Below are 121,896 nucleotides of genomic sequence, written 5' to 3'. Positions count from 1 at the left end.
TCTGTTGACCAGTGCTGGCTGCAGGTGTTGCAGTTTTCGGTGCATCTCATTGATTTGCTGAGCATACTTCTCCGGTTTTGCTGGGATTCAGAAAGCTGTAGTGGATCAGACAGACAGCAGACCACCAAACAGTGACGATGATCATTTTTTAGGTGCAAGTTTAGCTTTGGGAAGTGCTTTGAAGCTTCTTCTCAGTCCAACCACTGAGCTGGTAATTGTCAGTTGTGGTATAAAATCCACTTTTTGTTACACATCACAATCTGATAGAGAAATGGTTAGTTGTTGTTGCATAGAATAAGAGAAGACAGCACTTCAAAAGGATGATTTTTTTTTTTCTTAATTTCTGGTCAGCTCATGAGGCATCCACTTTTGAGCTTTGTGACCTTTCCAATTTGCTTCAAATGCCAAAGGACCATAGAATGTTCGACTTTGAGTTCTTTGGCAATTTCTCTTGTAGTTTCAGTTTCAGTGGTGGCTCTCAACTGGTCATTGTCAACCTCAGATGGCTGGCCAGTGTGCTCCTCATCTTCAGGGCTCTTTTGCAAAACTTCTTTAACTACCACTGTCCTGTAAATTCATTAGCAGTTCCTGGGTGTTGATGTTGTGAGTTGTCTCTGCTGCTTTACGACCCGTTTTGAGCTCCATTAAGAAAATTGCTCGAATTTGCTTTCTGTCTAACATCCTTTCTATAGTCTAAAGTATAAAATAAACAGCAAGTAATAAATCATTAGCAAAAAACATAAAGCGAGAAATGTACATTAAAATAATGTATAGCATAACCACATTTATTTAAGAATGTATTCCAATATTAAACAGAAAAGTTCAACAATGCAAAACTAGAATTACTTTTGTACCAACCTAATAACTATTTCATCTATTTACAAAGGAAGGGTTTTGAGTTAGCATGGTTGAATACCTTGTTCAAAATTACATAGCACCTAAATTGCTTTGGAATGCATGGTCAAAATCGCCAGGCTAGACAAACAAAGCAGAAAATGAGTTTTCTGCCATATCATCAACCCAAGACAGCCTCTAGTAACACATCCAGAATAAGCCTGTGTGCGTAAGGCCATTGTTAGTGCTGGGTCAGTGTGGAGGCCATTGTGTTGATGTATGCAGTGGGCCCTCCAAGAGGAAGTGTCCTATTTTAACAAACTTCTGTATCCATTTAATCAGGTGGTCAGAGAGACCATCATTAAGATATCATTTAGTTTAATTAGTGTTCTCTAGGCCACTTGTTTTAAAGTTCAGATAACCCTTAGGATGGATATATGTTAAGTGATTACTAGTTATTAAAAATTTCCAGATATTATAAAAATTAGCCACCATATATTGATCGCTTAGTATGCTCCAGACTCGATGATAGTCAGTATGAGCGTATATGCATGTGTCTGGGGCTGTGGCTTTTACATTTGTGTGTGCCTGTGTCTGTTTGTGTGTTTGCATTTTCTTCCAGTCTACAAAGTAACCAGATTATGGAGAAACAAAATTGAGGCTCAGTTTGTAAGAAATAAGCCAAAAGCTATTTGTTTGGCTCAGCAGAAAGAAAATATAACTTGGGAGTTAGATATAACTGAATTTTAGTATTTCTCTGCCAATTTCTATATGGGAGCTTGTAGATGATGCTTAATATCTGTTTTCACATTGGTAAAATTCAGATATTAAAATATAACTTAGGCTGTATAACATCTAAATGAGAAAATGTACATAACGCTGCAAGTACCTTGCCTACAGAGAGTAAACCATCTTCTCATATTGCCCGAGTCCAACTAGTCTGCCTCCAAAAGGATGAGCCGCTATGTTTATCTTCATAGTATAATGAGAAACTTTGTGAGAAAGGCTCACACCCAGATAGAAGACATGTGTGCTTTGTTTAATCGTATCCAATTCTGCAACCCCATGGACTGTAACCCACCAGTCTCCTCTGTCCATAGGATTCTCTAGGCAAGAATACTGGAGTGGGTTGCCATGTACTCCTCCAGGGGATTCCTACCCAGGGATCAAATCTGGGTCTCCTGCATTGCAGGCAGATTTTTTTTTTTTTTTACCATCTGAGCCACCAGGGAGACCCCAGAAGACATGGTGCTAATAGACTATTTCCTGGGATGAGAGGTAGCACTCTCTGAGCAGTGCAGTTCCGTTAGTGTCAAGTTGCTCTCGGGGACCCGCGCATGTGTCTGAGGTCTGCTTGCTTGCTTCCTTTATGCAACAGGACACGAAGACCGAAGAAGACACCATAGTTCGATGGCTCACACTTCACACTCAGTATGTATTTAGAAACATTTAAGTCATCTCCTGATCATCTTCACCAAGAGTATCAACATCAAGTGAAATGGGCTTGATACATTCAGTGCTAATTTGAAAGCTGTGTCAAAAGCACATTTTGCTGAAATGGAAATACTAATAAAACTGGGGACTCAGAAGGAGTCCATTATCTTCCTCACCAAGTTTGCGGAGAAATTGCTTCTCATTAGTTCCCATTCCCTGGTGGATTCAGGCTATTTTTTTACAACTGGGTTTAAACAAAGCGTCTAGGACTACCTGCCAAGGAGGAGCAGGGGCTTTGTTCAAGGGGCTTGCTCATCACATGAGGTAATGGCACATCTGTTAGGACTGTCTGGGTCCAGATAGCAGATGCTGCTGCAAACCAAGTATCTGGAGAAACAACAACAAATATAAAGAGAAACTGACTCCTAAAACAACCCCCCTTCAGCACAGATTCGCAGGCTGCTGCCAAAGATTTGTGGAGAGCTGTCTGCACGTCCCGAATGTGATGGGGAAGCTCTGATGTATCGCAGATCTCCTTGGCCGGTTGGAAGGACTAGCTGAAAATAACTTTAAAAAAATATAGCAGATTCCTTGCTGCACTAGAACATTCAAAACGATATTCTCAACTGGTGTAACTTCTGGCGAATGGCACTCTTTGCTTTGTGGCTCTGTTCGACAGAAAAGGCTCTGTTCAGCATGACACAGGCTCATGTTGAAGATTGCCAGAGATAATTCTACCTCTAGTCTTCACAGACCTCACCATTCTGGACAGTTCAGGTTCCATTTCTGGGTCATTTTAAAACAGAGCACCCACCTATTTTTCATTGGATTTTAGTCTGTCTCTCAGATTGATCATCTATGCATCCATCCCTCCATCCCATAACAATGGTCAGACCTTAAACTGGCTATTTAGGCTTGTTTTCAGTTTTTAGTTACAATAACTCAAAATGTAGACTTTAAAACAGGTAACATAACATGGTTGCACATTTTCCTTTCTGGTGGCTCTGACGGTAAAGAATCTGCCTGCAATGAAGGAGACCTGGATTTGATTTCTGGGTTGGGGGGATTCCCTGGAGAAGGGAATGGCAATCCTTTTAGTATTCTTGCCTGGGAAATCCCATGGACAGAGGAGCCTGGCAGGCTATAGTCCACGGGGTCGCAAAGAGTTAGACACGACTGAGCGACTAACATTTTCACATTTTTCTTTGGGGAATAATGTAGCTAGTCAAAATAGGTTTTCATTAATGAGGACTATTTTCTGTACCCACAGAAAACAGAAAGAGAGACCTACTAGCTTTTTACTAGGCAGATGCTAGGTTCTCAGTGTATAGGGTAGTTTAAAACTGTGTTTTCCCTGGTCACACCTGTTTTTGCCAGTTACATCCTGTTATTTAGTTTATCACTTGTTCTAGGTTTTCAGTTTTTGTAAAATATTTATTTGTATTAAAATAAACTTGAATGAGCTTAGCAACTCCCAATTTTTTTCTATTATAGTTTAGACCGGTAGTGTATGAGATGCAATGGCAATAAACAGTTATTTTAACATGTAGTTAGAGTTCCCTATGCTCTACAGTATGTCCTTCTTCATTATATATCTTATATATAGGGTAGTGTGTATATGGAATTTGTGCTATCATAGGAAGATTGGAAAACCAGACTGGAAGCCAGCTTGGCCACCCTTTAGTCCCCTATTACACAAAGTGAGAAAGGAACAACCTGGACATCATCACACACCTTGGCCTTCCAGCAGCACAGGGCTATACTATCTGGGTCAAAGCAGAGGTGAGGCCTTTGTGGTCATTAAAACAGTTCTTAGTGTGGAGGCTGAAGATCGTACGCAGGGTGTAGGGGAAGGTGAAGAGCATGAGCAAAGCCCCATCCAGATGTCTGGGGAGAAGAAGCCAGGACACCCATGGCCCAAGGATCCAAGATGAAGGACCTAGGCCTTTAAGACACTTGGTTTTAAACTTCAAAAGAATATGGTGTAAAGGCATTTATTGAGAGTATGAGTGTGTGCCATTACCAAAGAGATCATTAAGCTGTAAGATTGGGAAACATGAGAAATTATCGATTATGTTGGTATGAAATATGTGTCATAAATGGGAGTTGAGCAGTTCTGTTGAGCTTACAGGGAATACTTTGCACATGCTTCCTATAGTCATGTAGCTGTACATTGAGTAAGGTAGACCTAGAATTGTATGTAAGTGAAATCTATAATGAAACTTAGTTTTCTAATGTTGTAATACATCCTTTCCGTAAGATGCAGAAAATCAAAAGTGCATGTTTAGTGAAAAACTTAATCAAAATTCAGTTTTACAAGGGAGTTGGTAATGATCTGTATAACTTGATAGAGTTTTCACTGCTATCAATCAACAGATGTGTGGGCTGCATGGACAACATAAAAATCAGCGTAGTGATGAGAAAGCATCAGCCAGTACTTTAAATGTCAGTAATTAATTTTAGAAGATCATGGAAGCAATTTGACATGGCCTTCTGCAGAAGCTATATTTAAATAGCATTCTTTCTGCACATTCTGACTATTTTTTGTAATTAGTTTTAATCTTTTTCTGTTTAGTTTGTGTAATGTATGGAAATTGACTCAATGATTTTGGACTTATTAACAGAAAAACTTGCAAACAGCTTTATATCTACATCCTCAGACACTTCTAATAGAAAACCAGATAATGAGTTCTCAGTCCAATCACTCAGTCGTGTCCGACTCTTTGTGATCCCACAGACTGCAGCATGCCAGGATTCCCTTTCCATCACCAACTACCGGAGCTTGCTCAAACTCATGTCCATCGTGTCGGTGATGCCATCCAACCATCTCATCCTGTCTTCCCCTTCTTCTCCTGCCTTCAGTCTTTCCTAGCATCAGGGTCTTTTCCAGTGAGTCAGTTCTTTGCATCAGGTGGCCAAAGTATTGGAGTTTCAGCTTCAGCATCAGTCCTTCCAATGAATATTCAGGACTGGTTTCCTATAGGATTGATAGGTTTGATCTCCTTTCAGGCCAGGGGACTCTCAAGAGTCTTCTCCAACACCACAATTCAAAAGCATAAATTCTTCAACACTCAACTTTCTTTATAGTCCAACTCTCACATCCATACATGACTACTGGAAAAATCATAGCTTTGTCTAGACAGACCTTCTTGGCAATGACTTTGGTTTTTAATATGATAAGTTGGTCATAGCTTTTCTTCCAAGGAGCAAGTGTCTTTTAATTTCATGGCTGCAGTCACCATTGGCAGTGACTTTGGAGCCTCCAAAATAAAGAGTACATAAATACAGACATGAAAAAGTATGATTCCATTGTTACAAACCTCACAAACTGAAGCACTAACCTCTGTGATATACATAAATCAGAGTAGTGTCTATCTCTAGACGGAATAGGAATTTGACTAGAGAGAGGCAAAGGGAATGATGGGAATATTCTGTATCTTGATTTGAAAGAGAGTACATATGGTCTGTACATATGTCAGTATTGAGCTGTACAATTAATATTTGCACATTTCCAATATGCAAATTACCTTTCATAGAAAGAAAATACTAAATGCTCAATAAGTGTTAGTTATGTTAAAATGCATACATATTATCTAACAAAATGACACTTGTTCTACTAGGTAGTAATGTATTTCAAAATAATACTAGTGGTGATATTAAAGACACATGTTGAAGCAACTTCATAAAATACAGGAATATATTACAAGGACTAACAGTTCTCATTATAGTATTTTGTGATAGAAGATAAAAATATGTCTTTAAATTTTTACTTCAATGTGTGTGTGTATGCTCATTTACTCGGTTGTATCAGACTCCTTGTGACCCCATGGACTGTAGTCTGTCAGGCTCCTCTGTCCATGGAATTCCAGGTAAGAATACTGGAGTGGGTTGACATTTCCTCCTCCAGAAGATCTATCCAACCCAAAGACTGAACCCACATCTCTTGTGCCTCCTCCACTGACAGGCAGATTCTTTACCACTGTGCCACCTGGGAAGCCCTTTCATGTGCATGGATTCATGCAGTTTTTATTTTTAAAAATAATTTTTGAATATAACTATTGTTCAGTTGCTCAGCTGTGTCTGAGTCTTTGCAACCCCATGGACTGCAGTGCACCAGGCTTCCCTGTCCTTCACTATGTCCCTGAGTTTGCTCAAACTCATGTCCATAGAGTCAGTGATGGCATCCAACCATCTCATCCTCTGTTGTTCCCTTCTTCTCCTTCCCTCAATCGTTCTCAGCATCAGGGTCTTTGCCAGTGAGCCGGCTCTTTGCATCAGGTGGCCAAAGCATTGGCACTTCAGGTCCAGCATCAGACCTTCTAATGAATATTCAGGGTTGATTTCCTTTAGGATTGACTGGTTAGATCTCCTTGCTGTCCAAGGGACTCTTTAAGAGTCTTTTCCAGCACCACAGTTAGAAAGCATAATTATTTTATAAAACCACTATATTAAAATTTTGTTAATAAATATTTCAAATATTGTCATTGTTTCAATTATCCCCTTTTACTATCACAAGTGTCCTGATATTGGTAAGAAATAATATACAAAAATAGAGTGATTATATAATCATTTGAAAATGCTACATTTGATAAGGCAGTAATTATTATGTATATTTTACTTGTGAGAAAATTTAGCCTCAGAGAAGAAAAATCACTTTCCAAAAGCTCTGCAGAACTTGATGTTAATTGTGGCAGAGTTGGTGGGGAGGATTGAGTCTAAAATCTTTCCAGTCTCCCTTGATCACTCTGTGCCCTGTAAATGGAATGAGTTCTTGGTTGATTAATGTACTTAACAGGAAGCATTTCTTTGGAAACCACAATATACCATTCTCTACCCTTCTCTGCTGAGTTAGGAAGATGGCCAAATAGAATTATTTCATAGAACCTCATAGTCTAATGAAAAGAGAATGAATTACAGTGTAATGAGAGTTTTGTGGTAGGGGGAGTTAGCAGTAAAGAACTCGCCTGCCAATGCTGGAGACCCAGGAGAGGCGAGTTCGATCCCTGGGTGAGGAAAATCCCCTAGAGAAGGGCATGGCAACCCACTCCAGTATTCTTGCCTGGAGAATCCCATGGACAGAGGAACGTGCCGGGCTACAGTCCCTAGGGTGGCAAAGAGTCAGAAACAACTTCATGCACACTCACACACACGGACAGAGGGTATGGGTACACATAGAGTGGCTGATCTTTCTAGAAATAAGGTTAAGGGGAGAAGTAATGATTAAGTAACATATTTTTTCCATATTGTTACTTTTTTACAGTGAAATATGACATAAAAATTGAATATTTCATGGAACATACATGTACATTCAAATGAACACATATCGAGAAAATACTTCCCTAATTACTGCTCAAATTAACTTAAAAAACCTTAAAAGTCTTTAGGATCCCAACACTTATACTAACTCTTGTAAAGATTGTTTTATTAAAAAAATAAGTTTAAAATCCAGGTGTACATCACTAAAACTGGGTTTCCTTTGCCAGTTTTCGACCATTTCATAGGTGGATCACACAGTAGTATAAAGGGCATGTTTTGCTAGACACTGCTATGAATTTTGAGATAGGCCTATGGAAATAGCAGCATATTTTACCTTGCGTACCTGGAACAATCTGGAGAGCAACAGAAGAATTTCTTCTCACCACCCTCTGGTGAAAGTTGAGATGAGAGAAACGATTATTTCCATGAATTATCACTATTAACATCCATGAGGATTGGTTGGGACTAATCAATGTTGACAAAGAGACAGCTTGTAGTGTAGGTAATATGCACTCATGACTCAAAATAGATCATTGTGTACTGGGGAGAAGTTCACTAGTTTAACTTGCAAAGAACTGACTTCTATGAATTAGTTACATTGACCTTAATAACAGTAGTCACAATGTTTATCAGTGATGCATGGAACATTTTTGGCGTGCTTGACCCTTTGTAACTATATAAACCAGTATGGAACTTCAGATGAAAGGAGGACATTTTCAGTCCTTGGTCTGTGTGTAGTTTTTCAGTAGGGAGAAGCAAACTGAACATCTTTTCTCTTTTTGTAGTGGGCAGCAGAGGCTTTGTTAATCTCTGAAAATCTGACTTACAGGATTGTAAGCCCCTGGGAGGTCATTGAAGAAACACAGATGGAGAGGTAGTTAGCCAAGCCAGACCAAATCAGAACAGAGTTAATGCCATCAAAGCATACATTCACAGTTCTCCATTAGCTTTTCACAAGTTAAGAACACACACACTTACCCGACCAGATCCAAAACTTCAGGTTGGCTTCGTTAGAATTCATGTAACTACCTCATCCAGACTTTAGACTATCCCTCCACTTGGTAGATAGCCTGTCTTTCTATCAGATTCCTGTAGAATCTAATAAATTTTAATTGCAAAATACCATTATTAACATTTCTCTGGAAGCCTGGAAAGACCCAAAATACAGTAGACAGGTTGCCATATGTGTTAAAACATCTTGGTTAGAAATTAGGTATGTGTGAATCTAAAAAATGAGGGGAAGTGTAATCAGCCCATGAAGAAATGTTACGCATAATAGCTAAGACAGTAATGAATAATGTATATGGAGGTGTTTAAACAATTGCTTGCATTTGAGTTTCTCATGTGTGCCTGGTTCACAAGGAAAAGACAAGATGCTGTAAGAGCCAGAAGATTAGCATGAAATGTTGTTTTACAAATCGTTTGTTCTTTTGAAGACTTACTTTAGTCAGTGATGAAACATGCTATGAAACTTCTCTGGGGACATGAAGGGATTCTTGACATCTTCAGCAAAAAATACGATATCCTGAACATCCAAACTTAATGTGGTTTCTTCTAGGTTTCTTCTTTCCTGTAAATGTTACACACACTACTTGGACACCTAAATGGGGAAGACGTTCCATTCTCTTGAGAACATAATGTTCCTGTTACACAGCTGGTTCCCTTTGGACTTGAATTTGCTTGTGAAATCCCAGCAGCCATTTTCATTTGTTTCCCACTGTGATTCCAGCTGAAATAATTGTGTCCGATAGTGGGTGAATTGAAAATCCCTATGCAGTTTTCCGAGCATGCCTGAGAACAAAAGTGTGAAGCAAAACTAAAATATAATTTGAAATTAGTCTCTGGAACGCTTGCCTTTCTTTCATGTCTGAGAGCCTTGTCAGAATTTGGGAGCTCACCTTTCTCTGTCACTGGTCTTCCTGCGCTTGTGATTAATCAGCTGATTGGTAAACATCCGTCCTTATGTGGATTTCTAGAATTTGTTCTTTTGAAACTTCAAAGTCTTGCCATTACTGTCAGCATAATGCATTGGTTCCTTGATTGCTTATTTCTAACTCCTTAGCTTCACCACATCCCAACACACACTTTTGTACTTGCCACCATATACATTCAGTCCTACCATGTGTGTTCATGTATCCTTCGAGTGATGACAGTCCTTGCAATGATCCTGTTAACATAGAGCAGTAATGAAATTATAAAACTTATAAAACATCTGCAGAGTGAAGTTTTATGTTTTATCATTTAAATCTTAAACTATGGATAACTTTGGTAATCTGTATTTTGCTTTTCTCTATGATATTGTTGCTTCTCTTCCTACTACTATTATTAGAAATGCTTTGCTAAAGAATAGAGAATCGTATGATGATATTACCCCACTAGTGCAGAGCCACCAAATTACATACTGTGTTGGGAACTACCTTATTGGATGAGGAAAAGCGAAGTTGCTCAGTTGTGTCTGACTCTTTGCGACCCCATGGACTGTAGCCGACAGGCTCCTCTGTCCATGGGATTCTCCAGGCAAGAATACTGGAGTGGGTTGCCATTTCCTTCTCCAGGAGATCTTCCCAACCCAGGGATTGAACCTGGGTCTCCTGCACTGTAGGCAGATGCTTTACCATCTGAGTCACCAGGGAAGTCATGATAGACTAAAGCGAGGTAGAAAAAGAATGTATGAGGAAAAAGTGCTGTGAATTTGAGAGGCAGGAGTCGTAACATTGGTTTGAATCCTTGTTCTGACATTTACCGGTGCCCACCTCATGTGTCTTAAGGCTATAATGAAATAATCAATTCATACCCATCTTAGCAAGTACCTTAAATTTTTCTTCATCACCTTAACACCTGTATTCAACTGAGCATGGAGTCAAGCCAGCTTGTAACAGAGATAGTCGCAATTTAAAATCTGCATTTGAATTCCTTTAGAGAAGATGTATAAAATGGAGTCCAAGTGAACAATAAAACAAAAGCAAAACAACAAAGCAAAACCAAAGAGACTGCCTGTCCCTTTCCCTCAAGTAATGTATTACTTATTGACCCAAATGCAAATCATCGTATTATTATTACTTTTAGAAACATACATCTAAACATTTGTCTCTGTGTTGAACAAGATCAGTAAACGAAAAGTTGCTGGTTAATAGATCTTAATAGGTGTGACAAGAGATTGTTAAATTATGTGAACAAGCCCTACCTCAATGATATAACCATTGCACTAACATTGCTAGCCTTCTTCCTGAGGAGGTCAGTTCCTCAGAGAAAAAATAACCTGCTCAAGATTGGATTTGGCAAAAAGTCTTTGAAGTGAAATATATAGAGAGCAAACAAGTAGGTAAATATTATCTTTGCTTGTTAATGCATGGGAACACTAGGTGAATATCCAAGTTACATTGTTGATGTGTTGTTCGTTTGTTTGTTTTCACTAAGCCTCATTTTGGAAACAAACCCAAATTGGAAAATCATAAATTAAAGATTTTTAAATTGTTAATGATAGAAAAAAATAAATAGGTGAATGATTAACTAGAATTAAAGAGGGATTAAACAAAAGAAAAATGCCATGAAGTCAGGAGTGAGGCATGAAGATCACTGATGCCATCCAAAAGAAAGTTGTTGCTTTTTCACAGGTCATATAATAGGGTTCTATTTTCATACGTTCCTGAAATCAGGTATGGGCAGATGAATTTGAAATGAATTAAATGAAATGTGAGAACTACTGCCATTTATTTCTGAGAGAAAGCTCTGAGATCCGCCAAGTGTTTTTCCACTCTTCCCTCTGTCATAGTGAGCAGCAGCACTGTGAAACTGAGTGCTGTATCGCTCTCTTTCCAAAACAATGTCCTATTATAGGTGTAGCATTAGTGGAAAATTTACACCTACTGCTTTATTTCAGTGTGATTTCGGATGGCCTGTTACCCTAGCAAAATCTAACTTAACTTTGACTAATACATAGGTTGTATACAAAATGCATAGTGTGAAATCCTCAATAACTTAATAGAGATAGTTTAAACAAACTTCTCTCTTTTTCTACCCCATTTATCACCAGCAGCTGGATATTTGTGGCTGTATGAGCACTAAGTGGTCCAATTCCACAATTCCATCATTACGATCTGCTTCTTAAAACCACTTCTGGTAATGAGGAGGAAGACTTAGTTCCTCTAGAAACTGGCTATGAGATGAGTTTGAGCGAAAACAGTTGATTTTCGTAGTTTTTCTCAGAAGGCACTTGGGTGGATTTGGGGAAGTGTAGCAGTTGAGGACTGAAATCCAGTGCAGGCTACACTGGACACAACTGAGCATGCATACACAGGGTACGTTTTTCAGGAGGTTAATACTATGAGCATTAAAACATCCACTTACCTGGGTTTTTCTGTGGAAAATATAGTGAGTGCAGTTCAAAGTTGTTCTTCCTGAGGGCTGTGGATGCTGGTATATTCATCTACCAGTTTCTTTCTGTAACTGGTTGAGAGTTTACTCTTTGACATCCTGGCCTACTCCTTGTGAAGGCCGGAAAAGATCGGTTGTCAGAAAAAGCCCTTGGTAGCAGAGTCTTGAAGCAGTAGGCAGGTGATGACTTGAGTACTGACTAATCGTAGATTGGATACAGGCAGGGCACCAAAGGTAGTATATACTTCCAGTAATATTTGTTTATCTCTAAATTTCAGTTCAGTTCAGTCGCTCAGTCGTGTCTGACTCTTTGCGACCCCATGAATTGCAGCACGCCAGGCCTCTTTGTCCATCACCAACTCCCGGAGTCTACCCAAACCCATGTCCATTGAGTCGGTGATGCCATCCAACCATCTCATCCTCTGTCATCCCCTTCTCCTCCCGCCCCCAATCCTACCCAGCATTAGGGTCTTTTCCAATGAGTCAACCCTTCGCATGAGGTGGCCAAAGTATTGGAGTTTCAGCTTCAACATCAGACCTTCCAATGAACACCCAGGATTGATCTCTTTTAGGATGGATTGATTGGATCTCCTTGCAGTCCAAGGGACTCTCAAGAGTCTTCCCCAACACCACAGTTCAAAAGCATCAATTCTTCGGTGCTCAGCTTTCTTCACCGTCCAACTCTCACATCCATACATGACCACTGGAAAAACCATAGCCTTGACTAGACAGACTTTTGTTGGCAAAGTAATGTCTCTGCTTTTAAATATGCTATCTAGGTTGGCCATAACCTTCCTTCCAAGGAGTAAGCGTCTTTTAATTTCATGGCTGCAGTCACCATCAGCAGTGATTCTGGAGCCCCAAAAAATAAAGTCTGACACTGTTTCCACTGTTCCCCCATCTATCTCCCATGAAGTGATGGGACCAGATGCCATGATCTTAGTTTTCTGAATGTTGAGCTTTAAGCAAACTTTTTCACTCTCCTCTTTCACGTTCATCAAGAGGCTCTTTAGTTCTTCTTCACTTTCTGCCATAAGGGTGGTGTCATCCGCATATCTGAGGTTATTGATATTTCTCCCAGCAATCTTGATTCCAGCTTGTGTTTCTTCCAGCCCTGCATTTCTCATGATGTACTCTGCATATAAGTTAAATTAGCAGGGTGACACTATACAGCCTTGACGTACTCCTTTTCCTATTTGGAACCAGTCTGTTGTTCCATGTCCAGCTCTAACTGTTGCTTCCTGACCTGCATACAGGTTTCTCAAGAGACAGGTCAGATGGCCTGGAATTCCCATCTCTTTCAGAATTTTCCACAGTTTATTGTGATCCACACAGTCAAAGGCTTTGGCATAGTCAATAAAGCAGAAATAGATGTTTTTCTGGAACTCTCTTGCTTTTTCGATGATCCAGCAGATATTGTCAATTTGATCTCTGGTTCCTCTGCCTTTTCTAAAACCAGCTTGAACATCTGGAAGTTCATGGTTCACGTATTGCTGAAGCCTGGCTTGGAGAATGTTGTGCATTACTTTACTAGCATGTGAGATGAGTGCAATTGTGCGGTAGTTTGAGCATTCTTTGGCATTGCCTTCCTTTCTTTGGGATTGGAACGAAGACTGACCTCTTCCAGTCCTGTGGCCACTGCTGAGTTTTCCAAATTTGCTGGCATATCGAGTGCAGCACTTTCACAGCATCACCTTTGAGGATTTGAAATAGCTCAACTGGAATTCCATCACCTCCACTAGCTTTGTTCGTAGTGATGCTTTCTAAGGCCCACTTGACTTCACATTCCAGGATGTCTGGCTCTAGGTGAGTGATCACACCATCGTGATTATCTGAAGTCCACTGTTGTTTTTTTTTTTTTAAGTCTCTTCCTCAAGTCAAACTTTCTATGTCATGAATGTTTAGGCCTCTTTTATTTTCTGTAATTTGTTTTATATTTACAGCACATTTGAGTACAACCTCAACAGGCATTTCTTATTACATAAAATTTAAGACTTATTGTACCATGCCTTTGCACATGTTATTTAATACTATTAATAGTATAAGAATTGCTAGTGATTTGTCTTACAAGGAAGCTTTCTGTCATCTCTTCTACCAAACTTCCTTAATCCTAACCATCAACCTAATTCCATTTCCCCAAAGGAAACTTACATCTTCTGTGCCCACATCACACTTTCATATGTGCCTTTACTATAGTGATTCTCAGTGTGTTTTGCTGTCTGTCTGCATATCACTGAACCGTGAGTCCTTGAAGAGTAGTAAGAAGGCTTTCTTTATCTACCACATCCAGGTACAATCTCTAGAATATAGACACCAACAGGTTTATTGAGTGCAGTTCTTAAAGTTTTTAATATCAGTCTTTGTTTCCTCAGTCTTAGAAGTTAGAAGTATCCAACATGAATTCCCCTCCACTACCTTCCTGCTATCTTAAACTAATACCATGATTCTTTCATTCTTACTGTTCATGCATTATGGAAAAAGAATTCAGATGATTCCAAGGGCAATTTTTTTTTTATTTTAATGTAAATTCTCTTCCTTCCTGGTAACTATAGATTTTGGCCACATCAAGAATATAGTGTCTTATATGTAAAAAAAATATTCTTTCCAATGGATTATTTTCTATTCTTCTTTCCTCTAAACATTAAAAATATATTTATCTTTCATATACCAACATACATTTTATAGACCATAGGACTTGCATTCCTGTGCAGAGTTCTTTACAGTCTTTTTGTCTTTGATCTCAGATCAGTTCAGTTGATCAGTCATGTCTGACTCTTTGCAACCTAATGGACTGCAGCATGCCAGGCTTCTCTGTCCATCAAAAACTCCCAAAGCTTGCTCAAACTCCTGTCCATCCAGTTGGTGATATCATCCAACCATCTCATTCTCTGTCATCTCCTCCTCCTCTGGCCTTCAATCTTTCCCAACATCAGGGTCTTTTCCAGTGAGTCAGTTCTTCACATCTGGTGGCCAAAGTATTAGAATTCAGCATCAGCATCATTATTAAGGACTGATTTCCTTTAGAATTGACTGATTGGATCTCCTTGCAGTCCAAGATACTCTCAAGAGTCTTCTCCAACACCGCAGTTCAAAAGCATCAATTCTTCAGTGCTCAGCTTTCTTTATAGTCCAACTCTCACATCCATACATGACTACTGGAAAAACCACAGCTTTGACTAGACAGACCTTCACTGGCAAAGTAATTTCTCTGCTTTTTAATATACTGTCCAGGTTGGTCATAGCTTTTCTTCCAAGGAACAAACGTCTTTTAATTTCATGGCTGCAGTCACCAATGCACAGTGATTTTGGAGCCCCCCAAAATAAAGTCTCTCACTGTTTCCATTCTTTCCCCATCTATATGACTTGAAGTGATGGGACTGGATACCATGATCTAAGTTTTCTGAATGTTGAGTTTTAAGCCAGCTTTTTCACTCTCCCCTTTCATTTCATCAAGAGGCTCTTTAGTTCTCCCTTGCTTTCTGCTGTAAGGGTGGTGTCATCTGCGTATCTGAGGTTATTGATGTTTCTCCCAGCAATCTTGATTCCAGCTTGTTCTTCATCCAGCCCAGCATTTCATATGATGTACTCTACATATAAGTTAAATAAGCAGGGTGACAATTACAGCCTTGACTTATTGCTTTTCCTATTTGGAACCAGTCTGTTGTTCCATGTCCAGTTCTAACTGTTGCTTCTTGGCCTGCGTACAGATTTCTTGAGGCAGGTAAGGTGGTCTAGTATGCCCATCTCTTGAAGAATTTTCCCCAGTTTGACAGCAGTGGCCTGCCACAGGGACAGGGGCTCTGGCTACAGCAGACCTGTGTGTGGTATAAGCCCTCTTGGAGGAGGTTGCCATTAACCCCACCATAGAGCCACCCATCAAACAACTCACAAACTGCAGGACAATTATACCAAGTAAATTCTCCCACTCTTAAGAAAATTCTAGGACCCACAATAGTTTTCCCAACCTGGGGATCTGGCAAAGGGACTGAGAATCCCCAGGGAATTTGACTTTGGAGGCCAGTGGGATTTGATTATGGAACTTACACAGGACTGGGGAAGCAGACTCTTGGAGGGCTCAAATAAAACCTTGTACACACCAGGACCCATGAGAAAGGAGCAGTGACCCCGCAAGAGACTGAGCCAGACTTGCCTGTGAGTGTCCAGGAGCCTCTGGTGGAGGCATGGGTTGGTGGTAGCCTGCTACAGGATTAGGGGTGCTGAGTGTGGCAATGTGTGCATGGGACATTTTGAAGGAGGTCACCATTATCTTCATTACCTCCACCATAGTTAGTCTCAGGTCACACAAGAGGGAGAGAACACAGCGCCACGCATCAATAGAAAATTGGGTTAAGGATTTACTGAGCATGGCCCCACCTATCAGAACAAGACTCAGTTTCCCCTTCAGTCAGCCTCTCTCATCAGGAAGCTTCCATAAGTCTCTTATCCTTATCCCTCAGAGAGCAGACAGAATGAAAACTACAATCACAGAAAACTAATCGAACTGATGCCATGGGCCACAGCCTTGTCTAACTCAATGAAGCTATGAGCCATGCCATGTAGGGCCACCCAAAATGGTTGGAAAGTTCTGACAAAATATGGTCCACCAGAGAAAGCAATGGCAAACCACTTCAGCATTCTTGCCTTGAGAATACCATGAACAGTATGAAAAGGCAAAAGATATGATGCTGAAAGATGAACTCCCCAGGTCAGTAGGTACCCAATATGCTACTGGAAAAGAGTGGAGAAATAACTCCAGAAATAATGAAGAGACGGAGCCAAAGTGAAAACAACGCCCAGCTGTGGATATGACTGGTGATGGAAGTAAAGTCCGATGCTACAAAGAACAATATTGCATAGGAACCTGGAATGTTAGGCCAATGAATCGAGGAACATTGGAAGTGGTCAAACAGGAGATGACAAGCGTGAACATCGACATTTTAGGAATTAGTGAAATAAAAGGACTGGAATGGGCGAATTTAATTCAGATGACCATTATATCTACTACTGTGGGCAAGAATCCCTTAGAAGAAAGGAGTAATCCTCATAGTCAACAAAAGAGCCGGAAATGCAGTACTTGGGAGCAGTCTCAAAAATGACAGCATGATATCTGTTCGTTTCCAGTGCAAGCCATTCAATATCACTGTAATCCAAACCTATGCCCCAACCAGTATTTCTGAAGAAGCTGAAGTTGAAGGGTACTATGAACACCTACAAGACCTTCTAGAACTAACACCCCCCAAAAATGTCCTTTTCATCATAGGGGACTGGAATGCAAAAGTAGGCAGTCAAGAGATACCTGGAGTAACAGGCAAATTTGGCCATGGAGTACAAATTGAAGCAGGGCAAAGGCTAACAGAGTTTTTCTAAGAGAACGCACTGGTCATAGCAACCACCCTCTTCCAACAACACAAGAGGAGACTCTACACATGGACATCACCATATGGTCAATACCGAATTAAGATTGATTATATTCTTTGCAGCCAAAGATGGAGAAGCTCTATACAGTCAGCAAAAACAAGACTGGGAGCTGACTGTGACTCAGATCACAAACTCCTTGTTGCCAAATTCAGACGTAAATTGAAGAAAGTAGGGAAAACCACTAGACCATTCAGGTGTGACCCTAATCAAATCCTTTACGATTATAAAGTAGAAATAACAAATAGATTCAAGGGATTAGAGCTGATAGAGTGCCTGAAGAACTATGGATGGAGGTTCATGACATTGTACAAGAGGCAGTGGTCAGGACCATCCCCAAGAAAAATGCAAGAAGACAAAATGCTTGTCTGTGGAGGCCTTAAAAATAGCTGTGAAAGGAAGAGAAGCTTAAGGCAAAGGAGAAAAGGAAAAATATACCCATTTGAATGCAGAGTCCCAAAGAATAGCAAGAAGAGATAAGAAAACCTTCCTCAGTGATCAATGCAAATAAATAGAGGAAAATAATAGAATGGGAAAGACTAGAGATCTCTTCAGGAATATTAGAGATACCAAGGGAATATTTCCTGCAAAGATGGGCATAATAAAGGAGAGAAAGGATATGGACTTAACAGAAGCAGAAGATATTAAGAGGTGGCAAGAATACACAGAAGAAATGTACAAGTCAAGTGGGCCTTAGAAAGCATCACTATGAACAAAGTTAGTGAAGGTGATGGAATTCCAGTTGAGCTATTTAAAATCTTAAAAGATGATGCTGTGAAAGTGCTGCACTCAATATGTCAGCAAATTTGGAAAACTCAGCAGTGGCCACAGGACTGGAAAAGGTCAGTTTTCATTCCAATCACAAAGAAAGGCAATGCCAAAGAATGTTCAAACTACTGCACAATTGCACTCATCTCACATACTAGTAAAGTTATGCTCAAAACTCTCCAAGCCAGGCTTCAACAATATGCGAACCGTGAACTTCCAGATGTTCAAGCTGGATTTAGAAAAGGCATAGGAACCAGAGATCAAATTGCCAGCATCTGCTGGATCATCGATAAAGCAAGAGAGTTCCAGAAAAACATGTACTTCTGCTTTACTGAATTTGCCAAAGGCTTTGACTATATGGATCACAACAAACTGGAAAATTCTGAAAGAGGTGGTGGGAATACCAGACCACTTTAACTTCCTCATGAGAAATCTGTATGCAGGTCAAGTAGTAATAGTTAGAACTGTACCTGGAACAACAGACTGGTTCCAAATTGGGAAAGGAGTATGTCAAGGCTGTATATTGTCACCCTGCTTATTTGATTTATATGCAGAGTATATCATGTGGAATGCTGGACTGGATGAAGCACAAGCTGGAATCATGATTGCTGAGAGAAATATCAGTAACCTCAGATATACAGACGTCACCACCCTTATGGCAGAACTCGAAGAAGGATAAACAGCCTCTTGATGAAATTTCAAGAAGAGAGTGAAAAAATTGGCTTAAAACTCAGCATTCAAAAAACTAAGATCATGGCATCTGGTCCCATCACTTCATGGCAAATAGATGGGGAAACAATGGAAACAGTGAGAGAATTTATTTTCTTGGGCTCCAGAATCACTGCACATGGTGACTGCAGCCTTGAAATTAAAAGACACTTGCTCCTTGGAAGAAAATCTATGACCAACCTAGACAGCATATTAAAAAGCAGAGACATTACTTTGCCAACAAAGGTATGTCTAGTCAAAGCTGTGCTTTCTCCAGTAGTCATGTATGGATGTGAGAGTTGGACGGTGAGGAATGCTGAGCGCTGAAGAATTGATCCTTTTGAACTGTGGTGTTGGAGAAGACTCTTGAGAGTCCCTTGGACTGCAAGGAGATCCAACCAGTCCATCCTAAAGGAAGTTAACCCTGAATATTCATTGGAAGGACTGATTCTGAAGCTGAAACCTCAATACTTTGGCCACCTGATGCAAAGAACTGACTCATTGGAAAAGACCCTGAAGCTGGGAAAGATTGAAGGCAAGTTTAGAAGGGTACAACAGAGGATGAGATTGTTTGATTGCATCACTGACTCGATGGACATGAGTTTAAGTAAGCTCAGGGAGTTGGTGATGGACAGGGAAGCCTGGCCTGCTGCAGTCCATGGAGTAAAAAGAGTTGAACACAATGGAGCAACTGAACTGAATTCTTATTAGATTATAGCTATTAAGCTAAATTTTTAATTTTATGCATTTTAAAATATTTTAAATATAAAGTTAATACCAATAGATAAATTTAAGTACTCAGTAACTTCATGTGACTAATACCTTGCATATTGTACACAGCAGATATAGAGAATTTCCATTATCACAGAAAATTCTGTTAACATTCCATGAGACCAATTCCATAAAGAAAAGATTTGCTTTTTTATGTGAAATATGCACTTATCATTGAATATAGAACCCACTAGTCCGGAATCAATTATTCTCCAGAAACATTGTTTTGATGACTATGAAAACAAAATACTAATTACATCAAATTTATTCCAAAAATAAATGTTTGTATTTGTAGTTGTATGTGAAAGAACATTATTGAAAACCTCATTGTAAAAATTCTAACATTTGTTTTTAAATGTGTATTCTGAAGTCTAAACTTCCCAAAGTTAAATTTTAGCACTAAAAAGAGGATAAGACTGAAATAATTAAATTCAGTGAAAAGAAATATACACATAGTGGAAGGCAAACTTCAGCATTAGAATTGTTTCCCAGAACGTTGCTATAATTCTTGACTATTTGGGAAAAAAAAATATACCTTACATAAAAAACAGAACAAAATTTATCCTACCAGATGATATAGCTATAGTAATGTTTTTTAAATAAAAGAAGCCTTTATATTTCTTGACGAATGACTTATATTATTGGGAATATCAGCCATTTGAATAATCGAAAGGTTATGATAATAAATGATGCACATTCTTCAATTAAGTTTGACATTGCACAAGACACATTGTATAATTGATGTTTTTTTAGATTAAAACAAAATGTAAATATCAAACCTTAATATACTAGGTATTCAGTTTTCTTAAGTTCAATAAATTCCATTATTTTAAACATCTTTTCACAAAAGATTGCATTATGCAATGTCAGAGCATATTCCTGGGTTTGCAAAATCCAGTACTACTAGACTATCTAGCTACTTTGCAGGCTATATAGATACCAAAATATCTGCTAGTATTACTAGTTGAGCAAGTGAATAATTGGTTCTGTTTAAGCCAAATTGGCATACTATTATATTAATAATTAATATTGGTTATCTACTTAATTTAAAATGTACTACTTATGAAGTAGAAATGTTAGATGGGGTTTTGTTGGAATAAGAATGAGAAGAATGCAGAGTCTCCACAAAGGGTTAAAAAATATACAACTTTAAGTAAGTTAGATCCCTGGGTTGAGGAAATCCCCTGGAGAAGGAAATGGCAGCCCACTCCACTATCCTTGTCTGGGAAATCCCTTGGCAAATGAAGAGCCTGGCAGGTTACAGTCCATGGGATTTCAAAACAGTCAGACACGATTTAGCGACTAAACAGCAACAACGTGTTACTATAATGGTTTAAACGTTTATCTGTAAAAAACATGTAGCTCATTTGTTTATATAGAATAAGTGCTAAATAAACCTAGTAGCTGTTAATGTTATTAAAATTTCTACTTCACTTAACCATTTGGTATTTATTGAGTGTCTGTTGTATGCCAAACATTATGATATGGATGCAGAAATGAAAATGTAAGGCTTCCTCTTTATGCCTTTGACTCTAGGTTAGTAAAACTAGATTCTTCAAGTCAGGGAATGTTTCTCTTTATGACTTCTGTATCATGATTGTACTCTTAATTGTTCAGTGTCTGTCACATGTTAGCTACCTGATGAATGTTTAACCTTGCAGTATATACATTATTATTTGCTTTAATTTTTATCTCCCAAGATGTGAACACCTCAAGGTCAACAGTTATGTCTGATTCAATACTGTTGTTCTCAGTGCCCAGCACAATGGAAAACCATAGGAAAACATCAACGTCTGTGAAGAGGGCTAAAATCGGACACAATGCAAAAGTGCAAGCTGGATACCTGATTCATAGATGAGTTCAGTAGAGACCAGAAAATAAAGTTACCATAGGTGTCCAAGCCAAGGAGAGCTCTGATGTATGAAGGAGATACAGTAACAGAAGAGTTAAATGCAACCCTCTGAAGCTACATTATACCTTGGGTTTGAACTACAATTCTGCCAGCAACAAACACATTCTGTGAACCAGGCAAGAGTCAGTGTTTCAGCCTTTCCACCTACAAAATGAAAACAATAGATGATAAATGAAAACAATAGATGATAATTGTATCTGTATCATAGTTGTTGTATAGATCAAATAAATTAATGTAAATTATGTATAAGGATGCCTCACAAAAAGTGCAAATTTAGTTGGAAGAAGCATCTCAAACTAATATGAGCGTCTTGATAAAACCTTGCGGTTTTTGTAAGCTCCTTATGTTACAGATGTCTTCCCTGGTCGCTCAGTCTGTAAAGAGTCTGCCTGCAATGCAGGAGACCCAGGTTCAATCCCTGGGTTGGGAGGATCCCCTGGAGAAGGAAATGGCAACCCACTCCAGTATTCTTGCCTGGAGAATTCCATAGAGGAGCCTGGTGGGCTGCAGTCCATGGGGTCACAAAGAGTCAGACAAGACTGAGTGACTAACACTTTCACTTTCACTTTTATGTTAACAGATGACTTATTTTTATAGAGAAACTGTAAATGCTAGGATAGACTATTTCACTCCCCGGACCTTCACACTTCTGTCTCATGATTTTGTGTGCAAAGGTGTTTTGGTTGAAAATAGGAGATCAGTTGAAACTAGCTTAAACAAACATAGCAACAAATAAATATACTTTCAAGATGTAGAGTTTTCATTTATAGTTCTTAGGTGGAACTCAAGTACAGAAGTTCAACTGGGCATAATTGGCAGAAAGTGGAGCCAAGAACAAGAACAAAGCACCCACATGGAGTGTAAGATGTACACACTGTGACTGTCCTGTCTGCCCCCCCCCCCTCTCTCTCGCGTTGCTGCTTAATTTTCTCTCTGCAGGTGCGCTTTCTGTGTTACCTGGTTCACGAGGCAGAAAATGGAAGCCCCCAAATCCCAGGTTTTCATATCTCTTCCATTCCAACAACAAGCCTGTTAGATAATCCACTTGAGCTTGCTGGCTATCTAATCCCCCATGAGTGAGTGACCGACCCATCTTTCAGGACCAGAAATAGCCTTGTAGGAGGTTTGAACTAATTACCCAAAGTATGATATAGTTTCATCTTAAAGTGCTTTTGCTTCATAACTGACAACTTAAATTGTTTATTATGAAGTTGTAGCCTCCCTGTCTTATTATAAGTAGAGGAATGGCTATCGGCATTTGACAGGGACATTTAAGAACATAATATTTTGGTCTTTAAGTTCCTAATGCAGGTAAATGTGGGCCAGGGCACATCAACTATCTGATTCTATACTCATTTTAGGTCAATATGCAACAGCACATGCATACCATGGGAGGCTTCATCGGAGAACAGATCAGGTCTCCTCTTTGCTCAATAACTTTAGGTGCTGCCTATCTTGAAACTGGGAAAAGATTTCTATTCCAAGCTATTTTAAATTAAAACATATTTCTTCAGCCCTTCTGTCTATTAAATGTAGCTTTTAACCTTTTACTACCTGAATCTGGAGAACAAGCCATAAAACATTAAATATGAGAAAGCTAGGAAATGTAACACACAATAAATGCCTGAAGGTAGAGCCTCAAAATGGGTGCATGTAAAGATTTTATTTCTTTACATAAGGTTTAAATGAAGAGTCTACTGTATAAAGCTTTACTTTTAAAGTAGACTGTCATTTTTAAGCAAGAAAATGCTTGACTGTTAAAAGCAAAACATTTTACCTTAAGAATAATTCAATAGGACCACAATAAAGGCTATATAGAAACAAGCTTCAAACCATCCATTCCTTCCCAAATCACAACTGAAGTGTCATAAATATTTTCACAAATTATACAATGTTAGTTTTGTTTAAAAAAATTTACCTTAAAGGTAATACAAGCTGATCAATTTAATATGTGTGTACACAAATAGTAAAATTATCTGAAGGATACAAGATATATCTTCTTGTATCCTATTTTGTAAGACCCAATTTGGTATACTGTCTTATGGTTTACTACATGTATTGAAACATAATTTCAGTTTTATCTCATATAAATTCATTGTTTTATCTTCTACTTGTAAATGAGGAACCTGTGACTAGAAGAGAGGAAAAACGACTTACAGGAAACCACACAGACGATGAGAACGTCTCCAGACACCAAACTTGCTTACCTTGATTAAACAGTGCCAGGATGTTTTGAGTGACATTATCATCACTATATTCTTGTCTGAAAGGATTTTAACACCAACTAAAGTCTTTTATGATGCTTTCATAAAGCTTGTAGTACTTCTAGTGATAGTAACGGTGATGAGGAAACAGTAACTGGTAGGATAATAGAAAAAACAATGTGCCATTATGTACCACCTAAAATACATGCTGGAACATGCAGAAAACTAAAGAAAAAGCAAGAAACCAAAATACCCAAAACCCCCAAACAAAACCAGTGTAGGTGTATGTGAGAAAATTGATGCTATTTGATGCACTGGAATTAATTGTGCATGAATTTGAATTGGAAAAGTTTTTCAAAGGAAATACTTTCTAAGTTTGGAATGATAAAATTATTTCAGGAGATTCAGGTGAAATGTATTTATAAAAATCTTCTAGTACACACAATGAACTAAATATAGATGAAGGAAAGATTCACAATAAGAAAAATCATCCCAAATCTGGCTTTCCTTTTCTGTATAACATGTACAACTTAGGACAGTAAAGTATGGTTTTTTATCACATATATAGTAGGAAAATGCTATAGATTTGGGTTTTTCCCTCTGATTCTTAAGTTCTTTGACCACACTAAAAAGAGGATTTATCAAATAAGATTTATAGAATCAAACCTTTTATGAACTGCAAAGCACTATACAAATAAATGGCAGCTATTTTCAGTTAAATGTGACGTGGAGAGAGATTAGAAATTAAGTTTTCTAATGACCTCAGAAGTATACCATCATAATCGCTTGAATAATTATAGGAATTTTTAATTATTTATTTTGAGTTCACTAAGCGTTCTTGTTTTTAGTCTTAAAGAGACTGGATGTTTTTTGTTTTGTTTTTTTCAATTTCCTGTCCAAAAATATTGCAACAAGTAAAATTAAAGCAAACAGATGTATATCATGATGTGTTTATAATTAGGTTAATTTAAAAATAAATGTCTATACCTATTTAAAATAATTTTTTGCAAGCTATTATTAAAAAAACCATTAATGATACCAATTTCTCTAATATGTTAGCTTGAACAAAGCTTTTTAGTGATTCTTCAACATTATCATCATCTATGCAGAATTCACTTATACATCTATTTTACTTTGAGCTTTTACTAAACATAGATGGTTTGTACATTTTCATGCACAGTGGTCTTAAATATTTGAGTTTTCTTTAAACCTAATTTAAAATCAATAGATAGCTTACACAGTAAATGCCACATCTGATTTTGTTGATTAGGGAAAACTAACTTTTCTTGAGTAAATTTGCTATCCATTAACAAAAAATACCAGTACAAATTACAGTGCTCATTGCATTTGCATTATGCATAGATTATCCAAAGCTCTGGCTTAATTCCAAGCAACTAATCACATATTCTTTAATAATTTCCTTTAAATTCATAGCAGACTGGGTGATAGGAGGGGGGATAGGATCTAGAAGGCAATCTATTATGCAGAAGGATCTGTTATGCAGATCTAGGACCTGCATAATAAAGTCATTGAGATTAGATAGAACTGTGTCAGGTTGTGGCTTTAAAATTCTAGACAGAACAGAAACTCAGGGTCTAAATTGTGCATTGTAATCATTAAAAAAAAACAAAACAAAACTCCCACAGCTTATCAAAAAGTGCCTTACTATAGCAGATGCTCAATAAATAACCCGTGGAACAAACTGGCTTGGTTCATCAACACCAAACCAAATTTACTGTTATTAGATAGCCCCCCGGAAGTGCCCACTAGATGGCAGTCCTGTACAGAGATGCCGTTGCAATTTACTGGGTAGAAAAATTGCATTTGTGCCAGAACCTGTTGTTCTTTTCACAGCAACAACAAAACCTTTAAATAAATGATTTAAAATTAAAACCACTTCAATTTTTTTGTTTTGATTTTAAGGTCATTTTTGGCGATTATAAAATTATAGTCATCCTGGAAAATAGTACAACTCTTGAGTTTAGGTCATTTGCATGAAATCATTACATGTTGGAACACATCTAGGGATAGAGAAGGTGTGAGAAAAGCAACCACTGATAGAACTTTCCCCATTCATCATGGCACAGCTACATAGGGGGGGTGTACTGCTTTAAAGCGAACCTCACCAGAAGTAGTATGTGGAGTGTGATGCTTACAGTGAATGATAACCAGTGTCCATGACCAAGGGAAGCACAGACAAGTGAGATTGAACAGAACACCATAATTCACTTATATTATCCAGTAAATCTTGATAAAAAGATTTTAATCCTAGTATGTGGCATTGTAGTTAGAGTCTATCATAGCTGAAGTTGAGGAACCATTTATAGATATAAGGTTATCTGTGCCCCATTTGTATTAAAATTTAATATTCTAAAAATAATGAAATATGAAAAAAGAACCACAGTTTTGGAATAAGGTAGACATGTGATAGTCAAAAGTTTAATATTAGTCATTTCATAGTCTAATGGTCTTCTGAAGGTTAATAATCGATAATTTTCAAAATTTGTCAAAATCTTAGGAAAAACTGGTGCTATCTAAAGAATTTTTTAAATTATTTCAAGTGAAAATAATATTTAACTGTCCTGGTAATTTTCAAATAAAGTGCATTTTCTGTAGACAATTTATGTCCTAGTCTAGCAGCAATGAGATTTTGTTTAAAATACAGAAAGATTTCTCTCTATTTTAGCATATCCCAAGTAAAACTTGTTTTTATTATTTACGTATGGCCTCAAAGAATCTTATTCCATTACCTTATTAAATTAGGAAGATGAATTTAAATTTTCAGGGCAATTCTCTTACAGATTGCATATAAAATCATAGTAAAAAAGTGTAATTATAGATATTTATAATTTAGAATTCAAAGATCTTGCTTTTTAAAGGCCAAGTCAATATAACTGGTGCATGGCTATATATATTCCCTTTCCATGTATTGGGGAAGTAAATCATAGCCTTTTTCTTTCTACCATTTGAAAAAACAAAATATGTAACATAATATGTAGAAATTATGGTATTTTGGTTCTCTGTTATCAAGGTTTTCCTTTCTCAAAGTGTAATACTCTAATACATTTAAGCAGAGTTAATCTGTTAAAATGAAGATAAAGTAATAATGGAAACACTGATTTTGAAAAAAATTAAAATTTATTGAATATTTTTACTGTTCCCAAGCCATTTAATAATTTTATTTACTTTTGATTTTTTAGACAATCGAATTTTTTTAAAAAATGAAATGCAATTGATAAAAAATTGTATAAGTCTAAGGTGCATGACATGGTTTGATACATTCACATATTATGTTATGATTGCCACTGTAATGTTAGCTAAGACCGCTATCACTCCACATAATTTTTCTTTTTGGTGGCAAGAGCATTTAAGATCTAATCTCTTAGCAACTTTGAAGTTATACTGTAGTTATATAATCATATTGCAGTGCATTAGAAATCCAGAATTATTCCTCTTCTAACTGCAAGTGTGTATCCTTTAGCCAACATCATCTCTTATTTCTACCATCTCAAAGCCCCTGGCGAGCACCATTTTATTCTCTGTATCTTTGAGTTCAGCTTTTTCAGACTACACATGTAAGTGGTACCATACAATATTTGTTTTTCTCTGTCTGACTTAGCTCATTTAGAATAATGCCCTCAAGATCCATTTATGTTGTTGCAAATGGGAAAATTTCTTTCTCAATGCTGAATAATATTCATATTCACATATATATCACATCTTCTTTATTCATTCATTTGTTGATGGATACCTAGGTTGTTTCCATATCTTGGCTTTTGTGAATGATGCTGAAATGAACTTGGAGATACACATATCTTTTCAGTATGATGTTGTCATTTCCTTTGGTTATATGCCCTGAAGTGTGATTGCTGGATCATGTGGTAATTTTATTTTTAATTTTTTGAGCAGCCTCAATATTGTTGACCAAAGTGGCTGAACCAATTTACATTCCACACCAATAGTTCACAAGGGTTACTTTTTCTCTGCATCCTCATCAACCTTGTGTTCTTTGTCTGGTTTTGATATCAGAGTGATGGTGGCATAGAATGAGCTTGGAAGTGTTCCTTGCTCTGCAGGTTTTTGGAATAATTTCAGAAGGATGGGTATTAACTTTTCTCTAAGTGTTTGGTAGACTATTCCTGTGAAGCCACCTGTTCCTGGATTTTTGTTTGTTGGAAGTTTCTGAATCATAGGTTGAATTTTAGTGCTTGTAACTGGTCTATTCATATTTTCTGTTTCTTCTGATTCAGTCTTGGGAGATCATACCTTTCTAAGAATTTGTCCATTTCTTCCAAGTTGTTCATTTTATTGGCATATAGTTGCTTGTAGTATTCTCTTATGGGCCATTTTATTTCTGTGATGTCAGCTTTAACTCCTTTTTTATTTCTCATTTTATTGATTTTGGCCTTTTTCTTCTTTCTCTAGCTGCTTTAGGTCTATGGTTAGGTTGTTTATCTGAGATTCTTCTGTTTTGATAGAATTTTGGAATGCACAGATGTATGTATTGTCAAAATGTAAGCACATATATAATCCAGATTTCTGTATTTACTGTATGTAAATATCACATAAAATTAAAAGCTTTGTAAACAATGATGAATTATAACTAATAACATGCATACTGAAATATTCAGAGGCAAGCTACATATACCTGTAGTTTACTTTGCATCAAAAAGTAAGATTGATAAATAAATGGACAGATGGAAAAAATGTGTGATGAAACAAATATAGTACAATGTTAATGACAGAACATGTTGTTGTTGTTGTTCAGTTGCTAAGTTGTTGTGGACTCTTTGCAACCCCATGGGCTGCAGTGCGCCAGACTTCACTGTCCTTCACTATCTCCCAGACAGAACACTGATGACAAATTTAAGACTGTTCCCTCCAAAATTCTTTTGACTTACTTGTGTGTTGAAAATTTTTTCATAAGGAAATGGTGAATACATTGATTGAGTATATATATGTGTGTGATATATATATATATATAATCTTGTACAGAAAAATATGGCAAAACAGGGTAAGAGATAAAATGCCCAGAACCAAGAAGGAAGGAACCAGACAACCAAAGATTTCCTGACATGCTTCTTTTAAAATATTTCACAGATCTCTGAAGTGAAAATTAGTCAAGACTCAGGGGAAAATTTGTGGGTGTTTGCGGGTGTTTGCAGTAATACCGTTGAACATCTGCAAAAATATTTTCTATTCACTGTAAACCATTCACAGATACTGTTTCAATGGACAAGACAACTTGGAAAAGGTAGTATGAACCAAGTTGTGTGAAGGGAAATTATTGACCCATAAATGCTTTAGTCTCTTCTGAATACAATGTGTTTAAATAATTCTACTTACTGTATTTCCGAATGTGTTGGTACAGTGTAATGCATATGTTTCCATCTGGAATTATGCACTACGAAAAAGTGGCTAAAAGAGATGACTCATGCTATCTCATATAACAAATAAATAATAAAACATATCTCCATATTCATTTCTTTTATTTGAATATCTAAGAATATCTTAGATGCAATAACATTTTTATGTGTACAGAAACTTGCATAATTAGAGGTTTACAGTTCTAGAAAAGATTACCTGATTGTGAGTCCTGGCTATACACTTACTAGCTAAGAATCTTTCTACACATTCAGTTTTCTTGCTTATAAAATGTATGTGATAATAGTAGTAATCTCCTAAAAGTGTTATGAGGATTAAATATGCATTTATAATAGAGCTTGACACCTAGTGAGTCCATAGTGATGTTAGCCAGCATTCTTAAGCCTAGGCTTATAGTTAGAAAAATTGATAAGATAATTCCTTACTAGTTAGAGATCAATAGGACATGAAACAACACACCTAGAATTCTGGTTCTGCTGCCTGTTCTAACCATGGAAGGTATTGTATTAAAACATGATCTGCAAGATCTTGGAAAGTTAATAAATAAAAGCTAGTTTAGTGTCAAGTTGCTTAAAGGGTTCCCAAAGGAGTTCTAAAACACAGCTTTGGGAAAGAATTCCAAAAACCCCTCCATGGCATGGTTCACCAACTGCTTTGAGATAAAGCTTAAATTTCACTATGTCCTTTACAACCTCTAGGTTTTCTTGCTCTGAAGAAAACTAGAGAACAATTGTATGGAAAAAAAATGTTCCCAAAGAGAAGAACTAATGAGAAATAATGAGTGGATAAAAAAATTAGTTTAACAGCATGAATGTGTTATATAATGAATGGGAAAGACTAGAGATTTCTTCAAGAAAATTAAAGATACCAAGGGAACATTTCATGCAAAAATGGGCTCGATAAAGGACAGAAACGGTAAGGACCTAACAGAAGCAGAAGATATTAAGAAGAGGTGGCAAGAATACACAGAAGAACTGTACAAAAAAGATCTTCATGACCCAGAAAATCACGATGGTGTGTGATCACTCACCTAGAGCCAGACATCCTGGAATGTGAAGTCAAATGGGCCTTAGAAAGCATCACTACGAACAAAGCTAGTGGAAGTGATGGAATTCCAGTTGAGCTATTTCAAATCCTCAAAGATGATGCTGTGAAAGTGCTGCACTTGATATGCCAGCAAATTTGGAAAACTCAGCAGTGGCCACAGGACTGGAAGAGGTCAGTTTTCATTCCAATCCCAAAGAAAGGCAATGCCAAAGAATGCTCAAACTACTGCACAATTGCACTCATCTCACATGCTAGTAAAGTAATGCTCAAAATTCTCCAAGCCAGGCTTCAGCAATACGTGCACCATGAACTTCCAGATGTTCAAGCTGGTTTTAGAAAAGGCAGAGGAATCAGAGATCAAATTGCCAACATCCACTGGATCATCGAAAAAGCAAGAGAGCTCCAGAAAAACATCTATTTCTGCTTTATTGACTATGCCAAAGCCTTTGACTGTGTGGATCACAATAAACTGTGGAAAATTCTGAAAGAGATGGGAATTCCAGGCCAACTGACCTGTCTCTTGAGAAACCTGTATGCAGGTCAGGAAGCAACAGTTAGAACTGGACATGGAACAACAGACTGGTTCCAAATAGGAAAAGGAGTACGTCAAGGCTGTATAGTGTCACCCTGCTTATTTAACTTATATGCAGAGTACATCATGAGAAACACTGGGCTGGAAGAAACACAACCTGGAATCAAGATTGCCGGGAGAATTATCGATAACCTCAGATATGCAGATGACACCACCCTTATGGTAGAAAGTGAAGAAGAACTAAAGAGCCTCTTGATGAACGTGAAAGAAGAGAGTGAAAAAGTTGGCTTAAAGCTCAATGTTCAGAAAACTAAGATCATGGCATCTGGTCCCATCACTTCATGGGAGATAGATGGGGGAACAATGGAAACAGTGTCAGACTTTATTTTTTTGGGCTCCAAAATCACTGCTGATAGTGATTGCAGCCATGAAATTAAAAGACGCTTACTCCTTGGAAGGAAGGTTATGGCCAACCTAGATAGCATATTTAAAAGCAGAGACATTACTTTGCCAACAAAAGTCCGTCTAGTCAAGGCTATGGTTTTTCCAGTGGTCATGTATGGATGTGAGAGTTGGACAGTGAAGAAAGCTGAGCACCGAAGAATTGATGCTTTTGAACTGTGGTGTTGGAGAAGACTCTTGAGAGTCCCTTGGACTACAAGGAGATCCAACCAGCTCATCCTGAAGGAGATCAGTCCTGAGTGTTCATTGGAAAGACTGATGTTGAAGCTGAAACTCTAATACTTTGGCCACCTCATGTGAAGAGTTGACTCATTGGAAAAGACCCTAATGCTGGGTAGGATTGGGGGCGGGAGGAGAAGGGGATGACAGAGGATGAGATGGTTGGATGGCATCACCGACTCAATGGACATGGGTTTGGGTAAACTCCAGGAGTTGGTGATGGACAGGGAGGCCTGGTGTGCTGCGATTCATGGGGTCTCAAAGAGTCTGACACGAATGAGCGACTGAACTGAACTGTGTTCTTAAAAGTACATCAACATTATAAGACATTGTTTCCTTAGAAGAAAATGTTATGTAACACAAGTGTATTCTACCTGTTGAGATTTGTTCATTATTAGTATAGTTTCTGTGGCAATATTATTGCTCTCAGGAAAAGTTCTAATGTTACTCTTCCCTGCACATAAAATATTGTTGCTACATACCATATTTCTTAGCAAGAGCTAATTCAAACCCATCTCATACATGTAGACAGCTGTCTTTCACATTTCTTTGGAAAGAATAATCAAAAGAAGATTGGAAATGATAAAATCTTGACTTAAGCAATCATTGACATTACATCCAGTGTTGGTCCAACACTGTCTTCAACTTATCAGGGTCACAGATGCCTGGGCTAGACTCTTCCTGAACTCCTCTTTTTGGATTGGGATTTCAGACTCAGTTTTTTGGGGCACATATTCCAAAGGGTTTTGACACAGAAATCTAATAGACCCTGTGTTGCTGAATGCTTTACTCATTTGTTATTAATAGTTACAAATTACACCGTAGTTCTTTATTTTTTCCCTCATATTGGGTCTGGCTTATCATTTTTGGATATTGAAGGAATATCTGTTTCAGTTATTAATATAAAAACACATTTTAAGGCATAAGACTTTCTATTTTAAAATATAAATGCACTAGGAAAGAAAATGTGATCATGAGTTCTTGGGTACATCACTCATCATCTAATTGAATTTTAATGGAGAGAGGAAGAATCCTAGGGGTCAATATTGAAAACATTTTCATCCATTTATTTCTGTCATTCAAATAAACTCTGGTAACGATATGCATCAAAAAGTTGCAGTCATATTTAGCTTCTATGAAGATTAGAACAGCCACAGTTTCAATCCCATTATACGTTCGTGTCCATCACATTCCCAAGGAACCTCAGCCTCCAATGTGTTCCATAAATCATTATCTAAATAATGTGACAGCCTAGACACATGACATCCTACAGCCACTCATTTTATTTATTTTCCTACAATAAAAGTCTTTGATCTCTCTTACTTATCATTAAAGAGTTCTGAAATAAAACTCCTGAAGGACACCACAGTTTCTTTTATATGTCCCTTCCTTAGGCTAACAAAATAATGATAATATTTCATAAGTTAATACACTGAGTTTGCAGAAAAAATAGATAACTCTTTGCCCTTATTATAAGCAACTGTGAAATTAAGATGAGGCTCTTTGTCAACTTGTAAATCAAACGCACCTTCACAAGGTACAGTGCATTAATTGGACAAGAAGTCAGCCTGTGCTGCTTGTTAATATACCACGAACTGAAATCTTTTCCAAGCATATGGAACCTATGAGAGGAAGGAACAATTCAAACAGTAAATTGAATATACAAAAGATATTTTCAGAGGTGCTTGTCAGGATCAGAAAGGTAGTCGGTATTGTTGCAAGAATGTGTTGGATCTAAGAGATTCTGTCCAGTGTAGTTTCTCTAATTAAACACAGTTTTCTCTATGTTTATACTTCCCATGAGATGGAAACCAGGAAGTCCAAGGAGTCGCCACAGACGTCCCTCAATAAGTAGGACCATAAAGAGGAAGACGGCATACTACGTAGGAGAGACAGGTTAAAAGAGAAGCTACAAGGGAAGAGAAAATGTTTTCATCTTTATGAGGGGGATGTGCAGTTTGAGAATGGGAAGCAGATTGAGTTATAGGACCCATGGACCGTTGGGTAGAATTCTATAGAGAACATTCTGAGAACCAGTGATACAAGAGGACATGTTAGGGAACTCGCAGTCAGTGACATCTTCTCTTGGTTATAGGATCCATTAACATTTCTTCTTATGTGTATAGGAAATTTGAAAACAAAAAACAAAAAAACTTGGGCTACATTGTTTGTCAGTTCCCTCAGAAGAAATAAAAGTTACATTTAGCCTTGTTTAAGGAGATTTGGGAAGGGATAAGGGAAACAATAAAGGATGTTGAGACGTCAAGGAAACGGCAACAGTGGAAAGACGAAAATGACGACACAAATACAAGGAAACAGGTTACAAGAGCCTCTGAAAGCTCAAGCAGTTTAAGGGAACCCTCGTGATTTCTTTCATCTCCTGTTGTCTTATCCTCTGCCAAAACGTTCTTTGACTGAACCCAGCTAGAAGTCCAAGGGCAGTGAAACTGGGGAAAAGTGGATTTCAAGTTAATCTCCTCATCTCAAGTCATAGAATAGGCCAAAAACCAAAGGTGGGGAATGAATTGGGGGGAAATGAATTAAATGCTACAGTAACAAAAGGGATCAATATGGGTAGAAACAATCGGTTTTCAATTATAGGATCCTCAAATATGTTAAAAGTCACAATGGGGTCTGTGCAGTGAGTAATATAAGCTAAGGCTGACTGAAAATATTTTCCTCTCTAGGTTTTTAAAACAGAGATACTACATGTAAACCCATGGCTGATTCATGTCAATGTATGGCAAAAACTATTACAATATTGTAAAGTAATTAGCCTCCAACTAAAATAAATAAATTTATAAAAAAAAAATAAAAAATAAAAAAAAATAAAAAATAAAACAGAGATACTGACAGTTATTTCTCCAGCAAAAAATGGATTTACTGGGGATAAATCATTGCCATTTGGGGTCTGCAGTCACAGTAAACCATGTTCAAGTCCCCAGCAAAAATGGAGAGAAGAATTCTTTTATAGAGGGAAGAAGGAAGTTGGGAGGACTAGAAAAAAAGACTTCCAGTCTTTTCATTTGCTGACTTGTGACACTCTCTCCTTGGCTGAGCACTTGCCAGGCAAGAAGAGGGAATTTTCTTTTTCCTGTTGGGTTCTGCTGCCTTCATAGGGCATGAGAGCTCTCCATTTCTGGTCTTTCCAACTCTGTTTAATTGATGTTTCTGTTTATTATTTTTTTTACAAGGTTTGACCTGTGAGAGAGAAAGGTTGCCTTAGGGATTATCATCAGAAACCCAGTTTCTTCTGGGCTTCCCTGGTGGCTCAGACAGTAAAGAATCTGCCTGCAATATGGAAGACCTGGGTTCAATGGCTGGGTTGGGAAGATCCCCTGGAGGGAGGCAATGACTACCCACTCCACTATTCTTGCCTGGAGAATTCCCATGGACAGAGGAGCCTGTCAGGTTACAGTCCATAGCGTTGCAAAAAGTCAGACATGACTGAGTGAGTGAGTACACAGCACTAATGGAGAATGGTTTGGGATTCAGATATATTTGGAAATCTTAGTGTATTTAGAAAATACTCTAGAGAACACTGAAAAAGCATAAAAATCTCTCTTTAACAACTTGCCTGGAAGCAACAAGGTTGAAATCTTTAGTTGACAAATGTTCTTTTGCACTGCTTTGATATTTATGTGGAATGAATTGTTTCTTAATAACAGGTAAACATTGGTTTAGAAATCTCTCTGATTATTCTCTTTGACCTGCCAAAGATAGACAACTAAAGATCTTTTGGAAATTGGGTGTATATTATAGGATGTTTTATAGACAAAACATCTCACAAATTTGTCTTTGAATTGTCAGTGGAATCTCAGTCTGGCTTTGTCAGGGCAATCCTTATAGATCCATGGGGGTTGCGGATGCTAGAGCTGGGAGAGAAGGAGGCTTGAAAGAGTTATCAATAAACCAGGAAAGCAAATTCCCCAAATATTTTATATCTTAATCTTGAGTTTTGCTTCAAGGATGTATATATATTTGAGTGTGATAAAAAAAAAAAAAATGTTCATCTCCCCCTGTTCCTAGCAGAGAGCTTCCAAAAGTTCTGCAATTTTCTGAGTGATGAGGGCTTAAAATATATATATATATATGTATATATATACACACATATATATATATATATATACACACACACACACATATATATATATATATATACACACATATGTATATATTTGTATGTGCTGCTGCTGCTAAGTCACTTCAGTCGTGTCCAACTCTGTGTGACCCCACAGACGGCAGCCCACCAGGCTCCCCCGTCCCTGGGATTCTCCAGGCAAGAACACTGGAGTGGGTTGCCATTTCCTTCTCCAATGCATGAAAGTGAAAAGTGAAAGTGAAGTTGCTCAGTCATGTCTGACTCTTTGCGACCCCATGGACTGCAGCATGCCAGGCCTCCTTGTCCATTGCCAACTCCCAGAGTTTACTCAAACTCATGTCCATTGAGTCAGTGATGCCATCCAATCATCTCATCCTCTGTCATCCCCTTCTCCTCCTGCCTTCAATCTTTCCCAGCATCAGGGTCTTTTCAAATGAGTCAGTTCTTCGCATCAGATGGCCGAAGGATTGGAGTTTCAGCTTCAGCATCAGTCCTTCCAATGAATATTCAGGACTGATTTCCTTTAGGATGGACTGGATGAATCTCCTTGCAGTCCAAGGGACTCTCAAAAGTCTTCTCCAGCACCACAGCCTTAAACTTCAGAAAGTTTTTTTTTTTTTTTTTGGCAGCTGTAAAAGTATCTAGAGCTTCCTAGGTGACATTAGAGGTGAAGAACCTGCCTGCCAATGCAGGAGATGTAAGAGATGTGGGTTTGATCCCTGGTTTGGGAAGATTGCCTGGAAGAGAAAATGGCACCCCACTGCAGTATTCTTACCAGGAAAATCCCAAAGGCAGAGGAGCCTAGCAGGTTACAGCCCATGGGATTGCAAAATGGACATGACTGAGGGCCTGAGCCCATAATAATGTATCTAGGGTTGCAAAACTCATAACAGTCAAAATACCAGAGATCTCAGATAATATGTGATAAAAAGATGGATGTATGTTAACTGGTGGGGCAGGACAGAGAAATCCATGAGTAGATGGCTCAGTCATGGTGAATTAGTCAAGAAGGAATTAATGTATCCTAAAGATACCAGGAGACTTTAAAGTATCAGACCTCTCAACTATGTACAGTGGAAATGATGCATGAGACTAAACAAAAGTACATTATCTTTGGAAAATCTATATGAGGAATCATTACCCCCCACTTCTGCTTGCAGACTGCCCCTCAGACCAAAAAAAAATTTTTTTAAGTGGAACAAAGAGAAACTAAATCCAAAGAGAGCTGCTTCTCCATTTAAAATTATGAAACTTTGGTAAAATCTAGTGCAATTGCTTAATGGCCAATGTATAACTTCAGTATTCTTCTAGTTAGGAATCTAGCAAAATTGAGGGCAGATCCTTACTTCCAGAACTAAGTAATGTCCAACAGCAAAGAAGCCAAAATTATTTACACACACTTACTTTTACTGATTGGTTATTACATATAAATCAACAACTTAGGATAACCACTTATTTGAAGAAATTAGGAACATAAGAGAGGATGATCATGATAAAGAAGCAGGGAAGATCTCCAGAGGAAGCAGACATTTTGGAGACTATTAAGATAGCAACAAAAAGAACAACAATAGAAAGTCTTATGAATATTAAATGTTCTCTAGTTAGTGGTATTTATGAGAGATTCTCCCTTAAAAATAGTATCTTAGAATATCAGAGAATTAGAGAAGTTTAATAGAAATTAAACAAATGAATGTTGCAGTTAAAATAAGCCACTGAAAATAATCCACAAGAGTAAGAAAAGACTATTTGACATATTGTCAATGACTTTATAAAATGTAGAATGAAAGACAAGTTTTGTAAATATGAAAAAATATAAAGTTTAGATATTAGTAGCTCAAGAAGTCCAACATTAAAAGAGCAAGAGTTTCAAGAAAATAATAAATAAAATGGAAAAGGGTGCATCATTTTACATTTCCACCAGTTGAGAAAGCATTCCAGATTTCCGCAAACTCATTCCCATTTGTCTTTTTATCTTTATGATAATCATTCTGACAGGTGTGAGGTAATATCTCACTGTGGTTTTGATTTGCATTTTCCTGATAATTAGTAATGTTAAGTACCTTTTCATATACCTTTTGTTCGCTTACATATCTTCTTCAGAAAATGTCTGTTCAGATCCTTTGCCCAATTTTAATTGTTGATTTTTTGCTGTTGTAGGGGTTCCATATGTATTTTTCATTTTAGCCCCTTATCAGATATATGGTTTGCGAATATTTTCTCCCATCCTGTAAGTTCCCTTTTCACTCTATTAGTTGTTTCCTTTGCTTCAAGGAAGTTTTTCAGTTTGATGCAGTCCCACTTGTCTGTTTTTGCTTTTCTTGCCTGTAGTGTGGTTACATATCCATGATTTCATACATGACTAGGCCAGTGTTGTGAAGCTTTCCCCCCAGTGTTTTATTCTTGGAGTTTTGCAGTTTGAGGGTCTTACTTTGCATCTTTAATCCACTTTGAGTTGATCTTTGTATGTGGAGTGAGAAAGGTCCAATTTCATTCTTTTATATCTGGATGTCCAGTTTTCCCAGTACCATTGGTGAAAAGACTGCCCTTTCCCCCATATGTATTCTTGGCACCCTTGTTAAAGATCAGTTGACCCATTTACACAAATAGGTATATTTCTGAGCCTTTAGTTCTGTTCCATTGGTCTGTGTATCTATCTGTGAAAAGTGAAAATTCCTCAGTCATGTCCAACTCTTGGTGACCCCGTGGACTATACGGTCCATGGAATTCTCCAGGCCAGAATACTGGAGTGGGTAGCCTTTCTGTTCTCCAGGGGATCTTCCCAACCCAGGGATCGAACCCTGGTCTCCCACATTGTGGGCGGATTCTTCACCAGCTGAGCCACAAGCCCAAGAATACTGTAGTGGGTAATCTATCCCTTCTTCAAGGGATCTTCCCGACCCAGGAGTTCAACCAGGGTCTCCTGCATTGCAGGCAGATTCTTTAACAACTGAGCTATCAGGGAAGCCCTGATAGTTACTGTACTTTTGTAGTTAGTTACTATAGATTTGTAATATAAACTGAAATCAGGAAGCGTGACACCTCCAGCTTTGTTCTTTTATTTTTTGAGGTTTTTTTTTTTTTTTTCTATTTTTGTAAAAACACCACTAGAATTTTGATGGGAATAGTATAGAATCTGTAGATTTCTTTGGGCAGTATGTATGTTTTAACAATGTTAAGTCTTTCAACCAATGAACATGGGATGTCTTTTTGTTTATTTGTGTCCTTAATTTGCTTCATTAATATATTTAGTATTCAGCACACAAGTCTTTCACTCCTTGGTTATTTATTCTGGAGTACTATGTGAGTTTTTTGATGCTGTTAAGGCGTTTCCTTAATTTCCTTTTTGAGTAATTGTTGTGTGTAGAAACACAGTTTTCATATGATTTGTATCCTGAGCCATTACTGAATTTATGCTAACAGTATTTTTGGTGGAGTCTCTAGGGTTTTCTATTTATAAAATTATGTCACCCGCAGACAGAGATCATTTTACCTCTTCCTTTTTAATTTGGGTACCTTTTATTTCTTTTTGTTGCCTAATTGTTCTGGCACAGATTTGCGTTTTTTCTTTTGAAATACTACAGATATTTTTATATGTTATTTGCTCTAGCAGATTTTTAGAATCTATATGAAATGACAATGCACTTTGAATCAGGGGAAGAAAAAAATAGAAATCCAAAATATCTTTCAGTTTATTCAAAATAAAAATAACAGAATTATGAAAATACAGGTTTACCATTTATACTTTTAAGTGCATAGAGTTTTTGACTACATGAACATATTTTAAAGGGAAAAGTATCTTGCAATTAAGTTTGCAAAGTTTTTTTTTATATTTTTCTCATTAACTAGTTATTTATTGATATTTCTTGTATTTTTTCCTTTAAACATTTAGGCAATAGATGACTATCCAATAAAATTGTGTGGTATTTGCCTGAGAATTATATAAATTAATAATGGTAACAATTAACAGAATGACTAGAGGTGTTCCTATTGAGAAAATGAATCATGAACAAACTTATCACAGAACTAATACAGCTATGCCTAGAATCTTCTTATATGCCTTCAGATGCTTCTAACATGGTTGGAAACAATATTGAAAACATTTGATTTTAGTTGTTTGAATAAAGATATTGAGGATGGAGAGACAAACTATGAGTGTTAAGCATAGACTGAATTCAGTCACCATAAAGACTCTACAGTACACCATCTTCCTTTATCTGTATATGATGCTGGATAGTCTTCACGTGTAAAGCATTGTGACTAAGTTATTAACATAGATTATATTACTTAGGTATTATTTGAAACTAATCCTGATCCCTGTAAACCTTTTACATTTGTTCAAATTCCCCATGTCCCATGAGACTGGCGGAGAAGGCACTGGCAACCCACTCCAGTACTCTTGCCTGGAAAATCCCATGGACGGAGGAGCCAGGTAGGCTGCAGTCCATGAGGTCGCGAAGAGTCGGACACGAATGAGAGACTTCACTTTCAACTTTTTCTTTCATGCATTGGAGAAGGAAATGGCAATCCACTCCAGTGTTCTTGCCTGGAGAATCCCAAGGACGGAGGAGCCTGGTGGGCTGCTGTCTATAGGGTTGCATAGAGTTGGACACGACTGATGCGACTTAGCAGCAGCAGCAGCAGCATGAGATTGGGCTTCCGCTGGAATTAGTCGTGGCTGCTGCAGTGCCCGGGACTTGATTCAGTTGTTTTCTGAGCCGGTGCTGATGCTCAGCTCATCCTAGCTCATTCTGTCTCTGTCCTTTTATCAGGACCCACACCTACTCCCTCTGCACACCTGAAGTCACACAGTGTGTCTGCAGGCTGTAGCTGCACCTTGTCTGACTGCCTGGGAAACTGCATAGTCGACCTGGACCAGGCCTTTCCCCATCCGTAGGCATCTCCCATGTTGTTCAAAACAGAAAAAAGAGAGAGAAAAACCTCCAATGCTAAGTTGAATGTGTTAAGTAACCTTATTGTGGTAATAATTTTGCAATGTATATTTTCTTTGCAATTATCTTAACATCCAGAGCATATAATATAAGGACCAGAGCTTTCTCCCAGTCAGTTGGTTTGTGAGGCCAATAGAGATACTTCTTGTTTAGTTTAGTTTCTGGGAAGACTTTATTCAAGTCAATGGTCATCTGATCAAATGTAATTATATTCTTCAGCTCTTTCTTGTACTCCTCAATTCTGGCCTTTGAGAGAGACAAACACTCAGCATAGCTTTTCACATCATCTTTTTCTCCTTTGTTCTCTTGGTAGTATATTTATTCTCTGGCACAGAAACCTTCATGACATTAAACTGAAATAGATGCTTTTTTCGTATTTTAAAACAAAGATAGGATTATGCTTCTAGATTTTCTTTGGCTTTTTTTCAAACTAAAAGAAGGAAAAAAGGATGAAGTGACTATGTCGGATGTGTTTTTACTAAAACTTGAAAACCATTAATGATGTTTTCATCAAGTCGAAAGAGATCATTTTTACCCTAACTGATGAAAATGCTGGAAACAGCTCTTCTCTCTTAAATTTCCTCTATGCAGCATGTTTAAACATTTGTTTCTTGGTTGTTTTTATGTTATTGTGACTAGAGAGTAGGTTTCCAATTAAGTTCTAGTGAAAATTAGCCTCTTGTGACTCTTAGAAACTGTCAAAGTGACAAAGCATGTTCTTCAGGGTATGCTTCATCAAAAGCTTGTTACTGTTATCAGGAGTGTATAAATGTTAGCACAGAGCACAAGCTTGGATTTATAATATTGAAAAAAATATGACTAGTTCAGGTTTATGATGGTGAGAAGTGTGGTCTAACAGTTATATCAAAGGTTAAATCATGTGTATTATCATGATATCTGGCTAGTGACTTGGAGATGGTGGACATAGCAGTGTGCTGTATTTGCCCAGGTACTTTGCAGAAAAGATTTCACCCATCTTTATAACAACCTTTTCATAGAAGGATATTTGAATGGAGAAGAGGGAAGATTGCTAGTTTCTTAGCAAATCAGAAGAGTGTGGGAGGGGTAGAATCAGGTCTTTCCAACCCTTGATTTAGAGTTGCATGTATTCCAGGTGACCCATCATTACAGCACAGCTTTGTCTCTGACTGTAACATGTGCATGGGAACTGTTTGTCACACGCTTTGGAATTCTTCAAAAGATTGTACCAAGCCTTAATATTGCCAAAGGCCCCAGGCATTGGCAAAAGATCTTTCCATTTGTTCCCCCATATGTGATATTTTGTGTGTGTGTGTCTTGGTATGTGTAAAACTGGAAAAATTTGTTTATGGGGTTTTTAATATGTGTGCATGATTTTGAGTAAAGTATTTTGTATTCTGGTATTTGGAACAGCCTGTAAATATCCAAATAGATATAAAAATTTGAAGTTTATGGAAAATTGATCCAAATCTCACAGCTACCATCTAAAGAGAATCAGATTCACAACCTTTAAGATGGAGAGCAGCATCTTCTCTCCCAGTGGTTGTTTCTTGAAGAACGTAGACATGTTCAGGCGAAAAGAAACATTATAATAGACAGCCTTAGAGACAGGCTCCTTAAATACCACTGAGCAATAACTTACGCATTCATTCAGTTATTTTCAGCTCATACAATTTACAAAGTACAGTGAGAATAAGTCATCTAACTTTTAGATCTTAAGCACTTCAGGATATAGAAACAGTAAAACATCATTGTTTTTCATTAATCAGATTATGAAACATTAAAAATGTTTGACAGTTTGATGATTACTTTTCAGGCATTTCATATGATATCCCTCAATGGGGAGTTACCTGAATTTTTTTTTTCCCCCTGATGATTAAGCTGGCATTTATGGGTTTGGGGCTTCTCAGCTGGTGTTAGTGGTGAAGAGCTTGCCAATGCGGGAGACATAAGAGATGTGGGTGTGATCCCTGGGTTGGGAAGGTCTCCTGGAAGAGGGCATGGCAAGCACTCTAGTATTCTTGCCTGGAGAATCCTCAAGGACAGAGGAGCCTGGCGGGCTACAGTACATGAGGTCACAAAGAGTCAGACAGGATTGGAGCAGCTTATCATGCGTGCAGGCCTGGGTTTGAGGTGAGACAAGAGAAGTAAAGTGCTGTTCTCATCACATATCAAAGGTACATACTGTCAATATGACTTATCAGTGTTTATGTTGCCTTTTATCAGATAATTTGAAGTAGTTGTCAAGTTATAAAACAATAAACTTTTTCTTTTGTTTCCTCTCTTCCTTCTCATAGTCCTTTCTGGAAAAAGCCCATGTTGAAGGGGTAGGGAGCTATGGTCTTCTTATTTGATGGTAGGATGTCTACATAAATTATGAGGAATTCTTGATGGGAGATTTGTTTATTTTCCCTAATTTATTTACTCAATTATTTATATATCATTAAGGACTGAAGACAAAATAAAGTCTAAGAAATTCTCATAGCTAAGAGTTGCCTAAGGAGACAAGACAACTAAATGTGATGTAATATTCTGGAACAGGAAAACCATATTAGGGAAAAATCATGAAAATATAAGTAAAATATGAATTTTAGTTAATGATAATGTAAAGTATCAATTCATTAATTGATTTAATTAAACAGCAAATATACTGTTCTAATATATTCAGTTCAGTTCAGTCGCTCAGTCGTGTCTGACTCTTTGCGACCCCACGAATTGCAGCACGCCAGGCCTCTCTGTCCATCGCCAACTCCCAGAGTCTACCCAAACCCATGTCCATCGAGTCGGTGATGCCATCCAACCATCTCATCCTCTGTCGTCCCCTTCTCCTCCCGCCCCCAATCCTACCCAGCATTAGGGTCTTTTCCAATGAGTCAACTCTTCGCATGAGGTGGCCAAAGTATTGGAGTTTCAGCTTCAACATCAGACCTACCAATGAACACCCAGAATTGATCTCCTTTAGGATGGATTGGTTGGATCTCCTTGTAGTCCAAGGGACTCTCAAGAGTCTTCTCCAACACCACAGTTCAAAAGCATCAATTCTGCGGCACTCAGCTTTCTTCACCATCCAACTCTCACATCCATACATGACCACTGGAAAAACCATAGCCTTGACTAGACGGACTTTTGTTGGCAAAGTAATGTCTCTGCTTTTAAATATGCTATCTAGGTTGGTCATAACCTTCTTTCCAAGGAGTAAGCATCTTTTAATTTCATGGCTGCAATCACCATCAGCAGTGATTTTGGAGCCCAAAAAAATAAAGTCTGACACTGTTTCCACTGGTTCCCCATCTATTTGCCATGAAGTGATGGGGCCAGATGCCATGATCTTAGTTTTCTGCACGTTGAGCTTTAAGCCAACTTTTTCACTCTCTTTCACTTTCATCAAGAGGCTGTTTAGTTCTTCTTCACTTTCTGCCATAAGGGTGGTGTCATCTGTATATCTGAGGTTATCGATAATTCTCCCGGCAATCTTGATTCCAGCTTGTGTTTCTTCCAGCCCAGCGTTTCTCATGATGTACTCTGCATATAAGTTAGATAAGCAGGGTGACACTATACAGCCTTGACATACTCCTTTTCCTATTTGGAACCAGTCTGTTGTTCCATGTCCAGTTCTAACTGTTGCTTCCTGGCCTGTATACAGGTTTCTCAAGAGACAGGTCAGATGGTCTGGTATTCCCATCTCTTTCAGAATTTTCCACAGTTTATTGTGATGTTATTATTAGGGAAATATGGGTATATCCTTGTATTATTTTTGCAAGAGTTCTGTAAATTTAAAGCTGTTCTAAATTTTAAAGACTTGTTAAATTAAAAACATTACCCTCCCCCCACACACAGAAAAATAGTACATAATTCATTCAGGAATTATCAGTCTGGGAATCAAATCCACACAGTTGTAGTGGAAATACGAAGTCGCACTGTCTGTCAGTAACTATTAAAATGTTAGTGTACACATAATCTTTGATGCTTGAACTCATTTCTAGGAATCTATTCAGTAGAAATGAAAGCAAAATGGAAGTATGTCACTTACAAAATGAAAGTGTGTCATTGCTGCATTTTTTGTGATAGTCATTATACAACAAAACCCGTAATAACTTAACCTATCTACATATTCAACAAGGCATCATCATTGAGGAAATTGTAATACTTGTCCCCAGTATAGCCATTATAAAGGAGGAGTTCTCTCTATATATATATACATATATATATATAAGCTATATTTTCCAGAGAACATATATATTTAAAATATATATAATGAAAAAATATATGCACACACATACATACACATATATACACATCTCCTGTTTTTAAATAACCAGATAAATAACAATATGTTATATATATATAATCATGCATATTGAACTATTAACAGAAGTTGCTTTAAAAGAGTATAATTGTAGTGGGAAATATTAACTTTTATATTTCCTTTTCTTGTTGGAACAGATACAACCTCATTTATTCTTTTTGTAATAAATATACAGCTTTTCTTTGTAGAATCAAAGGATATATTTGTAAACATATACATTATTTTTGTAGTAATTGTGCTCCAGTTCATTAATATGTTATTAATTAATCAGACTCAGTTCCAGTTCTCATAATTTCACTAATTAGACATTATAAATCTAGAGCTACTACCTGAATTTAAGAAAATTAGATATCATTTAGTTATGAGTGTTTTCACCCATTTAATGGTTCTCATAATATGAGCCGCCTGTGTTCTTCTTTTTCTTGTTGTTTGTCTGGGATTGAAAGATAAATCAAATATTACTTATGTTTTCCAGGCTCATTGTGTTCCTGGGAAGTAGCTGACTAACTAAGGGCTTCCCTGGTGGCTCAGACAGTCAAGAATCTGCCTGCCGGGTAGGAGACCTGGGTTTGATCCCTTGGTCATGAAAGTGCCCTGGAGAAGGGAATGGCTACCCACTATAGTACTCTTGCCTAGAGAATCCCATGAACAGAGGAGCCTGGTGAGCTACAGTCCTTGGGGTCCCAAAGAGTTGGACGTGACTGAGCAACTAACACTTTCACTTCCACTTTTTCACTGAGTAACTAATAGAGCAATGTAGTAAATGACTTTACCTTTAAAGGCTTCTTAAATAATTTGCTATCTTTACCATGGAGTATTGAAAATGAAGTGGGATGAGAGAGGTAAGGAAGCAGTATAAAAATCTTTGAAGCTAGCAGATGCTGGTTCATGAGGTTTAAGGAAAGAATGTATCTTCATAAAATAAAGTACATACTGTCTTGATGACTGTGGCTTTGTAGTAGAGCCTGAGGTGTCAGGCAGGTTGATTCCTCCCATATGTATGGTAAAACAAATACAATATTGTAAAATAGAAAATAAACTAATTAAAAAAAACCAAAAAACAAAGTACAAGAGGAAGTATCTAGTGCTGATGTAGAAACGGCAGTGAATTATCCAGATCTAGTCACAATAATCAATGAATGTGTCTGAACTAAACATCTTCAATGTAGAGGAAATTGCCTTATAGTGAACTAAAATACCATCCAGAAGTTTCAAAGGTAAACAAGAAAAGTCAGTGCCTGGCTTCAAAGCTTTAAGGGACAGCCTGAATCTCTTGTTAGGGGCTCAATTAGCTGGTGACTGGTTGAAGTCAGTGCTTATTTACCATTCTGAAAATCCAAGGCCCTTAAAAATAATGCTGAATCAACTCTTCCGTGCTTTATGAATGGAACAATAAAGAACATTAACATCTGTTTACAGCATGTGTTACTGAATATTTTATACCTAGTGTTAAGACCTACTCCTCAGGAAAGAAAAAAAAACATTCCCTTGAAAATATTGCTACTCTTTGACCATGCACCTGGTCAAGAGTGCTGATGGAGATGTACAGCAGATTCATGCTGTTTTTATGCCTGACAGCACAACATCCATTCTGCAGCACATGGATCAAGGAGTCCTTTTGACTGTCAAGTCTTATTACATGAAAAATACATTTCATAAGTCTATAGTTGGTGTAGATAGAATTCCTCTGATAGATCTGGGTGGTTTGTTCAGCAATTTTAGAGGTAATATCTTAAATTTATGCAGATGAAGCCATCTGAAGTTGTAAATTTCTTCAACTGTGCCAAATATCCTACTTTGGGAACTGCCTATTTGTGGCATGCATATGTCTTAAAGATGATCTCTATGAACTAGATAGATGCATTTATATGTTTTTTTAAAATTTTTGTTGAAGTATGGTTGCTTTACAGTATTAGTTTCTGTGAAGTTAGTTTCTGTTAGTACAGTGAAGTTAATCACCTATTCATATACATATATCTCCTCTTTTTTGGATTTCCTTCCCGTTTAGATCACCACAGAACATTGAGTAGAGTTCCCTGTGCTATCCATTAGGTTCTCATCAATTACTTGTTTTATACATGGTAATGTATGTATGTCGATCCCAATCTTCCAATTCATCCCACTCTCCTTCCCCACCTTAGTGTCCGTACATTTGTTCTCTACATTTGTGTCTATTTCTACTTTGCAGATAGATTCATCTGCATCATTTTTCTAGATTCCACATATGTGCTTTAGTATATGATACTTGTTTTTCTCTTTCTGATTTATTTCACTCGATATGGTACTTCCTAGGTCCATCTACATCTCTGCAAATGGCACAATTCCATTCCTTTTTCTAAGTGATATTCCATGGCATATATGTACCACATCTTCATTACCCATTCAGACATGACTGAGTACATATGCATCCCAACTTTTACCTTGAGTACACACCCCAAACTTTAGCAATCACTACTGTGATTGGTCAGTAACCATCAACATGGAAGCAAGATCCTGAATCAGGAAAAAGATGAGTACTCACTGAAGGCTCATATGATGGTTAGCACTTTTTTTTAAATTAATTAATTTATTTTAATTGGAGGCTAATTACTTTACAATATTGTAGTGGTTTTTGCCATACGCTGACATGAATCAGCCACGGGTGTACATGTGTCCCCCATCCTGAAACCCCTCCCACCTCCCTCCCCATCCCATCCCTCAGGGTCATCCCAGTGCATCAGCCCTGAGCACCTCGTCTCATGCATCAGACCTGGACTGGTGATCTATTTCACACATGGTAATATACATGTTTCAATACTATTCTCTCATGTCATCCCACCCTCACCTTCTCCCACAGAGTCCAAAAGTCTGTTCTTTACATCTGTGTCTCTTTTGCTGTCTCACATATAGGGTTATCATTACCATCTTTCTAAATTCTATATATATGTGTTAATATTCATCGTAGCACTGTTTACAATGGTTAGCACTTCTTTTAGCAGTAGACTATTTTAAAATTATTTTTAGCGATAGTCTTTTTAAATTACGTTATATACATTGCCTTTTTAAACATAATACTATCATACACATAATAGACTATATATATTGTAATTATAACTTTTATATGCACTGGAAAACCAGAACGTTCATGTGACTTGCTTTAGTGCAATATTGACTTTATTTTTGTGGTCTGGAACTACCCCACATCTCTGAGGTACATAATTAAGAAAAATCCAATGATAGTTGTAGATGGTGTATGTTATATACAATTAGAAGATGTACATGTGTAAATCGTTCGTTATCTAGAAACCAGCTAAGCAGGAAATAAATTATCTTTGTGTCTAAATATGGATAAGGATAGTTATGCAGACATTAATATGTGTATGTACATACAAAGACATCTCTTTACAAAAGAGATACAACTTTGGAAAAATAAACCTGTGTAGCAGAGATTTATTGGTCAATGTGCATTAAGCCTCATACTCTTAAGAAAGACTGTAAGATGTGACAAACGATAACCCTCAGGTACTGTTCAGTTCAGTTCAGTCGCTCAGTCGTGTCCGACTCTCTGCGACCCCATGAATTGCAGCACGCCAGGCCTCCCTGTCCATCACCAGCTCCCGGAGTCTACCCAAACCCATGTCCATCGAGTCAGTGATGCCATCCAACCGTCTCATCCTCTGTCGTCCCCTTCTCCTCCTGCCCCCAATCCTACCCAGCATTAGGGTCTTTTCCAATGAGTCAACCCTTCGCATGAGGTGGCCAAAGTATTGGAGTTTCAGCTTCAACATCAGTCCTTCCAATGAACACCCAGGATTGATCTCCTTTAGGATGGATTCAGGTACTGTAAGACCTCCCATACTCCAAAGGGCTTACTGAACTGTCTTTACTTAAATAAGAGAGAAAGCAACTGTGACTTTAAATATTTTATAAAAATCACCTTGTTATAAATAGTTAATCAAAACCCCTAAGTCCTTGAACAAAATTACATATATTCTTGCATTTTAAATTATAGACTCTATTAATATTAAAGTCATTACAAATAAACACAGTGTTTCTTCTCACTTACAGAAAAATACTTGGTTTAACAATCTAACCTAATATTGTTAGAAGCAAAAAATTTTATATTTACAATAATTAGACAATTATCTAACTGCTCTAATATTTAATAAAGAAATAAAAATATCTGATTTCTATTCCTTAGAAGCAAAGCAAAAATATATATAAAAATTGAAAAAAAAAGGGAACACAAGTGCTTAATAAATCTCAATTCAAAAAATTTATTATTATCACAAATGGACAATGCATACATATTATTGTATTTTCACAATGTACCTGGTTACATTACATATGACATTGAAATGTCATACATTTTATATACATTAAAAAGATTAATGAGAACTACATAAAAATGATTATAATTTTTTTTTTTTATAAATTTAAATGTCACTTGATGATCTACTAGAGATGTTATCAAATCTTCATGAATGAAACTCAAGAATAGAAATTGTTTTGTATGCTCACATCAGGGTGTCTCTTTCAGCTCTTACAGTGGCTAATAATAGCAATAATAAAAATAAAACAGTAATATAATTTATGTTCTTGAGCTCTTTTTTCCATAAATTTATTCAGTTTCTCACCGAATCATCTGATTTAGCAGCAATTTTATAGACAGATAAATGAGAGAGAAAAATCTTGTGTATGTAATTATTTTAGTCACAGATTTTGCACGAATTTCTCCTTAGTATCTCTGAGTGTTATAAAACATATATGTAGTCAGCTTTCTCTAGTTACAATATTGGAGATCAACATTGATTTCTCTTTTTAGAAAAATCCCTCTAGAAACCCTTCCAAGCCCATTCTCTTATCAGCCATCTGAGATAATCATTCAAAATTGTTATTCATCCAGAGGAAGTGGAGTCCAGCAGCAACTGAGGTTTAGAGACCTAACTGACTGGATCTCAAGGTCATTTCCTTTGTATTGCTTTTGTGCTTTGATTTCCTAACATGGGTGGTCCAGGTGTTTTTCTTGTTGATCAGTATGAACATTGCATTATAATAATCACATCTTGCCTTGCACACTGGTATTTGACTTCTTATAATCCAGTGCACTTGGTTGTCGATAATTCTACCTAAACTTCATGCTTCCTTGGTGCATTGGGGTCGGTGTGCTACATAGCCCAATGCTACTCTAATGAGTGTGTCAATGATAAGAATGTACTGGTAGGCAATGCAGTATGGCTTGCAGACATTCATGGACAAATTAGCTAAACTAGTATTGTTTTGATTGCTTGTTTTAATGCTAGAGAAAGTTGAACAGTGCTGTATAACATTATATATAAATGTTATAAATCTTTATCTAAGTTATATGTATTAATTAGATATTAGGTATATATATTAATTAGATATAGGGCTTATATCTAAATTATAACTTATATCTAAATTATAATTTCTGACAAGTCTGCCATTAAGTTATTCAGAGCAATCTCTGAATACCTTTAGCTTTCCCATCTTAAAAAAGTCAATGAATTATTTGAGAAAGAATAGTGTGTTATGGTACATGATGTGCATTTTACTATTTTTATGCATAGTGAAAATGCACATCATTGGAAGAAAAATAGAATATTTTGAAAAGTGGAAGAACTCTACAAAATAAGTTTTTTTGTATATCAGCAGACTTGAAAGCAGAATTATCAGGAAAATGAAGGGAAATTAGCATTTAGAACAACAATGCAATGCTAGTTAGTGAGGTTTTTTTGTGCACAGATAAAAAGGAATGGGAAAAAGTACAGGAGAGTGTAATTGTGCTTAGTTTAACTTAACCAGTTAGCCAAGGTTTTTTGCAACTAACTCTTTTATAGCTATGACATCTTTATGCAGCTGTCCTTTTCTCTTTCTGACTTGGCTGCTTTTGTGCACATTTCAAATGTTTTTGATCAAATGCATATATAGCCCAGTATGTTTTTCCTGAAAGCAGTGTCCCTTGATTAGGCAAAGACTTAAAGTTTGGCTTTCATCAGAAATAAAGATGTGGGGACAGGGGTCAGAGGATGATTGATAGTAAGCAGGATGCTGGCTGTATCTTTAACAGTTTGAAAGGGATTTGAAGGGAGATGGCATGACCAGTAAAAGCCCGTTGGCTGGTCAAGGAAAGTGCCATCTGCACAGTGGAAAGATTGGTAAAATACCAACGATTTCATGTGTAGCATTGGTTATAATAGTTACTCCTTTTTTTCTCACTTGGATGAAGTGAAAATTGAAGTTCATGCACAAACCCCATGGCCCTGTCTCCTTCAATGCTGGCAGTGACCTGCACAGATAGGATTTCACGTTCACACATAGAAGGGCTGGTCTCCCCTATTATCTTAGTGCTTCATGGTTATGATCTAAGACCTTCTGCCTCTCCCACAACATAAACCTTTCTTCTTTGAAAAAAGAATAAAAAAGAACTGAGCTAGCGGGGATAGAATATATTACCTCATTCTATGCAATGGCTCGAGATTAACTAGACCACTGAATAATCTCATTTAGCTAAACAGGCATGCAGCTCAAATTGGATCATTATGTTTTGTTCAGCACAGGAAAAAATAGAAATAAAACACATTGAAAGAAAACACAAGTAGCGTTAATTGGAATAGTCATTGTTAAAGTAATTTTACCAGGATAATCCAACATTTTTGGTTAAACTTGGGACTCGGGCAGTAGAGAGAAAAGGAATTTTGTTTGTGAATTTGAATTTTCTACATCATCCATTTGGTTGATATATTTATATATGGTTAAACTTTATAAGGTATTCATAATATTTATATTTGATTGAATATTTGTACAAAATGGCAAAAAGAAGAATAATAAAGGGAGTTTAATAGTTATTTCTTATAAATACTACAATGACCTATCTTCATATATAAGTTGGTGATAAACATTATATTCTTAATGGAAAAATATAGCCTTTCTATTTCAGTGGGCCATTGGAAGGGGCATTTGAGACATGTGTAGATAACAAGTTACCAATTTGTTTGCTGTTTTTCTTTTGTTTACAAAATGTACATTGTTAGGCTGTTCTTTGTTAAGACTGGTATTTATTCCAGGAAGAGTTTATGCTAGCAAGATAAAATATAGCCAGGTATTCAGAAGTTAGTTTGTGGAACATAGGGTTGATATGGGAATGTTATAAAGAAGAAAATTTACCTTCCCACTTGAAAAAGACATCATTGAGCCTTTAGAGAGAAATTATCCCATAGTGCTCTATATGAATGTATATTTCAAATAAATTTTACATTTTAGAAATGTCATTGAATAACACAATTCATCAAGTTTTCCTATTATACTTCAGAAGAGGTTTACTCTTTTTCCTTTAACTTGAGCATTTGCTTTCAAGGAAAGTTTTGTCTTCTTTTTATCTACCTGTATATATTTTTCATCCTTCCATCCACTGGTCTTACATCACCCCACCTCTTCTTACTCTCTTTCTCTCTCTCTCAACTATCTACTTTCCTACCTACAATACATGTATTGAGCTACCTCTTATTTACACACCTACTTAAATTAATAGATGTATTCATAGATATTTACTTTGGACTTGTGTTGGAATGTTTGATTAATCATAGTTTCAAGTTCTTAGGACATTGTTGTTAGAGATTTATGCAAGGCCTTCCATTGTTTCTGTCTTTCTTTCAGCCTATTCTTGTCTTCCTTCTCTACTTGCTGCCTTCTCTTCTAACACCTCCACTCACATTCCTCTCCCACTAGATAACTAATCATTCTCTTACACTTGATATGCATAGTTTATTTGCATGTTCTTTTGTATTATGTGCGTATGCGTTTAATTTACATAATTGGTATTGTTATAAGCTTATCCTATTTCTTTTCCACCAAGCAACATTTTTTTAAGGAGGGATTAATGTGTCCGTGTTTAGATCTAGTCTTTTTCTAACTGCTGCACAGTTTACATCACGTTCAAGTACCACATTTTTATTGTCCACTCCTCCCAGTGATGAACACCTGGATTGCATTCAAGTCACTTCTACTAAAAACAACACTGGGATAAACATTCATATATAGTTTCTCACACTTAGGCAAGGATTGCTCTGGGATATACGTCCAAGATATGACTTTATCTAGATCATAGTATATACCTGCACTGAATTTAAGTTAAAACTGTCATGTTACTCTTTGGAATGGCTGAGTCATATCATTGTGGGCTATAAACTCCCACAAGCAGTTTGCAAGATTTTTTTATATCTCCACTTTCCCAGCAACTTTCACACTATTTAGTTTTCTAGTATTTTTCACCATAGTAAGTACAAATTATGTCTTTGTTTTAGTGGCCATCCTTTGAGTCTTTCTCCTGTGAAGTACTTGTTCACATTGTTTCCCCATTATTTTTAGTGATTTTGACTTGTATTTTTACTGTGGATTAGCAACAGTTCTTTGTATATTCTAGATATTAGATCTTTGTTGGTATTAAGTACTGCAGGTATTTTCTGTAGATAATAAACAATTGGTCCATTAACTTGATTCATCATATACTTTTGTTGACGCAGAGCCTCCATTAGATGCTTTAGAACCCATGAGCTTTTCATCTCTGCAACCTTTTGTTAACCTCTAATAACTTTATAGATTTATCTTTTGCAATTAATCTTTGCTTCTTTGGGGTATACCTTACACCCCATAAAGTGGGATAGAAACCCAGTTTTATGTTCTCCATATAGTAAGCCAGTTTTCTTACATCATCAACTAATACTCAGTTGTTGGACCATTGATCCATGTCTTATTTAAAACCCATGACTTTCTTTTTCCCAGAAAACCTATAAGTCAGAAGGCAATGAAGTGACATTTATAAAGCACTGAAAGGAAAAAAATGCATGTATACTTTCAAGTCAGAATTCTATGCCCAAGGAAAATATCTTCCAGAAATAAGGATGGGAAGATATTTTCAGACAGATACTAGTTTACTGCTAGAAGCATATTCTATAAGAAAAGTTTAAAATTTCTTTAGGTCCTTACACTACTTGTGAATCTGTATAAATATTGTTTAAAAGCAGATATCAGCCACTAAATTTTCTTGAAGAGAATGATAAGTTGCTAGAGGTGATAAAATGGAATCACAGGTACTGCTCAGTTAATCAAAAAGGAAAATAGAAATAAAGGGAAAAAGAACAGATGAAACAAATAGAAAACAACTAACAAGATGGTAGATCTTAACCAACCATGTCGATAATGATATTAAATGTTAATGACCTAAACATACCTGTTAAAGACATTGTCAGATTGTTTTAAAATAAGAGGAGATCAGACTTTGATTTATACAAGAAATCATCTTCAAGTGTGAAGATATAGATAGGATAAAAGTTGAGAGGATAGCAAAATAGCATACATGTAAACCTTAAACAAAAATCGAGTACAAATAGATTTTAGAACAAAGCATAATGTCAGGGATAAATAGGATTGCTGAATAATGAAAAGGAGTCAATTTTCCAAGAAGACATGATGACTTAAGTGGTTTGCACCTAACCACAGAGCTTCAAATACACTAAAAGATAAAAATGAAAAACAAATTAATAAATGTACAGTTATAGTTAGAAACATCAACATTCCACCATCACTAATTGATCAAACAAGAATATAGAAAGTAAGTGTATAGAGAATTTGAGCAGCACAATCAACCAGCTGTAGATTCTAATATTTATAGCAACTACACAACCAGCATGTCTGGCATGCTGCAGTCCATGGTGTCGCAAAGAGTCGGACACAACTGAGTAACTGAACTGACACAACCAACATAATAGAAAACACATTATTCTCAAACGCGCATAGAATTTTCACCAAGATAGGTAATATTCTGGATTGTAAAACAAATCTTAAATTTGAAAGAATGAAAGGATACAAAGGTATGCTCACAGCTGATAATTAAATTTGATTACATATCAGTGACAGAAATATTCCTGTGGTATCAGTATCTGAAAAATTCCTGGATATTTGGAGACTAAAGAAGTATATTTCTAATTAATATGTAGATCAAAGAGGAAACCTCAAGGAAAATAAAGATATACACACACTAAACTGAATGAAAATTAAGCATATCAAAATTTGTGGGATGCAGTAAAAATATAGCAAGACCACAGATCAATAATCGAAGCTTCCACTTTAAGAACTGCTTTGCTTAATTTTCAAATGTATGAGATCTTACTTTCTTTTGTTTCCTTGTTGAATTCCATGGTGTTTAGAGAGCATATTATGTGTAATTTAAGTGTAATCATTCAAGTATAATGTGTTATGACTCAGCATACCTGCAAATATGTTGTAAATCTATATGCATTTGAAAATAACATTTACTTTTATTGGATCATCTGTTTACTAGATCAAGTACATTAATCTTATTATATAACTACTTTATATACGTACTGATTTATTACCTACTTGTTCCTCAGTTTAACAAATGGCTTATTAAATGCCTATGATTGTATGTTTATTTCTTCTTTGACACTATTTTTGGGTCATCCATGCTGCTAAATGCATGCATTTATCCCTTCAAATTCACAATTAGACTTGTGTTTTTAGATAGATTGTTGTTGTTTAGCTGCTACATCATGCCAACTCTTTTGCCAACTCATGAACTGTAACCTACCAGACTCCTCTATCCATGGGACTTCCCAGGCAAGAATACGGAGTGGGTTGCCATTTCCTTCTCCACAGAATCTTCCTGACTCTAGGATCAAACCCATGTCTCCTGCATTGGCAGGTGGAGTCTTTACCACTGAGCCACCTGGGAAGCCTTAGATGGATACTCACAGTTTCTCTTACTTGTTCCTCAAAACCATGCTGCCTTCATGCTTTTGATTTATTTACATTTTTCTGTGATTAATTTTTAAGTAGGGAGGCAGCAACCCAAAATAGTTTTCCATTTGTCAGGGGATAGAAGCCAGGTCCATAGGTTTCATTTTAACACATCTTCTAAGAACTCATTATCAATTATGATTGTGTACACACACACACACATGCATGCACACATGCACACTTTCTGGTGGACTCACCTGTAAAGAATTCGCCTGCACATGCAGGAGACATGGATTGATCCCTGGGTCAGGAAGATCCTCTGGTGAAGGAAATGGCAACCCACTCCAGTATTTTTGCCTGGAAAGTCCCACGGACTGAAGAGCCTGATGGGCTACAGTCCATGAGGTCACAAAGAGTCAGGTACAACTGAGTGACTGAACAACAGAATATACATACACACTCGATATAATTGTGCATACACAAACACACATATTGGAAGTATTGGCATTGAGTTTCAGGTGTATTACTTGCTGTTCTGACTTTTTTGGTACACAAAACTTAACTTTTTAACCCATAGGAAGTGTCCTGCTGAATGTTTTTATAGGAAAGCTAACAAAATATAGGACTGAATTTTCAAAGGCTATTACTTGAACTTGTGATTGGCCCAATGCCTTTCCATAAGTAGATGTTTCCTTGAATTGTAAAGCAGTAATTGGACACTGGAGAGCTGTTATTTGTTGGGCTTCTAAGTAAATTTTGTTTTAATGCAAAGCCAAAGTGGAGGGCTGGTAAGGGTTATCTGGAAACGTGCCTCGGTATATCTGAATATAGTGGTTTTGTATGGAAAACACATCTCCTTTGCACTAGGGCATAGCATCTAAAAAGTTGGCAATCTGTCTAATCCTTGGTACCTCTGGATAATGCCATAATCAGAGATAAAGGCACATAAGTGCATTAACATCTACAAAGCTGTGTACCATTTCTTACCTTTTTTTTGCTTATTTTTCTGATATTTTATTGTACAAAATTCTACCATAATTTAAAACCCATATTTAAGAGAAGTAATTTAGGGAATATCTTACTAGTCATGGACTTTATGAGAATCCTTTTGAGACAAACTAAACTACTAACTAAGTAGTTTAGGATGGAAAGTTTTATGTATAGTAACTGCTTCCCCTGCCCTAATAGAATAATATGGAAATATCGCAAAATGATTTGTGAAGAGTGATGCTGAGGTCAGTTCACTGTAGTGTGTTCATTTCTGGATCCTTGATGGTACATTTTAGGGATCTGAGAAACAATGTCTGAGAAGAGTTGGGCATTAGAACTAGTGAGTGAGAAGGCTAGTGTCTTGGAAATGTTTCAACAGGAACCTTTCTAGATAAAGTCTAGGGTTAGAAACACCTTGTGTAATGTTTTTCTTTTCAATTATGATGTATTACAAGATAGCTCAGTTGCTAAAGAATCCACCTGCAATCCAGGAGACCCCGGTTTGATTCCTGGGTTGGGAAAATCCACTGGAGAAGGGATAGATTACCCACTACAGTATTCTTGGTCTTCCCTTATGGCTCAGCTGGTAAAGAATCCACCTGCAATGAGGGAGACCTGAGTTCAATCCCTGGATTAGGAAGATCCCCTGGAGAAGGGAAAGGCTACCCACTCCAGTATTCTGGCCTGGGGAATTCCATGGACTCGCCAAGAGTAGGACACGACTGAGCAACTTTCACTTTCGCAAGATATTGAATATAGTTTCCTGTGCTATACAAGTAGGACCTTTTTGTTTATCTATTATATATAGTAGTTTGTATCTTCTGGGCTTCCCAGGTGGTGCTAGTGGTAAAGAACCCTCCTGCCAGCACACGAGATATAAGGGAAATGGATTTAATCCCTGGGTCAGAAAGATTCCCTGGAGGAAGGTATGGCAACCTACTCCAGTATTCTTGCCTAGAGAATCCCATGGACAGATGAGCCTGGCAGGCTATGGTCCATTATGTCACAAAGAGTCAGACACTGATAAAGCAACTTAACACACACACACACACACACACACACATGCATCTATTAAACCCAACCTAGTGTATTTTTTTCATGTATAAATTATTGATACCCGAACATGTAAATATATGTGTTTGATTTTTAATGTGATTTCATGATTGATTTTAATTTGCAGAGGCATTTAAAAGTATTAGATCATTTAACCATTTAGCAAGAGTAATTTATACATATGTATTTAGCAATATCAACCTACCTCTTACAAACAATCTTAATTTTAAAATGAGTCAAAAATAACACTGTGTGTATGTGTGTGTGTTAACAGTTGGTTTAGGCATATGTACAACTAAGTAAGGTATGCTGCTGCTGCTGCTAAGTCACTTCAGTCATGTCCGACTCTGTGTGACCCCATAGACGGCCGCCCACCAGGCTCCTCCGTCCCTGGGATTCTCCAGGCAAGAATACTGGGGTGGGTTGCCATCCTTCTCCAATGCATGCATGCATGCTAAGTTGCTTCAGTCATGTCCGACCCTGTGTGACCCTATGTACAGCAGCCCACCAGGCTCCTGTCTCCACGGGATTCTCCAGGCAAGAACACTGGAGTGGGTTGCCATTTCCTTCTCCCAAGTAAGGTATAGGATTGTAAATTCTCAGTCTCCCTGTTTTAATAGACAAATCAACACTTGTTAGTCCTGTTGGTTATGTATTTGGTCACATCTTCCTTTGTTTTGGCTTATTGTTCCTTCCTTATCTTGCAATGGCTCTTTTGAGGACCTTAACTTATTCCATCCCTGATGGCAGAATGTGAGGTTTCAAACTAACTCTGAATTTTCCTAGTGTCCCATAATTTAGTATACATTTCTTTACTCATTCCAAAAGTAGATTTGTTTCATATCTATTGCTCCTTTCTCCAGTGAATTCCTTTGGCTTCTGGATTGAGGGGTTAAATGACCTGCATTTGTGCCCTGTGTGTGTTCTTAATGCAGTGTTTTCCTTTTGATCAGGTTCCTGTTAGATAAATTTCATATTTCCAGACCCGATTTTGAATCCTGTCTTTGGATCAGTGATTGTGCTGAAAGATCAGATTTTGCTGCTGAGTTAGTTAGACCAACTAAAGTTCTTAATGGTAAAAAGTCAGGTACTCTAGCCTTATACTTAATAATGTGGTAATTCTGATTACCACAGAATTATCTTTCTAGTTGGCTCTCAAGTTCTATTTTGATCTGACAGTTTATTCCAAAACATTATGCAAGGATTATAATTTACCTTTTTGTATTTATCATGAAGTGTGTATGTATATTTATATCACACATGTGTGGTGGTGGTGGTTTAGTCACTAAGTTGTGTCCAACTCTTGTGACCCTGTGGACTGTAGCCAGCCAGGGTTCTCTGTCCATGGGATTTCTCAGGCAAGAATACTGGAGTGGATTGCTGTTTCCTTCTCCTGGGGATCTTCCTGACCCAAGGATCAAACCAGGTTTCCTGCATTGCAGGCGTCTTTGTGTTTATTGTGTGTATATATGTGTGTGGGTGTGTCATACACTCACACATTTCTAGAAGTATATCATTAAAGATTCCTCACAAAAATAATTGGTACCTTTTAATGTGCTTTTCATGTTTACTTGGAAAAATTGTACCTCATTGTATTTTGGGCGGATAGGAATTTTATATATTCCTTAAAACCTATTTGTGACTGAAAAAAATCCAGATAATAATAATTCTTTATTTTCCCTTTTCTTCTCTCTCCTACTTGTCTGACCTCCAGGATTTTCAGGTTAAATGCATGCTGCTGAGGCTTATTTGATGCTCAGGTTTTAGAAAACTTTCATTTGTTTTCATCTTTTAGATTTGTGCATCACCAGCAAATGACAGCAGTAGACTCATCTGCAATATTGTTACTTCAGTATCGATCTTTTGAAAGAGTAGGCATAATCATTGTTCAGGCCTCCTTTGGGAAATTACTGAAAACTCTCTTTTATTTCTTGACATTGACCAGTGAACTATATGTTTTCATTGTTTACTTCAGTCTTTTTTGTTTAAACCTAGATGCTCTCCAAAAGGGATAAGGGGTTATATGCTTAATAAATGTGTCAAATATGCTTATTTCAGATCATAAAATATTTCTATATAAACTTACTCACCACTGGTATCTGCCAGAAATCTATGCAGTTTCTGCTGGACTGGACATAAAAGAGAGCCAAGTAAAATAATGATCGACTGCCCAATAGACAGGACCATGTTATGTGTAGTATGATTCTCTAGAGATTACTGTAACCACTACTCCCCCCCCCCACTTTCATACATGTTGGCTGGAGGGAGAGAAAAATTGATACTTTTCCATTTGAACCTTTTCTTAATATGGTATTAATAAGCAGGGTTGGAGAGGAAAGATAGATACATTTTAGTCTATTAATCTTAGATTCTAAGAACGCACTTCTGCCCTCCCTCACATACTTTGTGCACACACAGCAATGTCTTGACTCTTTGCAACCCCATGGATTGTAGCTCGCCAGACTCCTCTGTCCATGGAATTTCCCAGGCAAGAATACTGGAGTAGGTTGCCATTTCCTTCACTGAGGGATCTTGCTGACCCAGGGATCGAACTCATATCTGCTATGTCTTCTGCATGGCAGGCGATATCTTTACAACTGAGCCCCTTGGGAAGCCGTTCAGTTCACTTTAGCTCAGTTCAGTCGCTCAGTCATGTCTGACTTTTTGCGACCCCATGGACTGCAACACGCCAGGTTTCCCAGTCCATCACCAACTCCTGGACCTTGCTCAAATTCATGTCATTGAGTTGGTGATGCCATTCAACCATCTCATCCTCTGTTGATCCCTTTTAAACTTGCCTTCAATCTTTCCCAGCATCAGGGTCTTTTCCAATGAGTCAGCTCTTCGCATCAGGTGGCCAAAGTATTGGAGTTTCAGCTTCAGCATCAGTCCTTCCAATGAATATTCAGGACTGATTTCCTTTAGGATGGACTGGTTGGCTCTCCTTGCAGTCCAAGGGACTCTGAAGAATCTTCTCCAACACAACAGTTCAAAAGCATCAATTGTTCGGTGCTCAGCTTCCTTTATAGTCCAACTCTCACATCCATACATGACTACTGGAAAATCATAGCTTTGACTAGATGGACCTATGTAGGCAAAGTAATGTCTCTGCTTTTTAATATGCTGTCTAGGTTGGTCATAGCTTTTCTTCCAAGGAGCAAGTGTCTTTTAATTTCATGGCTGTAGTCACCATCTGCAGTGATTATGGAGGCCCCCAAAATAAATTCTCTCACTGTTTCCATTGTTTCCCCATCTATTTGCCAAGAAGCAATGGAGCCAGATTCCATGATTTTCATTTTTTGAATGTTAAGTTTTAAGCCAGCTTTTCCACTCTCCTCTTTCACTTTCATCAAGAGGCTTTTTAGTTCTTCTTAGCATTCTGCCATAATGGTGGTGTCATCTGTGTATCTGAGGTTATTGATATTTCTCCCAGCAATCTTGATTCCAGCTTGTGCTCCATCTAGCCTGGCATTTTGCATGATGTACTCTGCATATAAGTTAAATAACCAGGGTGACAACCTACAGCCTTGATGTGCTCCTTTCCCAATGTGGAACCAGTCTGTTGTTCCATGTCCAGTTCTAACTGTTGCTTTTTGACCTGCATACCGATTTCTCAGGAGGCAGGTAAGGTAGGGAATGTCTGAGGCAGGCATTCCCATCTCTTTAAGAATTTTCCACATTTTATTGTGATCCACACAGTCAAAGGCTTGGTGTAGTCAGTAAAGCAGAAATAGATGTTTTTCTGGAACACTCTTGCTTTTTCAATGATCCAGCAGATGTTGGCAATTTGATCTCTGTTTCCTCTGCCTTTTCTAAAAGCAGCTTGAATATCTGGAAGTTCACAGTTCATGTACTGTTGAAGCCTGGCTTGGAGAATTTTGAACATTACTTTGCTAGCATGTGAAATGAGTACAATTGTGTGGTACTTTGAACATTCTTTGGCATTTCCTTTCTTTGCGATTGGAGTGAAAACTGTCCTTTTCCAGTCCTGTGGCCACTGCTAGATTTTCATATTTGCTGGCATATTGAGTGCAACACTTTCACAGCATCATCTTTCAGGATTTAAAATAGCTCAACTGGAATCCCATCACCTCCTTTGGCTTTGTTCGTAGTGATGCTTCCTAAGGCCCACTTGACTTCTCATTCCAGGATATCTGACTCTAAATGAGTGATCACACCATCGTGATTATCTGCGTCATGAAGATCTTTTTTGTATAGTTCTTCTGTGTATTCTTGCCACCTCGTCTTAATATCTTCTGCTTCTGTTAGATGTATACCATTTCTGTCATTTATTGTGCCCATCTTTTCATGAAATGTTCCCTTGGTATCTCTAATTTTCTTGAAGAGAAAATTAGTCTTTCCAATTCTGTTGTTTTCCTCTATTTCTTTGCCTTGATCACTGTGGAAGGCTTTCTTATCTCTTCTCGCTGTTCTTTGGACTCTGCATTCAGATGGAGAAGCCGTTGGTCTAGGACAACTAACACAGCCATTCCAATTTAACAAGATGTGAGTGCATGTGTGTATGTGTCTGTGATCGAAGATGTACAGTGCTTGTTTTTAGGTACAAGACATATGGACAATAGTTGTTTTGTCTTCCGTTTTTTAATGTATTTGTACTGAAATTTTTGAGTATTGAAATTTCAATATATTAAAATATTTTTATTTGTATATGTATTTTATAATCAGAAAAATAGTGAACACATTTTTAAAACTAGAAAGAGAAATGCATATTTGAAGGCATCAGAAATATAAAGTAATTCAAAGTAATGTCCATACTAAAGGAAATCAGTCCTGAATATTCATTGGAAGGACTGATGCTGGAGCCAAAACTCCAATACTTTGGCCACCTGATGTGAAGAACTGATTCATTGGAAAAAACCCTGATACTGGGAAAGATTGAGGGTGGGAGGAGAAGGGAACGACAGAGGATGAGATGGTTGGATGGCATCACTGAATCAATGGACATGAGTTTGAGTAAACTCCAGGAGTTGATGATGGACAGAGAGGCCTGGCGTGCTGCAGTTCATGGGGTCGCATAGTTGGACATGACTGAGCAACTGAACTGACTGAGCTGAAAGTAATGTCTTTGTTCATGTCACTGCTTTCACTCTGTGTAGGGACCTGTGTGAAGGAATACATCAGCTTACCATAAACTTAATAGGAAATTTGGATAAGAAATTTTGAAGAAGCATAGAACTTTTTTTTTTCCTTTTTTTTTAAAATAAATTTATTTATTTTAGTTGGGGGTTAATTACTTTACAATATTGTAATAGTTTTTGCCATACATTGACATGAATCAGCCATGAGTTTACGTGTGTTCCCCTTCCTGGACCCCCCACCCACCTCCCTCCCCATCCCATCCCTCTGGATCATCCCATTGCCCCGGCCCTGAGCCTTTGTCTCATGCATCGAACATGGAATGGTGTTCTGTTTCACATATGATAATATACATGTTTCAGTGCTATTCTCCCAGAACGTCCCACCCTCACCTTCTCCCTCAGAGTCCATAAAATTGTTCTATGCATCTGTGTCTCTTATTCTGTCTCGCATATAGGGTTATCATTACCATCTTTCAAATTCCATATATATGCATTAGTATACTGTATTGGTGTTTTTCTTTCTGGCTTACTTCACTCTGTATAATGGGCTCCAGTTTCATCCATCTCAGTAGAACCGATTCAAATGTATTTTTTTAATGGCTGAGTAATATTCCATTGTGTATATGTACCACAGCTTCCTTATCCATTCGTCTGCTGATGGACATCTAGGTTGCTTCCATGTCCTGGCTATTGTAAACAGTGCTGCGATGAACATTGGGGTACACGCGTCTCTTTCAATTCTGGTTTCTTCGGTGTGTATGCCCAGCAGTGGGATTGCTGGGTCATATGGCAGTTCTATTCCCAGTTTTTTAAGGAATCTCCACACTGTTCTCCATAGTGGCTGTACTAGTTTCCATTCCCACAAACAGTGTAAGAGGGTTCCCTTTTCTCCACACCCTCTCCAGCATTTATTGCTTGTAGACTTTTGGATAGCAGCCATTCTGACTGGTGTGAAATGATACCTCATTGTGGTTTTGATTTGCATTTCTCTAATAATGAGTGATGTTGAGCATCTTTTCATGTGTTTGTTAGCCATCTGTATTTCTTCTTTGGAGAAATGTCTGTTTAGTTCTTTGGCCCATTTTTTGATTGGGTCGTTTATTTTTCCGGAATTCAGCTGCAGAAGTTGCTTGTATATTTTTGAGATTAATTGTTTGTCTGTTGCTTCGTTTGCTATTATTTTCTCCCATTCTGAAGGCTGTCTTTTCACCTTGCTTATAGTTTCCTTTGTTGTGCAAAAGCTTTTAATTTTAATTAGGTCCCATTTGTTTATTTTTGCTTTTATTTCCAATATTCTGGGAGGTGGGTCATGGAGGATCCTGCTGTGATTTATGTTGGAGAGTGTTTTGCCTATGTTTTCCTCTAGGAGTTTTATAGTTTCTGGTCTTACGTTTAGATCTTTAATCCATTTTGAGTTTATTTTTGTGTACGGTGTTAGGAAGTGTTCTAGTTTCATTCTTTTACAAGTGGTTGACCAGTTTTCCCAGCACCACTTATTAAAGAGATTGTCTTTTCTCCATTGTATATTCTTGTCTCCTTTGTCGAAGATAAGGTGTCCATAGGTGCGTGGGTTTATCTCTGGGCTTTCTATTTTGTTCCATTGATCTATATTTCTATCTTTGTGCCAGTACCATACTGTCTTGATGACTGTGGCTTTGTAGTAGAGCCTGAAGTCAGGCAGGTTGATTCCTCCAGTTCCATTCTTCTTCCTCAAGATTACTTTGGCTATTCGAGGTTTCTTATATTTCCATACAAATTGTGAGATGATTTGTTCTAGTCCTGTGAAAAATACCATTGGTAGCTTGATAGGGATTGCATTGAATCTATAGATTGCTTTGGGTAGTATACTCACTTTCACTATATTAATTCTTCCAATCCATGAACATGGTATATTTCTCCATCTGTTTGTGTCCTCTTTGATTTCTTTCATCAGTGTTTTATAGTTTTCTGTATATAAGTCTTTTGTTTCTTTAGGTAGATATATTCCTAAGTATTTTATTCTTTTTGTTGCAATGGTGAATGGTATTGTTTCCTTAATTTCTCTTTCTGTTTTCTCATTATTGGAGTATAGGAATGCAAGGGATTTCTGTGTGTTAATTTTATATCCTGCAACTTTACTATATTCATTGATTAACTCTAGTAATTTTCTAGTAGAGTCTTTAGGGTTTTCTATGTAGAGGATCATGTCATCTGCAAACAGTGAGAGTTTTACTTCTTCTTTTCCTATCTGTATTCCTTTTATTTCTTTTTCAGCTCTGATTGCTGTGGCCAAAACTTCCAAAACTATGTTGAATAGTAGTGGTGAAAGTGGGCATCCTTGCCTTGTTCCTGACTTTAGGGGAAATGCTTTCAATTTTTCACCATTGAGGATAATGTTTGCTGTGGGTTTGTCATATATAGCTTTTATTATGTTGAGGTATGTTCCTTCTATTCCTGCTTTCTGGAGGGTTTTTATCATAAATGGATGCTGAATTTTGTCAAAGGCTTTTTCTGCATCTATTGAGATAACCATATGTTTTTTTTCTTTCAATTTGTTAATGTGGTGTATTACATTGATTGATTTGCGGATGTTAAAAAAACCTTGCATTCCTGGGATAAAGCCCACTTGGTCATGATGTATGATCTTTTTAATATGATGTTGGATTCTGTTTTGCTAGAATTTTATTAAGGATTTTTGCATCTATGTTCATCAGTGATATTGGCCTGTAGTTTTCCTTTTTTGTGACATCTTTGTCTGGTTTTGGAATTAGGGTGATGGTGGCCTCATAGAATGAGTTTGGAAGTTTACCATCTTCTGCAATTTTCTGGAAGAGTTTGAGTAGGATAGGTGTTAGCTCTTCTCTAAATTTTTGGTAGAATTCCACTGTGAAGCCATCTGGTCCTGGGCTTTTGTTTGCTGGAAGATTTCTGATTACAGTTTCGATTTCCGTGCATGTGATGGGTCTGTTAAGATCTTCTATTTCTTCATGGTTCAGTTTTGGAAAGTTATACTTTTCTAAGAATTTGTCCATTTCTTCCAAGTTGTCCATTTTATTGGCATATAGTTGTTGGTAGTAGTCTCTTATGATCCTTTGTATTTCTGTGGAGTCTGCTGTGATCTCTCAATTTTCATTTCTAATTTTGTTGATCTGATTCTTCTCCCTTTGTTTCTTGATGAGTCTGGCTAAAATAGGAATATGCCTGTTGGTCTTGTAAGTCCAAACCTTACCTAAATAATTACCCCTTTATAAAAGGGTAAAGATGATGCTGTGAAAGTGCTGCACTCAATATGCCAGCAAATATGAAAAACTAGCAGTGGCCACAGGACTGGAAAAGGACAGTTTTCACTCCAATCCCAAAGAAAGGAAATGCCAAAGAGTGTTCAAAATACCACTAATCTACATTTGTTACATTACCTGATAGCTTTCCTATGAAAACTGCATGTTCTTTAGAAGAAAGACACATCTTTCTCATTTTTTATTTTCCATGAGCCTGGTATATAAAAGATCCTCAAGAAATATTTGCTGAACAAATAATTTCAGTGAATGGATGAATGCAAGTCTGCCTTTTCTAGCTTTGTAAAGAATTTTCTCTTAGAAATAAAAATTCCTCAAGTGAATGATAGTGTATCTTGTGAAAATTTCAGTCTTCAGGCCAGTGCTCTGTTTATTTTAAATACTCAATAAATGTCTGTCAACTGTACTTCCCAAATAGTTAAACAGAAAAGTCTATGGAGTGAGACATGGCCACCCAGAGCACTGGAATCACAATTACATTGCCTCCCAAGTAGTCGAAAACTGAACTCCACCTATTGTACTTGACTTCAGCTGTACTTTGTGTGTTTCCCAGCCTGAAAAATTCTTAGGACTAACACAGTGTTTTGGTAAATTTCTGGCTTTTGATGATTTACCAAGAATTTTTAAAGTAAGGTAACCATTGTCTCTGAAATTATTGCCTCAGAAAATAGTACCAAGCTTCAGTAAGCCAGAAAATGTAACACGTGAGTAGGAGACTTTATTTTCAATATATTCTTATGGAAGTGCTTTATTTCTTACATATTGCATAAAGATTAAGGAGGCTACACAATTTCCTCAGGGTTACACAATTTGTCTTTAGCAAAAGCAGTTCTCCAGCGTAAGTGAATCGACTCTAAACTAGCCACCTTCACTAACTTACTGAAAGAACCTTACTATTATAGTCATTCTGAAAATGCTGGGTAAGCAGCAGCCAATTATCTTCCTCAGTCATTTCTCATTTCTGTCTCCTGCTTTGGGTGTTATCAACCCTCAGTAAAAACAAAAATCAGGGTCTCAGAAGTACAAACTTGAATCTACCAATATGGTAAATCTGTTTCATATCTATACATGTTGTTGTTCAGTTCCGCAGTCGTGTCCAACTCTTTGTGACTCCATGGACTGCGGCATACTAGGCCCAACTGTCCCTCACCATCTCCTGAGATTTTCCCAAGTTACGTCCATTGCATCAGTGATGCCATCCAGCCATCTCATCCTGTGAAACGCTCTTCTCCTTCTGCCCTTAATCTTTCCCAGCATCAGGGACTTTTCTAATGAATCAGCTGTTCCATCAGATATCAAAATACTGGAGTTTCAACTTCAGTGTCAGTCCTTCCAACGAGTATTAAGGGTTGATTTCTCTTAAGATTGACTGGCTTGATCTCCTTGCTGTCCAAGGGACTCGCAGAGGTCTTCTCCAGCACCATAGTTTGAAGGCAGCAATTTTTTGGTGCTCCACCTTCTTTAGGAGAAGGCACTGGCACCCCACTCCAGTACTCTTGCCTGGAAAATCCCATGGACAGAGGAGCCTGGTAGGCTGCAGTCCATGGGGTCGCGAAGAGTTGGACCCGACTGAGAGGCTTCACTTTTACTTTTCACATTCATGCATTGGAGAAGGAAATGGCAACCCACTCCAGTGTTCTTGCCTGGAGAATCCCAGGGACGGCGGAAGCTGGTCGGCTGCCGTCTATGGGGTCGCATGGAGTTGGACACGACTGAAGCGACTTAGCAGCAGCAGCCACCTTCTTTATGGTCCAGCCCTCACCACCATCTGTGACCACCGGGAAGATCATAGTCTTGACTATAAGGACCTTTGTTGGCAGAGTAGTATGTCTGCTTTTCAACACACTGTCTAGATTTGTCATAGTCTATACACAGCGGCTCTATGTATATTGAATATGTATTTATCTGTATGTATGTATATATATTAATATATACATATATGAATATAAAAATCATTACTGTTGAGGTCTAACTTCATTTCTGATTGATAAGGCAGCAGTTGTTATGATACCATAATAATTACCAAAACTGAGTAATTGTGTGGATAGATTTTTATATTTTAAGCTTTCTTAGAAAGATTACCATAAGTTATGTTGTTGCTCTTTAGTCACTAAGTCATGTTTGACTCTTTTGCAACCCCATGGGTTGTAGCCCATCAGGCGCCTCTGTCCGTGGGATTTTCCAGGCAAGAATACTGGAGTGGCAATTAAAATTAAAAGCTTTTGCACAACAAAGGAAACTATAAGCAAGGTGAAAAGACAGCCTTCAGAATGGGAGAAAATAATAGCAAATGAAGCAACTGACAAAGAATTAATCTCAAAAATATACAAGCAACTCCTGCAGCTGAATTCCAGAAAAATAAACGACCCAGTCAAAAAATGGGCCAAAGAACTAAACAGACATTTCTCCAAGGAAGACATACAGATGGCTAACAAACACATGAAAAGATGCTCAACATCACTAATTATTAGAAAAATGCAAATCAAAACCACAGTGAAGTACCATTTCACACCAGTCAGAATGGCTGCTATCCAAAAGTCGACAAGCAATAAGTGCTGGAGAGGGTGTGGAGAAAAGAGAACCCTCTTACACTGTTGGTGGGAATGCAAACTAGTACAGCCACTATAGAGATCAGTGTGGAGATCCCTTAAAAAACTGGAAATAGAACTGCCATATGACCCAGCAATCCCACTGCTGGGCATACACACCGAGGAAACCAGAATTGAAAGAGACACGTGTACCCCAATGTTCATCGCAGCACTGCTTACAATAGCCAGGACATGGAAGCAACCTAGATGTCCATCAGCAGACAAATGGATAAGGAAGCTGTGGTACATATACACAATGGAATATTACTCAGCCATTAAAAAGAATACATTTGAATCAGTTCTAATGAGGTGGAGAAACTGGAGCCTATTATACAGAGTGAAGTAAGCCAGAAAGAAAAACACCAATACAGTATACTAATGCATATATATGGAATTTAGAAAAATGGTAACAATAACCCTGTATGCGAGACAGCAAAAGAGACACAAATGTATAGAACAGTTTTTTGGACTCTGTGGGAGAGGGCAAGGGTGGGATGATTTGGGAGAATGGCATTGGAACATGTATATTATCATATATGAAATGAATCGCCCGTCCAGCTTCGATGCATGAGACAGGGTGCTCGGGGCTGGTGCACTGGGATGACCTAGAGGGATGGGATGGGGAGGAAGGTGGGAGGGGGGTTCAGGATGAGGAACACATGTACACCCGTGGTGGATTCATGTCAAAGTATGGCAAAACCAATACAAAAAAAAAAAAAAAAAAAAAAGAATACTGGAGTGGATTGCCGTTTCCTTCTTCAGGGGATCATCCTGACTCAGGGATCAAACCACATCACCTGCATTGGAAGGTGGATTCTTTATCACTGAGCCATCAGGGAAGCCCTACCCCAAGTTATCTTTACATTAATAGAGAAGGAATAGTAATCTGAGAAACAACCAAAGAAGTGTACCTTTTATAAGAGTGGCTTACAGTGTTTGTATTTTATAATATCTCATGAGTCATCCATCATGGTGAATGCTGCTGCTGCAGCATGAGTCATCCATCATGGTGAATGACTGAGCACAAATGTATAAAACCTTTTAGTTTTATTTGCTTGAAATTTTCATTTTCTCTTGGAAATATTCAATGTGACATTCTAGTTAAGTCAAAATAAACAAAGTTTGTTATGTAATTGCATGCTATATTTGCAAAGAATGAACTCAGCATTTTAATTTCATGATATATATAAGACCAGATACCATATAAAACAATCTGCATATCAGTATTAATTATCACATGCACAGAATGATTTGTAAGATCTTTCATGAAAAACTGTCAATATTTTTTGTTTGTAATTTTAATAATTTTATTAAAATAAGTATACATATGAATGTCTGAATTACTGTCATATTGGAAAGGATTCTGAGGCCAAAGGACCTAGGTGAGACCTTGTGCCATTGAGCTGAATAAATATTGCCATCTAATTGGGACTAGCTTGGTTTTCTTCTTATTATCATGTCAGATTCATACAGTTGACCCTGATGCTTCTCAGAATTCAGTCTCCCTGCCCAGACTTAGAGGAACAGAACTTAATATAAAGCTATGAAAGACTAATACAGTACATCTAAAGACATTTTACAAGACTTTAGCCAGATTGAGCTGTAAAAAATTTGGTAAAATTTTAAGTATTGGGGATGAATTTAATCTAGGAAAAGTTAAAATTTAAAAGTCTAGACTATATATCATTGTAGCTAAGTAAGAAAATTTCAGGAGAAATTAAAGACATCTGTAGTTTTTCCAAGAGCTTTTAATAGTATTGATAAAATAATATAGGCTAACTTTTCCATTCCTGAAACTCAATAACTGACTTCTAAAATCTAAATGAAGAAAGAAAATTTTATTTGTTTGTTTGTTTTCCTGGAACCTATAACCTGTTAACATTGAAGGATTAAACTTCAGTGATAGTCACTATGTTTTAAAAAAAGAATTCTGATTTTCTAATGCTTGAGGCAATACAAAAGTTCAGTGCACTATTCAGAATGATGTTAAGGCATTTCTGAAGCCTGAAAAGCATAGGAAAAAATGTGACACCTATCCCCTCCCATCTATAATATATTTGGGGGTAATGCTAGGATGGAAAGAAAAATGGATGAGATATTTAGTATAGTAGCATCAACCTAACTCTGAACTTCTCAGATCTCTGAAACATTCAGGTAATGATATCAAAAAGGGATGTAAACCAAGTTTCCTTAGCTTCTCTATTTAGATTTCCTTTGCATGACATATAAGATTATTTCTTATCTGATCCCACCCTGTGTTTGCAGCCTCATCCCCTGATATTTCACCTAACCCAGCCACACACAACCGCTTTCTGTGCACTGAATTTATCATAGATACTATGTTTCCATCTTGCCTGGACTGATAGTCTCTTTGCAATGAATTCCTTTCTAGTATTGCTACACTTCAAAGCTTCTATTATTGGAATCCTCACCCTCCAACTCCCATTTCAAGCCCATACAGCTTCTCTACTGCCCTCATCTACATTAGTGACATATGTCTCTGTGCACCTGTACTGTTTCAAATGATTCTGTTATATTTCAATGTATAGCGTGTTCATTCACCTGTTTTTTTTTTAACTTGTCAATTATAGTATTATATCAAATTCTTTAATTTTTATCTGTCTGTTCTTGTCTAGTGCCCAGAACATAGTAGGTCCTGAGTAAGCAATCCTACTTAGGTGTAGTTGGCTTTAGTAGAAAGCACAATATAAGAATACTTGTTTTTATGCTGGGCATACACACCGAGGAAACCAGAATTGAAAGAGACACAGGTACCCCAATGTTCATTGCAGTACTGTTTACAATAGCTAGGACATGGAAGCAACCTAGATGTCCATCAGCAGATAAATGAATAAGGAAGCAGATGAATGAATAAGATGTCCATAAGCAGATGAATGAATGCAATAATGTTCATTGCAGTACTGTTTACAATAGCTAGGGCATGGAAGCAACCTAGATGTCCATCAGCAGATGAATGAATAATGAATATATGTGGTACATATACACAATGGACTATTACTCAGCGGTAAAAAAAGAAGACATTTGAGTCAGTTCTAATGAGGTGGATGAAACTGGAGCCTATTATACAGAGTGAAATAAGCCAGAAAGAGAAACACCAATACAGTATATTAACACATATATATTGAACTTAGAAAGACAGTAAGATGACCCTATATGCAAGACAGTAAAAGATACTCAGATGTAAAGAACAGACATTTGAAATATGTGGGAGAAGGTGAGGGTGGGATAATATGAGAGAATAGCATTGAAACATGTATATTACCATATGTAAAATAGATGACCAGTGCAAATTTGATGCATGAATCAGGGCACCCAAGGCTGGTGCTCTGGGACAACCCAGAGGGATGGGGTGGGGAAGGAGGTGGGAGGGGTGTTCAGGATGGTGGGACACATGTACACCCATGACTGATTCATGTCCATGTATGGCAAAAGACACCACAACATTGTAAAGTAATTGGCCTCAAATTAAAATAAATTAATTAATTTAAAAAATACTTGTTTTTAGAGAAGCTATTACATTACAGTTCTAAGATTGCTTTCTCCTAATTCTTCTACTGCTACACCATAGAAGAATTTGGATACTTGCAATTTACTGGATGTGTTAGTATCTAATTTCCATCATATTTATAATAATTCTAGTCAGTGCATAGTTTTCCTTTTTAGATATTTAATGATCAATATGCACATAATGTTTGACAATTTAGCTCTTTATAATTCACATGGAATTTAGCACAGTTAAGTAAAATGGCAAAATTGTCAGATAAATTATTTTACTTGGATCTAAATCTGTATATCTAGTTAAGATTTAAGTTAAACCCATTCTTGTAGCTCTCCTTGAAATATAATAGTTATGTGTCCCTTCAAATGTTACTTAGTGACTTCTATTCAACTGATTTAACATCACCCAAATAGTGGCTTAATACTCAAATTCAAACATTAATAAGTGTACACCTTCACTTATTTAATGTTTTCCTAAATATTCAGGTTGAGGTGTTTCATTTTACATTGCATCTGGGTTAAGAATTCTATTGATTAGACATTTGGTTAACTAGAGTTGTTACTTACCCTGTCATACAGGGTTTAGGGGAAAGTTAGAGACTTGAGAACGTATTCTTTACAAAAATAAGTTTTCATACGTTTTGACATTTGTATCATTTAAAGTGTATTACATTTTCATTGAGTAGCTTGCCCATGTACTCAATCACAAGCTCCACGCACGGTTGATGTCTCATGCCACGTTTAAGGAAGATGAAAAGGGTAGTATTCTGTGGCAAAGTAAGTTTGAGGAAATTGTTAGTTAAAAAGAGATATATGTTATTCATCGTTATTATCAATGCAGGACTTCCCAGATATTCTAATTCACTGTGGATTTCCAAAACAGTTGATATAGTGTGAAGTGTATTTATTTGCTCATGAAATATTTTTGAGGAACATCTTAAGTAACTGCTATGGTAAACAGATCTTGTTTCTCTCAATACATTTCAGGAACATTAGTAAAAATCAATTGTCCTACTTTATATTTCTTGGCCTTCTTCCTCTTCTTCCCCCCCCCACCCCCTTAGCCTTCTGCTTTTTCTTCCTCCTCCTCATTATTCATTCAGAGAGATTAAGTTACTCATCAGATCAGAAGAGAATCAAATTCCCTTTTGAAATTGCTGTACGTGCGCACGTTGGTACATGTTTAATTTCAGTCCCTTAGGTTTGAGTATATCTGTGTGATTTGTTTTGTATTCTTAAAATATTTTATATAATGGGAACTATAGAAATGCTGCTGACTGTCAGAAAAAATATGCCGAGTCTGGAAAATGTAACTAAACATGCAGAGAAGTCATCGTATAATAAGTTTCAAGAGTGAGATGTCTAAAGCTATTTAATTTTTTCAGTTAAAAAATTGATTTAGATTTGGTTAACTTCCACTTGAATAGTAACCTTCATTTTTATTCTCATGTTTTTTCCTTGGGGAGTGAGGATGGGAAACAACTTATGATTCCATGGAAGAATAATCAGTGGATTAATGTCTAAGAGATCTGTGTTACATGAATACTTTATAAGGATTATTTGTCAAGCATAATTTAGCTAATAAGTATATGATCATGTGCTAGTCGCTTACATTTTCATGACCTCAGTTTTTTCATACTAAAATCAAGTGACTTAGTTCCATGGAATATAGCATGTTTTTTTCCAGTCTTCTCTGATACTAGAACCTAAAATTGGGAATGCTTTTGTGTTACAAGAAGAAACAAAAGTCAGTGTTTGTTCAGCAATTGTAGAGGGAATATCTTAAATTTATACAGATTAGGCCATCTGAAGTTATAATTATTTCTTCAACTTTGTGAAATATCCTACTTTGAGAACTGCCTATTTGTGGGCAAGTATATGCCATAAAGTTGGTCTCTATGACCTAGACAGATGCTTTTTTTTTTTTAATTTTTATTGGAGTATAGTTGCTTTACAGCGTTAGTTTCTGCAAAGTTAGTTTCTGTTAGTACAGTGAAGTGAATCACCTGTGTGTATACATATATCCCCTCTTTTTTGAATTTCCTTCCCATTTAGCCATTTAGATCACCACAGAATATTAAGTAAGGGTTCCCTGTGCTACACGTTATGTTCTTATTAGTTACTTATTTTATACATAGTAGTGTATATATGTTGATCCTAATCTCCTAATTCATTCCATACCCCTTCCCCCCCTTGATGTCCATGCAATTGTTCTCTATGTCTGTGTCTATTTCTGCTTTGCAAATAGGTTATCTGTACCATTTTTCTAGATTCCACATACATGCATTAATACATGATATTTGTTTTTCTCTTTCTGACTTGCTTCACTCTGTATAACAGACTCTCAGTCCATCCACATCTCTGTAAATGGCAAAATTCCATTCCTTTTTTTTGACTAAGTAATATTCCATGATATACATGTACCATGTCTTTATTTTCTATTTTACTGGTGATGGACATTTAGGTTGCTTCCATGTCCTGGCTATTGTAAATAGTGTTGCAGTGAATATTGGGGTGTATGTACCTTTTGGAATTATGGTTTCTCCAGATATCTTCCCCAGAGTGGGATGCCTGTATCATAGTGTAGTTCTATTTTTAGCTTTTTAGGAACCTCCATACTGTTCTCCATAGCGTCTGTATCAGTATGCATTCCCACTAACAGTGTAGAAGGATTCCCTTTCCTCTACATCCTCTCCAGCATTTATTGTTTGTGGATTTTTGACAATGTCTGTTCTGACTGGTGTGAGGTAATAGCACATTGTTGTTCTGATCTGCATTTCTCTAGTAATTAATGATGCTGAGTGTCTTTTAATGTGTTTGTTGCCCATCTGTAAGTCTTCTTTGGGGAAAGGTCTACTTAGGTCTTCTGTTCATTTTTGATTAAGTTGTTTGCATTCTTCATATTGAGCTGCATGAGCAATTTGTGTATTTTGGAGCTTAATCCTCTGTCAGTTGCTTTGTTTGCAAATATTTTCTCCCATTCTAGGGTTTTGGTCTGGCTTATGGTTTCCTTTGTTGTGCAAAAGCTTTTATGTTTAATTAGATCTCATTTATTTATTTTTGTTTTTATTTTCATTACTTTAGGAGATGGGTCAAAAAAGATCTTGCTGCTATTATGCCAAAGTGTTCTTCCTATGTTTTCCTCTGAGATTTTTTTGCTGTCCATTCTTACATTTAGGTATTTAATTCATTTTGAGTTCATGTTTGTATATGGTGTTAGATAGTGTTCTAAAGTTTGAGAAACAGTTCAAATTGGTTGGGTGTAGATAAGTAGGTGTTTATGTGTGAGTGTGTGTGTTTGTGTGTGTTTTAATTTGTATTGTCTCTAAATATTTAGTGACATATAAAGAGCATGTTAGTAGGAGCCTGGATACCTGACTTCTGTGACTGGCCCAGCTTGTTGGCTCATTGACTTGGAGCAAGTCATTTCAACTCATAGCCAGTTTTATAAAACTCATGTGTATAAAAGTTGAATCCAGTACATTTCATATTCCTTCCAGCACTATAAATCTATATATATTTGAGAAACATACTCTTCCCTTTCCCAAAACTGGTATGCTGCTGTTAAGTCACTTCAGTCGTGTCTGACTCTTTGTGACCCCATAGACGGCAGCCCACCAGGCTCCCCCGTCCCTGGGATTCTCCAGGCAAGAACACTGGAGTGGGTTGCCATTTCTTTCTTCAATGCATGAAAGTGCAAAGTGAAAGTGAAGTCTCTCAGTCTTGTCTGACTCTTAGCGATCCCATGGACTGCAGCCTACCAGGCTCTTCTGTCCATGGGATTTTCCAGGCAAGAGTAATGGAGTGGTGTGCCATCGCCTTCTCCGCAAAACTGGTATTACAATACCTACTTCACAAGTCATCTTTGGTAAAAATCCTTAAAATTCTCAAAAGACTGACACCCTATATAATGGGATAAAAGAAAGAAATAGTATTTTTATAGCATTACATCTTCTGTTCCAGATTTATCTTCTGAATGATTCCTGAGCAAATAACGTCTTCTATTATCAGCATCCTTTGTGGTTTCTGCAGTTGTACTGCTTACCATGCTTGTTCCTTGGATTGTTATGGCAAATGAGCATCAGAATTTTGACTGGGATTGGAGAAAGCTGCCAAGTGACTGGAAGTGAACCCAGCTTGGGAAGATTTATTAAGCCAGCATGTGAAAGGACACTTTAGTACCTTTCACTGTAATTAGTTTTTATTTTATTCTCTTATTATAAAATAAACTCATTAATATAGACCTCTAGAAAGAGTGGTAAAATTAGTTCAAGAATATTGTTTTCACCCCAGGTTGCTTCATTTTACAAAGACCTAAGCTAATAAATTGAAGATGTGAAAGGCGGTTCCAATGGCCATATTTCTTAGTATGCCATATACTCCAAATGAGGGGCTGGAAGGAGCTGAATGCTTCAGGTCTTTTGGAGTTTCCAGCAGTTGTAGACCATCAGTGGCAATCTAAGGAATGCAAGTCACATATGAAAATAAACAGTAAATGTAACCCACTCATGAGGAATTAAAAACAATGTATACAGATGATCTCTGCACACTCTCATGATCCCAGAGAAATAAATAGAGGAATACAAAATTTTTAAAAAGATGCTGGTTTGCTTCTATCACTATTCTCAGGAATGAATGCTACTTCCCTTGTATCCCAATGCTTCTTCCTTGGATCATTCCATCCAGTAGAATTGCTATTTCTGTCTCATGCCTCCCTTTTTAAGAATAGACTGTCTGACAATTATGGATTCTCATTGTTTTGTTTCCTTTAAAGCAGGATGAATATGCAGTCATTCAAGAAAATCTCTCATCTCAATCTGAATGCTTGTATGTCATGTAAGACCCCCTCTTCCTGTCTCCCATGGTGTACACTATACTCATTGCTTACTCTAACCATCCGTCCTGATTTTAGGGTTCTGGGAGTCATTCCAGTTCCTCTTGTCATGTATTTACATATGTTGGTCTGTCTCCATGTATAATGCATGTATGTTGTCTAATCTAAGTATCAAAAATCACTGTTACCTGACCTCTTTTTCCGTCTAACCAGAAGAGAAAAAATATATGTATATGTTTATTACAACTCTCATCAAACAACATTATTAATTATTGATTATTAGCTAATCTAGTTGGGATTCTCTGGTGGTTCAGAAGGTAAAGGAGCTACCTGCAATGCAGGAGACTCGGGTTCCATCCTTGGGTCAGGAAGATCCCCTGGAGGAAGAAGTGGAAACCCACTCCAGTATTCTTGCCTGGAGAATTCCGTGGACAGAGGAGCTTTGCGGGCTATAGTTCATGGGCTAGCAAAGAGTCAGGCAGGACTGAGTGACTAACACACACACATAACTGAAAGTATTAACAGTCACTAATTTCTTCATCTGTTTTTTCTTAATTCAGTTGTGAGCTCCATAAAGGTCAGAATTCTGTGTTAACATTTCTATTTTTTCTACCTAACACAGTGCCCTGGTATGAGGGACATTCATACTCAATAATGGAGTAAGTTTAGTGAATAATACTTAGACTTTTGTACTTAGACCTTTTTACAAGACATATATTTGATAAAAAGTAAAAGACACTGAGTTCTGGTCCTGTGATTTGTTTTTTCCTATCATTGTTATTAATAACCTTTGTTTTAGAATTGGAGAAAATGTACTGAGGATGTCATTAAAAAGTGCTTGACTCAGAGATTTTGAGGTAGGATTACCCAGGATTGTTTTTCCTGCGTGCTTAGAATACTTTCAACATGTTCTTCTGGGAGGAAGACCTAAAATGGGATGGAAATACATATAGCACTAGGAGGGATCCCTTTTAATGAGGAAGTTGGTGATTACTTGAACATCACTATAAGATTCTGTCACTGGTTTGGATGCTTTCATGCATAAGAATAAAAAACACATGACAACCAGAAGCTTTGTTAATGCGCCCCCGCTTTGGGAATATGAAATTGGGATATGAAAACACAGATATCTGAATATCAAGGTCATGGACAGCTGGGGGCGATTTCCTTTATGGCTTCTGTGTATCTCGTGTTAACACACACCATGTAGTCAGTGAACGATTAAGAGAGGTACACAGTTATTGGCTCTGGTTAAAAAATGCCTGTAACAGGGTTCAGTGAATGTGCTAAATCTATGTACAGTTTCTGTAGGATAATAGTCTAGGTTTGGTTTTTTAAAGGAAATAAAAAGTGCAATGCAATCTGCTTCACATAACCCTCTGCAATGAACAATAAAATGGCTGTAATGTAGAGAATTTCTTCCCATATGGAAAAAATATAAGTATTTGTGTAGCCTTGTTCTAGTTGAAAGTTTCTGCTCAAGCTGTTAATTTAAAATTTATATGCTGCTTTGGAAGATATTGGATGATACCAAGTGGAGTAATTATTTTTGTTTTTAAATATCTGGCCTTCTACCATGTTTTCTTTAAATATGATACAAACAAGGACATTTTTCTGTGTTCTAATGTATAATATATCTTCGTGTGTGTGTGTGTATGTATATGGCAACCCACTCCAGTATTCTTGCCAGGAGAATCCCATGGACAGAGGAGCCCGGTGGGCTGCAGTTCATGGGGCCACAAAGAGTCGGACATGGCTGAGGCGACTGAGTGTGTATGTGTGTGTGTGTCTGTGTATATATATTATGCAGGTAGTATAATATTCAGAGCTTATAAAAATCTATGGAAACCATATTCCTTATACCTGTACAAAGAGGAAAACGAGAATAATGTCTAGGAGAACTATGTTTCCTAGAGTGCTGGACCGAAGAAAATCTACAGAATAGGTGATAGGGCACACAGTACAGAATAAAGAATTTAGAGTCAACAAAAATGATCTAACAATATAGCTTGTAAGCTTAACTTTTCTAAATGTGATTGGAACCTAGATTTAATAAAACAATCTGTTACTGATATGGCAGGTTAACATGAAGTGCATTTTCTATGCTTGGTTTTAAGGTCAATTTTTTTTTTCAGAGTTAAGAAACCTTATCTTGAATATCTGGAGTATCATTTCCATAAGTTTGTCTGGTTTCTGACTTTTGGATTCCAAAAGTCCAGCGATATTTTAAATGCTAGCAATTTATTGACCATTTAGTATGTGCTAGGCATCTACTGCTCTGAGTGCTGTGGTATTACTTAAATAAATGAATTCTAGTGCTGTAAAAAGCAGTTGGCAAATTTAAGTAACTTAAGACACCAGAGGTGTATTTCTCATTCATGTCATGGTTTAACTGGGTTTTCAGGAGGCAGTCTTTCACACGGTGATCTGAGATGCTAGCTCTTTCCAGCTATGCTGGAAATGGGCCAGAAGTAAAGTGAGAGAGCAAAGATCATGGTAAACATATTATGGCTTGACCTGGAAGGGGGTGTTCAGTTCAGTTCAGTTGCTTAGTTGTGTCCAACTCTTTGCGACCCCATGGACTGCCCCACGTCAGGCCTCCCTGTCTGTCACCAACTCCCGGAGTTTACTCAAACTAATCCAGTGAGTCGGTGATGCTGTCCAACCAACTTATCCTCTGTTGTCCCCTTCTCCTCCCACCTTCAATCTTTCCAGCATCAAGGTCTTTTCCAATGAGTCAGTTCTTCACATCAGGTGGCCAAAGTATCTGAGTTTCAGCTTCAGCATCAGTTCTTCCAATGAATATTCAGGACTGATTTCCTTTAGGATGACAGGGGTGCAGGTCACTTTGAATCTCACTCCTCTGTCAGGAGCACAGTGGCGTTGCCCCAACCTAAATCAGAGGGAACATGGGAGATGTGACATTCTTCAGAGCCTTTGAAGAAAGAATAGGGTTGCTGAATATCAAGCCAGTCTGTGCCACACTGACATGTATTTGTTTGATTCTCACAACTCAGGTATTATTACTATTTCTGTTTCACAAATGAGAATACCGACCCACACAGAATTTCATGCACATCCCAAGTTTCACAAAGAGACAATGGCAAGGCTGAGAGTTAAAGCCAGGGAAATTGTTTCCAAAATCAAGTTTCTAATTACTGTGCACCTGAAGTTCAAGTTAAATGTCATTCAGAACTTAAATCACTTTTTTTACCAGACATTATTTTATACTCTTGTCAAACTGAAGATGGAAATAATTGGCTTCTTCAACAGATTATTTCAGGGCTGCTTATTACTTCATGACTACTCCCAATCTTTTGTGTGTGGGTATATATGTGTATAAATGTGTGTATGTGTGCATTTTGAAATATTTTATTTTCAGTTGCTTAGTTTTATCTCAGAGCTGTCATTATCAGTTACCTTAGACATCACTGAAGTATCTAATAAACACAATGATCAGGCGTTCTGATAGATTATTTCAGATTGAAAAAGCCTTGGGAGGTGGGTTAGCACTAATAGTATGAAACAAATTGATACTTAAGAGAGGTTGAAAACTAGAACACTGGCTAACACCACACACAAAAGTGGATTAAAGACTTAAATATAAGGCCAGGAACAATAAAGCTCTAAGAGGAAAACAGGCAGTACACTTTTTGACATAAATCACAGCAAGGTCCTCTTTGACCACCTTGTAGGGTAATGAAAATAAAAACAAATGGACCTAATGAAACTTAAAAGTCTTGGCACAGCAAGGGAAACAATAAACACAATTAAAAAACAACCATCAGAATGGGAGAAAAATAATTGTAGATGAAACAACTGACAAAGGATTAACTTCCAAAATATAGAAATAGCTCATACAGCTCAATATCAGAAAAAAACAAACAGTCCAATCAAAAAATGGGCAGAAGACCTAAACAAACATTTCTCTAAAGACATACAGATGATCAACACTCAATGAAAAGATGCCCAACATCACTCATTATTAGAGAAATGCAAATCAAAACTACAATGTGGTATTACCTTATACCAGTCAGAATGGCCATCATTAAAAAATCTACAAATAATAAATGCTGGAGGATATAGAGAAAAGGGAACCCTCTTGCACTGTTGGTGGGAATGTAAACTGATGCAGCCACTATGGAGAAAAACATGGAGATTCCTTTAAAAACTAGGAATAAAAGTACCATATGACCCTGCAATCCCACTACTGGACATGTAAGCTGAGAAAACCAAAACTGAAAAAGACACATGTACCCCAATATTCATAGCAGCACTATTTACCATAGCTAGAATATGGAAGCAACCTACATGTCCATCAACAGATGGATGGATAAAGAAGATGTGGTACATATATGCAATGGAATATTAGCCATTAAAAAAACCAAATTTGAGTTAGTTCTAGTGAGGTGGATGAACCTAGAGCCTGTTGTACAGAGTGAAGTAAGTCAAAGAGAAAAACAAATATTGTATATTAATGCTTATATGGAATGTAAAAATCATGGTACTGATGAACCTGTTTGCAGGGAAGGAATGGAGAAGCAGATGTAGATAATGGACTTGTGAACACAGAAGGAGGAAAGAGAATGGGATGAATGGAGAAAGTAGCATCAATGTATGTACACTACCAAGTGTAAAGCAGATAGCTGGTGAGAAGTTGCTCTTTAATACAGAGAGCCCAGCCTGGCACTCTTCTCTGTGATGAACTAGATGGGTGGGAAGGGGGAAGGGGAGTGAGCCTCTAGAGGGAGATGATATATGTATAATTAAAGCTGATTTGCATTGTTGTGTGGCAGAAACCATCACAACATTGTAAAACAATTTTCCTCCAATTAAAAAATAAGTTTAAAAGAAATGAATATTATGGTTACCAAAGAGGAAATATTGGATGGAGGGATGAATCAGGAGTTTGGGATTAACATACACAAACTACTATATAAAACATAAAAAGAAACAATAAGAACCTACTGTGCAGCACAGGCAGAGAAGGCAATGGCACCCCACTCCAGTACTCTTGCCTGGAAAACCCCATGGACAGAAGAGCCTGGTGGGCTGCAGTCCATGGGGTCGCGAAGAGTCAGACACGACTGAGCAACTGCACTTTCACTTTTCACTTTCATGCAATGGCAACCCACTCCAGTGTTCTTGCCTGGAGAATCCCAGGGATGGTGGAGCCTGGGGGGCTGCCGTCTATGGGGTCGCACAGAGTCAGACACGACTGAAGCGACTTAGCAGCAGCAGCAGCAGCACAGGGAACTCTACTCAACATTCTATGATGACCTATATGAGAAAAGAATCTGAAAAAGAATGGGTATATGTTTACGTATAATTGAATCACTTTGCTGTACACCTGAAATTAACAACATTGTAAATCAACTATACTACAATAAAACTAAAATTTGAAACAAACAAACAAAAAAGAGGTTAAGTAATTTGCCCAAGTGACATCACTAAGGGCACTGCTATTTAGTCTCTTACTCTGGAATCTGTGCTTTTCAGCATTTTGATGACATTCTATAAACATTTATTGTTATATGTTTATGTGTGAAAGAGTTGTGATGACTCTCTGAAATTTTGCCATTTGCATTGTACACCACATCAATCTTTCCTATATTTCTGCTATTACAGTTTTTTTTTTAACTCAATTTCATGGGTTCCTTTCAGATAGTTGGCTAATATGTTGGCACCTGTAGTCTGTAAATTTAATGTAAGTAGAAATGTAGTGTTCTCACAAATTTTGTGTAATCATTTCATGATAGAATCCAGTTGGCCCACAACCTCACTCTTCTGGGAAAGTCCATGATTCACTTTCTCCTGTATCTTCATCTCTGAATGCTCTAGGGATTGATTCAACTAGCTTTTAAAAATGTTGAGATAATTCCATCTTTAAAAATAATACATAAATGTACAGAATATGCAAGTTGCTACCAACTTCAAAGACCTAAGAATAATCAGGGTATGGTAGACCGTTGAGCTTGTAGACTTTTGAGCTCGTCGTTCACCTTTCCCAGGTTTGGTCCCTGCCTGTTGTGGACAGATGCCTCTAGCGAGTGCCTGTGTTTGGCTCGTCCCCAATGCCTTCATGTTTGTAAGAAAGATTGTCAATAATTTGTAATCATCATTGGTAGGAAGATGAGTTCAACCAACTAGTCTGCCATCGTTCCTCTCCCCTTTAGGAAACCCTGTCTTCCCTTGGTTTTCGTTACCCCACACTCTGAAGCTGTCTCCTGTTTCCCCGAGCCTCCTTAGTTCTTCATTTCCATTTAAAGTTACTCAGGGATTGACCTTGGGTCCACTTCATGTCTCACTTGGCACTTCCTAACTGTATTCTCTTCTACTTTCATGGTTTCAAATGCCATCCCTGCGTGGATGGCTTCCAAATTTATATTGCTAAGCCTTACTCCCCTCAAGACTTCCAGAACAGTATATTCAAGTGACATCCTCAATGTGTTAAACACTCAGTTCTTAATCTTTTTCCCAAGTTTTCTCCACCTCCAATTTTCTGTATCTTGATAATCAGCACTACCAGCATTCAGGCCAGAAACCCGGGTGTCAGCCTTTCTATTCTACTCTGACTCATGCCTCACATTGGATATAGCTGGAAAACATCAAGAGGCTCTCCTTTTTCTTTATACAGCTGTACCCTCCAGCAAGATTTTTTCCATACTGTAGATGGAATGATCTTCTAGAAACAAAAATCTGATCATGCCCGTACACTGCTTAAAACCCTTTGAAAGCTTTGGAAGTGCTTAGAATATGGACGAACAAGTAAACGTGGCACTCAAGACCCCTCATTATTTGGCCCCTGGTTAACGTTAGAACTTGACCTCATGCCACCGTCTCCTTCCTTTTCTATCACACTGGTGTTTGCAGTGTTTCAAAATGTGCTAAGGTTTTCTAGCATTGGCCATTCACACGTGCTTCTACATATTGCATCAGTCTCAGGTATCAACATAAATGCTGCTTCTTCAGAGACATTTTTGTAGTGAATGTAAATCTCAGGCCAAAACAGAGTTCATTTTTTTTTTAGCAGGCAGATGACCTGGCCGAACTGAAATTCCAAATGGTGCTGTCCTGCAGTAGGCAGCAGCTGAAAGCTGTGGTCCCTTCTTTCACCTCAGCTGGGCTGTCTGGACCATGCCTGTGCATGTGTGGTTCAGGGAGCAGCCAGAAACGTGGCCATGGTGTCTCTCCTGGGATCCCCCCATCCCATTTCCAGGTGCTGTCTTAGCCCCGAAGTCTTTGCTCTGATTCCTCAAGCCAGTAAAAGGTCAGGCTTCTGTCAAAGATTTGGTCTTCGCAGAGGTGACTGCAGCTTCCCTCGGAGAAAAGTTATAAACATGGAAATCTCGGTAAATGCTGTTCGTTTCCTTCTGCCAGTGTGTTTACTGCTCACCGTTTCTGCCTGCTTTTCCTTTGTATCCAGGTGTGTGTGTGTGTTGTGTGTGTAAATGCACATTTTATTCAGTGCTTATCATTGCTTTCTGTGGGAAGGTTTGTCTGCTCTGAGGCCTTCCACCCTTACCAGAAGCACAACTTGTGTTCGAACAACTGAAAGTATTGAGTGCTGATTGTGTGTAACATACTCTGTTAAGTGGTAGCAATCAATATCTGTGATTGAACAGGATTTATGTTTTGTTTTGGGAGAGAGACATTCAATAATTAACCAAATAATTAATGAAAATTGTCAAAAGGGATATGAAAATGAGTTTCAAGGGGATATTAATCTGTGTATCAGGAAGACTATTTCCAAGTTGAAATAGAAAAGTATTCTAGAGGACTGAAGTATTATGTAATATTTGAGAGTTCTTAAAAGATAACTAGTCACAGAGGTAAGAGTCAGCTGTAGTGGAGAAAGCATTGCTTGCAAAAAGAACATTGGAATGGAATTACTGCACCATGAAGGAACCTTTAAAAGAATTTCAGTGTGACCAGTGTTTAGAGAGTAAGGAGAGAATAGTTAGTGTGATACAGTTTGTTTTAGAAAAAAAAAAAAAAGTAGAATGTCATTGAAACATTTTAATAGGAAAATCATTTGATCGTGCTTTTAGATCCACTGCAAAAATTATACTTGAATTTATAACTTCTAAACCTTTAATGCGAAGGTTTATGATACTGTAGAGTGAAATTGTAAACCGTACTTTCACTTGTCCTTGTAGAGCAAGCATTTTTCCCGCCTAATTAATTTGTATAAACATTTTATCAAGTTCATAGTATTCCAGTGAAAGTATGCACTGTAGCTTTTTCAACTATTTTCTGAAGTTTTGATTCTTTCCAGATTAGCCAGTTCAGAGAATGATGCTGTGAATATCTTTGTACAAAAGTCTTCCTTGCATTTAGAAAGCTGAATTGTTAAGGACATCTTATTATATACCTTGAGAATTTAAAGATAAGGTTGCTTTGTAAAATATCATTAATGAAAATATTTAAACATGGAGTAACTGAACTAAATTTTTTAAATGATTTGCTTTAAATAAAACATCATATATTTATAAGTTTTATGTCAAGTATCCTTGTAAATGATTGAATGAATAAAAATGTCACTGATATCAGAACATTTCCATCATAGATCACCCTGTTTCTAAGGAGGAATCTTTCAGGATGCCGCAAGCTTCTTTTTGAGCATTAAGTGTTCCCTAACATGATGACATTTGTGATTATATTCACACAAATTGCTTGAAAAGCTCCAAGTACCTTAATTACTTTGCAGCTGCAATATTTTCAAACTTGTTTGAAGATTTTCCAGGAAAAGTGCACTTTCTGTCTGATTTAGAGAAGTATCCCAAGTGAAAACCATGGTTTGGCTTTCTTTCTGTTAAATCTGTTCATGAATGAAAACTACAGCTGAGGGTGATTATCAAGAGAGTACTAGAAACTTAAAGAGACAGTAAGTGTTCAAGTGATCAAGCAATGACTGAAAACATTAACCTCATTGTTCCTTTATCTTTTGTTTCATTAAATAAATGAAGATCTTTTTTCCATTCTGTAGCTCATATAATAATACTTTGTCCACTTTCTTACCAGACTGTCACCTGCATTTATGTAGGTATAAAACTGGTTTAACAGAGCTTCTGGGCAAATATATGATGGATCCAATTCTTAGAGCTTCCTGTCTGTAGTCTGTAGGTAATGCTGCAGTCATTTTGGATTAGTGATAAACGGTCATGAAATTGGAAACAGGTTTCTCCAGCTTTTCACAAGAATCTGAAAAAAACATAAATACATGCACCCAGAAAGTGTGAGTCCAACTCAAACATCATAAAATAATACACAGTGCATGCTTAATGGCATGCAGGGCCATATGAACCTATTAAATGACATCGCCTGATGCCAAAGTCAAGTATGGTTTCAACATTCAAATGTGTAGAAATTTGGAGCAGTCTTAGTACTAATGACATAGCATTATGTTTACCCTTGTGATAACAGGAAAACATATTTTATACTCTTTTCATCTCTCTCCGTCAGCACAGTTAATAAGTGATGCTTTGCAATTTATTACCCTTGGAGATATTCATTATAAAATGACAACCACAGGAACAATAATGGGGTTAAGCATTTAAATGTGTCAGGAAGTTTCCAAATATTACCTCCTTTAATTTTCACAACCACCCTATGAAGTAGGTAGAATCACTGTTAACCCCATTTTGTGATGGAGAAAGCTGAGTCTCTGAATTATTACATGGCTAACCCATGGTCACAGAACCGATAAATGGTGATGACCGATATAAGACAGCTTATTCAAAAATAAGGTGCCGTTCACTCCAAAGGTCCTACACTGGACATCTCCCTTATATTGAGAATACTAGGCTTTTCTTGGTTTCCTTCTATAGAAATTAGTTAGATTGCACTTCTACTTCTAGAATGAAGCATACAGGCACAAATGGCCTCCTAGGCTCTCTGAGGGTACTTCCTAAGATGTGAGGCCCCGTTCCCTTGCTTTTTGCCACAGACAATACTGTTGTTTCTTAAAGCTCTAAGCTGCTCAACTCACCTAAGCACCACCATCTAGAAGATTTATAAACAGAGTCACAGCAGTCTTCAACTTGTGGGGAAGCCCTGTGATCTCTTTATTCAGGAGAGGCTGAAGTGTTGGAAGGACAACAAATTAATACTTAGACTCTGTAACCCTCCACAACATCTAATTTAAGGAGAGCCCCTTCTGTGTTATTCTACTTAGTCATCCAAGCAGAAAACAGATCCAGCAGGGAGCCTCCCTGGGAATGGCTATCAGGATGTTCGCCTTTAATTTCACATCTTTCTTGTTCTTATTAGGGAAATTGGAGAATAAGGAGCAGAGACATCTAGGATTTTGTGAGGTAAAACATGTGAATTTTAAGACTGACAGACTTTAGGCACATACTCAAATTTGGGAGTAATTGCTCTGTACACTCTGGTTTGACCATTACAGAAAAATCTTTAATTTCCACAGTCATCTCTTGTGAGGTCCTAGGCAAAATTTCCCTTATTTCCATAAAGAGATAGAAAGAGGTATGAATGATTTGATGCCTAAATGGTCATATCATAGGTTTGGAATAAGCATCTATTAATATATGGTTTCAGGGGTGGAAAGAAAGCCCCCTTCCAAGCTTCTTAGCTTCATCGCTCACCTGCTCACAGAGATCATAAATTATTAATTACAGAGTCATTCCTTTGATTTAAGACTCTTTGTCTGGGGTTAAAATTCAAATGCACCTGGGAATAACAACACACTCAGCTTTATAAATCATGGTGTGATGAGTTAACCAGAGCTTTCCATGAAAATATGTTTTGATAGAGCAGGGCACTAAACAGAGGTGGAGAGTGTGAGCACAAGACAGAACGAGGCGTGGGGAGAGGGATAAACTTGGGAGGTTTGGAAAAGGCTTCAGTAGTTCATGAGGATCTCAGCCTCATTTGCTTACTCTGAGTGATAAGGTCACTGTAATGGCAGAGACTTTGAAGGGAGCCTAACTAGAACTCTGGCCCTTCGCAGCTGCCAGTCTGGAAAATATGACACAGAGCAGGTCGGGTTAACATTGTGTGCAACAAGCAGCATTGAAAATAGGAAGTCTGAAATAGTCTCTCCCATACAGGATATATCGGTTCTCTGTTTTTGAGATTTGTTCAGGCAGTGACAGATCTGGGTTAGCGCACTAATCGCCACCCCCAGATGATATGACCTAATACCAATAAGTAGCTCCTTTTATCATCATATTCCTCAACTTTGACCTTGAATCTAAGACGAATCACATTCTAAATATTTTTGAGAGTGAAGATTCTGTTGGTGATGATTAAAACAAAAATCATGGCTACTATTTTAGCACAAGGGTTTGTTCGTTTTTTTCTTTTTCCTGGAATAAAAAATGTGAGTCTCTGAAGCCTCTTTATACAGAAACTGTTTTCGTACATATGGTTTGTCCACATACAGCCAGCTTGTGCTTACTGAAGTAGTCGTAAATTTGAATTTCCTCACTCGCAGTCTCATAAAATCTCAGAATGATACTACACTCATGTAAGAAACTTAATATATAATATTTTGTTATGCAATAGAAAGCGGTAAAATCAAAGAGAGACATGATTGATTGAGCATTGTGCTTGAAACTGAATTGAGTCATTGACTTGGGAGAAAACTTGAGGAAAAGTAGACAAATTCATTAGTTTGAGTCTAATTGTTATGCTCATGCATGACAGAGCAGTGCTTACTACAAGAGAAAATGGTGAAAACACGGGCTGGCCTGAGGAGTATTGTAGAAAAATATGAGGAATGCTGACTCCTGGTTTACTGTTGCCAGTAGCAGAAGAATTTTATTTGTATTAACTCACATTGCAGAACCAAAGCTTAGCTTGGTTTTATACCCCAGACTCCCTCCTGTACGAATATGGATTATGTAAGCAGATCTACCATCCAGATTGTCCATGACTGTCTTCTACTGTGTGACTTCTGTGGTAACTGAGAGACCAGTAATCAGGGAGTGGGTTTATCTGAGAGATACATTGCCTATTCTAGGAAAGAACGCATATGAACCTTAAAGTCTCTTTCACAAGGTTCAGTAAAAATAATTCACTTCAGTCAAAGGGTTAATAAGCTGTTTGTATCATTTTTGTTTAATTTTCCTTCAAGATCTTAAAAAACACATATAATTTGTTTATAGGTATTGATAACTGCATTTTATTCTTTTGTATAAAATATGGTGAAGCTAATATTTTCACTATAAAATATGACTAAGGGCTCTGCTTACAAATGTATGAGTGATTCAGAAGTTGCTATCATGGAAAAGTGGTTTAAGGAAAAATGTAGGTAAGCATGATTTAAAAATTAAATGTATCACCTTGCTGCTTGACAAATAGTTTTATTAAAATTGTGTGTGTAAATAGAACCTTTGTATAATAGGATGTAAAACTAGAGATGAGAGGTCTGTGTAAATGATTATTCACTGTTATTGTTTTAAAACTGGTCAATAGACTGTATCTAAAGCTTCTGTGGTTTGTATGATGTTTAACTTTCACTTTAAACTACAAAGAATAAATTGAAATCAAAACTTAAACACTTAAATATGAAATATATTTGCTAAACATTATTTATGATGAATTAAATTACTTAAGGTCATTTTGAGCTTGATAGTCTCCTAATTCCTTTCCCAAATAATATCTAATTTGAGGCCTTCATATAGGGCAGCCATCTTTTTAATCTAAAGGAGATAATGGTGACAACAACATTTCAAAATGTTGCACTAGCGTTAATATATGAGGTTTGAGAATACCAAGAGGAAATTGAGAATTGGCAGTATGAAGACCTGAATATACGCCATTTAACTTTAATTATTAAAAGCATTTTGATTTTGAACAGATTTTTGTATATGTAGCTATATATCATTAAAAATATTTTGTATTAAGGTAATACTTAGTGTAAGTCCGCCTGCAGTGTGGGAGACCTGGGTTTGATCCCTGGGATGGTAAGATCCCCTGGAGAAGGGAATGGCTACCCACTCCAGTATTCTGGCCTGGAGAATTCCAAGGACTGTATATAGTCCACGGGGTTGCAAAGAGTCAGACATGACTGAATGACTTTCACTTTCATCTCATGGTATAAACTTGTTTATTAAAGTATAAATTAAAATGATATAAATGTGTGATTTAATGATGCATATATATATGTATATATACCTGTGCATATATTTATATACATGTATATACATCAGTATATTCTGTGTGTACATATTTATATCTATTTAATCTATCTACAGGAAGTAGATGGATGGATATAATCTTCTAGTATAAAAGTTTTGGGCATTAAGAATAAAGTCTGCACTGTGATAAGCAGCATTCTTCATAATTTAAAATCACTAAACATTATTCAGGATATTATCATTTCAGAGAATTGATTGAACAGAGATATGGGACTGTCAACTCATTTATTCAGAAATCTTAATTTCAAGATGCAGTAATCTTATGCCAATATTTTAAAATACAACATAACTAGTTTTAGTAAAGAAAACTCCTTTTTGTTAAGTGTGGTAACCTATCTATTATTGCCAAGTGAAAAAACAGGGTCTGATACTAGTATTTTCTAAGGATATAGCAAATCTAGGATTCTGCTCTCATCAATTACAGTTGAATGCATTATGCTCTGAATGGATCTTTAAGATCTAGTCACCTTGGCATGTGAACAAATGTATTTAAAAGGAAAATTGGCTTGTTTGAAGTGCGGAGCAACTTTTCTCTAAAGAACTCATGACACTGTCTTAGGATTTTGCGTGTAAAAGAAATCAAAGAAAGAAGCACATGGGACACACTGCTAGATGCACTAATATTTGCTTAACCTTAAAATTGACTTTGGAAAGAACAACTTCCCAGGGAATACAGGACCCTTGAAATAAATGAGCCAACATGTTCAGGAAGAAGCTGTGTGACAGGCTTTCCATAGCTTTGACCTCATATGTAAACATGAGGCCAAAGAGCCCCCTGGTGTTCCTGGAACCCAAACTTACCCGAGTGAACAAGTTTGCCATGTTCACATTCAGAGCGGGCAGTGGATAGTAGAGAGAGACCCTGAAAAGCGAATGAAGGAGAAATGGAGCTTGAACCTTGTTACAGGAGTGTGCTTCTAAGAAGGAACGCTCTTCTCCAATAGTTAAAAAAAAAATTAATCCATCTGTGGGAAAAAGAACCATAAAGGAATGCGCTTAAGCATGAAGGAGCTTCAATTTATATTTCTACTCATCTCCTAGGTCTACTTGGGATTCTGAGACTTGGCAGAAGGTATGGTGTCATCTTGGTGGGCTGAAGTGCAGATTTACACACTCTGTCTCAGCCAGCTTTCAAGTTATGTTTGTGCGGTCTGGCTTCTCACCAAGGCTGCTCCTCAGCCTCTGCAGGTTAAAGGCTACAGTGAGGCACTTGGTGCACCAGCCAACAGCGAGAAAGAGGATTATCATCATGGGGAGGGGTGACTGATGGACAGATGCTTTTTCTGTCTTTCTGCATGCTTTGGTAAACTGAACATTTAACTTCCTTTGTTTTGAGTTATGTAATCCCTCAGGAGATTTAGCTGGTGGAATTTTAACCCTTTCTACCACAGCAAGCTCTCAGCTAACCTCTAATTTTCTCTAAAGAAAAAAAATAGTTTTATAAGCTTCTTTAGGAAAGGTTAGCTGTGGGTCACTGCAAATGGCAGAGTAACACTGTGCCAGCGAATGACACGTCATGAGTGATTACGGAAGAACTAAAAAAGGAAACTAATTGTTGGTCCAATTAGTGTGTATCAAAAAATCATCTGTTTCTAATGTATGCTACATATATATTTTTTCTAACTCAAATTATATTGAAAAGGGAAAGATAGATACTGAAGCACATTTGCATAAAAAAACACCATTTGGGGGTCTGTACTGTAAAAATGTATTCATTAATGAAAATTGTAAGAGTTTACATTGTTTGAGAAATTGCATGAACATTTCTACTTTAATATGAATGAAACTAATATTTGTAAGGTGTTAGTAATAACACCATATTACAACTAAGGTTGCAAAATCCTCAGAATAGGAATGCCTGTTTAATATTCTCCAAACCATGTTACATAAGCTGGAGAAACCCATGTTCTTATCCTCTGTAATTGCTATTAATGATTGAATTATGAATATATAAGAAACTTATTACCTTAAGATGGTTTTGGAGGGCCAAATAAACCAGGAATTACAATAGGGGTAGTTTTACTATTATTATTTACAGCAGAGTAATAATGGAGTGAAAGGTCAGAACCCTATAACTCTGTTAATGATATTAGCCTTACAAGAGAAACACTGGTCAGGCACTGACTCAGGTCAGCAAACAGCCTAGTGTGTTTATCATCTCTGGGTAGCCTTTAATTTATCCTTTTTAAAATGGAATATGAGTTGCTTCTTTCTAGGATCTTTCTTTCTAGTCAACCATGCACATAAATCTCTTAAGAGATTTGTACTTTATTTTCTCTATTAATATAAGGTAATTAAACTGTGATTTTTGTGTAGTTTCAGTATGATTGTATATATAGCTTTTGGGACTTTCCAGGTGGTGCAGTGAACTTCCCTGGTAGCTCAGCTGGTAAAGAATCTGCCTGCAATGCAGGAAACCCTGGTTGGATTCCTGGGTCAGGAAGTTTCCCTGGAGAAGGGATAGACTACCCATTCCAGTATTCTTGGGCTTCTTTGGTGGCTCAGATAGTAAAGAATCTGCCTGCAATGTGGGAGACCTGGGTTCGATCCCTGGGTTGGGACAATCCCCTGGAGGAAGACATGGCAACCCACTCAGTATTCTTGCCTGGAGAATCCCCATGGACAGAGGAGCCTGGTGGGCTATATTCCATGCGGTCGGTCGCAAAGAGTCAGACACAGCTGAGCACGTACACGCATGTATATACAGCTTACTGTACATTTCCTTAAACATACTCTACCATGCTATAGTTATTGTTAACGTTCCTTATTTGCATAGCATAGATGTCAATTTATCTTTAACATCTATGGCTAGAAGCAGACTAGACTCTGGATTCTGTGCAATGAGGAATCTTGTATCCTTTTCCATGACTGTATTTATAGCAATTTGCCAGTGTTAGCACATGTACTCAGTCACTTCAGTCGTGTCCGACTCTTTGTGACCCTATGGACTGTAGCCTGCCAGGCTCCTCTGTCCATGGGATGGATTCTCCAGGCCAGAATACTGGAGTGGGTTGCCATTTCCTACTCCAGGGTTTAGCATATGTAAGCATCAAAATTTTTGAATGAAGGGATAAACCAAGAGCCACAATTTTGTTTTCCTATTTTGTTTTCTGTTTCAACCTACTCTAATAAGCATCTGAGATATAAATATGCTAATTACCTTGTCAGATATAAATATAATACCTACCCTTCTTTTGAGGTGGGTTTGCTGCGTCTTTCCAGATAATCTGATATCTTAAGGTCAGATTTCTATGTTTGAATCATGAGCTCAATCAGCTGAATGAACTGAGAAATTTTATTTACTCACCCTTCATCTCAAATAATGATAATAATAATAAAACATGTTAAGGCTATTGTGAGGATTAAATGAATTCATGCATATAAATCCTTTAGCACAATGGCACTCAGTAAATGACAAATATATGCCCTTACTAGTGTTACTGTTGCCATTATATTTGTATCAGAATTAATCTTACGATTAATATTATTTTCATGGAATAAATTTTTGCTCCTTTTATCAGTTTTTTTCCCCAAATTGGGGTCTGAGGACTCCATATTATTAGAAGTCTGCAAAAATGATTTTCCTGTACTAAATTTCCACAAATTATTCAAGATTAAGATTTTAGTACAAGATGCAGCCATTTTTATGATGAGTTATCTTTTGGTAAACTTATCCTACCTTCCTTGGTTAGTCAAAGCTAGCTGCTATAGCATGATTAAAGTAGTTTTGCTTATCAGGACCATGTTTAAATTGTTATGGAAGAAACTGACTTTTTATTTTGGAAACTGGAAGTAATATTTGAGCACATGTACTGGCAAAGCCTTTTATTCCTCTGTTATTTTATTTTATTTTTTATAACCAGTTCACTCTTCTATTTGAATATAAACATTATCACTAAAAGTCCATTTAAGAAGGGGTAGAAGGGGTACTTTATAACTTTCAAAATATACTTTGATAGTAATTTCCCCAGCTGTGCAAATAAGAATAGACTTATTTCCTCGGGTGATAGAAATAATTTAGGAGAGAGGAATAAGTGAATCATAGACTGTTAGAGCTGGAAACAACTTTACATATTATCTTGGGCAGAGATGGCAGCTACAGGGCACCATTGCCTCACATAGCACAAGCCCATGCCCATGACATTCATCTATAGTGAGTCTTGAGAATCTGTTCATGAGCCCAGATGCATTTGTTCTCAGACTCTTTCTCAGGCCATTGTCTCATTAATTCATCCACAATCAGTTGATTAAAGTTGCTACTCAAAATGAAACCTATTTTCCATACTTGAGTCCCAGTCGATCTTTCTGTTTACAAGACTTGACTTTGAAAACCCAAGACTTGTATTTGACTCTTTTCATGTTGCAAATTATTTGTAGTAATTTGTTCTTTATAAATTATTATTTGTAGTCTACAGGTTTTCTGACACTGAATTCCGTATTTTTTCTTTTCCAATACCTGGAAAAAATAATCATGTGTGAACAAAATTGGGTTCCTAGCAATAGACAAAAAGTGTCTGTAATCTTCTTTAATTCTTGTAAATTAATTTCCAGGAAACTCAAAGTACTTTACAATAGATAAATAGATAGATAGGTGTACTGCAGTGGGGATGCATTTAGCTGGAGGAAATGATGGTGTAACCACAAGTGTCCGAGGAAGCTTTTCTAAATGTGAGAAGGGACTATGTCCAGTTAATGATTCAGATGGAACACTGACAGGCCTTATTATTTTTCAGATCTATTTGAAATGCTGCCCCTGGTGTCAGGTTTTACTACCAATCCCACATGTAAGGAAGATTGTAAAAAGTTTCACAAATGTTTGGAAAGCTTTCATCAAACTTGATCCAAACTTAGTTAAGCGTTTCATCAATGTAGGTTTATTTTCACAGTTTAATATGAAGCTAGTAGTTTTATTTTATTTTTTTTAAGACTTGAAATGTGCATAGAATCAGTCCAGGTCAACTAAGTTTTGCCTTTACAGAGTGTGTTAGATGCGTTAAACTGCAAACATTTGCTAGTTTCTAAAACATTTAATTTCTTTGAAATTGTATTTCCACATACGCAGAGTAAACATATTGCACAAAACATTTTTTTTTTCTCACACACACATACAAGTTGAGACATACTTACTGATTTTATGCTTTGCTTAATCCTCTCGTCAGTCCTGAGTTCGTGAATTTAATTTTGCTTCCTGAAATGGGGAGTCACTCTATCAGTTAATGTGTGGAGATCAGTCAGCTTATGATAGCAAGCAAACCAAGTGCTAAAGTGTAGGAGACATTTTAAGAAAAAAGGAAACCAGATTGGTGGTAGCTAGTGATGTGCATGATGAAATACCAGAAATTACACTTGAGACCACAGAATAAGAGAGGTTTGGAGTGGTTAAATGTCCGATAATACTGAAATATATAATTATTCCAGGCTTTTGCCAATTTCAACAAATAATCTATAAGGTCCAGGACATTTTCTAACTTCAAAAGTGAATTCAGGCATCTCATTTAGTGAACTCAGACATCGGCCATAACTACAGAATGATGTAATAGTAAAAAATATGCAGGTTGCCATTTGCAGATATAGTTGTGAGGATGTGTGTTTAAAATGACTTGGTAGAGGTTATAGTCAATGCAAATTCTATCTTTCATTGGATTTCAAAACCTATTATAAGCTTTGCCTGTTTTTAATTCTGGATTTTTTTCTCTTGTCATATCACTTGGAACCCTTTTCTAAGGTATAGCTTTTCATGCACATCTGAACATAGTTACCTAGAGATAAACTAGGTATCGTCTTAATCAAGACACTTGTCAGTTGGTATCTTGGAAACGACAATAAATAAAAATCTATGCAATTGCTTCACTCTATATCAACACTGCTGTAGAGTTTTCTAAGGCTTTGAGAAAGTCCAGAAATATTGCAGAGCAAATGGTCAGTAGAACAAAATTCCTCATGAATTATTATATGAAAATACACACTAGATTTAATACATGGTATTTCTTATAACATTCTTGAAGTTCACATTTTATCGTGTGTGTGGGTGTATGTATGTGCATGCTAAGTAACTTCAATCGTGTCTGGCTCTTTGCAACTCTGTGGACTAGGGCCCTCCAGGCTCCTCTGTCCATGAGATTCTCAAGACAAGAATATTGGAGTGGGTTGCCATGCCTTGCTCTAGAATACTAGAGACAAGAATACTAGAGTAGGTAGCCATTCCCTTCTCTAGGGGATCTTCCTGACTCAGGGATGGAACCTGGATTTCCTGCATTGCAGGCAGATTCTTTACTGTCTGAACTACCAGGAAAGCCACTATATCTATAGATATTATATATGTAAATAATATATGATATATAAAATACATATAAATGTATATATAGTCTAAGATACATCAGAATGTGTATAAAATATATGTAACATATATAAATACATATATGTCTTCCAGCAAATCATGGTTATTGAGACTACTCATTAATTTTACAAGGTGGACAAATGCAATATTTTCTTTTTGACAATTTAAAACAGTTTTTATCCATACTAGAAACTCTTAATCTACTGGTGTTCTATTTACCTCCTATACTATATCATTTCATACTTAATTCTACATAAGGGACTGAATATCATGGAATTAGACTAAAGGAATTTCAGATCATTCTTGTTTGATTTTTTTGTTGTTGTTTGGTGAAATTTGTTATCCTTTAAAAATATTGCTTTAAATTTTGTAGTTCCAGAAAGTAGAAGGACATCTTGTAATACTATTTTGGCAGTGTAGAGTCAGGTATTCTACTTAGTATGAACTGATCTCAGAGACCACCCTTCTGTTTTAGTAAAACTAGCTGTGAGGAATTCTGAAATCTTATTGACTGTGAACATCTATATATTCTTTAGGGAAACATTTTTCTTTTGTTTTTTCCTTTGGGGAAACTACCTTGCGCTAAACCCTGAATTCTTTGAGAAAAGGATTCAGCCTTATTGACATATACTTTACATATAACATCGTCATATGTTTAAGGTGCACAGTGAGTTAATTTGATACATTTATATATACAAATTGATAAGTACCATAGCATTATCAAACACTTCTATCATGACACATAATTATCTTTACTTCTATGTGGTCATCATATTTAAGATCTATTTTCAAGTATATAAGATAGTATTATAAGCTGTGATCCCTAGGATTTATTAATCTTATGACTGGGATTTTTGTACCCTTTGACCGATATGTCCCCATTTTCTCCAGTTGCCAGTCCCTGGTAAATACATTTCTACACTGTTTCTCTGAATTCACTCTTACTTTCTACATGGAAGTGATATCATACAATATTTGTGTTTCTCTGTATTTCACTTAGCAAATGCTCTCAAGTCTCATGCAAGTCATTGCAAAAGGCAGGGTGTCCTTTCTCTGAATAACATTGTGTTAGAATCACACTACACACACACACACACACACACACACACACACATACGTAAAATCACACTTTTATTCCTTTGGCTCTGATGGAAGTCTAGCTTGTTTTCATATCTTAGCTATTGTGAATAATGCTTCAATGAATGTGGGAGTGTGAATATGTCTGTAAGATCCTAATTTCAGTTCCCTTAGATTTATAGCCAAAAGTGGGATTTCCATATCATATAGTAGTTCTTTTTTTTTTTTTTCCTTTGGAAGAACGTTTATATTTTTGCCTATAGTGATGAGGGCTTTCTAGGTAGTTCAATGATAAGAATCCGGCTGCTAATGCAGAAGACTTAAAAGACGTGGATTCAATCCCTGGATTGAGAAGATCCCCTGGAGGAGGGCATGGCAACCCACTCCAGTATTCTTGCCTGGAGAATCCCATGGACAGAGGAACCTGGAAGGCTATAGTCCATAGGATCTCAAAGACTTGGGCATAACTGAGTGACTGAACACTTAAATAGTGGCTATACAAACTGTTGTTGTTCAGTCGCTCAGTTGTGTCTGACTCTTTGCGACCCCAGGGACTGCAGCATGCCAGGTTTCCCTGTCTGTCACTATGTCCCGGAGTTTGCTCAAACTCATTTCCATTGAATTGATGATGCCATCCAACTACCTCATCCTTTGTCACTCCCTTCTCCTCCTGTCCTCAATCTTCCTCAGCATCAGGGTCTTTTCCAATGATCAGCTCTTTGTATCAGGTGGCATCATTTATTCATCAGGAATGAATACGGGAAAAACATAGCTTTGACTATACAAAGCCTTGTTGGCAAATCCATTTCTCTGCTTTTTAATACACTGTCTACATTCCCATCAATAGTGTACAAGGGTTCCCTTTCTTCAGTGTTGCCAGCATTTTTATCTCTAGTCTTTTTGATGCTAGCCATTCCAACAGGTGTGAAATGATATCTCATTGTGGTTTTGAATTGCTTTCTCTGATGATTAGTAATGTTGAGCATCTTTTCATGTACCTGTTGGCCATTTGTCTGTGTCTTCTTTGGAAAATTGCCTATTTCCTTTTCCCTTTAAAAAAAATCAAATTTACTTATTTTGCTGTTAGTTGTATGGATTCTTTATATGTTTTGCACACTAAAGTGAAAGTGAAAGTCACTCAGTCATGTCCAACACTTTGTAAACCCTAAGCTCTTATTAAATATATGGTTTGTAAATATTTTCTCTGATCCTGAAGGGTGCCATTTCATTTCTTTTGCTGTGCAGAAGCTTTTTAGTCTAATGTCATCCCAGTTAATCAGTTTTGGTTTTTTGTTTGTGCTTTCAGTGTCCTGTCTAGGAAATCACTACCAAGGCTAAGTTCCCAAATGTTTTCTTCTAGTTTTATGGTTTCAGGGCTTTAAGTCTTTAATACACTTCACATTCATTTCTGTAAGTGATGTAAGAGATTCCTAATTCCATCCTTTGTCATGGGGTTTTCTGGTTTTCCCAGCACCATTTATTGAAGACACTATCCTCTGCTTGAGTAGTTTTGTCTCCCTTGTCAAATATTACTTGAGTTCAGTTCAGTCACTCAATCGTGTCCAACTCTTTGTGACCCCATAGACTGCAGGACACCAGGCTTCCCTGTTCATCACCAACTCCCAGAGCCTACTCAAACTCATGTCCATTGAGGCAGTGATGCCATCCAACCATCTCATCCTCTGTCATCCTCTTCTCCTGCCTTTCAACTTTTCCCAGCATCAGGGTCTTTTCAAATGTATCAGCTCTTCATAGCAGGTGGCCAAAGTACTGAAATTTCAGCTTCAGCATCAGTCCTTCCAATGAATATTCAGGACTAATTTGCTTTAGGATTGACTGGTTGGATCTCCTTGCAGTCCAAGGGACTCTCAAGAATATTCTCCAGCACCACAGTTCAAAAGCATCAGGTTCTTCAGAGCTCAGCTTTCTTCATGGTCCAACTCTCACATCCATACATGACTACTGAAAGACCATAGCTTTGACTAGACAGACCATTGTTAGCAAAGTAATGTCTCTGCTTTTTAATATGCTGTCTAGGTTTGTCATAGCTTTTCTTCCAAGGAGCAAGAGTCTTTTAATTTCAAGGCTGCAGTCACCATCTGCAGTGATTTTGGAGGCCAAGAAAATAGTCTGTCACTTTATCCATTTTTTTCTCCATCTATTTGCCATGGAGTGATCGGACTGGATGCCATGATCTTCATTTTGTGAATGCTGAGTTTTAAGCCAGCTTTTTCACTCTCCTCTTTCACTTTCATCAAGAAGCTCTTTAGTTCCTCCTCACTATCTGCCATAAGGGTGGTGTCATCTGCTATCTGGGGTTATTGATATTTCTCCCAGCAATCTTGATTTCAGCTTGTGCTTCATCCAGCCCAGAAATTCTCAGGATGTACTCTGCATATAAGTTAATTAAGCAGGATGACAATATACATCCTTGACGTACTCCTTTCCCAATTAGAACCAGTCTGTTGTTCCTTGTCCGGTTTTAAGTGTTGCTTCTTGACCTGCATACAGATTTCTGAGGAGGCAGGTAAGGTGGTCTGGTATTCCCACCTCTTTAAGGATTTTCCAGTTTGTTGTGATCTACAAGCCAGAGGCTTTCGTGTAATCAGTAAAGCAGAAGTAGATGTTTTTCTGGATTCTCTTGCTTTTTCTATGATCCAATAGATGTTGGCAATTTGATCTGTGGTTCCTCTGCCTTTTGTAAATGCAGCTTGAACATATGGAAGTTCATAGTTCATGTACTGGTGTAGCCTGGAGAATTTTAAGCATTACTTTGCTAGCATGTGAGATGAGTGAAATTTTGCAGTAGTTTGAACATTCTTTGACATTGCCCTTCTTTGGGATTGGAATGAAAACTGACCTTTTCCAGTCCTTTGGCCCCTGCTGAGCTTTCCAAATTTGCTGTCATATTGAGTGCAGCACTTTAACAGCATCATCTTTTAGGATTTTAAATTACTTGAATAAGTTGTGTTTATTCCTGGGCTCATGTGTTACATCATCTTGAGTGTCTATTTTTATACCAACAATTACCATACTATCTTGAATATTATAGCTTTGTAGTAAAGCCTGAAATCAGGAAGTGTGAGGCATGATGACCATGTTATTGTTTTTCAGGATTACTTCGATTATTCAGGGTCTTTCATGGATCCATATGAACTTTAAGGTTGTTTTTTCTATCTCTGGAAAACACCATTGGAATCTTGGTAGGGAGTGCATCTATAGATGGCTTTGGGTAATATGGATATTTTAACAATATCAACTTTTTGAAACCGCGAACCTGGAATATCTTTCCATTTGTGTCTTCTTCGATGTCTTTTATGAAAGTCTTGTAGTACAGCTCTTTCATCTCCTTGGTTAAATTTATTCCTAAGTGTTTTATTATTTTTTTATACTACTGTAAATGGGATGGTTTTATTTATTTCTGTGTTAGATATTTTGTTATATAGGAACCAAACTGTGTTCTGTATGTTTATTTTGTATCCTGAAACCACTCTATCTGTCCATTAGTTCTAGTAGTTTTTGGTGGGGTCATTATTATTTTTCCTATATTAGATTATATCACCTGAAAACAAAGACAGTTTTTTTTGCTCCTTTCCTATTTGAATACATTCATTTCTTTTCTTGTCTATTTTCTGGCTGGGACATCCAACACAGTGTTTAATTAAAGTGGTGAGAGTCAGTGCGCTTGTCTTGTTTCTGATCTTAGAGAAAAAGTTTTCAGCCTTTCACCATTGAGTTTAATGTTGACTATCGGTTTATCATATATGACCTACATTGTCTGAAGAGACTTGCTTTGTATACACAGTTTGTTGAATGTTTTTATCTCAAAAAGGATATGGTATTTTATTAAATGTTTTTTTCTGCCTCTGTTAGATGAGTGTATGATTTTTTTTAATACTTAATTCCATTAATGTATCACTTTTATTAATCTGCTTATATATAAATATCCTTGCCTCCCATAGACAGATCCCATTTGATGGTGGTGAGTGATCCCTATAATATGCTGTTAAATTTGGGTTACTAACACATTGTTGATAATTTTTGCATGTATATTTATCAAGGATATTATTTTATAATTTTCTTTTCTTGTAGTATTCTTATCTGGCTTTGTAAAATGAGTGTGGGAGTACCCCCTCCTCTTCAATATTTTGGAAGACTTTGAGAAGGATTGATATTAATTCTTCTTTAAAATATCTGGTAGAATTCACCAGTAATCTCATCTGGTCCTAGGCTTTTCTGTGTTGGGAAAATCTTTTCTTTAACTGATTCATTCTCCTTACTCATTAGTGATCTCTTCAGGGTTTCTATTTCTTCGTGATACAGTCTTGGTATTTGTATGCTTCTAGGAATGTATCTGTTTCTTCCAAGTCATCCAGTTTATTGGCATATTTTTGTTCGTGGTGATCCTTTGCATTTGTGTGGTATCAGTTGTAATGTCTCCTCTTTCATTTATTTTTTAATTAGGCTTTTTATTTTATACTGTAGTATAACTGCTTAGAAATGTTGTGGTAGTTTCAAGTGGACAGCAAAGAGGCTCAGCTGTACACAAACATGTATCTTTTCTTCCCCAAATTTCCTGCAATCCAGGCTTCCCCATAAAATTGAGCAGAGTTCCTTGTGCTATAGAGTAGGTCCTTGTTGGTTTTCCATTTTAAATATAGCAGTGTCCTAACTTTAAGTCTTCCCACTTTTTCTTAGTTGAGTAAAGTGTTTGTCCTTTTTATTTATTAAAAAAAAAAAATTTACAGTTTCACTTTTCTATTGGTTTTCTGGTCTCTTTTTCATTTATTTCCACTCTGATCTTTGTCATTTCCTTACTTCTGCTAACTTTGCCTTAGTTCATTCTTCTCTAGTTCTTTGAGGTATAATGTGAGGTGGTTTATTTGAGTTTTCTTATTAATGTAAGTGTTTATCACAAAACTCCTCTCTTAGAACTGCTTTACAGTGTCCGATACGCTTTGATATAGGATCAAGTGTAATTGTACTTATACTTTCATTTGTTTCAAGACATTTCTTGATTTTCCTTTTGATTTCTTCTTTACTCATTAGTTCTTCAGGATGTTGTTTAATCTCCACTATTTGTAAATCTTCCAGCTTTCATTCTGTTATTTATTTCTACTTTCATACCATTGTGGTCAGAAAAGATACTTGGTATGATTTCAGTCTCCTTAAATTTGCTACAACTTATTTTGTAACCAGTCATGTGATCTATCCTGGAGTATGTTTTGTGTGCAGTTGAGAAGAAAGTGTATTCTACTGTTGTTGGATGGGATTTTTTGTTTTTGTATGTAATTTATATTTAATCTAAAAATGTGGTCACATCCATTATTTCCTTCTTTATTTTATGTCTGTATCATCTATCTATGGTTGGAAGTAGAATACAGAAAGTCCCTAGTTATTGTATTGTTTTCTATACTTCCCTTCAGATCTGTTGGATGTGGCATTGCATGTATTTGATTGTTATGTCTTGATAAATCTTCTTTATCTATATATATGTGTGTATATATATATATATATATCTTGATAAGTATATTTCTTGATAAATAAAACCCATATATAAGGGCTTACTTGGTGGCTCAGACAGTAAAGAATCTTCCTGCAATGCAGGAGACCCAGCTTCTACCCCTGGGTTGAGAAGGTCCTCTGGAGAAAGAAATGGCAACCCACTCCAGTATCTTGCCTGGGAAATCCCATGGACAGAGGAGCCTGGCAGGCTACAGTCAGTAGGGTCACAAAGAGTGGGACATGACAGAGTGACTAACACTTTCATTTTTCATCATTATATAATGACCTTTTTTTTTTTCCTTCTTGTCACAGTTTTTGCCTTAAAGTCTATTTTATCTGCTTTAAGTATAGCCACCTATGCTCTCTTTTGGTTTCAACTTGCATGACATAAAATATGTTTTTGTTGTCCTTTCACTTGGAGCCTATATATGTAACTTAAAGCTATAGTGTTTCTCTTGAACACAGTATGGCATAAAATTGGGTCTTTTTTTTTTCTAAACCCATATACTACTTGAAAAATAGTATACTCTATACCTTTTTGTTGGGGAATTCAGTCCATTAAATTTAGAGTGATTTTTTTTGATAGGAAGGGACTTCTTTTTTTCTCTTTGCTCCTTTAACTGGGTCAGGAGCCAGCTGCAGAAACATTCATAATGATGAGAACTTGGGTACATGGCTAGGGACTTTCCCAGTGGTGCTAATGGTAAAGAATCTGTCTGCTAATGCTGGAGATGCAAGAGGCTGGGTTTGACCCCTGACTGGGTAAAATCCTCTGAGGTAGGAAACAGCAACCCACTCCAGTATTCTTGCCTGGAGAATCCCGTGGACAGAGAAGCCTGATCGGCTACAGTCCATGGGTTCGCACAGAGTTGGACATGACTAGGCATGCACACAGGGCACATGACAAGGGCAGGGGCCGATGCTGAGCTCTTTGGCAGCTGCAGAGGCCCTGGATGTCAGTGTGCTCACCTGTGGCTGTGTCCTCTCCACGCAGCATGCAAGCTTCAGTAGGCCAGGCTGGGGACATACACGTGCACAGCTGGAAGGGTTGGCTACAGGTTGTTGTGATGATGCTGGTCGATAATAGAAGGCGCGGTCTCCTCTGGCCTGCAAGCAGCAGGGGGGACCCTATCTACTGATGTGCTCATTCACTGCTTTACTCTCTCCCCTGCTGTGGATGTCAATGCCAGGCATCAGACCAGTGGGTTTAATTGAATAGCTGGAGGGGTTAGCCGCAAACATGGGCACAGTGGTGGGAGTCAGCTGGGATGTTCCAGGCTGGTGCCTTGCACTTGGGTAACTGCCGAAGCCTAAGCTGGATGCAAGTGGGGCTCCCTGGCTTTGCTGGGGTTGGGGAGAGACTCAGGCAGCTGATGTCAGTGATAGCAAATACCTGTGGGGAGAAAGCTGGAGAAATTACAGGGGGTCCATGGCAGCTATGCTGGCTATTGGCTCCATCCATGGCAAAATCTTCTGAGTTTGTTACAGAGGCAGTCTCTGTGAACTGTGATCAGTCCTGCTGCATGTCTGCTAATACTCTCTGCTTTTCTTCCCTGTTCCAAGCTGGCTCAATATGTCTCAGCTTTGCCAATCTGTGCAAGGTGAAACCCGACTGGGATCTTGTGCAGTTCTCCGTGAGGGTGGGGAAGCCAAGTCGTTCACCTCATTCTTTGTTTCCTGGCAAAAGGAACTCCTAGCTGGGAAGTTCTTTCTTGGTGCTGAACAATACCTTTCTGGGGGATGAGATGATCCAGGCAAAGCAGTCACCTTCCTTTTTTTCTTGTGCATTTATTCTCAGGTTGTTTCTTTGTTTGTTTCACTGTGTTGCTAAACCTTCCTAAGTGGGCTCCAGAGGTCTTTTGGAGCTATTTTTTTGTTCACAGACATTGGTCCAATTGTTGATCTTTGTGGGGCCACGTGGAAGCTGGGTTTTCCAATGTTGCTTTTTGCCCACCCTCTAAACTAATCCAAGAGATTAAGTTTTGAAATACTTTTATAACTCCTTTGAAATTTTATCTCTCTTAAATTTCCTAGAACCACTCAAGATTTTAAGTTAAGACTTTCATAAAATGATAATTAAAGCAGAATAAAACAGTTTCATAAGTATGAGTTCCCTTAGGTTTTATTTTGGAGACATAATTATTGTTAAGGAAATGTGTCTTGGAAAAGATAGAAGTAAGGAAACTCAGTTGTGCCTCCATGATTCATATAGACTTGGCTTGAACTATCTGCCTTGTGGAACTGAATGGGTTTCTTCAGAAACTTGCTAGTAGAATTTATCCTTACAAGTTTTGATTTATAAACTAATTTAAGTGAAAATGCCTTATTTGCCTTTCCAAATATAAGTTTCCAGTAGATTAAAGAACAAGAAAAAATTAGACAACAATCCTATCTATCTTTGTACCATGATGATTAAAATAGTGCCTTGTAGTTACTCTCAATATCATCTTCTTTGACAGTGATTAATTTAATTAAATCATTTAACTGCTGCTGCTAAGTCGCTTCAGTTGTGTCCGACTCCATGCCACCCCATAGATGGCAGCCCGCCAGGCTCCTCCGCCCTTGGGATTCTCCAGGAAAGAATACTGGAGTGGGTTGCCATTTCCTTCTCCAATGCATGCATGCATGCTAAGTCGCCTCAGTCGTGTCCAACTCTGTGCAACCCTATGGACAGCAGCCCACCAGGCTGCTCCATCCACAGGATCCTCCAGGCAAGAATACTGGAGTGGGCTGCCATTTCCTTCTCCAAAATCATTCGACTAAGAACTAGGAAATCAGGTTTAATTAATGCCATTCTGACTCTGAAGGAGACCTATTTATTATTTAGTATTATGAATTGATATCAAGATAGTTTAGGTTAATTTATTCCATAATTGTGTATTGATTACCTACCATGTGCCAAGTGTTCTTCTAGGCAATGTGGAATCAACACAACAACAAACAGATAAATAATAAAATTAAAGTACATATATTTCTGCCCCTGTAGGTTTTAAGGTAAGTCACATAGAGGTGTTAGTGGAATTCTGTGATGGCAATTGTGTTTCTATCTTTAAATTTGCCTTTTAAATTTTTCTCACATTCATCTCATCCGTTCCTTTTCTAAGTAACTTAGTTCTGACCTTCAATTTAGTTGTCATCAAAATTATAAGATATTTTAATATCAACTGCTTTATTTGTATGTTAAAATTAGTTACCACTGTGGTCCAGAATATCCTTACTAAATCAGGAATTTAATCATGTCTATCCATTACTCAGGGCTACCCTGGTAGCTTGAGTGGTAAAGAATCTGCCTGCAGTGAGGGAGACCCAGGTTTGATTCCTGGATCAAGAAGATCTCCTGGAGAAAGGAATGGCTACCCACTCCAATATTTTTGCCTGGAGATTCAATGGACAGACGAGCCTGGTGTGCCTATAGTCCATGGGGTCACGAAGAGTCAGACACAACTGAATGACTAACACTTTCACTTTCACCCCTTACTCAAAAAATCCTTGTCTATCTTTCCACACAGAGGAAACCTACATTCCTCATGATAGCATTGAGGGCCTTCTGTGGTTTAAAACAAGGGTGCTCCAGTGGACGCACTTTGACTGTTTACCCTCAATCACCATCCTAGGAACCAGAGATCAAAATTGCCAACATCCATTGGATCATTGAAAAAACGAGAATTCCAGAAAAGCATCGATTTCTGCTTTATTGACTATGCCAAAGCCTTTGACTGTGTGGATCACCACAAACTGTGGAAAATTCTTCAAGAGATGGGAATACCAGACCACCTGACCTGCCTCTTGAGAAATCTGTATTCAGGTCAGGAAGCAACAGTTAGGACTGGACATAGAACAACAGACTGGTTCCAAATAGGAAAAGGAGTACGTCAAGGATGTATATTGTCACCCTGCTTATTTAACTTATACGCAGAGTACATAATGAGAGATGCTGGGCTGGATGAAGCATAAGCTGGAATCAGGATTGCCGGGAGAAATATCAATAATCTCAGATATGCAGATGACACCACCCTTATGGCCGAATGCTAAGAAGAACTAAAGAGCCTTTTGATGAAAGTGAAAGAGGAAAGTGAAAAAGTTGGCTTAAAACTCAACATTCGAAAAACTAAGATCATGGCATCTGGTCTCATACTTTATGGTAAATAGATGGGGAAACAGTGGAAACAGTGAGAGACCTATTTTGGGGGGCTCCAAAATCATTGCAGATGGTGAATGCAGCCATGAAATTAAAAGATGCTTGCTCCTTGGAAGAAAAGTTATGACCAACCTAGACAGCATATTAAAGAGCAGAGACATTACTTTGCCAACAAAGGTCCATCTAGTCAAGGCTATGGTTTTTCCAGTAGTCATGTATGGATGTGAGAGTTGGACTATAAAGAAAGCTGAGCGCCGAAAAATTGATGCTTTTGAACTGTGGTGTTGGAGAAGACTCTTGAGAGTCCCTTGGACTGCAAGGAGATCCAAACAGTCCATTCTAAAGGAAATCAGTCCTAAATATACATTGGAAGGACTGATGCTGAAACTCCAATACTTTGGCCACCTGATGCGAAGAGCTGACTCTTTTGAAGAGACCCTGACACTGGGAAAGTTTGAAGGTGGGAGGAGAAGGGGACAATAGAGGATGACATGGTTGGATGGCATCACTGACCTAATGGGCATGAGTTTGAGTAGACTCTGGGAGTTGATGATGGACAGGGAGGACTGGCGTGCTGCAGTGCCTGGGGTTGCAAGGAGTTGGACATGACTGAGCGACTGAACTGAAATGAGTTGAACCATTCGAGACCAGCATAAATGATATTCCCCATGTACATCTTGAATCTTTCTGCCTCCATATTTCTTCTTTTTTCTTTTTCTTCATTTTGCATATATTTCCTCATCTCTGATTTGTTTGTATTTACTTGTCCTTTGCTCATAGCTCAGTCAGTACGGAATCTGCCTGCAGTGCAGGAAACCCAGTTTCAATTCCTGGGTTGGGAAGATCCCCTGGAGAAGGAAATGACATCCCACTTCAGTACTCTTGCCTGGGAAACCCCATAAACAGAGGAGCCTGGAGGACTACAGTCCATGGGATCACAAGAGTCAGACACGACTTAGCAACTAAACCACCACCATTTGTCCTTCAGTTTCCAGCAATGTCTTTGATCCTATGTTCTAATTTGTTAAAGTTACTAACATACATGTAACTCCTCTTCCACTGAATTTGAAATTCTGAAAATAATAGTTGTTTTCTTTTTTTTCAAATTCCCAATATTTCTCAGTAGTTGCAATAAATGGTGTAATATATGGTTAATATTTGATCAGTTGACTATGATGAGAGAAGAGAGCAGTACAAAGTCTGAAAGTATGTGCTGTGGTGCCACAAAAGCAACAAAGGAAGGCTTTGCATCTGAGCAAAAGAGCAAGTCACTAGGCAACTTGGCGTCTATCATATCTGAAAGGGGAAGTGACATAAAGCGAGGAAAGGATGCAACAAGCACTCATTGCATACTTCACTCTTTCCTTCACACTGAATAAACAGACATTCAATTACCAGTATATGTTAATGCATTCTGTATTTTTTCCCTAGATGATTTAAGTTTATAGGAACAAGAATGTCAGCCTGTATTTTGTGAACCCAGTGGCTATACAATAAATACTTATATGGTACTGATGATATGAAAATAATGTTTGTTTTTTTTGAATCAAGGCACTTCTATTTTGGTGGTTAGGTTATTTGGTGATAAAACTCAACGCTTATCTATTTCACTTGAACAAATTAGATTCTAAAGTTCCTTGTGAGAACTTACTGTCAGACGTTTTCCAGCATTTAAAACCTCATTTTTTTTTTAAACCTCATTTTAAGTCACTGTAATGCAACACACACACAGAAACAACACTTTTTTTGTTTCTCATTTAAAATGCAGTACAAATTCTACCTGTATTGAAGTCAGGAAACAGGCCAGATGAAAAGTTTTTAAAAGTATTTAAAATGTCTAAATGATGAATAAATTTTAGAAATGAGTATTTTCCTATCATACCAAAAATTTTGGAATACTAATCCTAACACACATATCCCCTGCTTTGAGATACCTATTCACCTTTTCCCAGTCAGTGAATGATGATTAGCAATAAGATACAAATCACATGTACATATTGAACAGGACTGGACGGAAGGAGAAATGGTGTCCCATTAGAGGAGGAGTTGACTAAATAAGAGTTAGGGAGCCCTCACTGGTATTATCCAACTCTATAAATGGTGTCATTCTCACAGATGTCTGTTCCAGGAATCCTCCAAGGGCCTGATCATGGTGAAGGCAGACTTATGAGCCTCGTTTGCTAAAAATGTAGTGTATGCAGTTAGCCACTATAGTCTCCGAGCATGAGGTTCTGTTATAAATATGACGGATCATAAGGATACATTTCTTTCTGCCCACCTTCCTGGCTTAAACAATTAGGCAGAATAACAGCAGTATCTGTATACACAGGATAACACCTCCGCACATGGTTGCTTATGCCAAATCCTTCCTGAGGGAGGCATACTAATATTTCAAAATCTCCCTACGATGCCAACCACCAGCATCACATCTCATTCTAAGTTATCTTTGTGAGCATATATTAGTAAATTATCTCAAAATGTTCTTTTGCTTTGTTTTAACTCAGTGAAACTTATTAAAATGAAGTTCTATGTTTTTAATTTCAAGTGTTGATTATTAAGTTGTATAATCTGGACATTTCCTCCACAATCGGAGGGTTTTTTTTCCACACATTTTGCATTTATAACCATCACTTTGCTGTCATTTCTCCACCTTATGTCCCTACTGTGGGAGCTCATTCCTTCTCATGTCCTCATTCAACTGTAAATAAAGAGATTTTGTTGCTAATCACCTGAACAGAGTCTTATTGTTTCTGGTGGTTTTTTTTTTTTTTTGCCTCTGCCCTTTCAAACATTCGTTTTAAAGGTTAAACATTACATTCTAGAAACATCTTGAGCAGAGAGAAAGATCCATGATGTATAGTCATTCAGATCTGGTATTGGAACATTAACACTGAGAAATTAAGCATGTGTGAGAGTCAGGAAATTCCGAAGTTAAAATTCCCATAGCAACATTAATTTATCTCCATGAGAAAGATATAAAATTAAAAATCCTCCGTAGTTACCTTAACAGAGAACTCTTTATAAAGTGTATGTACATTTTTATAACTAAAGATATGCTGTGTGATACTCTGCATTTTACACACTTTACAATTTCACCATAATTACGCCTAATTAAATGAGTGGAAATACTGCGACATATTGCACTCAATGTCATACACTGACTTAATTCTAACATACCTGATTTAGAAATGCTTTTCTACTTTCATTTCAATATCGACCTCTCAACTCATCTAATCATTATGTAAAAATTTACCCACATGAAGCGTATAACTTAGATGGAGATTTGGCTAGCTTTGTCAAGCCATCTGCTCATATTTATCTAAGTGGTATATCTATAGAGAAATTTGCCATAGCTATTTTTCCTTTGAAAAGATTACAGACATTCAAAACTGGTCTAATAATTATTTAAAGTAAAAATACTCTTTCAAAAAACTTTTAATATTTAAATCTTTGAAAATTTGTACAATAAGATGTTTATTGTTGCTTTCTTCTTGAATGTTTTATTAATATAATATATAATATGACATATGTAAATATTTGTGCTTCCCTGGTGGCTCAGACAGTAAAGAAACTGCCATAATGTGGGAGACCTGGGTTCGATCCTTGGGTTGGAAAGGTCCCCCGGAGAAGGACATGGCAGCCCCTCCAGTATTGTTGTGTGGAGAATCCCCATGGACAGAGGAGCTTTGTGGGCTAGTCTATGACATTGCAAAGAGTCAGACATAACTGAGCGACTAACCAAACACACCCACACAAGTATTTATACCTATTTATACCTATATATCAATATATATGTATTTCTAGGTATAAAATTTATTACACATAATATTCACATATATCATTAGTTATACAATATAAATTTATACCTATATATGTATAATATATGGGCCTTCCCTGGTTGCTCAGATGGTGAAGAATCCGCCTATGATCCAGGAGACCAGGGTTCGATCCCTGGGTTGGGAAGATCCCCTGGATAAGGAAATGGCTATCCACTCCAGTATTCTTGCATGGAGATTCCATGCATGGACAGAGGAGCCTGGGTGGGCTACAGTCCATGGGGTTGAAAAGAATCAGACACAATTGAGTGACTAACACTTTCATATATAATATGCATATTCCTAAGGCTGTGGTATAGCTAACATGTTCTTTTTTTTTTTTTTTTTTTAAGGAATTTCCAAAATATTCACTGAATCCTCTTCAATGAGTTTTACTTGACTTCATAAACAAGAAATTTTGTTTCTTCAGAAAGGTAAGAAACATTACAATTTCTTTGGTCAGTTGACTTTTTAGTCTTTTAAAATTCATCCTGTTCTTACAAATCTTTGTAGTTTAACATGTATATTTTAGTTCCTTATGTCACTGTCAGAATTTTTAATGGGATATACTAATTTTGATTCTTCACAGTTAGTCTTTCTTTGGTTCAAATTTTACTCAAGACTTGGTAAAAATATTATCAAAAAATTGAATTTGTTTATAAATGCACACCTTTTCTTCATTCATCTTTATTGACCTATTCACTTGTTATGATTTGGTTTTAAATAAAGTGGATCATCATGATAAAAGGTCATAACTTCATCACTCTTATTTCCTTTTCTCCATCTTAAGTTATTCATGATCAGAGTAAAATGTAATGTTTTACCTGCTTTTACATCTCCTTATAAATGTTTATTTTATGTTATTTCTTTAAAATTCTTTTCAGATTTTAATTTGAAATGTTAAATTTATAAATTAGCTTGATGAGATCAGATATTTCTATAGCACTTAATATTTCTAGTTAAGATTAGAATGTATTTATTCCTTTACTATTTAAATTTTTTCTGTTAGAATTTGTACCTTTCTTCATTTGTTCTGCCATGTCCAATCCTCATGAAGTTTATATCTATATAGAAGATAAGTGCTTGCTACAGCTAATGAAAACTGATGTTTTTCAATATTTTCAATTGCTCCTATATAAGGATGATATTTAATTATATTAGTCAAATACCCATGTTCTTTTTAAAGCCATTTCATTAATTCATTCAGGTTATTTTTTGGATTTAGCTTGTCAGTCTTCTTGTGACAGAGGCTATTTTTGAAGGAATTATAATCAGAATACCATGGTGTTATTATACTATTTTTCGGAGAAGGCATTGGCGCCCCACTCCAGTACTCTTGCCTGAAAAATCCCATAGACCGAGGAGCCTGGTAGGCTGCAGTCCATGATGTCGCTAAGAGTCGGACATGACTGAAGCGACTTAGCAGTAGCAGCAGCAGCATTATACTATTTTTAAAATGAAGCTGTAGGACAGAGGGAAACATTCAGTGGGGTTGCTAAAACTCAGTACTTACAGTGAGTCAAAGAAAGCAAATAACAGAGTAGTATCAGTATTAGAGTGTTGTTGTTAATATATTTTCCATTATTAATATATATGAAATGTTATTTTATGGTATAGACTAGAAATTGGAGAATAGTAATTTCATGCTTTTTTGCATTCCCTTGAACATACTGTACGCATTTGTGGAAGTTATAGCAAATCATCTTTAGGGCTGTAGATGATTTTGGAACTGATTTTAATATTGTAACATAAATAGTACTTAAAATTGAATCTTTGTGAAAAGCATGAAAGTAGAAAAATTAGAATGCTAAAGAATGTAGAGTGCTTTCCCTAGAGATTATATATACATAATATGAGGCTTATCATGAGGTTAACATGAGGCATAGTATGTTATCTTAACATTTGGGTGGCATTTTCTCTAAATGTTAAACTTTCTCTCAATTTTTTTTTTTTTTTTTTATTTTGTTTGGTTGGAGTTTTGTTTTTGTTTTGGTCAGGGAGGGTAATGATTTTTACCTATTTTAATGTTACCTATTATGTAACCTGTTTTACTGACCAATTTTTGATAAATTTTTGTCACTTTTACAAATTTAAATTGCTGAGCACCCTATTGGTCTATATATCTTCTTAAGTTGTGTGGTTTTTCTCTTGATTATGCTTCACAATTGTCTGCTATTTGACATGCATAGTAAATTTAATTTTATGTACCAAACTTTGTAGGAGATGCATTATAAAGACTCTGGAGTTTGTTACCTTTATCCAAAGAGTGTTTAGTTTTGCCTGAACAGGGAATGAAATTACTGGGATACCATGATCCTTTAGAGGTTTGGTTTTCCGTTTTTGAGGCATAGGTGTGTCCTTAATCATAGATCATATCCCTTAGCCAAAAAATATGTGTCTGCTTCATAATACACAGATATTACAGAATTTCAGTGGAAAATGTGATGTGCTTCCTAAGCTATTCTAACTCAGTAGGACTCCAAATTATGTCTTTCTAGCTCCTCATGTTTGTTAAATTTTCTATTCCAGTTAACCCTCCAAATATTGCTTTCTGTGAATTTTCTTGGATTGTTGTCTTTTTTTTTTTTTAATAAATTTATTTATTTTAGTTGGGGGCTAATTACTTTACAATATTGTAGTAGTTTTTGCCATACATTGACATGAATCAGCCATGGGTTTACATGTGTTCCCCTTCCTGGACCCCCCACCCACATCCCTCCCCATCCCATCCCTCTGGGTCATCCCATTGCCCCGGCCCTGAGCCCTTGTCTCATGCATCGAACATGGAATGGTGTTCTGTTTCACATATGATAATATACATGTTTCGATTGTTGTCTTATACACAAGCATTTTGGAAATCACCAAGAATTGAATGATAGTTACTGAAAATTTGTGGCCCCTCTTCAACTGTGGCTTCCTCGAGCCTTCCAGGCAGTCCAGAACTCTGACTTCTGAAGCCTTAGCTTTTTAAGGCTGCCATTGGTTTGCTTGGGAGTTGATCCTCACATTGCCTATAAACTGAGTCATGCCCTTTGTGAAAAATCTGGTTAGATGTTGACCTCACCCACCGTGCAGCACTTTTTTGTTTATTTTTGAGTTGTTTTCTATTTAATGCCCGTCTGCCTCTGGTGACTTTCTAGCAACTTCAGTTATTTTTTTCTTATTTGTTTCTCTCCCTGCCACCACTCTAAGTTTAGAATGATTATTGATAAGTAATCTTTTTTCTTAAAAGTAACATTACACTTTTGTTTAGTTGATTGAAAAAGCTTCTCACATCTTCTGAAGATTAACAGTGAAGACTTCCATCTTCTCTTTTCCCCTCAATTATTTCATCCAGTCAGCACTAGATTTAAAATTTTTGTCTTGATGTTTTTCTTTCACATTATTGTCTATAGTAAATGTGATTTGTACCCTATCCAGTCACCCTTTATCTAATTTTACCATTCTCTATTTGATGATATATGTTGACTAAAAACAGTTCACAGTTTACAATTTCTTTCTCTTTGAGAGAACTGCGCTCAGCCACCTTACCTGGGAAATCACATTCCTCCTCTGGGCAAACTGCAGATAATGACTGACTGAGGCAAGGGTTACAAAAGGCCCCTTTCATTAAGGTGGGGACAGTTCTGCCATGTAATTTATTCTCCATAGCCCTAGTGTTACGTTCCTGAAGCTCAACTTTCTTGAGAAAACATATGAGCTCTTTATCCTCCCTATCCTGTTTTCCTCATTAAATTAATAGGGTTTCTTATCACTCCCTGAAAATCACTTGTGCATAATCTCTATATCAGGTTTTGTTTCTAGGGAAGCCAAGATACATGACGTTGGCTTTCCTTAAACATTTATAATTCTTGTGGATTAATTCTGTAAGAGAAAGCACTGAATAATGGACTGAAAATTCTGTACACTTGAAATGGACTTGTCAGTTAGCAGGGTTTAACCGTTGATACTTCATACCCTAATATAGGATCTGGAGTGACTACTAAAAGGTAAGGTGTCTTTAAACATTTGAATTGTTGCTCCACTGTATATAGTAGTGATGTAGTAGATGTAGTGATTTATTTTTATCCAGTGTCTACAATGTGCCTTAGCTTTTTTGTTTCTTTTCTTTTTAAAAAAAAACGTATTCAATTTGGTGATCATTGAACATCCTTTAAACTATAAACTTATGTCTTTCTCTAAAGTTGGGAAGTTTTTGATCTTTAATCATTCAATATTTTTTCTGTTTCATCCTCTCTCTTCCTGGGATTCCAGTACCCAATTAATGAAACTGTTCATATATATATTTTTAGACATATACAGTTGTGCTTAAGGTATCGGTGACCAGGAGAGATGCTGTATGGAGCCTTTGGGTGACGCTTGTATTTCAGATTTAGCAATGCTAATGCCATCCTCTGTAGACAATATTCTCCTTTGCAGAAAAAATTAAAAACAGAAAAGCCCACAAACTTTTCTTGCTACTGGGCTTTAGCAGAAACTGAACACTTAAACACTGACCGCCAAATTCCTATGAGATCTGAGAGACTCATCATGAAATGCGTGTGGTTTGACCCACAAAGCCACATGGTTGGATGTGCCTGTGGGTGACATATATGAGGCCGAGCTTGACTAGAACCTGAAGCCACTATGTCCTGTGAGCAAGTGTGTTTCCTACTTTGTTCCCTATCATCTTTCTTCCTGATTGACTGGTTGTCTTTCAACACAGAGCTGTAGCTTAATGGAAAGTTTCCCTATGACTAATTCACTGAAAAGAAACAAAAAAATCAATTGTGGTTTACTGGTGGTTCTACACGATTATACTGGATCCACCCTAAGTTGGAAAAATCTAGCACTATTGCTCAAGGATGGCGTAAAAGAAGTAGTGAAAGAAAATTCTTCGAATGGCAGAACTTTTAGACATGTACCTGCTGTTTATTTTATATGTAATGAGAGAAGGCCAGAGATGCAGATTTTCAGTAATTTATTGTCAGTGGATAATGATTTGGCCAAATGTTTAAAGATAATTTTGAAAATTGGTGACAAGATAGACTTGAGGAAGTTGACTATGGGTGATCTTCTTCAGGCAAAGAGAGTAGAAGTATTTTTTATTCTATTCTATTAAACAATACTTACCAGAGCAAATTCAGCTGAAAAGAATCTTAGTAATCAGGTAGTTAAAATGACCTGTCCCATGGACGGCAGGCTGCCTCTTGCCTCAGCCTCCCTTGTTCTTGCATAATAGTCTCTTTAATAGCTTATTACTTGAGCTTATCCCATGGGTCCAGCAACTTGGATTTTTACCCAAGGCCAAAAATAACAATACCCGGGATATTGTGAGTTCTTATTTGCCAACAAGAGAGTCCAACATTGACTCAATGATACAGCAGGTTGATGACACTGGAACACCTCAAGAGTAATAGGAACAGTACCCTGTTCTCATTAAAACAGATAATTACTATAGAAATGGACATACTTTTCCTTCTAATAATACTTCAAACAAAATTACCCATCATTTCTATAATGTCTTGTTTATCATCATAGTAATCCACAGAGAACTGCTTCTGAGCAGCAAGCTTACTTAAAAGCAAATGAATTTTAGAAATGGGCTCATGCTTCTGTAATTCACTGGTTTATCTTCCTCATCACTTGAAGTAGCTGGACTAATAGAATTATTTAATGGCCTCTTAAAGACTCCTGTATGACTTCAGGTGAAAAGCAGTACTTTGGTTGTAGTAATGTCGTTTGTAATGTGGCGTATTCTCTAATTGAGCAACCAGTATTCGGCACTCGGCACTCTTTCCTAACCAGGGATCATGGTATGGCACAAGTGAGTGCTTCTCTCAGTTACTCCTGAAGAGTCTATAACAAATTTTGCTTCCTGGGTCTGTACCTTTGGGCTTCGCTAATTTTTAGGTCTTAATTTTCAAGGGAGGACTGTATTCATAGAGACAAAGCTATGGTTCTACTAAATTAGAAGGTGAAACTTCCAGCGAGCTACCTTGGGTTAATCATGCCACTGAACTAATAGCAGAAAAGGGAGTTTCTTTCTGGAAGAGGTGATCCTGAGTATGAAGGTTAAAATGAGTTGTTTATGTCCACAATTTAATTTGTGGTGACCGAGAAGAGTATACCTTAAATGCAAGGGACCTTCTGAGGAACTTCGGAATGATGGTTTGGATAGATGAATCAAGCGATGAACTGTGAATAGATAAGGTGTTTGCTGAGGGCAAAGTGAAGAAGACTGTTTTAAATAGAAGCTATGACCACCTAACTAGTTGTAGTGAAATATGCTTTAGTAGTTCTGTTTCTCCTTGGTTTGATTTGAATGCATGTGTGTGTGTATTACCCAGTTTCCCTTTTTTCATTTCTTATCATTCCCTGTCTACATTAGATGTGTTTAGAGCAGTTAACCTTATATCACAGTATTTGAGTTATAGATATCAATGGAGGAGTATGACTCAGCTAGAAGAACATGGGTAAAGGGAGACTATGTAGTCTCTTTCGCCTAAGCATTAGCATACCTTTTTTTGTGAGACAGAATTGCATAATTGTAAGCAAAAGCATAATTTTGGTGATATATTTTTGGGAAAGTGTAAATGATTACATATGAGTATAAGAATGCCAGGTTGGCATAGCTAGATTGTGTGTTGTGGATTAGAGTTGGCCAAAAGGGAAGCATGCATGAAGGTTGAAATTTAGAAGTAAAGCAGTGGCTGTTATACTTAGATGAGTGTGTGGTCACAGACAGACTTCTGTGGGTCCCAGTTTGTCTTCTGTTCATTGTCTAGTTTGTTTTCCCCAAACACTGGCCATTCTAACACTGGCCAAGGCACCCCACCATATGACTGACTGTGGATTCACAGAGACAGGAGTTTACCATAACCTGCTCTGATCTCCCATTTTCATCTTCAATTTAGTCCCTGGATGTATGTAGTATCTTAGGTTTGCCTGAAAACTGCTGCCTTACCACCTGTGCTAGCTAGCACTTCAGGCAGATTGACTGGTAATTCTTTCTTTCCTTAAGCATCAAATTCTAGAATTTCACCTGCCTAGGACCTCCAATATTTGTTGTACAGTTGCTCAGTCGTGTCCGACTATTTGTGACCCCATGGACTGCAGCATACCAGGCTTCCCTGTCCTTCTCTGTCTCCTGGAGTTTGCTCAAATTCATGTCCACTGATGCCATCCAAACATCTCATCCTCTCTCTCCCTTCTTCTCTTGCCCTCAATCTTTTCCAGCATCAGGGTCTTTTCCAGTGAATCAGCTGTTCTTTCAGGTGGCCAAAGTACTGGAGCTTCAGCTTCAGCATCAGTTCTTCCAATGAGTACTCAGAGTTGATTTCCTTTAGAGTGACTGGTTTGTATATGATATACTTCCTATAATAAATCTCTAGTTAACATTAGTCATAGTTGTTCTACTTCCCTGATTAGACCTTAACTAATATGTTCATTGACCCTGAACTAGGTAATTTCTAGCTAATTTTGCTTCAGTTGCAGAAATCAATCTGGTCTTCTTAAAAATTTATCTTATTCCTTCATAATTAATTTTTAATATGTCATTTTAAATTCATATATTTTATTGTGTACTTTAAAATCTTATTATTTAAGTCATCAGTTTGCACACAGTTGCCTTCTAATAGGTCACATCAGAGAACAGCATTGTACACCACACTAATTGAGAAAGTCAGTCTTCAAGGTACCCAGAATATTCCTCATCCCCAGGTCTTTCTGCAGGTAACAACTCATTGTACTTGCAGAAAATTAGACATAGCCTCTTTGAGAAGATATTTTGAATTGTCTTAAACTTTTAAGCTAGAATTTACGGGAAAATTATCAGAGTAGATTGAGTTGTAATCGTTCTGTAAGGTTAATTCTCGTTGCTGCACAAAAAGGTATGGTATTTAACAAAAATTAAATAGCAGTTATTGAAAAAAAAATTCTTTCATACATGTGCTACACTATGTTGAACACCTCAAACTTGGAAAGTTAAATTTAAGCCAAGCTTAAATCTTATCCTTTTCATCTCAGTGGCCTCTGAATTAGTTCTCTTTCCTCATATTTGCACAAATCATTAGAAGTGATCTTTTTCCAGTGTTGAATCTTTCTACAAAGGCAAATCTGATTTTTCCTGTCTTCTTTAAATGTCTAGCTATTATCAGAGTATGGAGTATAAATCATTAGTATAATTTGGCCCCCACCAACTTAAACCTTATCTCCTGTCATACTATCCTCTCTCATACACAATCAATTAAAAAGCCATGAGAAATTACCTGATTTACTGTGTAAGGTTTTTCCCGCTTCCCTGTTTGTGAGCCTGTCTGTCTGCTTTAGTCTCCCTAGGAAAAATCTACTCAGTTTTGTCTAATATACATCACATCTAAGAGGTTTTTCCTAATCTCCATTGCTATAATTTATAAATACCTTGTGACAAGAATTATAATTTTCACATGTTGATAAGAAATTATCATAAATAATTAAATAAAATGTAACTATTTATGGAAAAGCAGTCGCCCCCACTGAGCTTTACACTCCTTGAGGAGAGGAGCCGGGTCATAGAAACTTTTATCTACAGTGATCGGCATGGTTGTCTCCTGCTTAGTGCTCCATCAGTATTCAATCAGCAGCACACGTTTCAGTTCAGTTCGGTCACTCAGTCATGTCCAATTCTTTGCAACCCCATGGACTGCAGCATGCCAGGCTTCCCTGTCTATCACCAACTCCTGGAGTTTACTCAAACTCATGTCCGTAGAGTCGGTGATGCCATCCAGCCATCTCATCCGCTGTTGTCCCCTTCTCCTCCTGCCCTCAATCTTTCCCAGCATCAGGGTCTTTTCTAGTGAGTCAGTTCTTCACATCAGGTGGCCAAACTATTGGAGTTTCATCTTCAGCATCAATCTTTCCAATGAATATTCAGGACTGATTTCCTTTAGAATGGACTGTTTGTATCTCCTTGCAGTTCAAGGGACTCTCAAGAGTCTTCTCCAACACCACAGTTTAAAAGCATCAATTCTTCAGTGCTAAGCTTTCTTTATAGTCCAACTCTCACATTCATACATGACTACTGGAAAAACCATAGTTTTGAATAGATGGACATTTGTTGGCCAAAAAATGGCTCTTCATTTTAATATGCCGTGTAGGTTGATCATAGTTTTTCTTTCAAGGAGCAAGCATCTTTTAATTTCGTGGCTGCAGTCACCAACTGCAGTGATTTAGAGCCCCCAAAATAAAGTCTCTCACTGTTTCCATTGTTTCCCCATCTATTTGCCATGAAGTGATGGGACTGGAAGCCATGATCTTAGTTTTCTGAATGTTGAGCTTTAAGCCAACTTGTTCACTCCCCTCTTTCACTTTCATCAAGAGGCTCTTTAGTTCTTCTCCCCTTTCTGCCATAAGGGTGGTGTCATCTGCATATCTGAGGTTATTGATATTTCTCCCGGCAATCTTGATTCCAGCTTGTGTTTCTTCCAGCCCAGCGTTTCTCATGATGTACTCTGCATAGAAGTTAAATAAGCAGGGTGATAGTATACAGCCTTGATGTACTCCTTTCCTGATTTGGAACCAGTCTGTTGTTCCATGTCCAGTTCTAACTGTTGCTTCTTGACCTGCATACAGGTTTTTCAGGAGGCAGGTCAGGTAGTCTGGGATTTCAATCTCTTTAAGAATTTTCCACAGTTTGTTGTGATCCACACAGTCAAAGGCTTTGGCATAGTCAATTAAGCAGAAGTAGATGTTTTTCTGAAACTCTCTTGCTTTTTTGATGATCCAAGGGATGTTGGCAATTTGATCTCTGGTTCTTTTGCCTTTTCTAAATCCAGCTTGAACATCTGGAATTTCACAGTTCATGTAATGTTGAAACTTGGTTTGGAGAATTTTGAGAATTCTACTTTGCTAGCGTGTGAGATGAGTGCAATTGTGCTGTTGTTTGTGCATTCTTTGGCATTGGAATGTAGTTTGTGCTTTCTTTGGGATAGGAATGAAAACTGACCTTTTCCAGTCCTGTGGCCACTGCTGAGTTTTCAAAATTTTCTGGCATATTGCGTGCAGCACTTTAACAGTATGTTCTAGAGTTTAGTAATAAATTATTGAAATACTCTGACTTTTGTTTCATAAAATCTTTACAAATACATCTGTCCGTGTATGTTGTATATAGTTTAGCAATGGTACTTAAAGAAGCATCTGAAATGGCCTTGATAGTTTATAAAGTTAAGAGTAGCAAAATTGGCTTGAAACTGAAGTTAGTAAAATTGCCTATATGGTAGTTATATATTCTTTGAGCTTTTTCTTAATGGTTTTATTTTTTCTCAATAATACAATGCAATATGTCATGATACAAAGAAGACAGAGCTAAAGACCTGCATTTGCTAGAATATGATGCATTTCAGTAATTACTAAAGTTAATGATAGTATTAAACCAGTGTTGCTTTTTCCAGAGAAAAGTATTCTACAAACAGTGTAAGCATAGTAGCTTCTAAAGTTAAAAGTGAAGTTGAAATTTTGAACTCATTATATTAAAATCACCTTTAGCTCTGGCATAATATAACTTTCTAAAAGCCATTTCTGGGATAAATTTAGAAGCAGAGCAAGAGATTCAAATAAGTATTTTTGTGCACTTGCTAAGATCGAGCTTCTACTTCAGTGGAAGAGACATTCTAAAATGACTATCTATCACTTATCAGCCATTATAACTCAATGGTTTGCACTTTTAAAACTCCAAATTCCAGTAGTCGATAAATTTGGAATCTACATGTTTCTGTCAACACTGAAACTTTCTGTTTGCCAACACATTCCTCACAAAGTAAAGGATAGATCTGCCTAATAGTTGTTTGGTACCTATTAGTAATACTGCAAAGTCTGCTTAAAATTTGTCCAAAGGTGGAGGCATATAGTTTTTATAACTGAAAAGACTTCCCCAAATCATCTTTAAAGGAAACTGCAAAGAATATCTTGGCTTCATCTTTAATTAGAGTGAAGCCTTTTCCCCATGGGACAAGCACCTCATTAAAACACATTTCCAAACCACTTATAATGATTCTTTGACAATTTGGATATCTCAGATGCTTTTCAGTTTATTGAGAAATCTGCTGATTGGTGATCACTTGGAAGACAGTTCAG

At 37.1% G+C, this 121,896-nt stretch overlaps 2 long non-coding RNA genes across 2 annotated transcripts; one reads left to right on the top strand and one right to left on the bottom strand.

The window, feature by feature from the left end:
• Positions 1–323: 323 nt before the first annotated feature.
• On the bottom strand, positions 324–42,389 carry LOC145525366 (uncharacterized). Its single transcript, XR_014068141.1, has 6 exons — positions 42,202–42,389; positions 23,680–23,830; positions 21,404–21,616; positions 8,967–9,691; positions 7,868–7,989; positions 324–693 (listed from the first exon to the last, which is right to left on the bottom strand). It is a non-coding gene; the product is annotated as an uncharacterized LOC145525366 (long non-coding RNA).
• Positions 42,390–42,473: 84 nt separating this feature from the next.
• LOC145525365 (uncharacterized) lies at positions 42,474–113,538 on the top strand. The gene is made up of 3 exons (XR_014068140.1): positions 42,474–42,528; positions 45,133–45,211; positions 111,159–113,538. It is a non-coding gene; the product is annotated as an uncharacterized LOC145525365 (long non-coding RNA).
• Positions 113,539–121,896: the final 8,358 nt, after the last annotated feature.

Source organism: Giraffa tippelskirchi, chromosome 11, assembly GCF_054371585.1.
Source record: "Giraffa tippelskirchi isolate mGirTip1 chromosome 11, T2T-mGirTip1v1.2.pri, whole genome shotgun sequence".
In the NCBI taxonomy this organism is placed as follows: domain Eukaryota; kingdom Metazoa; phylum Chordata; class Mammalia; order Artiodactyla; family Giraffidae; genus Giraffa; species Giraffa tippelskirchi.
The sequence above is the reverse complement of the archived record's forward strand: the minus strand, read 5'-3'. Positions and strand labels throughout refer to the sequence as shown.